At 42.5% G+C, this 121,896-nt stretch overlaps 2 protein-coding genes across 2 annotated transcripts in view; one reads left to right on the forward strand and one right to left on the reverse strand.

Annotated features, from left to right (window-relative positions):
- ARID2 (AT-rich interaction domain 2) overlaps positions 1-39,568 on the reverse strand; it is a 167,990-nt gene extending 128,422 nt beyond the window's left edge. Inside the window, exons 1-3 of the mRNA XM_074942169.1 lie at positions 38,933-39,568; positions 38,678-38,771; positions 37,469-37,566 (exon numbers count right to left, since the gene is read on the reverse strand). Of these exons, the coding sequence (XP_074798270.1) occupies positions 37,469-37,566; positions 38,678-38,771; positions 38,933-39,024 (284 nt within the window). The 5' untranslated portion in view covers positions 39,025-39,568. The remainder of the gene's footprint in view (positions 1-37,468; positions 37,567-38,677; positions 38,772-38,932) is intronic.
- Positions 39,569-62,326: 22,758 nt separating this feature from the next.
- LOC141990068 (uncharacterized) lies at positions 62,327-120,853 on the forward strand. The gene is made up of 9 exons (XM_074957065.1): positions 62,327-68,585; positions 71,993-72,110; positions 72,379-72,501; positions 72,813-73,142; positions 73,885-73,997; positions 92,423-92,510; positions 113,632-114,770; positions 115,350-115,809; positions 120,826-120,853. The coding sequence occupies exons 7-9, from the start codon at positions 114,188-114,190 to the stop codon at positions 120,851-120,853; spliced, it is 1,071 nt and encodes a 356-aa protein (XP_074813166.1). The 5' UTR covers positions 62,327-68,585; positions 71,993-72,110; positions 72,379-72,501; positions 72,813-73,142; positions 73,885-73,997; positions 92,423-92,510; positions 113,632-114,187.
- The last annotated feature ends 1,043 nt before the right edge of the window (positions 120,854-121,896 follow it).

The raw sequence follows: 121,896 nt of genomic DNA on the forward strand, positions 1-121,896 counted from the left end.
TACATTTAAATTCTTAAAGTATAGGCCTTTGCAGACAGGCCTGAATATCTATATCCTAACAGGCCTGATTGCCACTCCTGTATTGAGTAGTACCTTTATATGGGTGGTAGTCCCATTACTCAGCATGAGGAAGGGTAATAGCATAAGCCACATTGCCTCTATTTCCCCAGGCACCTAACTAACCATGTGGTGCAAAGTTAACACATGTCAAGTAATTTCAAAATAAAAAGAACAATACATGTTAAGTACTGGTATAGCATATATATTCCAAGACAAAAAAACTAAGTTAAAATGAAGTTAAGGTTGAAAATAAAAAATATCAGTAATTTAAAATCAGTAGTAAAAAATGTTACAGAAATGCTGTAATTAGCCCAGAAATCAAGCATAATTAACCCAGAAAACAGAGTTAAGATTAAATTTAAAGGAAATTCAAGCACGATAAGGTATGAAAATGCTCAGATAAGTTACCCATACAAGCTTAATTCTGCCCTGGCGTGACGCCAATCAATGTAAATGCTATTACAATTAATGTATTTTAGAGCTTGAGTTTAGAACCGAGTTTTAAAAACACATTATGTTTTTTTATCCCTCTCTCTCTCTGCCCCCCCCCTTCCCTCAATGAGACGGTAGCAGAGGGGAATGTGTCAAGTTCCTGACATCCCAATGTCTCTGCACTTACAGGTTCCAACAGGAGTTTTGCATCAGCTTTCCCAGCAACATTGCCTGAGTGCACAGTAGTCAATACAGAAGTGCCAGAGGCAGTCTTTAAGGTTGTCCATTTGACCAGCCCATAAATAATGGGTCAACTGGCCAGTCAAACATTGTTAAATATTTTAAATCGCTAATTTATTAGAACAATAACAATAATTACAAAGATTACTTTATGGTTTCTTGGCCTTAGATACTTATACCTAATTAGAAAAAAAACAAGTTACTTAACTGAGTTATTTTAACTCAGAAAAATACAAAAAACAAAAAGAAAGACAAAAAATGCAATGAAATGAAATTCTAAAAAAGTTTTTTAAAAAATGGCACCATGATGTAATCAAAAATGTAGGCCAATCCCTACATGAGGGCATTCTTGCCGGAATATTTAATTGTGGTTCAATAATAAGCTCTCAACTGACTGGTCAACTGAAGTTATTTAACTGGTTAACTGACCAGCTTGTCACCCCTTGTTTCAACTACTGATGCCCGAGCTAGGATTCAGTCACTGAATCTTTAGGAACAGACACAGCTGGGCCAAATAATCTACCACTGAGAATGTTGAGTACAGCAGTTTTCATATTGCTGATTCAGTAAAACCGATAGAATTATAGGATGCTAATTAGCTGTAGAGTAAGGGTATTTATTGGTTGAGTTACTTCTGATGTCACAGTTGCCCCTATTAATATGACTTTAGCTGTTCATCTAACCTTGTCTATATAATCATAATAGTGATATACAGTTGTTAATAGCTTCATTTAATTACATCCTAATTTTTTCACATGTAATTTACATACAAGATTTCAATGAGTTTTAGCCACATGGAAAGTCTGAAGAATCTATGTTATTCCATTATTAAGTTAATCCAGGACCAAAAAAAAAAAAAAAGGGACACTGACACAGAGTGCGATTTTTACAAAGACCCAATTCTTCACTAATTAATTTGAGTTAAAATGAACTAAGAGTAGCAGCCATGTTCGTCTGTATCTGCAAAAAGAAAAGGAGTACTTGTGGCACCTTCGAGACTAACCAATTTATTTGAGCATAAGCTTTCATGAGCTACAGCTCACTTCATCGAGCTGTAGCTCATGAAAGATTATGCTCAGATAAATTGGTTAGTCTCGAAGGTGCCACAAGTACTCCTTTTCTTTTTAAAATGAACTAGGTTATTTGTAAAGTCTCAGAAAATTCATTCTGTACTCAGAGTAATATTGTAGAAAATATGTCATATTCTTCATACATAACAAAGAGGTTGAATCCCTACTTTAAGTGCAAAACTCAACTCAGCCTGAATTACTGAGCTAGGACTAGTGCTGCCATAACACGTTTTGGCATCACTACTTTTGAGACAGTAACCCACAACAAGAAAGCTGTGGTCAAACTACAAGTCACAAGTCTGTGTTGCTCTGTTGCACTATTGCAAGAAGCAAACCAACTTATGTAAAATACATATAACTGTCAAGCATTTTTAACAGAAATAATGTAGCATAATATTGTTGGTTTTACATCTGGCATTACACCACAAATGAAAGAAAGAATGCCAAATATTACAGGAAGGATAGCTTACTAGTGTACCACTCCAGTTTTGCATGAGAAATGAAGGCGGCAGTGTTTCGGTGCTCTTAGACCAGTGAAACTTTTTGATAATGTAGTTCTCACCCACCGTCTTTCCCCTCCGAAGGTTTCCCCTTCACCCCTCCTTACCCACCCACAGCACGCAGCTTCCTCCCAGCTGCATGCCTGCCAGGTACATTTGGCAATCTTCTTGGGTACTACCTGGCACAGAAGCAGCTACTAAAAGCATGCAGGATGCCTAGCAGCTTCTCTAGGTTCCCTGCCTGCTCTGCAGCTCCTCCCACTTCTCAGGCCATCAGTTACTGCTGAGGTCATCATTAGTCTACAGTAGGTCATGTCATATTACTCCCTTTACATCTTCTCTCTCTCTCTCTCTCTCACACACACACAACGTATAGACCCAGAACACTGCTGTAAATTAATATTAGAATATTTAAATTGTACAGAGCCATAGATGTGCATGGCACTTTACAGACAATAAAAGAGCATCCCTACCCCCCAAGGAGTTTACAATTTAAGTAAATCATAATAGAATTTAGTGTAGAATACAATATAGTGTTTTATATGCATGTATTTTTGATAACTCCATTACTCATGAGCAGCAAGGGGTTATATAAGCCATCCCAAACTATGCCAACATTGTAATATTTTGATTATCTGTACTTTGATTATCCAAAACTCCCCATTATCTAAACAGGACTATGTCCCACAACATCTTAATTACATTCCCTCAATTACCTGATCTTAGTCAGTGTACCCTAGGGTATTCAGACAGTCTAGGTTATATATACAGATATCATGTATTTTTGCCATATATTTTATACAAAGGGCATTTTAGAAAAAAGTCAGTATTTTATTTATTTTTTTAATTGACAACATTGTAAAAAACAAATTTTTAACTTGATATAGTTTTTCATATCCCTCCACTTCCTCAGCCAGGGTATGTCATATAGGCCTCCTCGCAAGAGGAAAAACTGGTACAGTAATAGGTTTTTTTAAAAAACAACGATTTTCTAAAACTGTTTTTTCAATACATCCTAACTTCATGACTATAAGGTATGATAATTCATGAACTTCCGGGGCTAGGATCCAATGTTTTCTTTTATTCCATTAGATAGCCAAGATTCCTAGTTCTCCAATGGGATATATTTGTGTGTGATTGTAGAAGACACATGCACACACAAAGGCTCAGTTTTACCAATTATGTATAGTATTTACTTAACTGGCTCACACCACCTTAATGTTTTTTTAAAAAATTTTGTTGCAGAAAATTTTGTATGTTTTAAACACAACACATGAATAGCAGAAACAGAAAGAAAAAAAAAAGCCGAATATAAGTTTACACACCAAACTGTATCTGGACAGATATTTAAAACACGTATTGACCTGATAGTATAAAACACTGTTACAAATGGGGGGGTTGCGCAAGTGAGGTCAGTAGAACTTGGTCCCTTATTAGGTTTCTCTGTGTGTGCATGCATGTGTTTGTTTTAGGAAACTGTACTAACTTTAAAATAATCCATTGGCTCCCTAGCATAAAGCCAAGCCCCCAAAAGACTGCAAAAGAGAGGCAGCTCCACAAGTCTTTTGTTTTCTATCCTATGTTGTAATTTAGCACACAAGGTTACAATAGAAAAAGAGAAAAAATCCTGTTTTGTATTTAAATGTTAAATTCATTGTCATCACTATAGTTATAAACTCTGTTTACACACCTCGGCCAACATTTTCAAAAATGTGTGCGCTAAATTGAAAATTGTCTACTTGGAACTGTCTGATCTAAAAGTTACTAAAGCCTCTGGAAAAGATACCATTTCTTCTTTCTGTCTTTGTTAGCAAAGATTAAAGCAAAATCCCAGCACACAATAGTCCCCGAAGGTGCAATTCACTTAAATACCACTCACACTTATTTTGAGAATTTAAATGGTTACACAGGGCCTGTGTGGTGCCTCTACAAGGGTTAATGTCACCCTCAGTGAACAGCAAATGGTGGCATACACATGTGATAGCGGATGGCTGGTTCTAGGGATGAGATGAACTTTGTGTTTATGATGCTCCCAACAACACTCTCAAGGTCCCATTATTATATGATCCAGAGGAGAGAGGGATAAGCAATGGTTAGAAGTTATGTGACCAGGTGTATAAGACTGCTGACTGTCCGAGGGAGAACATAAAATTGAATAGTTGTAATGTATAGCCCAGTATAGTCTGAATCCTGTTCATTGTGAGCTATCAGTAGTCTGCATATAATTACTCACCTCTTTTTGTTGCATTTTAGTTCATTTTTTCCATGAAGGTGGATATTTTTAAAGGAAAAATAAACTGAGTGGTGATTATTTTTAAGTTAGAATGAGAGTTAAATGACTTTTTATACTAATTAAAATAACAACTGTAATAATTTCACTGCAGCCATGTTGGTCCCAGGATGAGAGATCAAAAGTTATTACTCACCCACCTTGTCTTTCTCATAGTTTTACAGCAGATTTTCAAATATAAATCTAAAAAACAGGCGAGTTAAAAAAAAAAAAACCACATACACCATCTCAGAATACATTCCTACAACTACTATTATTTTCACATATACAATCTTACAGCCCTGATCTTAATTATCAGCTTCAGATTTCTTATAATCTTCATAGAGATTCCAAATCAACATCTTAATTTCACGCAAGAGGTGAAAAAATGGAGAATAGCTATATAAAATGAATGGGAGAAACCTTTAAGAAATGTAATGGATTTAGCAATATATAAAGTTCAAATGAAATGCAAGTTCCCATTGCTCATTATTAACCATTGTATTTTACCCATTATTGTAATAGAATTATTTTCTCAGTCAGCTTGCAACCAATATAAAATGCCATAGTTTTGACAGAAAGTATCAGTTTTCTTACTTATTTCAAAATACACACTCTCTCTCTTCTAGTCTAGTCCCCAACAAAGCATAATTCCCTCTTCCTGCTCAGGGATATAATTATGTCTTCATTAGTTCTGAAATGCAGTACAGTAGGAATCTGTTGATTTTTTTTGGCAGCATAGGCATATTGAGTAAGGATAACCAGATGCTGCTTACATCACTTTTCAGATACATACAAATTAAAATGAAAACAAAAACCAATGCACAGGTGTTCATGAAAGCAATACATTCGGTGCTCCCCGACTATTTGGCTCCCTGATATAAGGCTTTTCTACTTTGGGTCCCAAAAGGAATGCAGTGTGTTCACAATTCACAGCTATTTCATGATCTCAGCTGTATGAACCAAATACAAATTATGCAGCTAAAATTTTGTAACCATCTGGTCATCTAAAACATTTTAGAGAAAAACTAAGTGACCCACTTATTGGTACGTAAGATGTTTTCCCATCCTGAATTTTCTTTTGCCTTTTTGTTGCATTTTGATTGAAAGCAAGGCAGATAGGTTGCAGAACTTTACTGTATTTTGTTCTTTTGTTTGCACACCAACAGGTGCATGAACAGCCAGTAAGTAGGCTGGTGCTAAGAAGTGCACAATAGCATAACTGCTCAGTTATGCTCTAGAAATCAGTGAAAATACCAAGGAGGAAATAAAAGAAACAGAAGTGCATCAGAAAAATAAGAGGAGTTATCATTTGCAAGAATGCATAGTTATAACCAAAATGACACTTTACCAAAAGCCCCTATTCTCAGTGGTTTATGACTTTCCAAAAAACACTGCCTTCGGGGCTAAAATTGTTCATGTTTCTTACCATTTCAGAAATACTGTTTGTTTGTTAGTTTCGGGGTTCTTGGGAGGGACACACTGCTTAATTTGTAATGAAAGAGGTGGTGGAGCTTAAGCAATTTTTTTACATTCATAACTGATGCTGCAGCCCCGGCAAACATTGGCACAAATTAAGCACTGGAGGGACAGAAGAAGGGAAGCTCAGGGAAATACAGTCAGTTGTTTGAGTTATCAGAACAATTTTTAAAAAATGGATTTTACAGTTGTTCACATTCTTTTTTGTTCTTTGATCATTCAAAATTAGTTTGTATTTAAAAGTTCAAAGTTAGGCCATTTGCAAGTCCCTCAATAAAAGACTATTCACTTTGATACACATTAAATAAAAACTAGACTGAGAAAACACAAGCTATGACGTAAGTGAAAATGCCTCACTACAGATGCTCAGTATGTTAATTTTATTTACCAAATGAAGTACATACAGAGTGCAGTTATCCAGATATGAGTTGAGAGTGTGTGTACAGACTGGATAAAACTATTTAATTATACATTTTATATTTTTAAAATTCTGAAGACTTTTTGAACGTATGAATGTACAGACATTTGCCTGAAGGGTTATGTTAACCTTCAACCATTATAACAACTTATATAAATTGAAATCAATCAGTTTAGTATCTTGAATTAATTTCATAAATTAGAAATCTGCACAAGTGTCCAAGCAGCTGGAAAGGAATCCTGTTCCAACAGTCCAGCAGGTAGGATACTGAACTGAGACTTTGGAGACAAGGTTTGTACTCCTCACTCTTCTACTGACTTGCAGCGTGACCGTGGATAGATCACCCAATCTGTTTCCCTTCTCACCCTTTGTCTGTCTTATCTATTTAAAACGTGAGCTCTTTGGGGCAGGATTATGTCTGTGCAGTGGCTAGCACAATGGGGCCCTAATTAGGGTTGCCGGGGTTGACCCGGTTGAGAAGGGACCCTGGCAGCTCTGGTCAGGACTGCTGACAGGGCTGTTAAAAGTCCATTCGGCAGCGCAGGGGGCTAAGGCAGGTTCCCTGCCTCCTGTAGCTCTGCATGGCTCACGGAAGCAACGGCAAGTCCCACCGCCGGCTTCTACATGTAGGAGCAGCCTCCCCGCCCCGCAAGCACCAGCTCTGCAGCTCCCATTGGCCTGGAACCACGGCCAATGGGAGCTGTGGGGGCGGCGCCTGCAGACAGGGCAGTGCGCAGAGCCACCTGGCCGTGGCTCCGCGTAGGAGCCAGAGGGGGGACATGCCGCTGCTTCTGGGAGTTGCCTGAGATAAGTGCCCCCGGAGCCTGCACCCTTGACCCTCTCCCGCACCCCAACCCACTGCCCCAGTCCTGATCCCCCTCCCACACTCTGAACACCTCAGCCCCAGCCTGGAGCCCCCTCCTACACTCTAAACCCCGCATCCCTAGTCCCAACCCCGAGCCCGCACCCCCAGCCGGAGCCCTCACACCCCCCCAATACCCCAACCACCTTCTCCAGCCCTGATCCCCCTCCAGCTCTCTGAACCTCTCAGTCCCAGCCTGGAGCACCCCCCTACACCCCAAACCCCTCATCCCTAGCCCCACCCCAGAGCCCGCACCTCCCACCGGAGCGCAACCCAACCCCCTGAGCCAGCCTGGTGAAAATGAGCGAGTGAGTGAGGGTGGGGAGAGCAAGCAACAGAGGGAGGGGAGATGGAGTGAGCAGGAGGCGGGGCCTTGGAGAAGGGGTGGGGCAGGGAGATTGAGTTTTATGCAAGTAGAAAGTTGGCAACCCTAGCCCTGATCTCATTTGGGATCTCTAGGTATCACCACAAAACAAGTAATAAATAAAAATGATGGCAATATATACTGTACAGTAATACACAGAACAACAAGGTAACAGTTCTCTAGTATCTATCATCCTGAAAGAGTCCAGAAAGCTTTAAAAAAAAATGGTCTATATATTATTAAGGCTGCAAGTTTATCACGGAGGTCTCGGAAGTCATGGATTCCATGACTTTCCGTGACTTATGCAGTGGCCGGTGCGGCTGGCTCCGGGGCTGCCCGAGAAGCTCAGGAAGCCTCTGGGACAGTCACACTGGCCACTGCTGGGGCAGTCTTGGGCCACACCCCTCCCCCACCTCCAGCAGCAGCAGGAGGAGTATGGGTGGGGGGCTCAGGGCTGGGGGTTGGGGTGTAGGAGGGGGCGAAGGCTCTGGGCAGCACTTACCCAGAGGGGCTCCTTGGAAGTGGCAAAATGTCCCTCCCTCAGCTCCTAGCTCCGTGTGCTGCCTCCATCCGCAGGCACCGCCCCCGCAGCTCCCATTGGCCGAGGTTCCTGGCCAATGGGAGCTGTGGAGCTGGCAGTCTGCAGAGCTAGGAGCTTAGGGAGAGACATGTCACCACTTCTGAGAAGCCGGGTAGGGAGTCTGCCAGCCCTGCCAATCCTCCCCCTCCCCCCAGCACCAGCTGTGGGTTGCTCCCACCCAAGCACCCATGGCACCCCCCGGAACGACAGCACCCCCCACCCCCTGAGCACTTGCGGCACCCCCGGGACTGACCCTTCTTCCGCCCCAAGCACCTGCGCCTCCCCCCTCCATGTCCCTGTCCCCCCCCCAGACCCCTCTGCAGGAGCACCCATGGCCCTCCCACAAGCACCCGCAGCACTCTCAAGTTTTAATCAGGGGTATAGTACAGGTCATGGACATGTCACAAGCCGTGAATTTTTGTTTACTCCTTGTGACCTGTCCATGACTTTTACTAAAAACCCCGCGACTAAAATGTAGCCTTATGTATTATATGCAGATTATTCCACTAAATAGTAAAATGCATCCACCAGTTTTGGACAGAAAATGAATAACTTAACCAACTGAAACAAGAGGAAGTTAGGTAGAAAGAACCAGAGTTGGAATTTGGCCGGTACACCAGGCTTATAAGATTAATTCTTACGAAGCCTAATCCAACTTCCAGGAAAATCAATGGAAGTGACCTTAATGGTCACAGCATCTGGCCCATAAAAAAACACAATGGAATCATGAACACCAAGTGGTAAGGACCTCAATTTTATGTTCCATCTGAAAGACAGTATGTCCTAACAGTACAGTGCCTAACTTGCTAACACAATAATTCAATACTGGCTCAGAACAGTGCCCACGTTATATTGCAAAACATATCCTAGGGGGAAAAATTCATAAGAGCATGCAGAAAAATTATGAACCCTTGCTTTCTCTCTCTCTAATAAAAATATGGAAAGACAGTACAAACAGGAAATTTTCTTAAAACTTGAGACAGTGCTTGTTTTCCATTGACTTGATTTCTGAAATGGGCCACATAAAGAAAGACAACTGTAACCCCTGTTCACTACTTAGGAAAAGAACAAAAATCTATTCAGACTTCTTCACAATAACTCCTTATGCTGGTCAGAGTTAATAGTCAATGAAAGCTCTAATTCTGATTTGTTACAAGAAGTTTTTCTTAATGTAGTCAATCTCCGACATGCAGTTTCACCTGTCTATCAAGTGTTCTCTAAGGTTCCACCAACAATTACCACATGATATCTGTGCAATAGAAAAATTGTTCCCCTCTATATCATCATCTGTAACACTACTGGTGCAGCAACCTAGCTGTTCCCCTCTACAATCACATTAAACAAACTCTGAAAGCTCAAGACAAAAACAGATTTCAGAACCCCAGAGCACTTTCCTGCAACAGATTTGGAAACAAACACCCCGTCTCCTGAGCCCAAAAGGTAATAGAGTTATAGTAGGGATTAGTGAGAGAAATAAACAAAGGACTATTTAGGAATGTTTAAGATTAAGATAGAGATAGTGCAGACTCTTTGATCATGGGTAGACAGTTCTATCACTGAATCATCATAACTGATAAATAATAATACTTCACTCACATGCAGTGCTTTTCAACCATAGATTTCAGAGTGCTTTACCAAAATAAAAACAAACAAACAAAAAGGTAAGTACCTAAGCCAGAGAAGTTAAGTGACTTACTCCCATAGGTCAATAATAAAGTCCTGGTAACCTGATGCCCGGTCCAGTACCCTATCCACAGGGAAACACTCTTTCTGGGATCATGTAAGATCATACAAACATCTGGATGAAGTACCGCGTGAAAAAGCATGCTTGATAAAAAGGAAAAAGCACTAACCTATCCAATCTGAGTGTCTGCAAGAGCTCATGTGGCTAGAAAGAAGAACACACAATGAAGTGGTGCAAGATATGACATGTTTCCTTAAATAGCTGATCAAACAAATGGTTATTTTATGGAGTTTGATATGTAGGATGTTGGAATACATGCAACAGACACAGAAGCATATAACAACAAAAAAAGAACATCTAAAACATCAGTGGAAATATGAAAGCACCAGTCCACAAATGTATGGTTCAACAAATACAAATTGTTCAAAAATTAACACTGTATTTCACTGCCAAAGAAAAAAAAAAAGATCTTCCTGGATTTAAAAATCAGAAAAAGTTGTATGACCTTCATGTAAAAGACAAAGTTGAGTGAGGACAACACAGGAAGTTTGTGCATTATATTGCTGAAGTTGGTGACACAGCTGGGTTCTGCTCTGTTTCTGTTTATACGTGTCATAGCAGATGGGAGTAATGCCTGTAAGTAGTTGAAAAATTACTTAGTCTGTGTGTTAGGTATGTATATGCAAGTAAATCTTTGACATTTGTTGGTTTGATCGATATTGAAAGTGCAAGTAGATAAGGCATTCACAAAGCTATTACTAATGCTCTGGAAGATGTGAAATTAAATGAGGTAAACAGATTCTAAATAATGGATACAAATGTGAGCATCACTGCTATAAACACAGAGGGAAACTTCAGAATTATGTCACAACTGAGTCAGAAGGAAGAATACTACTTATCTGAATTACCAGCACCATTTCTTACAGAACCTAAATATTATTACAGGTTTTCCATCCACGCATTGCATTTGTCCAGTCCCATCATGTGAGAACTGACAGGACCCCAGCAGATTTGGAGGGCTTTCCACAGTGACCCAGAGGCATACTTTTCGAAGTCTGCATGCTCTAGGGTTGTGTGCTACAGAGTTTTGGTAACCCCCACCCCATTTAATTTCCATTTTTGTATCTTTTCTGAGAGAAAGATGAAGTTCACTACTGTGGTCAGCTTTTAGTCTGTTAACCTTTCAGCCGAGATTTGTTAACTTTCCAGGCACACTGCAAAACTGCAAAGTTAATTTTCTTTTTCTTTCTTTTTTCTTGGCGGGGGGGGCAGGAATTCAGGTAGGTGTTGGTCTATAGGATGAGTTATGAGAGCAAAGGGCTATGAGGTGCAGATGGATGCCCTGATCGTCAGAGCCCTGGGCGCTTGGGACCCCTGCAACGAGCGTGTGCTGTGGACCTGTGGGATCGGTCGACGCTACGCATGGCTCATGCGGCGCCTCATGGTCTCGGACACCATCCAGTGGTCCAGGGACATCTACATCGAACACATCACCAGCCACCGACAGTACCAGGAGGTGTGAGCCGGTACGACATCGTGCATCCACTATGGGAAAGGGACTGAGAGGCTTTTTCCATTGGACCATATGAACTGGAACCATAAACTCATTGAACATTAAATCCCACCAAATGAGGGTAGATCCATCCCCATCATCATATCCACTCATTATACTCCACACCTGAACATAGCCATTATATGGACAACATACCCCCATATCTCAATGTCTGTACTTTGACCGGTTAAACTTTTACCCCCAATCGGGGAGATTGCAGATTATATATTCCTTACGCCACCCGTTCCTAAACCGAATTTCGCACCCCTTGATAATCTGTACCTTATTCCCTGATAACCAGAAACTTCTATGCCTAAACGCTGTACTGTTTTCTTTTTACTTCAACATTATCTTAATAAAATTATTCTAGCAGTTAAATATTATGTTAATGGATAGTTGACAAGATAAGTCAAGGATTTTTACCATTCATATCAGATATTTTAAATAAATAAAAATTTAGAGCTTGGTATAGGCACTTAATAAATCACAATAAGTAAATGGTCATTTTAAGAGGCAAGACAGCAGAATTTTCTTATTTTTTCTCAACTATGGTCTCTGACTCCATAGTATACCCTTGGAAAATGGTAGCCCTTGGAACAGCCATACTTCTGCCAGTGTTAAAAATCAAGTATCACTGGTCAACTTGTTCTGTAGATGCTGCAAGCTTGTTGGATGCTGTCTCTTACACTGGGGACTGGCCGCATGACTGGGGCAGCAAACCTAGTAGTATTTCTGAAACTATTCTATGTAGACAAACTACTGAAGGATACTTCATCTCAAAATTTAATTTTTTGAAATATTTAAATGAACAAAAATTCTGTGAGAATCCTTGTGAAAGAAATATTTAAAATTTTCAAAATAACTATATCCAAATCTTTGAAACAAAAGGATCAAATTCAACACTACCATAACTGGGTACAACTCCATGGAAATCAATGTATTATCATAGCATCTAGGAGCCTCAGTCATTGACTAGGATCCCCTTGTGCTAAGTGCGATACAAACACAGAACAAAAAGACACTCCTAGCCCCAAAGAGTATAGCAGTACCAATGCACGCCAAATATGAATTTGCTCCAATGTTTTAAAAATCACTGACGTAAAAGGTAGGAAATATGAGCAGTAATAAAAGTTTCCCACCTCAGGTTTTTTGTTTGTTTTTTAATTACAGGGGACATTTTCATATAATATGATCCTTGTCTCTTGTGAGTTCATCTGCTCCTCCTACTGTTTATTTCTCATCTTAATTCATAATCCTAATTGTCACATCATAACACTTTCCACAACAGCCAGGTGTGATGTAACCATTGAAGGGTTGTAACTTCACATAAGAAAAACAGGAATACATGCGTCCTAGCAAAGATATAATTAGTGCAGAAAAAAAAAAAAAGACGTATATAAAATGATTTCTTTCAAACTTTTCACTGTAGTATCAGTTGTTCTTAAATTTGGATAGTAGGATCGTATGCTGGAGTTACAGTGAAAAGCACAAATATCTGCAAATGATATAAGCTCTACTATTATATTATTTTTGTTTTTTAAAAAAGAGAGACAGACTTATCTTTTATGTAGTTTTCAAAATCTGTGCACCAATGCAAAAGGAAGTTGAGCATATAGATACGCTGCTGGGAAACGCAACAATGAGTGGGGTACAAAAAACAGAATGATGGAAGTATACGGCCTTTGCACTTAAATGTATATTCTAATACTTTCACTTTATATAAAAACACTAAAAATCTATTTTAAAATAAAGTTATATAGGTTGAAAAGTCAAGTACTCAGAAGTAAACAAATACTATATTTACAGTTGTCTACGCAGCTTGAATTTTTGATCTCTGATATGTCCATCCTGGCCACTGAAAAAGTCTGGGAGTAATGTGGGGGGAAAAAAGTCTACCATGCACAAGCACAAGAATGTTGAAATTAAGATCGGATGAGCAACCATAAATCTGGTATTTCCTAACTTTTGACTGCTTGACTTTGCAACCTACTTTTTTTTTGTATAACATTTCCTTGTTAGTTTGGTTTTAAGAGGAAAAACTGAAAAGCTAGAAAAGGCTATTATTCCAGAGAAGGGGGATGGGCAGCTAATGTTGGGTCCAAAAAACTGGTCATAGGAGTAGTCCAGCTCTCTGGGTATGCCTACACTGCAATCAGGAGGTATGTAGACATACCTGAGTTAGCTTTGATCTCAAACAACAAGAGAAGTGAAGCCACAGCAGCATAGGCAGGTGCATGGATTAGCCCTGTCCGCCCAGGGCCCTGGGTTCAACTTGAGCAGCCACTGCCTGTGTTGCCACAGCCTCGTGACTTTATTTTATTTTTTCTAAACACAAGCTAGATCAAAGCTACTGCAGTTACATCTACACATGCTGCAATCAGACTTCCCAAATGCAGTGGCTGTATGCTCTCCCCCCAGCCCTATGTGCTGCCCTCAGAGGGGAGATGGGATCCTGGGACAACATTGTGGGATGGTCTTAGAGGTATTTTCTGAGGTGAAGCCAAATGAGGCTTCCACAGCTTCCAGGCATTCCATGCTGCTGCTGCTACTTCAGTGAGGGTGTGGCCCCTGCCTTAGATTAAAATGTTTGTGTTCAGTTATTTTGGTACGCCAAATTTACCTGAAGAATGCAAGCAAGAGAAGGAAATGGCAGTTTTCAACAATTTATAGTTCAGCCAAATGTGAATGGAATTTCATGGGACAAACAAAAGGCACTTCTCTAGCCACAGGGCTTTGTCCATGCCAAATTTCAAAGGCCTGCTGCAAATAATGGAGGTGTTAGAGCTCGAAAAAGCTGCAATAATCTTTTATAATGGAAAGAGATAATCAACCTAAATCTAGGAGTTTCTACTAGTCTCCCTCTAGGATATCAATTTTGTATAAAGGCTAAAGGTGGTACATTTTATCTCCTGTCTACAAACCTACACAATTTTTTTAAAACTTTCTAATTTTGACTAATTCTACAAACTACCTTTCTAATTATAAATTAAGTGCTCCTACATTTTTGGAGCACATAAAGGAATTACTCTTGATTGAAATAAAGAACTTTCAACTCTGAAACAATTTATAGCAAATAATTTACCCTTTTTAAATAGTTTAATAGCCTATCAGAATACTTTCACTCCAAGCTATTTTACAAACAACTACTCAGTAAGAAGCAAAGACAAACTTATGTTATTGTAAAATTCTATTAATAGGCTAAATCTGGTCATTGTCTGTAAGATACAATATGTCTCATTACAGTATTCACGTTAGCAAAGATGGTTTTCTACCGCTTGCTAAACTTATTTAAACATACTGTATATCTTAAGAATATTTTAATTCTTGCTCTCCATAAATGTACAGCATTTACATATTTTGGTTAGTTCTATTTTCCAACATACAATAAAAAAGTAAGCCTTGAGTTCAGCACAATAGATCTGAGGTTGTAATGAGATATAGAATAACTATTATATGTTCAGTATTACTTTAGCAGAATCAATTCCATTTCATAGACCATATGTTTTCTATTTAAACATGAATTGCGACACAAGGACATTTTGATCAAATCATATATGTAGCATGTAGCTTTAGCTGACCACAAACTGATTCTTTTATAGACAATGGAAACTCGGTACCTTGCAGGGCCATTCACAGAGAATACATGAGATTCAAAAATCTATGTGAAACAGGGATATTCAAGGGCTTGAGAGAAAAGACAATTTGCCACCAGTCTTTAAATGGACCAATAAGGGATGAACTATTGAGGGCCTTATTGATATTCAAAAAATAGCATAAAAAATTGAACCTTCATCTTGCTTTTCTATTTTAGAACACAACATGCACCAGACATCGCAGTCATTAACATTGCAATGAATGCTTGTTGAGTATTTCTGCCTTCTTCTTCATGGAGCCACAGGGAACAGTAAAACTGCTAGGACTACTGAAGGTGGCCCAGACATTTGTCTCTGTGGAAGGACAAATTTCATCTGCTCACCAATGACCCACAGGAGGCTGCTGCTGATCCACTCTTCAAACTGTAGGTGAAATGGCTTTCTGTTTATATTTCAGATTCTTGTCTGCAAGATAAGGCCTAAAATGGACCAACTGCTATTCAACAATCTGTTTCTTTTATAATTCTCAAAAACCATAAAGTCAGCATACTTCTCCAGTTTGTATGCTTCAGTACTCAAAACTCTGAACTTATGGGAGTTCTTGACTACTTTTGTACTAGCAGCAAAGACGCAGTTCACCAAGACTGGTGCCACTAGGGAAAACTGAAAAACAAATAAATTACATGTTCTGGAGGTACACTAAATATACCTAAATAGCAAGTACAAGCAAGGGGATCAGAGGGACAGGTTTAAGAACGTAAGAATAGCCCTACTGGGTCAGACCAAAGGTCCATCTAGCCCAGTATCCTGTCTTCCAACAGTGGCCAGTGCCAGGTGCCCCACAGGAAATGAACAGAACAGGTAATCATCAAGTGAACCACCCCGTCGCTCATTCCCAGCTTCTGGCAAACAGAGGCTAGGGACACCATTTGGGATAGGTTAGGGAAAGACTATTTGAAAACAACAAACACTTGAGGATAGTTGCTGTTAAATTTGGCAATATATTCTTTGGTAGCGAACTTGAGGTTAATAAACACCTTCACCTTTAGCATTAGCCTGTTTACCCCGGCTATTGTAATGATCTTGTAAACAGGAAGTGCCTGAAAGTTATGATCTAAACATCCAAAATACTTTAACAAAATAAATCAAACATTTTATTTCCCATTCTTTACTTTAGAAACTGCTTCCATATCGAAAAAGATAGTGAAGTGTATGTTTGCAAATGTATCTTTTAGAAAAACAAACACCTTGGAACACAGGAGTAACTATCCCAGAATTAAATTCTTTACATTACTAATAAATATCTGTTTAAAATATCACTGTTGGAGAATAAGTAACTAAATCAAGTAATAGTTAGGTCTCCGATATTATATACTTGCTGGACTACTGCAAGCGAAATGTCCACACTAACAATCCACCTTCATCCTTTACAACTTTAAATATTAGTAGAACATAGCTAATTTGTTAACATGCAGGTTCAGAGGAAAAAAGTATAACATAGTTGATATAGCTGATAGTTGTTCCCTATTCTAACAATCAGGTATTCTTACTATAAAAAAATAGAGATGGTGGGGATTAGCCTGTACTTAAAGAATACCTGATTGTTAGAATAGGGAACAACTATTACAATTTGGTAGAGGTGGTGGTTGTTTTTGTATGTTATACTTTTTCCTCTGAACCTGTTTGTGAATATTAGTACATTTTCTATAAATTAATAAACTCATATTTTATCATAAAAATGGAAAACAGTTCTCAAGTAGCAGTTCCCAACCTCTTCTGAACTATACCAGTTCACCAGACAGACTTCTTCCACCAATCAACAACTTCCTCCCTCCTTTCTCTTCCTTATGGCCAAACTCCACTAGGAGTTACAAGAACTCACAGTTGAATAAGAGTAGCAGTGGCAACATACTGGGACTCAGTACAGAGGATGGATTCTCATATCTATTAAGACAAGAAGAAGTTTGCAGAGGTTCCAAAAAAAGGGGGGAAAATAAAATAAAAGAGGTTGGATAGCCAAGAACCAGTTTAAAACTTCCAAAGCACCAGTACTGGTACATGTACTAGAGGTTGAGAATTAACAACTGTTCCAAAGGAGCCCTCTGTCTTAGAATTCTGTTCATTCGTCAACTCCTTTAAACCATTTTTTTTTGGGTACAGAGTTCAGAGGGATAATGAGTCCTTCAGATGATCTCCTTTTGCATACCAGATTAAATGTATTCCTTCTCCCCCCATCACCTTTCTTTATATCAGAGTCTACATCTTATTTTGTTCTTCACAAATACTGTTCACAACAACACACATGGCTGGCAACAGAAAAGATGTTCTGGATAGTAACAGTGAAAAAGCAAGATGAAATGAAGGCTGTGATGTAAAGAGATAAAACAAAAGCAACAATGTCAACCACCATTCAGCAACTAAGCGTTGTTGCTCATTGACATGATCTTGCTGAGACATACTTCCAAGGGATTTCCCTTCTCTGAGGGCAAATGTTCCTTGCCTTCTGTATCAGGACCTGAACTATTGCCAGACACCACAGTTGTGATCTCTGAACTGATTAGCACCAACAAAAATTTAACTAAGGTTCCTAAAGCTGCAATTAGTTTTTTTAAGTCTTGCATTCTTTTCATAGATTTAAAAATGCATTCAAATTAATATAAACATAATCGTATTCATAAGGTAACAAGACATCAAATATTAAAAAATAAAGTACTGCCTCCTACAGCCCACAAGACCACAGTGGGACTTGAAAATTACCCCAATCTATTTTAGGTGTTTCAGCACCCACTGCAGGAGATGCAAAAATATCATGAACTCAACACTTAGCATTTAATAGTGTGTTTATTTTTAAATACCTATCAAACTGTGCTCTCTGGCAACAGCCCCACATCTATACTAAAGAATCTTTCTCCTCCCTCTCTATGAAGTCCCACTAAATCCAATTCCCTTCCCTTTTATAACTATTTTCTTCCTCTCTAATATTTTCTCTACATTTAACTTTAATTATCCCTTTTAAGCTGCTGATATGCAAATGTACATTTCTTTTGAATCATTAATGGCTCCTTCCTATTCACTCTCACCGCCTGTCTTACCAAATATACTTGTGGATTTGTCACAATTTTGTTTCGCTAAATGTCATGAACACAAAAGTACTTCTCATAGTCAAGAGAAACATACTCAGGCATAACTGTGTCTCTTCTACACTGGCTCCACACTGACCTCCTATTTGACTCTGAACTCTCCCTTTGCCTCCTATAACACCTATGTGAGTTTATCTGCCTATTACTGCCTCCCATATATTGCCTGTGTACAGAACCCTCTTTTAAAATTATACACACACGCACACATACATCATCTGGTTTTGCTTTGACTAGTGCAGCTCCTTTAAAGGCAGAACGCCTCTGGGCTGCTTTCTTACACACACACACACACTACAGCCATAGCACTCTCATACCTTCACTGACATTCACTCATTTCAGGATCCACTTTAAAACTCTCCATAGCCTTCTTAACTGCCTCACTCCCTCCATTCTTTTAGTACTTTTAGTACTTCAGCCCCCTACTAGAAGCTCACTGTGCAAGGCTTCATTATCTGAACAATAATCCTATTACACTGCTTCCTCACCAGTTGTCCAAATCATTTCAAATCTCAGCTGAAAAAAAAAAGTGTTCTTCCTTTGTGAATATGCCTTTTAATTTTGCTTTTCACCTTTTCAGCCATGAAAGCTACCCGAGGGACAAGTCTTTGGCCACTATCCTAAAAGCAAAATGAAGAATACCTGCCTAAATACAGGTGGGGTATGTCCCTGACTGCACTCCTCTTCTTGTTTATCTATAATGAGATTTCCCCAGATGTCCATGATGCCCTCCATAGAATCAAAAGGGAAACTGGAAATTGTGCTTAAGAAAAAGAATATTTTTTTTATCATTTTTAGGATTTAGAGAGATTTTGGGATTCCAAGGCTAAGGCCTGATCTACAGTACGCGGTTATTTCGGAATTAGCCTAGGTAATTTGAAATAAAACTGATTCCGTCCACACAACCAAACCATTTTTTTTCGATTTAAAGGGCTCTTTAATCCAATTTCTGTACTCCACCTCGGCAAGTGGAGTAGCGCTAAAATCGAGATTGCAGTTCTGGGTTACAGGTACTGTGGACGCAATTCAACGTTATTGGCCTCCAGGAGCTATCCCAGAATGCTCCCTTGTGACCGCTCTGAACAACACTCTCAACTCCAATGCACTAGCCAGGTAGGCAGTAAAAGCCCCGGGAACTTTTGAATTTCATTTCCTGTTTGGTCACCATCAGCACAGTCCACCATCACAAGAGACCACATAGTCCCGGATTCGCAAACGAGCTCCAGCATGGTCCTAACAGGAGGTACTGGATCTCATTGTATGTTGGGGAGACGAATATGTTATGGCAGAACTACATTCCAAAAAAAGAAATGCAAATACGTACACTTAAGTCTCCAGGGCCATGACGGAAAGAGGCTATTCCAGGGACACAGAGCAGTGTCGTACACAAATCAAGGAGCTCAGGCAAACGTACCAAAAAGCCAGGGAGGCGAACGGAACCTCTGGGTCACAGCCCCATACATGCCGCTTCTACCATGAGCTGCATGCAATTATGGGGGGGTGACACCACCACTACCCCACCACTGTCCGTGGACACCTGCAAGGGGGGAGTTGCATGGAGCGAGGAGGATGAGTTATTGGAAGACGAAGAGGAGGAGGAGGAGGAGGACAGAGCACAGGCGGCAAGTGGGGAATCCATGTTCCCCCCTAGCCAGGAACTATTCTTAATGCTGGACTCAATAGCCTCCCCCCACTCCCAATGCGGGCTCCAGGACCATGACCCCTGGAGAAGGCACTTCTGGTGAGTGAGAGCCTGATTGGATCCACGCGGTGGGGGGTGAGGGGAAACCCTGCCGCGCTGGGCTGTTCGCATTTAGTTTAAAGGGCTCACCCCTGCTCAGAGCCTCATCGGAGCCACACAGTGTGTGTGCGTGTGTGTGGTGGTGGTGGGGGGGGGGGGTTGTGTGAAGCGATCGTCCCAGAGAGCCTGCAGGCCCTCCTTTTACATGCCAAACCCACCAGGCATTGCTTGCTATGGGAAAGGGAGCCTGGCAGTTTGAAAGCATTGAAATGAATGCAGAAGAAGCAGAACCCCGCGTGCCCCTAGAACTTACAATGGCTGCCTGCAAGCTGAATTCTGTTGCCCGGCCACATGTGATGGCTTACTCACACCAAAGTGGCAGGCAATTCAGTATAAGAGGCAAAATGCGAACTTGTACAGAAAGAACATGTGCTGTGTACTATGAATTGCCTGTTTCACTGAGAAAGTGTCCCCTTTGTTCTCTAAAATGTATCTTTTAAAATACTACCCTCCCTTTTTCTCCTCCCGCAGGTGCAAATGTTTCAACGTGGCCCCTATCTACTCCGTCCCAGAGGCTGGTCCAGATTAGAAGGCGGAAAAAACGAACTCGGGATGACATGGTCGCCGAGCTCATGCAGTCCTCCCACGCTGACAGGGACCAGCTGAATGCATGGAGGCAAACAATTGCGGAGTCCCATAAAGCATTAAATGAACACGAAGAGAGGAGGTACGCACGCGACGAGAGCAAGCAATCTCATGGGGGAGCAAACTGACATGCTCCGCTGTATGGTGGATCTAATGCGGGAAAGGCAGCAAGACCACAGACTGCCGCTGCAGCCCCTGTATAACCGCCCTCCCTCCTCCCCAAGTTCCATAGCCTCCTCACCCAGATGCCCAAGAACACCAGGGGGCGGGGCTACGGGGACCCACACACTCAACCCCAGAGAATTGCACAAGCAGCAGAAAGCTGGCATATCCGAAATTTTGATTTGGTTTCTGGACTTGTCCTTCCCTCCTCCTCCACCCTCCTTCCCACAGTACCCCCCACTCCCTCGGTCTATCTTCTGATTTCTCTCAATGTGTTGTGCAACAAATAATAAAGAACGTTTTTTAAATAATTGTGACTTTATTTCCTTTCATATATATAGGGGGCGGGTAACTTCAAGAGAAACAAACAACTGTCACACCTTACCCTGGCCAGTCATGAAACTGGCTTTCAAAGCTTCTCTGATGCGCAGCGCGCCCTGCTGCTCTCTTCTAATCGCCCTGTTGTCTGGCTGTGCGAAACTGGCCACCAGGCAAGTTGCCTCAACCTCCCACCCCACCATAAACATCTCCCCCTGACTCTCACAGGTATTGTGGAGCACACAACAAGCAGCAATTACAATTGGAATATTGGTTGTGCTGAGATCTAACCAAGTCAGTAAACTGCGCTAGCGCACTTTCAAACATCCAAAAGCACATTCTACCACCATTCTGCACTTGTTCAGCCTATAAGTTGAACTGCTTCTTACTACTGTCCAGGGTGCCTGTGTACAGATTCATGAGCCATGGCACTAAGGGGTAGGCTGGGTCACCGATGATAACTATAGGCATTTCAACATCCCCAACAGTAATTTTCTGGTCTGGGAAGTAAGTCCCTTCCTGCAGCTGTTCAAATAGACCAGAGTTCCTGAAATGCGAGCATCATGCACCTTTTCCGGCCATCCCACGCAGATGTCGGTGAAACATCCCTTGTGATCCACCAGTACTTGCAGCACCATGAAAAAGTACCCCTTGCAGTTTACGTACTGGCCGCCGGCCAAGATAGGGATACGCATTCTATCGCCCCGCCGCAGTTAGGGACCCCAGAGCATTTAAGCTATCCACAGTGGTCTGCACATTTCCCAAAGTCACTAACCTTGATAGCAGCTGGTCAATGATTACGTTGGCTACTTGCAGCACAGCAGCCGCCACAGTAGATTTGCCCACTCCAAACTGATTCCCGACTGACCGGTAGCTGTCGGGCATTGCAAGCTTCCACAGGGCTATGGCCACTCGCTTCTCAACTGTTAGGGCTGCTCTCATTTTGGTGTCTTTGCGCTTCAAGGCAGGGGACAGCAAGTCACAAAGTTCCATGAAAGTGGCCTTATGCATACGAAAGTTTTGCAGCCACTGGGAATCATCCCTTACCTGCAACACTATGCGGTCCCACCAGTCTGTGCTTGTTTCCAGGCCCAGAATCGGCGTTCCACGGCATGAACCTGGCCCAACGCCACCATGATCTCCCAATCGCCACATGCCATGCTTCTAGGAACATCTGTGTCCAGGTCCTCATTACTATCGTAATCGCGCGGTCGTCGCTTCCTCACCTGGTTTTGCAGGTTCTGCACATACTGCTGGATAATGCGCGAGGTATTTACAATGGTCAAAACTGCAGCAGAGATCTGAGCGGGCTCCATGCTTGCCGCGCTATGGCGCCTGCACGGCTAATCCTGGAAAAAGGGCACGAAATGTAGGAGAGCAGAGTGACAGCGGAAGAGGTGCTGTTTGGTTCACGATAGCTGAAAAAAGGCAGGAAATGGTTGTCTTCTGTAGCTTTCACGGAGACAGGAGCCCAGGACAGAAAAACATGGAGAAGCTCGGTAGCGCGGCAAGAGCGGGAGACCAGAGTTGGCGGTGGAAGCTGTGCTGCTCAGTTCACGATGGCCGAGCAGAGTTGGCATCGGAAGCGGTTGATAAGGAAGAGAAAGAGTAGAGACTTACAGAGATTACATAGCAAGACGAGAGGAAATGCGAGGTGGATTCATAGTACCAGGAGAGAAGCGGTGCATCACACTGCACTGTCTGCTGAAAGCAGTATGGCGTCTGCATGCCAAAAAGGCGCAAAATGATGTCTGCCATAGCTTTCATGGCGGGAGGAGCGACTGACGACACACACCCAGAAACACTCGCGAGAATGTTTTTACCCCATCATGCACTGGGAGCTTAACCCAGAATTCCAATGGGCGGCGGGGACTGCGGGAACTGTGTGATAGCTACCCACAGTGCACCGCTCTGACATTCGATGCTAGCCTCGGTAGTGTGGACGCACTCCGCCGAATTCACACGCTTTAGTGGGGACACACAAGACCGAATGTATAAAATCGCCTCCGAAAATTCGAATAGAATAATTTCGAAATTTCATACTGTAGACGTACCCTAAGATCCCTTTTTTCCCCTGCTCTGAAAGCCCCATCTCTGCTACTAATAGCTCCAATTCTGCACTGCTATCTGCTAACTAAGTACCATGCACCCAGTGAAATCAATGAAACTCTGCACAAGTACAGGATTCCATGTTAGCCTATCCTGATGCAATGCAAAATCAGAATCTATGTCATTATCAGGGGGCAAAGCCAACAGCACAACAGCCCCTCAAGGAAGGACACATGGCTACATGAAAAGGACACAGCAAGCTGCTTTGTCAGTTAATAGCAACCATTTTTATACATATGGGGTGAAAGAGCACAACTTATGTCTTTTCTCTGACCTCCTCTACGCCCAGGGGTTGATGTATATTCGGCACACGAAAGGAGGGAAATACCCCTTTCAAATAACATGTATTGCTTTTACTCTCTGGAGCTATCAGTGTTGTTCTGACAGAAGAGAAAACAGAGTGGTGATAAGCATAATAGCCCCAGTTAGCATAATATTACATGAGATTTTGCCCACAACACCTGGAAGCCATTCAATCTTCACTGCAAACAATAATTCAAATTATTGCAGAAACAAAAAAAATGTTCTTCTAATGATATTATATCTATATGATACAGTAGAAACTACAGAGTCACGTGGTAAATTGCATTTTTCATACACCTTTGACTGCCTCACCTGCCCTCTGCTCACTATCCATCTTTGTCAGGACTACTTACATTCCAAATCTCTCAGCAGCTTCAAACAGCAGCCACCTTTTCAAATCAATTTGTTACAGGAAGATTTCCTACCCTCTCCAATATGTGAAAGTTCCAGCCCCAAAATTACACTGGTCTGAGGACAAAGACAAGCACTAGGAACAGGATTATCATCAGAGATCTCATGAACCATCAGAGCTGTAAACAGAAGTACTGTAACACAGCACTTTGTTCCAATGGTAGAAGGTCCCAAGATAACGTACTTTTAAGTCTTCACATTTTTATGTATAGAAAGCTAGCAGATCATTTTTACAGGTGTTTTATTTTGTCTCTCTTTGCACTCTGTACAGCTGGACTCATGATAACAATGAAATCTGGCTTCAGATGTGGGAGAGATACAAGAAATAGAGACAAAATTTTCATGCCATACCATCTCATCGTGTACTCTCTACACATATAATTTACATACAAAATATGTATGTAGCTCTTATGACAGCTAGTTGTGCATGAAATAAATTTACTAATTTTTCTCACAGTAACAGTATCATTAGAAAACAAATGAAACAAAAAAAAACCCCTCAAGATGACATTACTAACCAAAGCAAATGTAAAATCTTATTGTGATACTGTGTCCTTCCTTAGCCCTATACTTCCCAATATTTGTTTTCATCCTCATCATGTTATGTTCTAATTTAGAGTCCAGTCCAGCACACCTTTACTTAGGTGAGTAGTCCCGTTGACTTCACTGGGACAACGATTCCCATGAAAAAGTGTTTGGACGATCAAACACTTGGATTGTAAGTTCTTCAGGGCAGTGATGTTATTTATTCGCCTGTAAATCATGGTATACAATTACAATACTGTAGAAATAATGATAAAACAACAGTAATTATACAGATGACATCTCCACTTTAAAAAAATATCTGAATAAAAATGGTAAATTTAATGGTCATGAAAAACGTTCACAAAAATGAATTCCTCTATTCACAGAACATTCATAACACAAGCAGAGATGCAAGAGAACCCTGGGAAGTCTTTCACAAGCATGTCTGAATTTTGTTCTGGAAGAATGGTCCTGTAGGGATAAGAAGGTAGAACTCAATCAAGTCCACAGGCCATCTTACATTTATAAGATAATGCCACTATTAATTCGCTAGTGACCCAGCATCCTGACCAGAATTCAGTTCCGTGACCTAGAGATGAAAAGTTCCACACACTATTTCAAATACCTTAAGCAATCGAGATGCTTTCTATATTTTGTATAATATACATTCATATTCTCCCTCATTTCTCAAATTATGTCCACGACTATTCCCCTCCTCGATATTAAAAAAAGGTTTTAAATGTCTGTATTTATTGTGGCCACTAAAAATCAGCAATATTGAGCATTATAATATACTGATGAAATTAAGCATGATAGTAAAGGTAAAACAAAGTCCTGTTGATAGTATCTTGAAAACTTAACGGTAAGAACTAAACTAAGCAGCTACTTTGTAGCAATCATTAAGTGAATTCTACTTTTGCTAGTGGTAAAGAGTCCTGTGGCACCTTATAGACTAACAGATGTATTGGAGCATAAGCTTCATGCATCTGACGAAGTGGGTATTCACCCATGAAAGCTTATGCTCCAATATGTCTGTTAGTCTATAAGGTGCCACAGGACTTTTGCCGCTTTTACAGAACCAGACTAACATGGTTGCCCCTCTGATACTTGACTACTTTTACTAAGGGTTTTTTATTTTAAATTTTGAACTGTCAAGCTGTGTGGGTCAGTCAGTGTAAAAACATTTTCCATACTGAAAAAGTAACATGAAGTTTAAGTTGATTTTGAAAGCCAAATTATATACTTTTTTCCCTATCTCCTGGTCTTTCCCAGTTTTCAGTAGATTCCTTGCACTCCTCCTCCCCAATGCTAGCTAGATCAGACGCTAAACTGTCTTAACTTGATGTCATTGTGCCAAATACAAGTCCTATCCTTTAGAAAATTACTTCTAATGTGCTTTGAGCCTGCAGCCCTTACTTATCTACAAGTCCCACTGGAGGCAATGGAAGTTGTGGCTGTTCAGTTTACACTAATTTTATTGTCACATGTGTTCAGTAGATCTTTCCTGATTTCCATTTGTTAGACCATCTTTTCTTTAAAGCTGTATTTTAATAATTATGGCCCAGATCCTGCAATCTATTCAGAACAAAGAGACCACTTTCCCTATGTGGAGGAATCCCATTGATTTCAATGGACTTCCACGTAGGTACAGCAGGCTGCCTATGCAGATCCAAATACAATTCCACATATACATATCCTACTGCAATATCAACACCTATAAAACCATCATATGTACTATACTACCAACAGTATATTTTTGCTTCCCATTGGAGACCGATACATTTCTGAACAATCATTTAACTCATTAGAGCAGTGATTCCCAAACTTTAAAACCCGCGAACCCCTTTCACAAAATTGTGAAATCTCGTGAACCCCCTCCTAAAAATGAATATTTCCAGGGATTTAAGTTTAAATTTCCTCCGCACTCCGTGGGGCTCCTGCTGCAGTGAGCTCGGGCTGCAGGTCCCGCTGACTGTGGGGGCTCAGGCTGCCAGCCCCAACTGCCTGGCCCCGCTCTCCCTGGGGCTCGGGCTGTCTGCCCTGCAACCGGGTCCCACCTGCTGCCTCCAATGCCCGGGGTCCTCTGGCCACCATTAGTGAAATTTTTCTGGTGAACCCCAGGGGTTCGCGAACTCCAGTTTGGGAACCACTGCACTAGAGGTATCTCAGACAAATAGAATTGTATTAGTGTATTTTTGTGTGAGTTGGGGTTTTGTTTGGTTGTTTTTGTTTTACTATGTCTTATGTAGAACTATAGGTGATTTTTTTAAATGGGTACTCTCCTCAAACTGTCTTAATAAAGTTCAAATGTTTACTTCTCCAATTGCCAGATGAACTTTCTTTAAAATACGGTTAAATTGTTTATTAAATGAGACCGCATATAGAATGTATATCTATACATTCTTGATCAGAAAATTCTCAATATATTTCCAACTAGCTGAATAGAAGTAAACTGAAAATGAGTTTTTTATAAGATCACATAAAAATGTATTCATGTTTCTAAGTGTTTAGCTGTATTAAGTAATAACAGTGTATTGACCATGAGGCGTAATAATGAAGCACTACCGATAGTGATGCACTCGTTGATACAGTTAATGTTGTAATTTAATTTTGGAGTTCAGCACATTTTTACTACTACTCTATGGCACTGTATTTATCAACAATGTGTTTAACTACAATTTACTGCATACTATTCAACTAAATGACTTTCATGGCATACATAGAGTAGCACATAGTACAAAATATGCAACCAGCTTACCTAAGGTTGAAGAAAACTGTATGATTTTACACTGTATTATTCAAAAAACTGTCTTCAAAATTGTATCATAACCAGAGCCGTTTATTCCACAAATCCACCATCAGAATTTGCTGTGGAATTCATCTTTTATACAGAATTCTGCTCCAGAAGCAACTGTTTTCAATTTTAAAATATTATATTTGTAGCCCTTGTGGCTGCAGAGATAATCTTGGAAACATAAATCAAGTGTAAAGCAATGCTGCAATGCCTGCCTAGGTCTGCAAAGACCCTGAAATAACAGCTCTAAGACACATGAACTGCCCTATTCATCTCAGTTTGGGCCTATGGATTCAGCTGTGGAATTTTTCCCAGATACTATGGAATTCAACATTTTTGTTGCAGCCAGACACCTGACATTTGGTTCTCGGTCTCCCTGCCAGGACCTGCCTGCAGCTTCCTTTACCTCCAATCTTTCCCACAAGTGGGAATTAATGCTCCTTGAATTGTTCCATGGAGACAGACAGTGGAGGGCGGGGGGTCATTGAACTAAAGCTGGAATCCAACTTCCAGCCAGGGAGCCAGAAGAGGATGAGGGAAAAATCAGAACCACTGACTGGTGAGCTGAGCTAGTCAACTTGGAAAATAGTACAGCAGTAAAGACCTAGGGAACCAGTTTGAGGAGCTGCTGAAGCTGGCTATGAGCTCTCATCTTTTCTGGCAGAAATGCAGAGGAAAAAAGTTTCTGAGTCTGACCAAATGGGCAACATGATAGAAGCTTGAGAAGTGGAGCTAGGATACGTTAAGAGCATAAAGAAGAAAAATCCATACCAAAAAATAATCACTGTTGAAAATATTAAATGAATCTCATGTCAATTATTATTTTCAACCATGAGCCATAATTGCATGTTTATGTAAGGGTGGGAGATACAAGAGATTAATGTTGCTGTGGAATTTAGTCCCATTGTGCCACAGAGTATACAAGACCCTGATCATAAAACATATGCTCTAGGGGCAGAGATAAGGTTGCACATTCAGCCCTAAATTAGGTCAATCCTGACTTTTCATGTCTTTACTGTGCAAACGTAGCATTATATTAATATAGGTTATTTTAAATTTAAATTTCTTAGGTCTTCCAGAAGTAAAATGGGATAGGGAAGAAAAAATGCTCAGGAAAAAGCACTTCAAACTCCAGTGCTTCAAAGTCCTGCTATCTTGCCAAAAATTACAAACTGCATATGTGAATTTCATAAAGTGGAACTGTTTGCGGACACTACCTGACCTCTGCAATACTTGACCAAGGCCACCAGTTGACTAAAGTTAACTGTGTACTGACAAAAGTATAACTCTTAACTTTTATTTGGCTATAGGATATGAATATATATATTATATCAGAGCTTACAATTTTACACTTTCTTAACATCTTAATCACCATTAAACTACTTGGCATTTACTAAATTTATACCAGAATTAAGGTAATTATCATTCAGCTAACTCAGTTGCCTGGGAAATGACCCAACAGAACAGACACCCCAATTTATGTCCCTATAAAGCTCAGTATATACTGCAACTTCTACATACACCAAAACACTGTACACATTAACTTCATTTGCACTACTCACATTCTTAAAGTTAGGCACAGGCATCAATACATTGCAGAATTGAGGCCTATATACAGAGAGTATTATGGAATTGTAGGAACCTCAATTTAACTATCTTGAGGTTGAAAATCGAATCCAACTCTGTTTAGACTTCAACTTTTTGCTCCTGGGAGACTATCTTTGAAACTGGATGTTTAGCCCACTAAACCCGCAAGCAGAGTCCAAAGATCCACCGCTATTCTAGGTAGCTTCTTGCTATTTTATTTTCTTTCTAAAAGTCAGCTTCTCTCTTTCAGAGAAATGTGTACCAAATATCATCCAGTCCCTTCTATTCCTTCTCTATGAGTGTATTCCAATTTACATATTCCCTAAGGAGGGAATATGTTCTCGCCTCTCATCTATGCCACCCTCTTTGCTTCTCCACATGGAAGGGCACATATAAACAGTTTGGAAATAGATTTATCTTTTCTAATTGTTCTAAATTTCTTAGTATTTATTTTCAAATACCCAAAAGCATGCTAGGCATGTCACAGAAATAAGAAGACAGTCAGTCTCTGCCCCAAAGACTTCACAGTCCCATTTTATGGGTGGGTAAACATTGATGTCAAGGGACTGGTTTAAGGTTGCATACCAAATGAGTGTCACACCCAAGACTAGAAGCCTTTTGGTTGGCTTCCTGGCCCACGCCCAGTTCACTGTACTCCAGTGTGTCCTCCAAAATTATTATTTGTACTGCAGTAACTCCAAGGTACAATCAAGGACCAGAGCTCCAGTATACAGACACATAGTAAAAAGACAATCCCTTCCCCAAAGAGCTTACAATCTAAGTTACTGATTTAACTTTTCAGAGTCTCAATTTTCCCATCTGCAAAACATGGCAAATACTACTACTTTGCACTAATATGGTGCTTTTTCAGCTATTGATTTCAAATGTGGTAAGCATTAACAGCCCATTTTCTAGATAGCTTAACTGAGGCTCAGAGCCTGGGAGAAGTTTATCGGATAAGATAAGGATCTTACACATAAGATACCCAGGTTCCATTCTCAGCTCTGATATATGCACTCAATGTAACTGGCTTAACTTCTGTGTGTCTTAGGCCTGGTCTCCACTACAGAGTTAGGTCGATGTAAGGCAGCTTACGTTGACCTAACTGTAAGCGTCTACACTAAAATGTACCTCCTACCAATGTAGCCCACTCACTACACCCACTTAACTCCACTTCCACGAGAGGCGTAGTGCTTAGGTCAACGTAGTTAAGTCGACACAGTGTCAGTGTACACACTGCGTTGCTTACATCGACTGTTGCTGCCTTTCGGAAGCCGTCCCACCATGCTCCACACTGACAGTTAAACTGGTGGAAGCGCTCCTGCTGAGGATGCACACTGCCAACACAAAGAGCCTAGTGTGGACACGCAAAAGCGATTTAATTACTGTGGTGGCTGCATGTCAATGTAACTTAGGTCGACTTAATTTTGCAGTGTAGACCTGCACTCAGGCACCTCACCTGCAAATGAGGGCAAATGATATTACTCATTAAAGTGTTAATTGCAAAGAATTTAAACTTGTCAGGTGATGAAGGGAAAAGAACTCTGAACCTCTTGCCTTCCTGCCCACCGCCTTATTCCACTCCATTAGGGGACAAGCAGGAGTCTTGCACTACCAAGCATTCTGTTTATCCTATATTTGAAACTTAAATGGTTACCATAGCTATTTTTATGTCTGAAAATATAAACTCAATTTAACACTGTTTCAATTTGACATAATAAAACAGCCTCCATAACTTTTCACCAGTTAGCAGAAGACTGAACAGGTCTTAGTGTAATCACAATAAGTAAAGCTTTTACCAAAAGGTTATATTTATGTAAATTACTAGTCACTGCACGTAACTGTCAGTTTAAATATATATTTAAAGTACTTACAAAGAAATTCAGAACTATGTGTTAACACTGAAGGATAGTGTCTTGCCAAAAATAAATATATAAATAAATGAGTATTTGCAAGTTTAGCAGCAGAGAATCCAGATCATTACCTCCAACAGAAAAGCCTACAGGAAGGAACCAGGAGAAAAAAAAATTACCACAAAGTTCACTTCAGAGAGTTTTCACCAGCTTGTTCAGCAGCAGAGAGGAGTTTGCCACTTCACTGAAGATCTCAGGGATCTGATGAAGGCCAGGCCACCTGCATAGAGGCCCTATTTCTTCACACTTGCTTCAGGGACTTTTGGTTGACTTTTCAGTCAGAACAACTTTAACATAACCATGCTGCCACTGACTCCCTCATTTGCTGCTGCCTCCTGAACACTCCCCCCCCCCCCCCCCGGGCCCGAGTGCAAGTTTTACAACATTGAGGCTATATTAACTTTTGAGCAGATTCCCAGTACAGTTGGTGGGGAGACAGCATCCATCTAAATAAATAACTTCTTACCAAGAGACACCCTGAGATTTGAAATGACCAAAATATTTAATCTCAAAAAATCAAGTTTAGCCTTGACTGTAGAGGCACCAACAGTACTACTATAACTAAAACAAAATTCTCCATCAACTATTTAAAATATTTCCCTAAGCCTTCACACCAAGGCCCCAAATGCTTGATGGAAACACAAACTACAAATTATTTTTCCTTAAGAAAGAATTAAAAACCCCACTAACAATTAATAGCCATATGTGATCTCTACTCTTGCAATCATTTCAGGGTCTGGATAAAGTTTAAGTTATACAGCTTTTTAAGGTGAAGTACGGAGAGTTCTAGTAAAACCTGTAGTAAATGACAGACTCCCTTATGGTGTTATTCAAGGATGGTCAACACCTATATCATCATCTACTCCATCTCCACATCAATGCTGTTTTTCTCCTTTGTTCCACACAGTTTACTTTTAAATGACCCATGCAATGGGGTTTCCACAATTTTCCTTGGCAGACTATTCCACAATATAGTAGATCTTACTTTAAAAGTTTGGCCTGCTATTTAGTTTAAATGTATCTTTTCTTAATTTAATCCCATTACTTCTTATTACAGCCCCTTACACTACTCTAAATAATTCCACCCCTTTCTAAGTGTTAAAACCTGTTAAATCTCTGTAGGATGGATATCATCATGGCCACTATAGTCCTTGCTTAGTCAAGCAATGCATATTTATCTCAGTCTTTCCTTTTAAATCAGTCCCGAAAGTCTTCTAAACATAGAATTATAAAATCATAGAACTGGAAGGGACCTCAAGAGGTCATCTAGTCCAGTCCCCTGCACTCAAGGCAGGACTAAGTATTATCTAGACCATCCCTGACAGGTGTTTGTCCAACCTGCTCTTAAAAATCCCCAATGATGGAGATTCCACAACCTCCTTAGGCAATTTATTCCAGTGCTTTACTCCTATTTGTCCCACCTGGTAATGAGGTGCTGAAAGTAAAAACAATATTCCTGATGTAGTCATACTAGTGTCATAGAAGAGAGACCATTACCCCACTGTTTCGTGACATGATGCCTCTGTGTATGCAGCCTAAAATTATGTTGGCCTTTTCTGCTGCCATAGCACATTGCAAACTGGGGCCTGATCATTCTGTCAGTAGCATGTAGAACTCCCATCAATATCAATGGGAGCTGTATGCACAAGCAACTGACAGGATGATCAGGCCCCGATATCTCATTTGTGGTTCACTACCATTCCCATCTCTTTTTCAACATTACTGTTTTCCAGGTTATACTCCCACACCGAATACCTGTTTCTGGATTATTGCCCCCCAGATGTTTAGCTTGAATTTTCAAAACTAAATCTCATTTTGTTATTTGCTACCAATGTCTCTAATCTCTCTAGGTCTATTTCTTTTATTTCTCTGTCCTCATTGGTATTTGCAACTTCCTCCAGTTTAGCATCATCTGCTAATTTCATTAGTATGCTGTTCACTTTCTCTTAAAGATCATTAATAAAGACAGTAATTATGGTCTCGAAGCTGCAATGAAACTGAGTCTATGTGACTATGTATTTGTACCAGTGGATCTCTTTACAGGACTGAGGCCTTAAACTGGACCCAAAAGATCTCTGCAGTTCCTCATACGCATGTCCCCCATTCTTTACTATTTATCACTTTTTGTTTATTGTTCTTCAATCAGTTTTTAATCCACAACATTGGCCATATTTTTAACTTATTTGAGAGCGAGATTTTAAGAGACAATATTTCAGATGTTTTACTCAAATTTAAATAAATTCAGCTGTAACTTTTCCATCATCCACTATGGCCTCAGCCCCTGACCCTACAACCAGATCCAGCAGGCAGATGAATCTTTGCATCCATGCAGAAACCATTGATGTCTGTGCAGGTCCAGTTGCAGGATTAAAACCTAATTTTGAACATTTTTTTTAAAAAGAAAGAAAATCAATATAGTTTGGCAAAAAAACTGTTCTTTATAAATCCAGGCTACTTATTGCGCATGGGTCCATTATATTAAGAGGGGAATTTTCTCAATATTTGTTCCATTCTTTTATGAGGGATAGAGGTTAGATTTTTTTTCTGGGGGTCTAACTGTTAGGATGATTCTCCTTTTTTGAAAATCAGAACTATATTTGCTTTTCTCCAATCTTGCATTACCTCGGAATTCAGTGAATGTATAAAACTGTTCAGATTTTTCTTCAAGTATTCTACTTACTCTTCATCAATAGCTATATTTATAAGGTTTTCCTCAGTTCTTAATTGTCCAAACTTGTTTATTTTTTTTATTAAAGATAGAATTTGTTTAAGTGGTTCAGTATGATGGTCTTTTTTAATAATTAATTTAATCCCTTTCCTCATTTATTAATTGACCTACTTTCCCTTTACTACTATTCCCCCCACCCCGATATTTATTAAAAACCTTCTTATTCTCCTATGCCCCTAACATTAACTCATTCTGCTTTTGCTGCCCTTATCTTTAGCATGAGTTCACTTATAAACCAGCTTCACAATTTCTAAAAAATTACTTACATGACTGAAATTTAAACTCATTCTACCTGATATCTAAAGGGAACAACAATCTTTAGCCTAACATCTCTAACCATCACAAATATATTAAAAGAAATAATTCATGTCTCTGTAACAGTGATTTTTACTTCAGCCACCCATAGTCCAGTTGCACCTTTGGTTTTAAATTGTCTTCCCTCCTACCACCTGCTCCCCATATACAGCTATAGGCACAGAATCTACAAATAGATACATCCCTGTAGGTTTATGCCCACATGAGTCCCACAAACAGGACTCCATATGGATGGAAGGGGCCACAACAGGGCAACAGTTTGTATGACTGGGGGCCTACCCAACCATCACATGAAATAAATTTCTGGGTTTTTTTGTTAAAATTCTCTTTTGCCAACATGTTTACCAAGTCATAGCTGACAAGAAATGTAAAAACATGCTTTTGACCAACATTTACATGTACTGCCCCTTATTAAAATGTTTCCATCATCACTGTAAAGTACCCACACAGAAGTATTTGGAAAATGCTTTACTTATTCATCTCAATTGACATGAAACATCTAATTTGCACTAAGATCCAAGGGAATTACACTAACTCCTATTGTAGAGACTTACACCACTATATTAACAAATAAAGTCTATCAATGGTTATTGGCTTTTGACTGCTCACCACAGAATCATAGCACATGAATTGCTATACCTGTCAGACAACTCAAAGCAAATGTACTCAAACAGTTAGTGTGATTAAGGCAGTCTCTCACATAATTTTTGGAGAAAAAAAAATTGTAGCTTATTTGAATTGTTTATCATAGGATCAGGAGCATATCCAGTTTTAAATTTATGTTTTTAATGAAGGCTAAAACACACTCTTATAGTCATCTGGCAAAATTCCACAACAGTCAACAGGAAAAAATAGTTACAGTTTCAAAATAACAACAACCCTCACTACCTGAAAAAGGGTGTGGTATATCTTTGACAAGACATTCAATTTGATGAAGACAAATGGATCACCAGTGTGTCAGACAAATAGTTAACTAGCTATTTAAGCAATAATTTTAAATCAAAATGACATGATCCTAAGAGATGATATAGCAAAACAGGCCAATGGTCCACCTAGTTTGAGATCTTATCTCAAACAATGCACAGTGCCAGATGCTTCACAGAAAGATGTAACTTCCTACCATCACAAACTACCGAGGCTCCAAATCTGCTAAGGTACCCATGTGAGTCTTCTTCTTAGTGTATGTGCCACAACAGTGAACATAGAGTTCAACAGGGCTCCTATAAACAGCTGCCTGTGCAGATCTCTTTACAGGATCCGGGCTCCATGTTACATACTGGGAAAAACTTCTAAGGTTGGTAGGCCCAAATTTTGACCAGTTCAGTTTGCAGAAGTCCTTAAAACTTGTGGGCCAAGATTTTGAAACATAACTAATGATTTTTGTGTACCTAAACTGAACCCCCTCACAAGGGTCTGATATTCAGAAAGTAGATGTCCAAAAATTCATGAAAATAAGGCCCCTTTAAGGAATATTAAGTTAGGAACACAAACACTGAGGCTCTAAATATCACTAGTTATTTTTGAAAATATTTGTATTGGTGTCTTTCTTCCTTCTCCTCCCTTCCCCTCCCCTCCAACAAAAAACCTCAACAAATACACAAAAAGTCAGTACCCCAGCTATAACCTTGCAATAACAAACCAATGAGCGCGGAGTGGAGGGAAAATAAGTTAGTTAAGAAAACACTTCATCTTCCCATGGAATGACCAACAATGAGTAAAACAAGAATAGCAAAAATTATGAAAAAATAACTGATAGTATAGTTCAAGAACAGCCTATTTAAAAGATGGAAATCTATGAAAAACGTAAACTGTTTTTAAAGATTTTTCATTTTAACAAATTATTTAAAAAAATTCTTTTCAGTAAAATAAAATCAATTACAGTTCTTTTAAAGTTGTTATGATTGTTTATGTAAATCTTTTAGAAAACTTTGATATTTTTAATATCCTGTCAATACTACTATCGTAATAATATACAAACTTTTAGTGATTTGGTCTAGTAAGAATCCAATGTATTTTTAAATAAGAAATGACACATTATATATTTTAAATGACTTATTATTTGGTTTGTGCTAATGACCACAGTGCGCAAGACACTTTCAAAACACAGAAGAAGCCACAGTAACTGTCCCAAAGAGTATACAGCCTATTACCGCAACAAGCTTGAGTGTTCTAACATTTATTGATTTGAAGATATGGACCTGAAAGAAGGGAGGGGTCAGACAACAATCATCATATTACAACTTTAGTACATTTTTCAGGAGTTTGAGTCCATTAGGAAAACTCAAAAAAGCAAAAACCAATTCCTGTCATCCAGCTCATCTTTAGCAATATGCTCCCAATGCTCAATATTAATAAAAAACAAACAAAAATAGATGGAAGACACCCAAAAATGAGATTCCCAACTTATACCTAGGCCCACTGGTAGCCATTAATATAGTACATAGTATTAGAAAAGTTTATTTCTTCAATTGCTGGGGATTTTAAAGAAATAACATGCCATCACAAAACAAATCCAGTAGCTACAGATATCTGACTATGGTTTTCCAGACTTCATTGTAACTCAATAACTGCTCTACACAGTGCTGTGAACTCTACAGCTTCAAGCTGGAAGTCAATCTAGGACAGCCAATAGAAAGTGCACCTGTGCAATTACTGCATTTTCTAATTCAGAAAGCTAAACCTGAGACAGATATAGCTCATATGCATTGTGAGAAAACAAAAATCAACAATTAAAACAACACACAGAGGATATATCACATACAAAAAGCACAGCCTGTATCTATTTTGTCATTAAAAAAATTGAAAATTACTATAAAAATATAAATATGATGTATATAATTTAAAAACATAAATGTTGGCTCCTTAAACATATGGCAAGCATTTTAAATTAAGAGATGCCACTATTATTTTTAGAATATATACAAGAATATTTTCATACAGATTAGTTGATAAAAGTTATAATTAACTTTAATAAAAGACCATTTAGTAACTGAACAGTAGCACACACACCAAACTAGAAGATGCACTATAAGGTTCATGAAAGGTCAGAAAAATAACCCTTAGTTATTAATAAGATCACTGAAAAAAAAATGCAGGAAACTGATATTTTTAAGTAACTGAAAAAAATTAAAATATCCTATTTGACAACTCTAGATGATAAAAATCAACTACAAACAGCTGATAATTGTATATTTATATATTGTTGAGAAGCAAACCTTTTTGCACAAAAGATGTATTTTTAAACCAGAGTATAACTTCATAAACAGGTAACCAAGTCAACCAATAAAGACATTTTATTGCTCTGAAATGAAACAAAGTTTCAATAACTAATATACTAATTTGGTTGCTAATATCAGTTTTACTGTATTGTCAACTTAAAATAATCAATAAAAATGCTTCTGATTATTCTTTACATACTTGGGTTTACCTGACAGGTTTAAGGCTGGCAGATGTAAAATACAAAAATAAACAATAACAAAAAGAGATTACAAATATCAACAATCACAACATAGAGTTACTTTCAACTGACCAGTGAACCAGCTCAACAGTCGATTAGGAAGTGCTTTATTTTAGAGTATTTTTGGTGGGTGGGGTTGCTTTTACTGTTACACACATTGAAAATAAAATGCTATCCCATGCTCAATAATACTATTGAAAGAGCCCTTATCAGCACTTACCGCAAGTAATACTGTTTTAAAGCGAAGGCAGCATTAGAACAACTTCTGGGAAAGTTAAACTCCTCTACAATTTCTCCCCACTGATTCTTCTCAGATACCTGTCAAAAACAACATACAGACAGAGATACACAACAAACACACACATATCGTCGATAGTGAACATCACAAGGAATACGGGCTGCCATGAAACAAATAAATATATGAAAAATATATAGAGAGAGAGATCTATGTATATGGGATATATGGCTATATTTCTCGTTGACAGTCCCTGGTGGTCTCCCCTCAGGTACAATCCAGCTCCTCACCACTATTTTACATTTTATTTGATGTATTCGGGTATTCTGGGGGAAACGGAAGGGTTATATTGTTTTGGGGTTGTTTGTTTTGTTTTTACTGCCTGGACAATAACCAATCGGGAGTCCCTCTGTCGCCCCCTTTTAAATCCTAACGCGGTCCGTTAAAAACCCAAAGAAGTTTAAAATGATTCAAGAAAGTCTTGGAGGGGGCGCCCAGTGGCCTCCGGGGTTCAGGGGAGCGGGGGAGCCGGCTCGGTGAGTCCCCCCAAGACAGATCTATAGACACAGAGAGGCCTTTCTTTTGAGGCCTACATTTCTGTCCCTAGCCTTGAAGCCTAAAGATGGCTATTTGATTACACACCGTCTTGGGTGCCCCTTTTGTTATTTCTCTCTGGGAAGGGCTCCGAGGGCAGCGCCTGGTCCCCCCCGGCTGCGAGGATCATTTCCTAGCCCATGCTCCGTGCCGATTATCGATGTTAAACATGCCCGCTAATTTTGAGTTGCACTAAAACTGCACTCAGACGCTCCTCTCCGTCTCTGCCTGTGTGAAACACACAGAAAGCAGCAATCGCAAGCGAGAGAAACAAACTCACACGCAGACCCACACACTCTGCTCTCTCTCCTTCTACCAGGAAAGAGGGGAAGGAAAAAGGGGGCTGTGGAGGAGGAAAGGGAGGCACAAGTAGTGTGTACGCTACACCCCCAACGATCCCCCTTCATCTCTCTACCAACAAGGCCAAGCCACCAACCTGCCTGCCTGCTTCCTTCCTTCTTCCACCCCCCACCTTCCCTTGCCGGCTTTCAATGGGACGCTTCCCGGCCACCCCACCTCCTCTCTTTGCCCCCGAGGGTCAGAGCAGACTTTTGGGAAGAGGTTACTGGGAGGGAAACCCAAATTAAAACTTCCACTCACCTTCCCAAATCCGCCTAAAGTGGTGACTCTGGTGTAGAGAGCGTGAAGATCCAGCTCCTTCCCACCCACCACAGGGATCTTCTTAAAAGGAGACCTGCCAAAGGCGATACACACAAAACAACACAACTTGTCAACTCTGCCCCCTTTTCTCCCCTCGCAGGGGCTGCCGTGTCCTTCAGGGAAGGGGCTGGAAGTTGGATCTGGCCGGTTTAAAAGCCTCCCCCCCCTCCCCTTCCATCTCCCCATTTTCCTCACCCTCTGCTGTGGTGAAACTGCCGCAGCTCGTCCAGGAAAGCGAGTCCCTTTCTCCGCTGGTCTGGTTGGGTTTTACCCGTCGAATTTGCCATTTTTTGTATTAAAAAAGATTTTCTTTAAAAAAATCCAATTAAAAAAAAAACAACAACAATCCCCGGCTCCTCCTTGTCTTTACGAGACCCAGGTGCCCGTGCTCGGCCGGGGATCAGCCATGGAGAGGGGCTTGTTTAAAAAAAAAGTTTAAAAGGAATAAGAGAGCCCCCGAGAGCGTGGTAATTGCGAGTCCCGTCTCCACACAACACACGGGCAGAGACACAGGGAGGGAGAGGGGCACCTCTCAGTAATTCCTGCTGCTGCCTGTCTCAGCACCACAAACCCAACCGATCCAGCCTGCACATGAGACTCAACATGGTGCTGCTGGATCACACAATGAATTGGGTTAGTGTTGTGGTGGGGCGGGGGGAGCTGGAGTGAGGTATTGACAGTGTGTGTGTGTTACAGACGCGGCTCCATGCAATCTCCCTCTCTCTCTCTCACACACACACACACACACACACTGTACAGCTACAGCAGCGGCGGCGGCGGCGGCGGCAGCGGGATTCACTTCTCTTCTCTCTCAGACAAAAAGATCTGAGGCCGCCGTGCGGCTGCCTGGGCGAGAGCGCAACACAGCGAACCCCAGAGGCCGGCCCAGGTACTGCAAAAGGCAGCTCGAAAGGCAAAAGCCAGCACAGCCCCTGCAAGCAGTTCCTGGCGGGGAACAATAGGCTCCTCTCGCCGCTAAGGGCTCATCTGCAATGTGCCGCAAACTTCACACAAAGCCAGGCGGAAAGAGAAAAGGGAGAAGGAGAAGAGGGAAGGGAAAAAACGGCTACTACCGGTTGTTCTAGCGTTAGGGGTAGGGGAAATGTGCCCTTCTTCCCGGGCTTTAAAGGGACGAATCATTCCAGTGACTTATTCGAGGGAGAAACAAGGAGACAGGAAAGTCTGATTTGAAATCTCTCTATTACGTTGGCCTAAATCAAATGTACTGAGTTAACAAAATGAAGGGGGCACGGGAGGATTATGACTTAAAACCAAACTTTTGGGTGTCAAACTCCAAGGCATTTTGAATGATGAGGGGGATTTTACATACTTCATTGAAAGGCCCCCAAACACATTTTAAGAGGTTAAATATTGTAAAATCTTCCCAATAAGGAAGTCTGATCCCTTTCTTAAATGAGTGATACCTTAGGCAGGTATGTCTCTAGGGGAGTGAATTGTCTTGCTAGGTGAATATTTTCTTTCTGGTTAAGAAGTGATATTCTTTGTAATTAAACATTCTTTCTAATTCTACACCCCAGACAAAGTCACATATATGCCTGTGAGCAGTTAATGGGATTTCCACCTGTATGCTTCTCTCTAATATTGGTCCTCATACAATTCATAGGGGGGAAAACTTGTCTCTCATATACATTAAACAGGACCTTTCTTATAATGAGGCCCAATGTCTAGGCCACCACGTGTCCCCTGGCATACAGTAAATGAGACTCCAGGTAAGCTCTTGTCCCTCATACAGTATGTGTGAACCCAAGTGAATGCTTTTATAGTTTTTCAGCAAGGCCACCATCCTGCTCCCATTAAAGTAAGTGGGGGTGGGGGAGAATGGGGTCATACAGTAAATGGGATCCCAGGTGAGTCCTCCCTAAAACTCATCCCTCATTTATAGACCAGTAAGTGATAATCCAGGTGGGCACTTATCCTTCTCATAGGGTAAACAGAACTTGAGGTGAGCACTTGTTCCACTTTATAAGACTCCAGAGGCGCATTTCTTTCTCATATACAATAAATTTAAATCCAAGCCCATATTCAGCAGTTTTTAAGAAGAATTCCTCATTAAAGTCAGTAAGAAGGTCTGTTTTAAAATCGATGGCACATTATGGCCTCAAGTGAGCACTTCAAGGAAAACTATAATGCCCTTATACTCCCTGTACTAACTTACTTAAGGGAATAAAACATTTTTTTCATGTAAGATTTTTTTTCTTTTAACTTGACTGCTCTTTCAGCTTGAATATACCCACAGAGACAGAAATATAGTAAGATGTTCGGAAGGAGTTGCCCTCTAGGTCACACTCATTGTGGAGAGTGGGAAGCAGAAATCCCTCCGTTTGGAATTAACTCTCAGGCAGTATTTCAAGCCTCTCCCTCTCTGGATGGAGGATTTTGTTGTGTGTTTCTGTGTGAAAAATGTATAGAGTATCACTCAGCCTTATTTTTAAAATGTCCTTCATTCAATTTAGTCCCGAAGAACCTTGAGATCAGCACCCCTATGACATTGAGGGGTTTTGCTATTTCAACAGTAGTATATGCGAGGCTGCTAAAGCTGAGATAATAAGAATGAGAAATTTAAAACAAAATAAGGAATTGGGGATCTAGATATCTCTTGAAACATACACAGCAAAAGCCTTTCTCACGAGCGGGAGACAGTTTTAAACATGCCTTTAAATGCTTCTGAACTCAGAGGTGGGTGGGTCTCCCCAAGTGAGGGAGACTTGGCAGAGGTGAATCATTTTTCTAGCCTGTATGCAGTCGGGGGGCGGGGGGGGGGTGCAGAGGGAAGGATAGTCAAATTGCGTAGCAGGGTTAGGTGGGTTTCCGTGTTAAGCACAGCAATTGCGCACGGTCCCTTACGTAACTGTCAGCTGGGGATTCCCTAGAGGGGGTCACTGTATTCAACCATTACACAGACCCCCGCCGCCGTTCCAACACGCCTGGGCTGCCGTTGCCGCCGCTACTGAGGCTGCGGCTACAGCTACAACCGCGGCTCCTCACAAAATGGCGGCGCCCATGGAAGCGGCAGCAGCCCCATTTTGTGCCCACAGAGCTGTCAACAAAACACGGACTTGGCCGGGGAAGAGACGTAGAAGGCGGCGGCGAAGCGACGTTACGGGGAGCGAGGGACTTCACCGGCCCCCCGCCCCCGAGAAGAGACTTTCTATAAAGCGTGCGCGCACTGCGCGGGGCAGGCGAGCAGCGGGCGAAGCGGCGATTTGAGCGCTGGGACCAGCCGGCAGTGAGGGCTCCGCGGTCGGGGCGACGGTCCTGCCCCGTGCGTTCCGGGATGCTCGGCAGCAAGGCCCTGCTCCGATCTCGCCGGCAGGGAAGGGGAGGTTCCCCGTGGGGATAGGTCTCGGGCACTGGGTGTGCACTGCGAGTAGCAGTGGGGTTGGGAGCGGATTTGCTGTCTCCTCCTGGAAACCTTGTTCCGGGCTCGCTCCTTGCTCTTAAACCTCTCCCTTCTTGAGCTCGTGGTTGGCAGCCCAGTTTATGTAACTTTATTGCCGTAGGAATCTAGGAAGGAGCTGTAGGAAGGTCTAGGTTCTTAGTGTAGTTAATTAGGTCAATTTCAGCACTTAATTACGGTTTGCTTCATTTTAGTGCGTGCCTTTGGAATCGGCCTATTAGGCTGATGCTTCAGTTTACATTAGCTAACAGCAAGGTACAAAATGTCTGTGTTAGACTCTAACCCGTGACTCTGCCATCTTAACAACATGTTGTTTTAAATTTAAACAGTGGTTTGGTCTTTAATTTGATATAGCTAGGTTCCATTTAATATGGTTTTGTAACTAATGTTTGTAATATTGCAATGCTTTTTATTTCTTGTGGTAAAAGTGTACCTTCCTTCGGAGTAAACGGTGGGGGATGGGTTGGAGTAGGAATTAAATTAAGATTTTACCCAATTTCTCTAAAGGTGACTTTTGTCTAGGTGCATTGTTCATGGTTCTGAAAGGCAGGTGCTGTCTTACTGATCGTAGAACGTTTCTTTTTTTTTAAATTGGAATTCTAAATATACAGCAAGTGCTTGAAATGCATGGTGTTCAAAGGTTATGAAATATCTCATTGTGTGACGTTAAAAAGTCAGAACAAAATACCACTGCCTTAACTGTAGCTTCCCTTCATTATTATTGTATGGTTCCTATAACTGTAACTTGGTATAAAATGTAAAATAAAACCTAAACTATGAAAATTGTTTAGATTATATGTAAAACTAACATGTACAGGGCAGTTGATTTACTTTAATTTTTTATGTTAGTATTATCTGTGGAATCAGTGTTCTTGTAGATCATGCAGATGTAATGATTGATCTAGGATTATTTACACTGTAAAAGTTAAAAAGTGTGTGTGTCGGGGGAGGGGAAGACAAATCTAATTGTGAAACAAAATCCCCACTGCTACATCATAGTTCCTGTTAGTCATTTTGTCTGACTCTCCACTACAGCACTATGTTATGCTTGAAACCTGTTTGTCCAACTGCTGCTCTCTACAGGCCAGGCCACAGCTGCACTGTTAGCATGCCACTACTGTGTTTCTCCTTTCTGGAGGGTGAAATGTTGTTGTTCAACTCTTCTCACTGGCCCCTTTCATCCTTGTTTTTGCTACTGTCGCTGCTTGGAAATGTTAGTTACTGCTAATCAGAAACATAATCTTGCTAGCCAAATGTTGATAGGAACTACTAACTCAGTAATTTTGTAAATTCTTGAAATTGAGGTGCTAGTGTATTTCTCAGCTAGTATTTTTTGGTAATTGCAGTCTACTACATGGGCTAGAGAGGACAGTTATATAGTACATTTCTTAAGTTGTGCACACAGTACTGTGCAGTATAGGATGAAATCTTGGAAAGGAATACTGTAACCATAATTGTGGGTTGAGCATTTGGCTAGAGGAGAAATAGTCAGACGCTTCACATGACAGTCATATATATTTCAAGCATTTTTAGTAACAACACATGTAGAAGTGTTGGCATTAATTAACTTCAAGACTTCTATGTTTGCATAGCTCACAATTACTGAAAAGTGTACACTTTCTAACAAGGGGTATTTACTCAGCAAAAGTGTAGAATACCTGCCATTTTTCCTTCCCCCCCTCCTTACTATTTAATGCTTTTTAATTCTTTATTACACTTTAGAGTACTGGCTGTTTTAAAGAAGATGTTACTAAAGACGTGCAAATCATTGATAAATATCTTTACTTGAACTATGCAATATTATCCTATTTAAAAAAAATAGGGGCTCTTAAGCATATACTCAATTTTAATGTACCATGCTTGTTTTATCATATTTAAAGTGGAAAAGAACCTGCAATATTATGGCAGGTCTGCAAATTCTTACTCATGAGTAAAGTGAAGGTGGTGAAGGACTCTTCATGTAAGTACTGGTTTGCAGAATTGACCCTTTAAAATAATCTCGATAACAAATACCATCATCTCAAAACTAGTCAATTTGAAAACCTTGGTTTAAGTAAATTCAGGAATTACACTTCCTAAATTCTCCTAATCTGTTTTCTACTTTCTTGTTTTTTAAAAAACTCATTTTTCATTGTGGTGTTACTGTGTAGAATTCTTTCCCCCTTCCCCCCCCCCCCCAAATAAAAAGAAAAACTCACTATATATGAAGTCTTGTTGCATGCAAGTAAATTTTTTTAAAAAAATTCTTAGTTGTTATATGTAACAATATGTACTTACTATTAAATAGTAGGTACAAAATGTTCAGACTTTTAAAAAAAAACAACTTTTATGTATAACACAATCAAAGCAAAAGTACTTGCAGTAAGTATATTCAAGACTACCATACCTGTAATGCAAAGATATTAAATCTGGGGCTCTGAATGATGTGAAAATGTTGATATTGTGGTAAATATATCTGGGGAACAGTAGAATTCAGAGATTTGCATATGGGATGGCAAACTGGTACAATTCTTAAAAGAAATACTGAGTTGCTTACAGTCAGTTCATTTGCTTAATCTCTGACATAAGCATGACTAGCCACTGTGAAAGCATTGCTTTGTGATTACACCTGAGCTGGTATGAATTGGTTGGTGGTAGTAGTAATCTTTCTGCAGCCATGACAGCTGTAATTAAATTTAATGCTAGTACTGTACAGCGCTGTATGGAGGACTAATTTCTTGTGTGTGTGAAAGTTGAATTGAAATATGAAACTGGACTAAATTCCATGTTGCTGAATGTGTTTCTGCTGAATGTTAAAAGAAGATTATTGCGTTATGCTTTGAGCCAAATTTAAGGGTTATTCATTTTTTTAGAAAATTTTCACAAAACTAAAGACCAATAAAATGTTATGTCATTTGGGGGGAAAAAAAGTCCACTGGAATTTTTTAAAAAACTAACAAACATTTCGCCTATAGTGTTTGAAGTTCAGATGTTCCAATATCATGCTAGTGTAAAAGATCTCAAGATTGTGGATTGTCCAGTTTCCCACTAGTAGTCCATGAAACATTTGTTGGTCACGTGATGCTGGTTCATCTTTCTTATTTCCACCTATTAAACATTAGTAAAAGATAGCTAAAATGCATGAAATGTTCTCTGAATAAGCAATTGCTTTGGGTAGCAGAGTTTTATGTAATTGTAAATGAAAAGGGAAGTGATTCCTATAATCACAAACGAGACAATTGATGAGTTTCAGCCCAATCCATACTATGAAAACAGTTGAGAAAACTGCTAGTTAATGGAAACCTGAAAGCAAATCAGACAAGAAGTCAATTTAACAAAATTGACCTAACTAGTCCAGTCCCCTTGTTCAAGCTGATGGAAATGCTTAAAATAGTGTCACTGTATGGTTACTTAAGGGCAATTAATTATTTTTTTAAATTATGACTTTTTAAGCTATTGACTGTTAGGCTACATAATATATATTAGGTATTAGCAGGTGAGCAAGGCTTCACTGGAGATGCTTAGCAGGCTGCTGTATTTACCTGAATAATGTGGTAGTACATGTATAATTATTTTCAGCTAAAGGAAAAATCTCAAATTTATTCATTGGTCAGATATTAAAGGGACACTACCTCAATATCACACTGCCTGAAAACATTGTACTTACTATAGTTACAAGTTACACTTAAGATTACCAAAACTGAAAGAAGCTGGTGGGAAAACGTATTTTTCTTTATTTGAGGTTCACTTTTCACGTTTGATAGCACTTCATGTATAGTCAGTTTCAGATCCTCTTTTGTGCACTAGCATGATGGCATCACTCTTGCATTGCTCTGGGAGGAGCACATGGGCATGCTCTTCTCCAGATACTTTACTGGTGTTTATCAGCCCCAGAGAAACAGAGCTCCTGTTATTTCTGAGTTTTGAGCCCTGGGGTGTCTTCCTTAGGATTCTTGCTTGAGAATGGTGGGTATAAACAGGTCCAGGAGGCAACTGGAGCGCAGGGACAGGAGGAATCCTGTTTTTCTCCCCAGCCCTGTGCACAGAGCTAAGGAGCAATTGTTCACTCCCAGGCAGATCTAGTGGAGAAGTTGTTCAGGAGTTGGTACACCTTGTTTCAGCTCTGCTGAAGAGGCAGGCTGGTGGAGGGATTGGAAGAAAGGGTAGGTCTGAGTATATTTGGTGATGCGCTTAGTTGTTGTCCCAGGTTCTGCAGGGTTCATGTGTTCATGCTTGATTCATGTTCTTAAGGCTTTGCAATTGTAAATGTTGTAACTTAGATTCTGGAATACAGCTTTCTGGTAGCAAAGTGTGTGCCCCCAAGTCAGACTACACAGGGTCTTACCTGTAGTATATGTCATGATGCAAATAGAACTGTGAAGTAGTTTTTTGGCAAGTTTGAATTGAAAAGTACGGTCTTTCTCTAGATGAAACTGCTTTTAGTGTCATTTCATCCTTGATCAGATTACTCTAATTTATTAATTAGTTTACAAATGAGAATTCTTTAATGCTACAAATTTCCCATAAGACCATAAGAGTGAAATATGCTTGTCTCTGGATGAACCCCGTGAAGGTTTTGTTCTAGTATATACATTTCAAACAGTCTGGGCTCATTCTTCACTCACCATCTTAACTTTAAGATATTGTGGGTCAGACTTTCCTTCCATACCACCAGACCTTATAGCTCCCATTGCCTTTATTTGGACTTAGTGGTGTTTAGCACTTCTGCAAATCAGGCCCTGTGGTCATAATCAGATATATTTATTCAATATTTTTAATGTCAAGCTTGCAAGACTGTACAGTAGTTCAGGGGAGACTTCCATTAGGAAGCACTGTCTTCAGAAATTCTGGAGTACAATCTGTCCCTGGGGTGAAATATACATATATATTTCCAAAAGCAGTTTCTTATTTCAAAATTTTGCTATCGCTGAAACCAAGTTCTTTGTTATGTGTTTTGTAAGAACAATTCTGAGCGGCATATTATGTGTCATAGTGGACAGAGCCCTTGTCTGGTACTCAGGAGACCTGGGTTCTATACCTGCCACTGGCCTGCTGTCGGCCAGCAGGCCTCTCTATGCCTCAATTTCCCAATCTGAAAAATGGGGATGGTGATACTGACCATCATTGAAAAGCACTTTTAGGTCTACTGATAAAAAGCACTATATAAGAGCTAGCTATTATCAAAATAACTTTCTTTTTACATTAAAAATTTAAGCCTGTGACCTGGAAGGGGTGACTAAACATCAAAAATAGATATAATTACACACACACACACACGGAAGAATGTTAAGGTTTCAAAGTCAAGTGCATGAAGGTTAGGAAATGGCAGAATTAAGATTCTTAATTCACTCCCCTTGTGTATATGCATTATATGATCATACACACATTCTCTTCCACAGAACCACCCCCACATTCAGTGCACAGGGTGGATGGTGCTCAGTGACTGAGCAGTTGTTCAGTATTTTATTTTATCATTGTTCAGTGTGTGTGGCCCCATGCTTTCTTCCCTGCACAGGATTCAAATCCTGGGGTAAATAATTATTTCCTCACAGGCTTTCCTGTGGCACTTTCAGGATCGTATCTAAGTGCTCCACAGACATTAATGAATTTATTTTCATAACACCCTAGTGAAGTGATATTATCCCCATTTGTAATGGGGTACACAAACCCCACATTGTGAAAGAAGGGGGTAGAGGACTATACTGGGCCAGCTAGCCCCACCCCTCCAAGCCTGCAGAGCACATTCCAACTGAAGACAGGGTTGAAAAGGAAGGAACCCAGTTCAGAAGCAGGAGGCTGTGGAGGAGTGCAGACCTATCCTGAAGGCTTCTGAGAACTGGAGAAGCCTCCGTGACGGAACAGGATTAGAATGTGGAGCCCAGCGGGGGCTGGCAGTTTGGTTTCCTTTTTCTTTTCTCCTTGTCTGGGACCAGAAACTGAGGGAAGGAAGCAGTGGTAGGAAGTGACCCAGGGAAGGTAACTCAGAGGACCCATCCCAGAGGCCAAACACGGCTGACCTTCCTAGGGCCGTGGGTGGGCCTGGACTCCCCTACCACTACCCCATGACTGAATGGATGCTAACCAGTAGGCCACCCAAGGACCCCATTACACCATATCATAGAGCGAGAACTGAGGCCCAGAGGCCTCGATTCACAAAGAGACTTTGGTGCCTAAGTCCAACAATTAGGCATCACTGATATTCACAAAAACTATGGATGCCTGATCTTGGAGGTGTCTTTTTGTCAGCAGGCATGTGCAAAACCACTGAAGTCCTGATGATGACAAGCTGCTTAACATGCTAGCTCAGGCCTAAATCCCAATGGGATTCTCAAGATAGGTGTTCCCTTTCTTACAGGGCCCAATCCAGTAGGTGTGCTCAAAGCACTCCTAACCCACACAAAAAAGACTGCTGTGGTTGAGATGTCCTTCCATCAGTTTTCCATTATACCCAATAGCCCATTGGTTAGGGCACTCACCTGAGATGCAGGAGAGCTAGGCTTTAATTCCCTATCTGCCTGCTTTGAACCCAGATCCCCCACCTCCTGTGGTTATGGAACTCACATGGAGCTATTGGCTATCATAGATTGGGGTCTCTCTCCAGGTCTATCATGTGACAGTGCCGACCTGATTTAGGCACCTAACTACAGGAGAGGGTTCATGTCAGAGGGAGGCGTCTGCTTCCAGCCTGTCAATTAGATGCCTATAGCCCTAAACCCTGCTTCTTCCTGTATGTTTCGCTCCTGGCTAGTTTAAGTGGCTTCCTGCTCAGTAGGATGGCTTCTGTGAATCCTTTTCCTATATAATGCCTGGGGATCTCGGCTGCCTAACTTGGGGCTTGGAAAACCCCTGGGACACACAGGAGTTGGTGTTACAATGCCTAAGTCCTCTTTGTGAATCTGTCCCAGAGAGATTAAGGGCAAAAGTGCCCACTAATTTTAGGTGCCCAGTTTGAGATGCCTAGGACCTAATCTTTCAGATTATTTAATATTATGGCACTTTATGTTCAGAGCACATTTTGACTTCATTAGCAGTTGTGAATACTCAGTACTTGTGCAAACCAGATCCCAGGGCCTCGAGTACCAAGAAAATGAGGAGAACACAATTAGTGGTCACTTGTAAGTTGTTGGCTTGAGTAGCATCACACAGGAACTCTGTGGCAGAGTAGAGATAGAAACAAATTCTCCAGGGCAGCATTTAACTGCTTTTAAATATGATTACCTTTTTCTTCTTGCAGTCCCCTGATTCATTCACTACACACCTTCTAACTTCTGCAACAAATGAGGTAGGGATCCTACAGACAACAGTCTTCTTCACTACACAACCCCGACTGAGCCCTAGAGCACAGTCCAAACTCTACTTTTTCTGTTCCTCCTTCCCCCACACGATTCTTGACCCAGTCTCCTTTCCCAGCCAATCTCATTCTCTGCTGTGCTCCCACACCAGCTCCCAGTTTCACACCCCCTTTCACCACCACCCAGACTCCTTGTCCCAGTCCCCTGCCTTATCCCAGTGGCAGTCTACTCCTGCCATTTCACTCCCACCTCATCCCACCCTGTCTCCCCTCAAGTCCAGCTCTTTGTCCCCTCTGTATTCCTTCTCCATGCTCCCTGGATGCCAGCAGGGGGAGCACTGAGCACAGGAGAGAGTCTCCCTGCTCTCTGTTGTGGTGCCCAGTGCCACAGCAGCCACCATGGGCGATTACAGGGAAAGTTCCGCTCAGACCTTACAGCTGCAGGCTGGAGCATGCTCAGGGCAGACAGGATTTTCAGAGAATTTAGCTGCTAACTTCTAACAAATCTCTGCTGACCAAGTGTAAACTGAAACTTTTTCAAAGGCTCATAACTTGGCCTAATTCCTGTGGAAAAACTGCCTAAAAGGTCCATCCTTAACACAAAGGCAAGCCACTGTCAAATTTCAAGTCCCTGCTCCAAAGCATGAAGGTGCTAGCGCTTCTCAACTAAAAGGTTAAGAATCTTTTTCACATGGGCAAAACGTATTTTTCTCTAATCTCATTCTTAGAAATGACTGAAACCTTTTTTCCTGAAACATTCCAAAACACTTCAGCCTAAGGGCAGCACTGGAAAATTTCAGCCACAATGGTTAAAGTTTGGCAAAGTTATAAGCAAAGAGAACCAGTTCTTATAATGAAAGCATCAAGCAACCTAAACTGTAGGCAGAGCTGGTGGCAGTATCTATAATATTCAGTAAACGGCTCAATCCTGCAAACGCGCGCCTGAGTAACTATTCATGGGAGTAGTCCTATGGAATCCAAAAGATAAATACATAGTTAATATAATACAGATTGAAGAAGCTACTGTCTTTTTTTAAATGAAGACTACATCGGTATATAAAATTCTGTTGCCTTAGTGGTCTTGCATGCCAGCTAATACAATGGAAATTAAAAATGGACCATGTAATCTAGTTATCTCACAACTTTTAAGTAGATTTCCTTGATCAAGAGGAATTCCTTGAATTCTATTTGCACATGCCCTTCCTCTTTTCCCCCCAGCTTTTGAACCCAATTCTAAACATTTTTATAGCAACTAGCTAGGAAATACATTGTCTGAGAGCATGGGACAACCACAATCTCCATGTGAGCAAAGTGAAACTTGTGAATTATTGATCTGCAGATAAGTTTCTGCATGCACTTAAAGATCATAGGTATAGTGGTAATCCATGGATGACCCAGAGGTCTCTATTCTGGGAGGCAAGCTACAGCCCTGAGTCCCAGCGCACTACATACAGAAATTCCTCCCCAAATCTATGCACTTCTGAATCCATTTAGTCACTCATCAGACCTAACTACAGTTTTTGAGACAAGGGGCAAGATTGTCATGTACTGTAAGTCAGCATTGTTCTACAGCAGTGGTTCTCAAACTTTTGTACTGGTGACCGCTTTCACATAGCAAGCCTCTGAGTGCGGCCTCCCTCCCCTTATAAATTACTTTTTAATATATTTAACACCATTATAAATGCTGGAAGCAAAGTGGGGTGCGGGGTGGAGGCTGACAGCTTGCAACTCCCCATGTAATAACCTCATGATCCCCTGAGGAGTCCTGACCCCCAGTTTGAGAACCCCTGTTCTACAGTCTTCAGCGGAGGTACATCAATTTGGTACAAAATCTTCAATGTGGGGTTAAGAAACAGGGCTTGATTTTTCAGTTTGTGGAAGGTGCACTTCAGAAAATCAGGCCCTTGAATTCGTAATATTGATATTGTTGGTTCTAGATGAAGTAACAGAAGCAGATCCCCTTCTGGGTCCCCCTCCCCTGCCTCTTCATACCCATGGAGAAGGCACCATCAGTCTCCTTTGGGCATGAAACTCACTCCCTTTAGGCTGTGGTGGCTCCCACCCTTCATCTGCAGTCTGAGTGAGCCCATTGCATGGAGGTGGAGTCAAAAGGCAGCTTTCAGAGGAGGAAGAAGAGGCAGGTGCTCTGGGAATTGGAGCTCTGCACTGTCACTAGAGTGAGAGCGGTGGATGGGAAAATGGTGGCTGGGGCAACGACTTGCCGTATGGATCCTGGGAAGAGCGAGATCACAAGTCTAAAGACGCTGCAGAGGAACACGGAAACATGCTGGGCCTTAGGATTCAATTTTCTAGTTTAAAAATGGTCAGGCCACAATTAACTCTTTACATTCTTGATACAATGAAATGTTAATCAACAGTACTCACATCTTCTCCCGAGTATTTCAGTTCTCCCTGTGCTGTTGGCTTCTTTTGTGTTTTTCTATTCACTTTCCTTCACTTCCCATTTCCCCCCCGACTGTCATTTCACTTCTGTTTACTTTTCTTCTCAACAGTCAATCCCAACGGTCATGGAACCTTCCGATTCCAACATTCCCTTCCTTTTCCTTCTTTTAAAGAGTCATCATCCAAACCATTTGCCTATTGCTCAAACAACAATAGAGAGGAGCAAAAAATCACTCTTTATATATCTTATTACACACTGATCAGTCCAAGAGACCTGAAGCAGAAAACAAAGTTGCACACTGCCTCCGACCCAGTTCTGCAACAGTTTCCTTGTAAACACCACCAAAGAGGGTGGTGAAATGAGTTGATTCACCTACTCCTCTGCTAAATTCTTCCTTTAGCTCTACTTGGCTAATCACAACCCACACTAAACTTTAGAAGGGGTGCACCTGGCTGGCTAGCTAACTGTGCATGCATTCCTTCAGTGCAACAGGGGATACAACTGTCATTCTGTGGTATTTACAAGGAAACTGAAGTAGAAAGTTAGATTTCATTTTAAGTGCAAGACCCTGTGGGATGGACAGAGAATATACAGAATTAGATGAAATATTTTGGCTACAATGATCATCGCTACCACATTTTTCTCAAATCAGAATGTGGTAGTATTACACAGCACCTAAAAAATTTGAAATCTGTAGTCCTGGGAGGGAGCTCAGAGAGAGGCTGCCATACTTGCTCGTAGTCTTCCAATGACACTTTTAGAGGCCTTTGTGGATTGGAAGATAAGCCTTAATTCTTCTTATACTTCAACATTAACGTGAAAGGATCCAGCAGGATCAATAGAGTTTCTGTACATTTTAAATCTTGTGCATTCTGAGGTCTATGCATATTTGAATTGAGTATAGAATCTAAAGCAGGGGTGGGCAAACTAGGGCCTGAGGGCCACATCTGGCCTGCCAGCCGATTTAATCCATCCCTTGAGCTCCTGCTGGGGAGTGGGGTCTGGGATTTGCCCTGCTCCAGCTGAGGAGCAGGGTTGGGGGCCACTCTGTGCGCACATGCCACAGCTCCACATGGCTCTTGGAAGCAGCGGCATGCCCCTCCTCTGGCTCCTACATTTAGGGGCAGCCAGGGGGATCAGCGCGCTGCTCCTGCCCCAAGCACCGCCCCCGCAGCTCCCATTGGCCAGGACCTGTGGCCAATGGGAGCTGCATGGGCGGCGCCTGCGGACGGGGCAGTGCGCAGAGCTGCCTGGCCGTGCCGCCACATAGGAGCCGGAGGGGGGACATGCTGTTGCTTGAGGTAAGTGCCGCCAGGAGCCTGCACCCCTGAGTCCCTCCCACACCCCAACCCACTGCCCCAGCCCTGATCCCCCTCCCAGCCTCTGAACCCCTCAAACCCAGCCCAGAGCATCCTCCTGCACCCAAACCCCTCATCTCCAGAGCATGCACCCCCAGCTGGAGCTCTCACCCCCCCCTGCACCCCAAGCCCCTGCCCCAGCGTGGAGCCCCCTCTCGCACCCTGAACTCATTTCTGGCCCCACCCCAGAGCCCGCACCCCCAGCCAGAAACCCTCACCCCCCCAGTGTCCCAACCCCCTGCCCCAACTCTGATCCACCTCCTGCCCCCTGAACCCCTCTGTCCCAGCCTGGAGCACCCTCCTACACCCCAAATCCCCAGCCCCACTCCAGAGCCCACATCTCCAGCCAGAGCCCTCCCCGCCCTCCCCCGCACCTCAACCCCCTACCCCAGCCTGGAGCCCCCTCCCGCACCCTGAATTCATTTCTGGCCCCACCTCCTGCACCCCAACCCCAATTACGTGAGCATTCATGGCCTGCCATACCATTTCCATACCCAGATGTGGCGCTCAGGCCAAAAAGTTTGCCCACCCCGATTTAAAGCCTGCTCATCCAAGTGTCGTATGCAGGATTGGAAGAGATGGACAGCAGGTCAGGTTGCAGGGTTGGCCTAAAGCAGTCAAAATTAATTAGTTTTATACTTTCCAATGCAGGACCTACCTTACCACGTTATGTGAACTGCAGCGGGGGATAGGAGAAGATGGAAATGAAAATCAAGGAGGAAAATTAAGTTATTTATCCCTGTTTTAAAAGTAAATATTACAGACTTCAGTTCCAAAGACAAAGCTGATGTCCTCCAACCCAGCTGTTGTGCTTTCCATAAAATTGAAAAACACTCTATAAAGAGGTAGATTCTATAACTATGTTTCCCTTTCATAAGAACCTGAACTGGGAGCTCTGAAATAGCTCCCCATTCAGCACTGCAAGTAAAATCAAAAGAGCCAGATGCTTCTGAATTGCTATTACTAAACTGGAGGGGAAATACAGCGGTTTCATGTCAACTTCTTGCAAGATTTTTTATTTTACTTAAAATGCTGAGAAACTCATACAGCAACTATCCTCCTGCAAAAACAACAAGGAGTCCGGTGGCATCTTAAAGACTAACAGATTTATTTGAGCATAAGCTTTCGTCGGTAAAAACCCCACAAATCTGTTAGTCTTTAAGGTGACCCTGGACTGCTTGTTGTTTTTGTGGATACAGACTAACATGGCTACCTCCTGATACTATCCTCTTGCAAATACCTCCTTAAACATATATCTGTTTTAATGCCTAAAAAGCACTCAAAATAGCTAGTGTGTATAATTCCTTAATTTATACCATGTCCTGCCCTCGCACTTATCTGTTTTATTCACCTGTTATTCTTCTCACATGTTTAGGCCTTGAATTTGCAAGCATTAAAAAATGCTCTTTAACTGTACACACAAGTAGCCTCACTGATGTCATGGGCTATTCATGCATAAAGTTAAGCATGTATGTGTTTGAAGGATGAGGGCCTAAGAAGGTAAGCACTTTGAGTCAGGGACTATCTTCCTTATGTGTGTGTACAGTGCCCAGCAAAATAGGACTCTGGGGTGTCTAATTGTTATCCCAATAAAAGTAACTAATGTTTCAGGACTCCCAGTTAAGTTATTTGACAAAATAAAGTGTAAGAGGAACAACAGCTGGGTTGTAGCATGCAAATTTGCAAAATACAACATTTTACAGAAGCAGTATTCTTTCCAATATACAGACCTCTGATTCAGTGATTTAAAACACAGCCACTATTCACATACCTATCACTAACTGACCGACCCCAGGCAAGCACACATGAGCCACAAGACCCACAAAATGGTGAGTAACCACAGGGGCAGGAGATATCAGTGTTCCAGGATTGTACTGTACACTGGGCACATGGCTGTTGGGGAGAGCCAGCACTGTAGAGGGGGCCTTAAAATCATTACTATTCCCAAATTTTCCACAGGTTGTGTTAATTATGGAAGATTTCTTGCTGCTGAGGGTGAGCAGGGCATCAAGGGAGGGTCTTCTCCAAGACTGCAGCTTCTGCCCTGGCCCTTATGCAGCTCGCCTATGTGCAGCAATGATTCCCCCCCACCCCCAGTGACAGAGTGCCGAGGGAAAGTTACTCATAATGGGGCAAGAAACAAAGCAGATCTGCCAAAGAACCAGCAGCAGCAGATTGCCCAGTGTCTCCATGAGAGTTTCATGGAGATATCTGAGGCAGATTCCCATGAAGTGAGGGGATCAATCAACACCCTGTTCCGCCGCTCAGACCAGGGATGTGGTGGTTCGTGCATCATACAGACACAAGCCTGCTTTCTGCAACCCTCCTGCCCCCAACAACTTGCTTCAGCGATTCCCAAAATCAAAGCCACTTACCAAGGGCCTCCTCTCCTGTTTGCGCTTCACCAAGCTCCAACTGGCTGGCTAGTCTCCTCTGGGGTAGAGAAGAGCTCCTGGCTGCATGCATCTCTGACCTCCAAGTTGTCCTCTGCCTCTGAGTCCCCCTCCCCCTTCACATGCTTGTCCAAGATTTCCTCCTCCTGGCTTGGTCCACTCTCAACTGGCACACGAGTCATCAAAGTATCCACAGTGGCCTTCGCAGTGAAGGTGGGGTCACCACCGAGTATCACGTCCAGCTCTTTGTAGAACCAGCAGCTCATGGGCACAGCACCATAGTGGCGGTTTGCCTCCCGCGCCTTGTGGTAGGTGTTCCGCAGCTCCTTCACTTTGACCCTGCACTGCAGTGTGTCCCGGTGATGGCCCCTTTCTGTCATGCATTGTGAAATCTGTCTGCAGGTATCATAATTCCTATGGCTGGAGCGCAGCTGGGACTGGACAGCCTCCTCTCCGCAAATGCTGATGAGGTCCAGCAGCTCGGCATTGCTCCAAACGGGGGATCGCCTGGTGTGTGGAGCAGGCATGGTCACCTGGAAAGATGCGCTGAGACCACTGCACTCGTCACCGAGCAAACAGGAAGGGGACTTTCAAAATTCCTAAAGCATTTAAGGGGTGGGGATGATGGTTGGTCACCTGAGGGCAGGACAGTAGAGTCCAAACCAATGACCAGAGAGGCGAGAACAGGCATTGTGGGACACCTCCCGGAGGCCAATCACAGCGCTGTAATCGACCAGGGTGTCTACACTGGCACCGTGGCGCTGTAGCCCCTCGGCAGAACGCCTCTTGTCGGGGTGGTTTTTTTATAGCGCTGCAACTGCACAGTTTCTGTGCACTAAGTGGCTTGGCAGTGTGTACACCTTGGGAGTTATACTGCAGAAAGTTGCTTTACTGCGCAGAAACTTGCCAGTGTAGACAAGGCCTAGAAGTAAGGGGAAAGTGGCAGATGGGTTGGGATGGTCAAATCATGTGAGAATAAGACCTTTATGGGTGCTGGTTAATGAAATCATTTGTGGAATTTAATGAAGGGTATTGTTGATCCGCTGGAGACTTGCTTAGCAGTTATGGTATACTTTTAATGCTGTATTCTGCTTTCACTAATATCCTGCTTAACGTCAGTCTTTGTGTTTATGAAATAACTTAATGAGAATGCTGTTGTTGGAATCACTCTTTTGAGTAATTTAACATCCATAAAAGATTGTATTTGCAATTAAGCGTTTCAAGGAGAATTTCTTAAAATGAAAAGGCTGGCTTAAAATAGTATCTTCTCTTGCAAGAAGGTGTGTAAATTCTAAGTGTAAAGTCTGGGACAGATTCCCATTATCCCCATCTGACTATGATCAAGCTCTGTATGTATAAAAAGGTAATAACTGTAAAGAGTAAATATTTTTGTAAGAATAGAGTGTATATCTGCTGTATGTCCTGCTATGAGGCTAATACACATGGTACATTTTTATGTTTATTTTAAAGAAATACAGGGCCTGATTTTCCACTGCCCTTCAGAATGTGTTCTCATTTACTACTGTGCAAAAGAAGCTACCTTTCTGATTTGGTAGCACCTTGCACAGGTGTAAGTGATTATACAAGGCGTACGGCAGTGAAGAACTCAGGGCCATTATCTTGAAGGAAATTATTAAGCATATCTTAAATTCTGTAAATGGAAAGTGTCATTTGGATTTTTTTTTAAGTCTAGCATTTCATCTTTAGTTTAAGATATAATAGCTTCCATTTATGTGGAAGTAGTAGTTAAAGTAGTTAAAGCAAGAGCCCTCTGCTCCTTCCCTAATTACTGTAATAGCAATTAACTGACAAACACATGTTGGCTCATGCTCCATTAGAAACACGAGGTAGACAAGGTTTTCCAAGTGGGAAACAAATAAGTCATGGGAAGGATGACATTGCTGTTTAGTTTTCTTTTAAAAGAGCTTCCATTGATCCAAAATGCATAAATTTGTAGTGCACTTAATAATACAATAAGTACCACTCAAATATTTTTAGAACATATAGTCAGGAAATCAGCCCTAACTAATTAGTCGTCTTTTTCAACCTTTGTTCAAGAAAACATTCTCTGTTTATAAGAACTTTGAAAATGATAGTCACCAAGATACTTCTTAGCAAGTAGTTTAAACTTTGTGATATAACTTAAAAACAAACCAACAAGGAACCTTTGCAATGTTTCAGTCCCTGAAAATATCCTTGCAGTACCTTGGCTATATAAAAATGCTACTTGGAGAGGAGAATGCTATGAGAGGTGCTGTCTATTATTTATATGCAAAGTATAGAACATTTACATAAATAATACAGATAAATTGCAGGTTAGTGTAAAAACTGAATGTTAATGGAATACTGTAGTTAATTCAGTCAAGAATCAGGCATAATGTAAGAGTGCAACAAGATAGTCTAAATGGATGCTATGCATTTCAATTTGTATTTATGGACTTAAAGGTTATTTTGTAGTGAAGATATTTTGCTCCCTCCATGCACCTTGTATCAAGCTCACTGAATCTGTGGTCTCAGGGAGGAGGTAGAAGCAGTTGACAGGACTGGAGCCTGTAGAAATAGCTTGCCTTTACTGAATTGGGACAGCTCCATCCTTTAGAAATTGCTGCTCATCAACATGAAATTGGACTGGATTACTCAGCAAATACTGTCCAGCACCATCAATTCCTGTGAGTGAGATACTTCTTCATGGAACATTATTTTCATGAGCTGCAAAACAAAATCTTTTTGGCTCTGAGGTGCTGAATGGAAGTTTGCACAGGGGTAGGAATCAGGAGATCTAGATTTTATTCTCAGATCTGCCATAGACTTTTGTGTAACTTGTGCCTCAATTTCCCCATCTGCAAAATGGTGATATTTTCCCATACCTCAGCAATATTTTGAGATATATTTCAGTTATATCTATAAAGTGCTTTGAGATCAGATGGAAGGAACTAAGCCAGAGGAAAAAATATCATATTATTTCTCTGTGTGAAACAACCTGAAGGCCCTGACATCTTTGAGAAGCCTCTCCATCCTTTGGCCTTCTCTTTACTAGAGAGGAACTGACTGTTCGAAGAGCCATTCTACCAGAATGCTTTTTAAGCAGCTCATGTGCACATGCAAAAGCATTTTAATCCAACTAATTAATGTATTCCAAGAACATTTGATTTAGACTTGTTTTCAGCAGGTCTAAGGACCATTTTATTCTCAGCTGTTTTACTACCAGTATGGATACAAATTAGTCGAACAATTCATCTAATCATTTTACTATTGTCCCACAGAGTGCTGGTGGCTGCTTGAAACTCCCAAAATGCACTAATACTCTGACACAGACTATAACTGGATTGGTTTACGTTATACATATCACATTCTGTTTGGAGCTAGGTGCTGCTGACTAACATGAAGAGGGAGGAGAGCCTCCTCCTGCAGCTCTGGTTCCTGTGATCCTCCCGCCACACCCTCCACCCACTTCCCTTCCCTTCCCTTCTGGAGAGAGGTCTAAAGAGCTGTGTCAGATCTGCCAATAGACTTTTAGATAGGGAGGGGCAACAAAGGAGTAGCTCTGCTGGACTGCTCATAATTTCATAGGATGGGTACTGAAGGATGGAGCAGAGCTGGGCTGTCTCTGCCAATCCGTTTACTCCCTACTTGTTCTGTGAAAAGTTTGTCAGAGCCACTTCCTCATCACCAGTCCCCTTGTAAAATGGATGGTTTGTTTCCTTTGTAGCTTCCTACCTTACCTCAAAGGCTGTTTGGAGGGGAGGGGGGAAGAGAAGAGCAAAGGGGCCAGAGCTGCAGCTGGGAGTTCCTGGGCTTTCACTCCTCAGTACTAGGTAGGCAGGTCCTGGAAGGCATTAACTGTGTGGAGCAGGGGGAACAGGTGTCATGTGTGTTTTTGGGGAGCATGGAAAGATAATGCATTAATTGAAGGCAGCTGGCATGAATTGGGCAGGGGGAGAACCTGACAATAGCATAAACTTTATGGAAGGCTGTTTTAATTTTAAACTACCTTTTGGAGCTTCCTTTTCTTTTCTTTACTCCATTTATCTTTTAATTTAAAAAACTCGTTTAATTTGGACTTTGTTCTTTTCTTGAACCCCCTGTCTGGGGACCCCACTGGACAGGATATGCCCGGCTCCCAGGGCTTCAAGAAATGTCTCAGTTGCAAGTAATCTATCCCAGTGACCGACGAACACATTCAGTGGGTCTGCTGCCTGGGAGAGAAACACATCCCACAGAAGTGTGATTTGTGCCAGCAGCTGAAGCCCAGATCCAGAAAGGGTAGAGAACTGAGACTCAAATTCCTATTAATGGAGGCAGCCCTTCAACTATCCGAGCTGCACCAAGACCCTAGACAGTGAGAAACCTCACTGCAACCCTCTACTTTTAAGGGAAGTGATCCCAAGAAGACATCTAAGAGCCGCTCACATAAGGCCTCTAAGAAAAGAGCTGTGAGTTCCCAAAGTGAGTCCCAATCAAGCCGAAAATGATCTCCAGCTCAATCAGTATCATCGGTATCGACGGCACCGAAGCCGTCTAAATCTGGTACTCGGGCTGACATGGTACCACCCCAACAAAGCATGTTGGGCTGCCTACGGACCCAATAGGCATAGGTAAGGAATCATTGGTACTGACTGGGCATGAGAGACATAGAGAATCCACCCCAGGAAAGGCTCCTGTGGCACAGACATTGACATCGTTACTTCCTGCAGCACACCAGGCACTGACAGACCATACCCTCAGGTGTGTATCACTGACTCCTGCAGAACAGGCATCCCGTGACTGACAATCACCTCCAGTACCAATACTTTCGGCACCGCTGGACCTCCGGTACACAACAGACCTTTGGTGTCTGATGCACCAGATTCACCTCTTCTCAGTACCAGGGCCCCAGTACTGAGTTCACCCAGAGCTCCTGACTCACTGGCAACCTCATGCTGTGCACTACCTTTTTCACCCCCTGAGCCAGATAGTGAGCAAGAGGATGTGGTTTCCAGCTGTTTTTCTCACCATCCGTGTGGTGCCCAATTCCACTATGGACCACAACCATACCATCCATCTGATCCCCAGGCTCCCTGTAGGGGCAGCCATGGTATCAACCACCGGGCCCCTGCCCACCCTCTCAATGGCCCCTTCCCACCCTCTCAATGGCATGCTCATAGACAATCTGCCTCCCATAACTCCAGCTTGGCCTACCAACAACCAAGGAGACCTTCTCCTTGAGCTGCTGCATCTAGGGCATCTGAACCCCCTCCCCCGCAACAGACAAGAGGAACAAGAGACTGAAGTCGAGGAGAAAGGGAAATATTTCTCATCATCACCGGACTAGATGGGTAAGCCCCCTCCTCCATCATTGGCAGATGATTTTAAACTATTTCAGGCACTGGCCCAGAGGGTGGCAGAGGCACTGCAGATATCACTACAGGAGTTGACCAAGTCACACCACAAACTAGTGGACATTTTAACATTCTTCTCCCTCATCCAGAGTAGCCCTCTGTATTAACAAGGCACTCTTGGACCCTACCAAACTCATATGGCAGATCCCTGCATCAGTCCCACCAACATGTAAGCAGGCCAACAAAAAGTTTTACGTGCCAGCAAAAGACATGGAACTTCTCTTCTCCCACCTGCCTCCCAATTCAATCATAGTGGACATGGTGAACTGAAGAGGCCACCAGCACCATTTCAAATCCCGCCCCCACGACCAGGACTGGAAGCAATTAGATCTTTCTGGGGGGAAAACATACTCCTCAGCCACTCTTCAGTTCCACATTGCAAACTATCAAGCCTTAATGGTGACATATGATTACCAGAACTCTTCAAAACTCAATTCCTGTATTGAGCAGCTCCCGGGTGCACACAAGGAACAATTTAAGGCCACAGTTAATGAAGGCCAACTGGTAGCAAAGACATCACTCCAGTCTGTACTCAACACAGCTCATGTGGTGGCATGCTCCATCTCTACTGCCATTGTGATGAGACGAGCCTCTTAGCTGCACCTATCCCACTTCCCCAAAGAGGTTCAAACAACTGTGGAGGACCTCCCCTTTGAAGAGACAAAACTGGGCGCCAAAAAGACCAACACTTCCCTTCACACTTCAAAAAACTCCAGGGCTACTCTTCAGTCCCGCAGGATTTACACACCCGGGTACAAGGAAAGTGTAAACCTTTTTAAAAGATCAAGTCATTCAGTGTTAGTAAACTCAGGAGAAAGTTGAAGAATTCTAAAAAGCAAAAAGTCTGTGGGTATTTTAAAAAATACCATATTGATCATATTGATCATTCATAGTTCTCTAGTGGAGATCAGGCACCTGCTCAAAGTGGTTTTAGAAAAATAATGCAAAACTAATCTCTTTTTAAAAATTGGTTTAATCTACTCTGGGACTCAAAACACTCATACTTTAATCACAACTGTATGTTTATTACATGGTTTCACAACAGGGAAATCTTAAATTAAAGCAGAATACAAATATGCCTCTTAAACAAATATCTTTTTAAAAAAAATTTAAAAATACATTTTAAAAACACTATGAATGAGTATATAAATGTTCCTGCAACATGTATGAAAAGCAGGGGGAATGACATAATGAAATCGAAAGCAGTATTTGAATCTCTCAACCATACCAACAATTTCTATATAAATGTATTTTAAAATGCTGATTTTAATTTAATTATTTTTGTAGGGCTTCCTGTGTTAACTTATCCCATTTAAACTTTAATTTTATTGCAAGTCACAGTTGCACTGTCAATAGATGAAATTTAGAACATCCAGGAAGTCAAACTTTCTACAACTTTTAATGATCATATTTTTGCCCTTCTACCTCCTCTGCTTTTGCTTAGAATTCTGTGTGTCCCCTCCCCTCCCTGATTTTTACAGCAGGAGGATATTCAACTGAACTGTGCATTGCCAAGTAGTCTGGGTCTTTAATCTAGTAGAGAAGGTCCTTCAACTTCTAGATGAAGTACTTTTTATATTGTTGTCCTTCCTCTGCTCAGTAACTCCTATTAAACCTTAATTCTCAGAGTTATACTAATATCTGCATGCTTATAAAGAAAGAGATTATGAAATCTTAATGGAGGGGGATGACTCATGTTGGTCTCTGACTGACGTGAAAGGTGTCAGTTGTAAGCTAGGAAACGTCCTATTATCTGGCAGTAGTAGAAAACCAAAAAATCAGTATGGACAGTTGAAGAACATTTACTTACTGTCTGTTGGACAAAGCACTAGCCTACGTGTGTATTACCAAGAAAGAATGATGCAAATTTCCATATTCTCATAAATATGCCTGTAACCCCACTGTCCACACTGTATTATTAAAGGGCATCAGAACTGGCCCCTAAACTCAGTTTACCCCTCACTGGCTCTATGAAGTTACTATTGTGCCAGAATTTATTCAATGGAGAAAATAAATGATGTTCTTATTCTTACAATGAACCAAAAGGCAAGTCAGGCAGCATTTCAAACCTTCCCCACAGTCATTGCAGTGAGAGGAAGAGGAGGAACTGTTGTGCTTTTCTGTCTCAAGTGGATTTTGGTCTGTTTTCCCCTGCCCCTTTCTTTCTGTGTTTTTTTTTTTTTTTTTTAATTTTTTATTTTCCCTCTTGTGTCATGGGGTGTACTCACCCTGCACTGAACAAGGAAGGGGCTGAGGAAGCCACACTCCCTCGCCCCTGTTGGGCATGCTCCAACTGGAGCAGCAGCATAAAAGGGAGCAGCTCAGCCTCAATCAGGCCTGACCACTGAAGAGGGAGGACACACATTACCAGCTCCAGCCTAGGAGCTGCTGAAGCCCCAGATTGTGGAAGCCAAACCCGTGAGATCCAGGCTGGTACCCAGCCACCTGAAGACACCCAAGGGAGGGCAGAGCCACTGAGAGCAGCACAGGCCAAGGAACTCAGAGACCCTGGAGCAGCCCAGACTGCTGCTTAAGGAGACAGAGTAGGAAGTAGCCAAGGGGGACTATACATTGATATGCTTGCAGAACCGAAAGCTAACTCAACGTGTTGCAGTAGGATCTCTGCTGACCCAGTGATGAGGGTACTCATGACTGACAAGACCCTGGACTGGGACCCGGTGGAGTAGGGAGGGCCCGGGTCCCTCGGCCCCAGCCACTACCACCCCAGGTGGTGGCCCACCCCCCTACTGCCATTAAACCACACCTATCTGATTCTGGCCATTAGGCCACACAGCCCTAAGGAGGGCAGCTATACTAACTCTGGCCATCAGGTCACAACCCTGAAGGAGAGGACAGCCATATTGACTTTGGTCATTAGGCAGCTCTGAGGGTGTGATAAATGAAGTGGGGAAGTAGCTCCCTTTTATGGACATCCAGCCAGACAGTTAGCTATAAAACCCCTGTTAGGAGCTGTTCTCTATTTGCTTTACCTGTAAAGGGTTAACAAGCCCACAGGTAAAAGGAAAGGAGTGGGCACCTGACCAAAAGAGCCAATGGGAGGGCAAGAACTTTTTAAAATTGGGTAAAATCTTTCCTTTGTCTGCATGTTGTTGTTCTCGGGGAAAGGGGGGAACAGGGAGCAGTTATGCTGTGAGAAGCTTTAAGCCAGGTATGAAAAACCATCAATTCATACCTGAAACCCTAGATATGTAAGTAAATTAGGAAATGTCTAGTAAGACGTGATTAGGTTTATTTCTTTTATTTCTTATTGGCTTGTGGACTCCTTTGTGCTAATCCCAGGTGCTTTTGTTTTGCTTGTAACCTTTAAGCTGAACCTCAAGAGAGCTATCTTGATGCTTAATTTTTGTAATTGTTTCTTTTAAGATCTAGCAAAAAGCCTAAGTTCCAGATGTATTTTCTTTTTTTTTTGTTTTTTATAAAACTTAGCTTTTTCAAGAACAGAACAGAATTGTTTTTTCTGTGTCCTAAGAGGTTTGTGCATGTTGTTTAATTAGCTGGGGGCAACAGCTGATTTCCTTTGTTTTTCTTTCTCAGCTCTTCCCCCCGGGGAGGGGGGGCGGTGAAAGTGCTTGGGGGTACCCCACAGGAAAGAATTCCCAAGTGTGCCTTTCTGGGTTCTCAAAAAAGGGGTTGCACTTGGGTGGTGGCAGCATCTACCCAGCCAAGGTCAGAGAAAAACTGTAACCTTGGAAGTTTAATACCAGCCTGGAGTGGCCAGTATTAATTTTTAGAATATTTGTGGGCCCCCACCTTCTGCACTTGAAGTGCCAGAGTGGGGAATCAGCTTTGACAGGGGGAGAGGGCACCTATACTGACTCTGGCCACTAGGCAAGGGTGCCCTGAGGTTAAGGGCATTCAGGTGGGCTTCGCCATGGGGCTGCAATGCCCTTGCCCCACTCAAGAGGGAGATGGGGTGTACTCACCCCGCAACATCTTGCTCTGTGTCCATTCAGCTCCCTGATGCTGTTCTTCTCATACTCTGAATTCAGCTTCCTAATAACTCCCTCTTCTCACAGGGATCCTGCTGCTGCCACTCCTCTCTGCTCCCCTCTCCTCTAACTGCTCAAATCTAATTGTCATGAAATCTTGTGATTATAACATTCCACCCAGAACTATTAAAAAAAAGTTCACTGCCCAGAAGAGTCAGCTTGCTGTTCAGATACCCATCCATGTGTATCCTGTTGCTTATTGACTGACCTGGCCAAAGCATTCGAGAAGAGGATGTAAAGGAAATTGGCCTTCCACTTTCATTTCTTTGTAGATGCTTTGTCTGCCTCGCCTGCTACGTTCCTGAATTCCTGCCATGGCTTGGCTCATGCAGTTGTATACTGAGCTACATTTTAAGGAAATTGCTAATGAAACATGTCCTTTTCGTGAAGTAAAATATGGGTTAAAAACGCCATTCTGTGGTCAGGAAACTGAGCTGGGATTTCTTTTCAACCACACCAATATTGGACACACCAATAAGTACACACCCAGAATTTTAATGCAGATCAGATTGGTAGCTTGTCTTTGAAAAAGAAATTAAAACATACCAACTTACTGTACAATGCAATTAATTTATTAAAAGTGACAACCATATTTTATTGTCTTGATAACTAAATGTAAGATTCAAGGTATCCTTGGAAAAGTCATTTAAAAAAAATTTCTAGTGTGGAAAGTTGTTGGCTTGGTTAAGTCTAACTTGCCACTTATATGCATACAATAACATTTAAAGTCTTTGGCTCCCAAAAGCAGCCTTACCATGAAGGACCCGACTTAAATACCTTCTCTATTAATAGATGCAACTTCCATGAGGCAAACCTGCATGCTCACGCTCTCTCTCTCACTCTCTCTCTGAAGCATCCTGTTATAAAGAAAGAAACTTTATTTAAAGAATAAACTTCCAGTTAGGTTAAAAAAATTTTTGATAATCTTAATGAAAAAATAGGTGTTTAATACATCAGACTAAAATAGCAGAACCATATTATATAACCTTGTTGCACTGACATTCTAATAATTAATTATTTCAGGGTCCAATTGAAGTCATTAGGGTTGCTTGAAGATTAAGGTATTACTTGGCATATGATTAATCTGCTGAACAGTAATAGGTCAGTGTGGCAACTGTGCTTTTGATGGGATATACAAACCCCACACAGGCAACAAGAGGTTAAGGAGCTGCTCTGGGCTCAGCCTTCCCCACCCTGCCACACCTGCAAGAGATGCACAGACTGGGGGAGGAGTTAAAAGAGAAGCAGAACAGCTCACTGGTGAGCAGACCAGGGAAGAGAGTAGACTATTAACTTGCAAGTCCTGAGGAAACAGCTGAGGAAAAGTAGGGACCTTCCCAACAGCAACTGCCTGAAGGTCTTTCTCTGATAGAACAGAGGACCTGATTCTGATAGCCTCTGAGACAGAAGCATTTCCACCTCTCTCATACTAACTCAGTTTGTTTGTGTTAAATCCCCTTGGTTTTGTTTATGGACTACCCTGCAAGGGGAGAGATTTGGAAGTGACCTGGCTGGAGGACCAAGTCACAGGAGGAGGTATGGCACTGCACTGAGGAGGCAGAGCAGCTGGTGGCTGCTGCCCCCAGGAGAGAGAGTTGCCATGGCACACCTGGCCATGGGGAGGTACCAAGTGGTGAGCTGACCACCTTCACAGCTGCTCTTCTCCAGTGGGTGGAAGCCAGTAGTCATCAGAAAGAGAATATTCTTCAGCAGGTGGTGGGGAGGCTGGGTGTCTGGCCCTATTAGGAACATGGCGCTGAGGGCAGTTGGCAAGCTGCCTATTGGGACTCACCAGCAGTTGAGGCCCGTAGAGCATTAGTAGCTTAAGCACTTACAGTTCTTGCTTCAGCCATGGTACAAATGGTATGCTACTGGGGACTGGTTCAAAACAAAGATTGGTACCGCAGCCCTCCAGAGACCCCACAAAGAGGTGATAATTTCATGAGTAGAGAGGTGGCACAGTCTGTCTCTTCCGCTCTATGTTAGTGATCCAAACCCCTTGAAGTCAGTGGAATAAACTCCCATTGACATTAGTTGGCTTTGAATGAGACACTGTTATCATATTTATATTTAGTTATGATATCATAACATCATTCATATTTAGTTATCATATCATATTTAGTTTCAGTTAAGTGTATTCAGTGGTTGGTCCATTCCAAGTTGCATGTTTCTGTATAAGGTAGGTGTGAATCGGTGAAAGGCATGAATTTGTAGAAAAGGATTCATGATCTGTTAATTACATGGTCTAGATAATACTTAGTTCTGCCATGAGTTCAGGGGACTGGACTAGATGGCCTCTCTAGATTCCTTCCAGTCCTATGATTCTATGATATAAACATTCCTAATAAATTATTATTTTTCCCAGAAAGATGGATCTGATTATACTGTGTTTGCAGTCAGATAAAACTGTTAATGTAATTTTAGTCCTGTTGAGCATGTTTTATTATTCACAGTACAGTATCAATTCATGAGGAAAATCTGTACTTTAGAGATTTTAGAAATAATAGAAGAATGGGAGACAGAGGAGGCAGTACCCAAATCAAGGTAAGGTGACTCTCAGGTAATGCCAGTCATTGTTTATTTTTTGCTTTACGACTGTTTTCTAACAATATAATTGTTACAAATGTCAGTATTTGCAATGGGGAGAGTTGGTATTCTTAAAAAAAAGTAACATCTTTGCAGGCTTTTGATCTAATGGCAGAGTTTGTCTTTACTCTATTAATTTCAACAGCAGAGTTTAATTTGCCTTTAGGGAAAAAAAGACATGTGGATATCTGGGAAGTGAGGAATAGCAAAACCACAAACCAAATAGACAAAATATTATATTTAATATCTATATATTTCTTAGTGGGAGGGAAACTTAGACCAAGACAAAGAGTAACAAGACTGAAAGGATCTACATTCTGCCACTAGAAACAGCCAGCATTTCCCGATGTTAATATGCTAATTAGCTTTTTAAAAAGAAAAGGAGTACTTATGGCACCTTAGAGATAAATAAATTGGTTAGTCTCTAAGGTGCCACAAGTACTCCTTTTCTTTTTGCAAATACAGACTAACACGGCTGCTACTCTGAAAGCTTTTTAAAGAAAATGTTGTTGATAGAAATAAAGGAACAAAAAATGGAAAAAACTGAAATGTGTATTTTGCCTAGCTCAGGCCTTTCTCAGCATTTAGAGTGCCAGAATCAACCCCCTATAATACAGTTAATGGTATCAAATAGTTGTGTCAGCTGACAGGAAATAGGAAAGTTCCTATGGCAACTAAAAATATGCACAAGAGGAAAAACGCATCAAACAATATAGCAAACAAAATAAAAAGGAGTATATTGATGATAAATACAAAAAGAATACACATAAGCCCTACATTAATAAATGCATACCTTAATAGCTTATTTTTAGTTTTATTTCTTCCAGTTGGGAAGCAATTCCTATGGATAATGGATACTTTAACTATGTAAAATTGTTTTCCTAAGATACAATTCACTCTTACAGGTTGAGCAACACAGGAAACAGAATGCCACATATTTATTGCATGCTGTTCCTTGATAGATATATGCAAAACTACCCCCTTCACCACAGCATGGGCCGGAAAGGAGGACTTACTCAACAAAAGTACAGGTAGCCTTGGCATTTAAACCACAGTGCCTGTATTCCTACCTACTAAAAGATGTGTTTTGAAAGAACTAGATGTCTATAACTATACACAAGCGGCTTAAAGTAGAAATGAAAAAGAGCAATTCTGTTTATGTACCTTACTAGCTTACATACCTGGGTAATCGTCCTCTTGAGCATTATAGCATGTAGCGGTATCCACTCTTATAGCAAGATGTCGCAACAACTGTAAGATTTTTAAGGGAAAGGGGACTTTGGAAGAGCTTCTTCAAGATAGGTGAACACAGGAGGATAACAAGTACCTCAATGGAAGAGTCAGGTAGAATTAAGATGGTATGTGTTAATAGTGCTATCGTACAAGACAGATTCTACTAGCAGCTGCAGAGATAACAACTACTCTACAAAATATCACTGCAGGAGGCTTGTTTCTTGAAGGACATCAGTATGGGAGTATGGTGGATGGTCCGTACTCACTAATTTACTCTTTAAGAAGGTATGCTTAGCAACAACAGTAATGTATAATACAAATACAGTAGGATGGGACCCTTCTGAAGGGACGATAGCAACTAAGCATGAGCCTATTCTCACCTCTTACACTGGTCAAAGAAACTACATCCCTTCAGTAATCAAATTCTTATGGATGTCTACCACTTTCTCTCAGGATTACTTTCCAATATCCCAGGGGTAGGCAACCTATGACACATGTGCCAAAGGCAGCACGCAAGCTGATTTTCAGTGGCACACACACTGCCCAGGTCCTGGCCACCGGTCCAGGAGGCTCTGCATTTTAATTTAATTTTAAATGAAGCTTCTTAAACATTTTAAAAACCTTATTTACTTTACATACAACAATAGTTTAGTTATATATTATAGACTTATAGAAAGAGACCTTCTCAAAACATGAAAATGTATTACTGGCATGCGAAACCTTAAATTAGAGTGAATAAATGAAGACTCGGCACACCACTTCTGAAAGGTTGCCGACCCCTGCAATATCCAATAGGATGCTTGGGTTCTATCCTCAGCTCTGAGAGAGGAGTGGGGTCTAGTGGCTTAGAGCAGGGGGGCTGGGAGCCAGGGCTCCTGGGTTCTCCGCAGGCCCATTCCATCCCCCACACCTCACCCACTCTAGGGCAGCCATTTATTCCAGTCCCTTGTAGGGTCACCCATTTCTACCATGTGTCTCTGTTTTACATGATGTACATAAACCGAGGAGCTGGAGGGTCTCTCTGCTGCCTCCCAGACATTGACGCCCCCTAACAACAGGCTGATTAAACTGACTCAACTGTCCTGTGGGGCTGAGCTGCTTCCCTTGGGATGGGGTGACCCTGGCTCCCCCGTACCCCCACTGCTTCCATTGTAATGTACATTAAACACTAAGTGTTTAGCAAAAAAAAATCAAAGTATTTTTGAAGTGGTGAAAGGTCAAAGGGAGCAAGGAATGATACCAATATATTAGATTAGCTTCAATACGTTGTTGAGTGTTTAATCCTCATGCAAGGCTAGGTAGAGCATATTGACCATTCACAGAATGGACGACTGAATACTATCCTTTTACTCCAAGTGAGCACTACCATGAAGAAAGTTTCTGAATAATGGAAGAACAACCTTTATTTTGATTTTTCAGTCATTAAGATACAGGAATATTTATGTCATTCTGTAACTCACACAGGGAAAACATTAGGCTGAGACGAGATGGCTTTTCTTGGCCATATTCAGTATATGAAAACCTGAAATGCAAACCCTGGGAATGGATGGAGGCTGTATGGACTGGGATGTAGGTGGCTTGGCCTAGTAGCAGAGCATGAGTCAGGTCTATTGGGCGGAGCAGATGTCCGGGTTGGAGAATGAAGCCAAGGGTCAGCACTAGAGTCAACTGCCAATTACCACTGCCAGGGGGCAAGCCAGAATCAGAACAAGGAATAGAAGCTAAGGGTCAGAGCCGAGGTCCGATACCAAATGCCTGAGCCAAGGGTCAAGCCAGAGTCAGGGTCAGAAGTTGGAGGCCAGGGGCAGAACCAGACTGGTAACTGATGATTGGAGGTGAGGTGTAAGGGCAGGATTGGAGGAGAGGCAAGGATCAAGCACAGAGCAGGAGTACAGTGGGAACAGTAGTGAAGGCAGGGATGAGCCCAGACCAGAACAGGTTTGGGTGCAGGAGGCAGACACAAGCAGGATCCAATGCAGCTACCATAGGAAATCACCTTGTTGCTCAGACAAACTTCCTGTGTCTCCTGCCTTAAATTGCATGGTTGGACCAATAGGTTGGAGCCAGGAGATCCTCCAATCAGCTATCCCGTGGGTGGTGTGTTGGTTGAGACTATAGTCCTACTAGCTTCTTGGCCCATCAGGTTTCAGTAGACAATGGGTGGAGGCCAGGATACAGCAGCTTCCTGGGACTCCCAGGCCATGGTTCAAGACCCAGAACATCACAGAAGCAAGAAACAGAACAAAGCCATAAAGTAGAATCAGCGGTTGTCCTAATAAAATCAGATTGATCATTTGTGTATCAAGTAAACTACTTTAAATCTCTTAAATTACAAATAAAACAAGGACCGTATGTCTGAATATACTAGGCTTTTGTTTTCATCTTGTTTCGTCTTCATTTGGTGGTAGGAAATGTAAGCATTTATTTGATGTAAGCATCATTACTAAATATTATTTAATTCCTATGAAAGGTTACAAATTGACCTTGGTGGTACTACGTTTACTGTACTAAACTTGCATAGAATATATTTTAGTCTCTCTCTTCTTTTTGTTTCCTGCTTTTGCTTTTATAGATCTTTCCCTCCTGACCCACACCCATTGAGAGATCTCATGAACTGAGATCGCTGCTAAGTGGACTCTCAGGGAACTTTAGAGAAAGATTCAATGATTTCAGATGTACCATACTCTAAAATGTCCTGAATCTTAGCATCTGTGGCAGTTATACCCCAGTGGCTGAAACAGATTGAAAAATGCTTCCACTGGGCTAAATAAGCAGATCTAGTGGTATGCTGTCTGCTGTTCAGTAAAATATTTTGAACTGCCAAAGAACAATGTTTCTCTATTTCATCAAGTCACTCAATAGCCAGGGTGTAAGGTGCAGGCTGTTCAGGTCTGGGTGTAATAATTGACTGTGGTGTTGAGACAGTAGATCTGGAAGTGTAGGCAGAGTCCAAGGAGGCCAAATGGAGAGGCTGTGAAGATCCAAGAACCAGCACTGTCTCAACCATGCTGGGGGTTATTAGAATTATTCTGGCATGGGCTTGTTTTGATATGAGGATCACCTGTGGGATGAGGTGAGTGGAAAGGAATGCATACATGAGGTATGGTCCCCACCAAAGAAGAAAAGCATCAGTCAACGAGCTTGGGCTGTGACCTGCTTGAAAGCAAAATTGACAGCATTTTCTGTTGTCATTCATTGCAAATAGGTCAACCAACAGGATTCCCCAGGCACAGAAGATGGTTCTGAGCACACTGCACTTCAGAGACCACTTGTGATCATGAAAAAATCTGCTGAGATATTGGCCAACAGTTTCTGGGAGCCCTGTAAGTATAAGGGTAGAGAGTAATGCCTTCCTTGATGCAAACGTTCCAGAGTTTCATCTCTTCATGATAAAGCCCATTGGACTTTGCTCCTCTTTGTCTGTTTAGGTAGTATACTATGGTTGCATTGTTGTCAGAACCTGAACTGACAAACCTCTGATGTGAGGGAGAAAGGCATGATGGGCCTTATGAATTGCATAAAACTAGGGTATATAGATGTAAGGTTTGCTTCTTGTTCTGACCATAATATTTAGGTTTGTAAATCCCCCAGGTGAGCACCTCATCCCATGAGTCACGTCAATTATAATCCTCTTGGATGGAAGAGGGAACAGGACGCCTCTGCACACATTGCTCTGATCCATCCACCACTCCAAAAATGCCAGGACTGCAGCAAGTACGCAGACCAGTTTGTCCAGCGAATGCCTGATTGGTCGATAGACTGAGCTTAGCCACCCCTGGAGGCTGTGCAGGCAAAGCCTGGCAAGTTGAGTCACAAAGGTACCTGATGCCATGTGGCCTAATAACCTTAGGATCAAAATGTGGTGTTGGGGTCTGACTTGAGTGAAGTTCACAGCTGAGGAATACCCTAGAATCTTTCCAGGAGCAGATAGGCAGTCAAATTTGTAGAGTTGAGTAGGGCCCCAGTGAATTTTGAGTTTCTGTGTTGTGGCTAACATATTTCCCTTGGCTTTCTATGTGCCCCAGATGCTCGGACAGACTAATGTATTGGATGTTGTGGAGAACGAGTTGTTTGGATCTGCCTCAAATTAACCAACCATCCAGATATGGAAAGACATGGACCCTGTTTCTCCTCAGATAGGCTGCCATTTCTGTCATGCATATTGTGAATACTTACAGAGCCAACAACAGGCCAAAGGGAAGTACTGTGTACTGATTATGCAGCTTGCTATCACAAATCTTGGAAACGTCTTGTGACTTGGCAAAACTGCCACATGGAAGTAGACATCCTGCAAATCGAGGGCACCAAACCAGTCGGTACAATCTTGGGAAGGACTAATCAGTGCTAGAGACAATGTGAGAACTTATGTATTTGATGGATTTGTTGAGACTGTGAAGCTCTAGAATGGATCTCAGGCCTCCCTTAAAATGTGGAATCAGAAAGCATTGTGAATAACACCCCCTTCCCCAATGTTGAATGGGAACTTCCTCTACAGCCCCTAGATAGAGCAGAGTCTGAACTTCTTGAAAAAGCACTGACTCATGAGAGTGGTCCCTGAAGAAGGATGGGGACGATGGGTGAGGATGTGGGGTAGGAAGAAACTGGATTGAATATCTCAATCCCACAATACTTATGATCAATTTATCCATAGTTATGGACTTCCAAGCACTGAGGAAATGAGATAATATACCCCCAAATGGTGGGGAGAAAGAGGATAGATTGCTGATTGTTTTACTGTCCTTGGGTGGGAAGTCAAATGGACTACTTCCCCATAGCTGATTAAGGATGGGATGCCAGTATAGTGGTAGAATTAGACTATTTCCTACACTAAGATTTATGACTCTTCTTTGAAAAGCCTGTCTGTGTTGATGGATAAAATAGCTGCCAATAATACCGCTGTTGCTGAGGCCTATATTGGCATTTCCTGGGTGTTGGAGTGAACAGTCACTTGAGAGTCCTTAAACAAATTTAAAGTCTCATCCATTTTGTGAGAAAATAAAAACTGAGTATCAACGGGAAGGTCTTCAATAGTTTGTTGAATGTCTGTAACTATGCCTGAGTTTTGCAATCAAGATGCTTTCCTTATTGTTATTGCAGATGCCATTACGCTATAAGAAGCATCAGCTACATCAACATAGACTGTAGTGAGATCTTGGCCACTGTGTGGCCTTCTGCAAGAAAAACCTTATATTCCGCCCATGACTCTTCAGGTAACTTTTCAGTAATTTTGGACACCGCAAGCCAGCGCACAAAGCCATATTTAGCTAAAAGCACCTGGTGAATCACTATGCACATTTGGAGAGAGGAGGCTGAATACATTTTTCTACCAAATAAATCAAGTCTCTTGGCTCTTTCTCTTTAGGAGTTGATTTAAGTATTCCCTGTCATGATCCCTCATTGGCAATCATATCTACTAGAGAGTTGGGTGCAGGATGAGAATAAAAACACTCCTGGGAATGGGAACATGATAGTGCTTATCCATGTGCTTAGCTCTAGGGGCCAAAGTCTTTGCCAGTTTTAGAAGAACTTCAATAATAGGGAGGTCTTCCCTCCCCAGCGTGGAAGCCTGGAGAATATCTAAGAGCTTATGTGTGTGTGTTTTCTTGTACACGCTCACTTTGAATCCCCAAAGATATATTCGTTCTTCTCAGTAGTTCCTGATGAGATTTAAAATCAGGAACTGGAGAAGACGCATCCAGAATTATAAAATCATCCGTGAGAAGGAGGAAACTGCTCCAGCCTCTCTCATCATGCCTCACCCATTTTATATATGACCAAAAGAATTTGAATTTACTATTCAGAGAGACATTCCTTTGCATGAGTAAATAAAGGGGAAACTGAGACAGATGCACCTCTCTTTCCACAGGAGAGTACCCTAGGAGGGGCTGTTCTATGACAAGACTGACATTTCTTCTCTCTTTAAATGTGAGAGAATAGAAATGACTTATCTTTTTAAATAGATTGTAAATTCTTCAAGGTAGGGACTTTTGCTCCATGTTTGTACAAATGCCTAATACAGGTGACATAATCCTGATTGGGGTCAATGAGTGAAACTGTAATGCAAATAATAAATAGGGCTGTCAATTAATCACAGTTAACTCACATGATTAACTCAAAAAAATTAATCACTATTAAAAACTGTGATTAATCACAGTTTTAATCACACTGTTAAACAATAGAATACCAATTGAAATGTATTAAATATTTTGGATGTTTTTCTACATTTTCAAATATATTGATTTCAGTTACAATACAGAATACAAAGTGTACACTGCTCACTTTATATTTTTTTAACAAATATCATTTTTACAGGGAAAAAAGAAATAGTATTTTTCAATTCACCTCATACAAGTACTGTAGTGCAATCTCTTTATCATGAAAGTGGAACTTACAAATGTAGAACTTTTTTTTTTTTTTTTTTTTACAAAACTATAAAACAATGTAAAACTTTGGAGCATACAAGTCCACTCAGTCCTACTTCTTGTTCAGCCAAGTGCTGGGACAATCAAGTTTGTTTACATTTACGGGAGATAATGCTGCCCACTTCTTATTTACAAGTCACCAGAAAGTGAGAACAGGCATTCGCATGGCACTTTTGTAGCAAGGCATTTATGTGCCAGATATGCTAAACATTCATATGCCCCTTCATGCTTTGGCCACCATTCCAGAGGACATGCTTCCATGATGATGATGGGTTCTGCTCGATAACTGTCCAAAGCAGTGCAGACTGACGCATGTTCATTTTCATCATCTGAGTCAGATGCCACTAGCAGAAGGTCGATTTTCTTTTTTGGTGGTGATCTATTATTGCTTAACCGTGTAATTAATCATGCGATTAATCACAATTAATTTTTTTAATTGCTTGACTGCCCTAATAATAATTTGTGCCTAATTTCTCATATTGTTAACTCATTTAGAAGACACATCAGTCAAAAAGGTGTAGAGACTGCAGCCAACCAATGGGTCTTTCACCACTGTGCAGCCCTGAACAACATGGTGATCATGGACCAACATAATCTGCCGCTGAGAGCCTTGCTTACATTAGCATTTCCACTGTTTTTTCCCCCACCTTTGTTAGCAATGGTGGGAAACTCCTGTGACCAGGTGGCTGGGATGGACCACACTGAGAAGGCCACAGTCAGGGCAGACTACAAGAAATATGGCAGACCATCCCCAAAGGTGGTGGCTTATTCTGTAATTTGATTCACCAAGCCAATAAGAAAAGAGTTTCTGAAGTACCACACTGGTTAACCAGAAGCCAAACACAGTTCCCTTTAGGCATTCCAGTCCTTGGCTATGACCCAGACAACCAAGTCAGTGAGGGGTTATTGAAAACCCATTTCACCAAAGGATCAGACACCTATCCCTAGGTCTATATGAATCTCAGATCTTATCCGAATATCACGCTGTCAGCCAATCCTTAGTAAACTAACTAAAGATTTATAAAGAAGAGAGCTGTAAATGGTTAATAGATCATGTACATACAAATGATTGCAAGTCCTTATCAGGTTTGTAGCAATGATGGAATAGACTGCTGGCTTGCAAAAGTCTCTCTGGTAACTTCCAAAAGATTGGAAGATCCATAGGTACTGACTTCCCCTCTGCCCCTCCCGTGGGTGCTCGACTGCCCCTCCTGTGGGTGCTCAACTGCCCCTCCCACGGCCCCACCCCTGCACAACCCTCACTCCGCCCCAATTCCACCACCTTCCCCCAAGTCGCTGCCCCTGCCCTGCTTCTTCTCCACCTCCTCCCCTGAGCGCGCTGCATCCCCACTCCTCGCCCTCCCTCCTGGAAAGTCCTAAGCACTGCCAAACCGCTGTTTGGCAGTGGGCGGGAAGCGCTGGGATGGAGGGGGAGTACCAGGGATGCGGCACGCTCAGGAGGGGGGGAGGAGGAGGTGAGGCAGGGGCATGGGGAGCTTGGCTGCCGGTGGGTGCGGAGCACCTGCTAATCCCCCCCCCCCCCCGTGGGTGCTCCAGTCCCACACCTATGGGAAGGTCCTCAATCCATAGTTCAAAATACTCCTTTTAGTTGTAAATCCACATTCCAAAGAACTGGAGCAGGAAAGAGGCAAAATGGAGATGTTTCAGGTGTTGTTTATACCTTCTGCCATGTGCAAAGAAAGTTATTGTTCCAAACAAAGCCCACAGCCCCTTTGTATGGAAAGTTACTGGCCCAAGATGGGGTCCAGGGTCACTCAAGCATATCACATGTCCTTACATGTTTTGCTGAATCACAAGGAGTGGCCACTGGCTCCTTGCTGTCTGAGGCATCCACAGGAAAGGCCTGCTGGGTGGGATGAGATTCTTCAATGGCCCATTGTGAGAGTGGAGTGTCCTTAATGGGCCATCAACACATAGCTGTCTAGCCCTAATGTAAATCTATTTGGGTGTCAACCAGGAATATAACACATGTATAAGATACAAGCACATAGCTAATATTCATAATTTCAGACACAAAGATGATACATGCATATAAATAGGATAATCATACTTAGCAAATCATAACTTTTCCATTGATACCTTACAGGATATGCTTTGTATAAGATTTATGGAAATTGTGTAACATGGTAACAACAGTGATATAAATGGTCACCTTTCTTATACACAGTATCACAACCCCCAGAAAAAAGGCTATTGTAGATGCAGCCCTAGATACTATTTAAAATTAAAACAGTGTCAATCTAAACTTAAATCATAGAATTGGACTGGAAGGAACCTCAAGAGGTCTTCTAGTCCAGTCCCCTGCAGTCAAGAGAGCATTAAGTATTAGCTAGACCATCCCTGACAGTTGTTTGTCTGACCCGCTCTTAAAAATATCCAGTGATGCAGATCCCACAACCTCCCTAGACAATTTATTCCAGTGCTTAACCACCCTGATAGGAAGTTTTTCCTAATGTCCAACCTAAACTGCCCTTGCTGCAATGTAACTCTATTGCTTCTTGTCCTATTCTTAGAGGATAAGGACAACAATTTTTCTCCCTCCTCCTCCAATCTTTTATGTACTTGAAAATGGTTGTCATGTCCCCTCGCATCCAGTCTTCTCTCCTCCAGACTAAACAAACCCAGTTTTTTTCTATCTTCCCTTCTAGGTCATGTTTTCTAGACCTTTAATCATCTTTGTTGCTCTTCTCTGGACTTTCTCCAATTTATCCACATCTTTCCTGAAATGTGGTTCCCAGAACTGGACACAATGTTCTGGTTGAGACAGACTTAGCATGGAGTAGAGCAGAAGGATGACTTCTCATGTCTTGCTTACAACACTCCTGCTAATACATCCCAGAATGATGTTTGCTTTTTTTTTTTTGCAACAGTGTTACACTGTTGACTCATATTTAGCTTGTGATCCACTATAACCCTGAGATCCCTTTTTGCAGTACTCCTTCCTAGGCAGTCATTTCCCATTTTGTGTGTGTGCAACTGATTGTTCCTTCCTAAGTGGAGTACTTTGTAATTTGTCCTTACTGAATTTCATCCAATTTACTTCAAACCATTTCTCCAGTTTGTCTAGATGATTTAGAATTTTAATCCTATCCTCCAAAGCATTTGCCACCCCTCCCAGCTTGGTATCATCCACAAACTTCATAAGTGTACTCTCTATGCCATTATCTAAATCATTAATGAAAATATTAAATAGAACCAGACTCTGTATCTAAATATGCTCTTCCCCTTCCTTGTTAGGGTGAACCCCATCTCTGCTTAGCAGTTCTTCTTAAAACAGCATCCCATGGTCAAGGAATCCTCGCAGCCAGGTATTCAGCTCCAGGATGCATCTGTCTCTGCCTGGGCCCCTAATTTTGACCAGAAGGGTCGAAGAGAACACCAGTGCCCCTAGGTCCTTCACCCTTACTCCCAGAGCCCTGTAGTCACTTCTGATCTGCTGAGGGTCATACCTCACAGTATCATTAGTGCCCATGTAGATTTGTAGCATGGGGTAGTAGTCAGAGGGCCAGATGATCCTCAACAATCCCTCTGTAACATCTCAGATACGGGGCCCTGGCAGGCAGCATACCTCCTGGGATGCCATGTCAGGCTAACAGATGGGTGCCTCCGTCCCCCTCAAAAGAGAGTCACCAACCACTACTGTCCTACGTTTCCTCCTGGGAGTGGTGGCTGTGATCCTCCCAGCCTTGCAGGTACCTGGCTTCTGCTCCTCCACCTTTGGGGGTGATTCTTCCTTGCCAGGACAGCATAACGGTTCTTCATCACTACGGTGGGTGGGTTGGGAGTAGGGGTGGAGCATTGCCTGCTGCGAGAAGTAAGCAGCAGCCAGTGTCCTTTCTGTGACAGAGCCGTAGCCATCTCTCCTGGGGGCATGACAGCAGTCCTCTCTAGTTGGATATGTTCCTCAGCCTTGGACATCTCCATATGAATACTCTCAATTAATTCTTCATGTTCACAGATGCTCCTCAGCCTAGCCACCCCCTCTGTATCTCTCCCACCTGCTTCCCTGAGAGATTCCACCAGCAAGCACCTTTCACACTGGATGATCCCCCCAGCCTGGCTTTCTGCGTGGAAATGCAGGCCACAGTCTCTGCAAATACACACCAAGATCTGGGTAGAGGCATCCATGGTTAGGTTCTCTGTCTGGATATAGGTGGAGGAGACAGGAGCAGTGTTGGCACTGGCAATGCGACCTTTCCTAACTATAGTGATGATATTATGACTCTGTCTTACAAACTCCTTCTCAAGCTCCCCTGTTTGCAGTCTCTTGGTCGCTTAGCCTCTGGCTTTTAAGGCCTTCTCTCTTAGGTCAGCCCGCACCCCCCCATTAACCACACAGTGAGAGGGTGATAACTGATGATCAAGGATGATCCAGTGAACAAAGGTTCAAACAGTCCCCAGACATACAATCCCAACTGACCCTGTAACTTTAAGATAACCTGAAAGAGAAAGAAAAACACAAAGAGCCCAAACACAAAGAGCCCAAAACCAAACAGCCAAACAGGCTCACTCATCCCAAGATTAGTACTTGCACCTTGTTTGTTCAGCAGGGGGATCTCCTTCTCTCCCTCTCAAACTTCCCTGTTTGCAGTCCCCTGTTTGCTAGCAAAATTGAAAGTGTAGCTAAAAATCCTAGTGTAGACGAGGCTTAAGTCTACAGCCAGACAGCTTGGCACAACCATGCCAGTTGAATCACCTTCTTCATCTCAGCTGGGGGACTTAAGTCTGAAGAAAATTAAATGTCAGAACTCTTTGCTTATCTGTGTCTCCATTTTAACTGTATATGGTTGCAGTTAGAGTGGGGCTTTCCCTGCCGTCATCACTCAAAACGTACACTGCTGCAATATAGTGCAATGGAGGCCTGAAGTTTTTTTCCTTTCTCTGTCTTTCTGACTGTCAGGGACTTGGTCTTCCCCATAACTGAGTGTATGTGCAGTGTCACTACAGACAGGGGGGAAGCTACCCTATTAAACTATAAAAAGGAGCTTGTTAGCCTGAACTATTAAAGTAATCACATGTTCATTTTCATTCCAGAAATATGTATATGTTCGTAGCATTGAGTGGAAGAACCCCACCCCATCTCAGGTCCAAAAGCAATATGCCTCAAGAAGAGATATACAAATTCCACGCACATTAGTGGCAGTGGCAGATTAATGATTTTGCCACCCCTAGGCCCAGAAATAATTGCCACCCCCTCCCAGCAGCTCCCTGCCCGCCCCCCTGCCCCCGCCCCAGCTCACCTCCGCTCCGCCTCCTCCCCTGAGCGCGCCACCGGGTCCTGCTTCTCCAGGCTCCCTGCCAGTGCTTGAGCGTGAAACAGCTTCGCAAAGGAGGAGGGAAGGGGGGGAATGAGGCGCACTCAGGAGAGGAGGCGGTGCCAGGGCTGGGATTTGGGGAAGGGGACCAATAGGGGCAGGGAGGGGGTGGGGAATGGGGGCGGGGAAGGGGTGGAGTTGGGGCAGGGCCGGGGGCGGAGGGCATGAACTGGCACAGGGGGAAGCAGCCTCTGGCTGCTATTATAAATTTGCCACCCCTGCAAATTTGCTGCCCTAGGCCTAGGCCTTGTTGGCCTAGGTGTTAATACGTCACTGATTAGTGGTGAGTTTTACCCTTATTCATAACTTTTAATGTTTCTGAATTATTGTTCTGTCTCTGTTTTGTCCATTTTGTTTTCATTACTCCAGTTGGGAAAAGCATCTAACCCCACTTTCTGTGCTAGCATGTGCATTTTACAGTGCAGCAACCTCATTCAGAAGATCTGAATCTTGCCAGGATTCATTTTATCCCCTATATTTTGTAACGAGATTATGCAGTTACTAGGCCAAGTCTATTGTTCCAGTGAGATTTTTCATTTTCACAGTTGTGCTATGCTTGTGATATTACACTGCAGGTGTAGACTGTTATTACAAGACACATGCTGCAAGTCGCTGCATGTAACCACAGGCATGGGGAACAGTAAGTAGACATTAAATCCTGATGCTATTATAGCTTACTCTGCACTTTGGCTATCCAGGCTACTATAGGTAACACTCAGCCCCCATACAGGAGACACTGTCATTGGCTTCAAGAAAAGCACACAAATACTTTGGCAGAACTTTAGGAACTGATCATTAAGTAATTCATAACAAACAACCAGAAACTGGGTAGTATAGCTGGACAATGGGAACCATTTTCTTAAAGTGGCCTGCGGCAGCAAATACATACATGTTTTATCTTGTGTTAACAGAGACCACAACTGACACTGCCAAGAAATTATCACCCTTCTTACTGAATAAAGGTGTGTACCTCAACAGATGACAAAAGGGCTCTGAAATCACCTAAGCCAGGATGTATTTGTAAAGTGCAGTTGCACATTGTACACCAGAGCAATTCCAGGAACAGCAGTGGGCTGTGTACAATTACATTTTGATTCACAGAAGAGCTGGCTCTTACATGCTGCCTTTGCCTTCACCTTCGCTAACAGTTCACATCTGTAATACTTGTAGATTCTGTCTCATGGAATGTTTGATTTCCGTAATTTGAGTTCATGTTTGCAAAGTCACACAGATGTAATCAGAAGCACAAATCAAAAGGTTCGGCAATACCGATTCCAGCATTTGCCTCTCCCCTTATCAGCACTTACTGCTCTGTGTGGCTGAGTAAATACTCCCTCATAGCCAAGATTTCACCTGTAACTTGAGCTGCAAGGAGGAATGTAGAGGGTTACTTGTCAAATGAGCAAATAGTTGGAAGCATTGAGATGGAGGAGCCTAGAGTAGCTGACCAGGCAGATGGAGTAAACATCTTCATGTGAAAGCTGAAGTAACTTATTCTTTTTCCCTTTGTCCCTTCCTCTGAGACCAAGGCAACAGGAGAGGAACTGTGCAAAATACACGACTTGTCTTGGTCTGCTCGTGGGATGGTGCACCTACATGCCACCCCTTACTCAGGGCAGGTGTCCAAATTACAGACTAGCTCAGAGTGCACAACAGAAGCAAACTTTTTTTTTCCTGGCTAGGATAGTCATTATCATCTTCACCTTGCATGAGAAAGCAGGACCATGGAAACACACAGCTTATTTTATATGAAAAGCAAAATTTTGTTTAACGCAGTCTTGCAGAATTTTATTTGCCTTTACATGGCATAATTTTTTTCACAGGTGAGTGAAAATATGGGTGCACCAGTAAATATTGTGCCAAGGCTGGTAGATATTCATGACTATTTTGGAAGGTTGGGTCAGCTGAAGAGTCATAAAACAAGACAAGATTTGGGAAAGAAACAGTAAGACAAGAAGTAAACACAGTTTGTATGTTTGAATTGGAAAGAAACAAACTTGAAAAAAAATGCAAAACAAAGTTAATAGATTCTCCCCCCCAGGTTTAAAACACTTCCATTAAAAAGGACAATTTTTGTGTTGTATCTCTCAGGAAAGTTGGCTGTAAGCCCGAATGGACTAAGAAAGAAGTGCAAAATACAAACAAGACCTGAACAAAAACTTGCTTTTGGTATCTCAAAATATTACTGCCGAAATGCTGACAATGCAATTCAAAATGCTAAAATTCACCAAAGTTCAGATTTTAAAACTCTCTTGAAGAGCAAAAATCAGTTTCTCCTGTAAAAAGCATGGCTTGAGTACTGTGAATACACTCTGAATTCCAAGAGCATTAGCTGCAGATAGAACATATAAAGGCTCATTCTTGTCTCCTGTGAAATTTGTAACTTCCTCTCTCGATAAAACACCACCACTGAATCTGGTCAACTGCACCTGAGCCTGCAATAGCAAATTATTTGGTTTATTCATTCTGGTTCCATAATGCATTCTTCATGAATACCTAGCAACTACTAAATAGTAATCTGTCTTTCCTTAACTCTTGTGTATCTTGTCTATACTAGGAAATGGCACTGTTTCAACAGCTGGGACTCAGCAATCAGATTAGCTGATTGCTGGCCATGGTTTAGATTTGGTCAGTACCAGTTGAGCTAACTCAGTTGTTAAAACAGTGTTATTTCCTACTGCAGAAAAGAGAGTAGTCTCACAGTGAAGGAATGGGTGAATAAATCTGAAGTATTTGCAGACTGCACAGTTCAAAAGCATGATCAGATTGCTAGGAGAAGAACAACACTCAGACTAAGAAAACATAACACTGCCATGTTGATCGTTATTGTGAATTTTTACACCCATCATTAAGGGATACTCTGGAGTTAAACTATGAGCCTTATTCTAAACTATTCTATATTTTTTTAATAAATCACTCTAGGTTTATTAAAATTATTTATTAATTTAAATTATATTTGAAACTTCACTTTCGCTCCCATCTCTCCCCAATACGTCAACGAAGCACAAACAATTATAATTTGCTTTATCAGTTACTCAGTCATTAATCATTGGAATTAAATACCTTTCAGTGATTTTGATATCACGTAAAATAATGCTGATGAAATTAAAGATACCAAAAAAAAAAAAAATAAGGACATTGTACCAGAAGTAAAGCCAGCTCTGTGCAAGAAGGCCTTGCTCTGAGAAGGAACACTGGGAATTGGACTCTACCAACAACACTGCAAGAAGGAATTTTATCATCACACTCCAAAGAAAAAGCAAACACTTTCATTTACCAAATCATATTTATAGCAGAGGTGTTAGTCACACTGTTCTTATGCATATAGGAATATCTATTTGTTACATCTGCAGACCAGACAGTTTGACTGTGCATTGTGTTTTTTCTCATCCTCATAAATTGAAAGGAGTCTCTGAAAGCCATAGACCAGTGGCTCTCAACCTTTCCAGACTACTGTACCCCTCTCAGGAGTCTGATTTATCTTGTGTACTCCCAAGTTTCACCTCACTTAAAAACTACTTGTCTAAAAAATCAGACATAAAAATACAAAAGAATCACAGCACACTATTACTGAAAAATTGCTTATGTTCTCATTTTTACCATATAATTATAAAATAAATAAATTGGAATATAAATATTGTACTTCCATTTCAGTGTATACAGAAGTATAAACAAGTCATGGTCTGTATGAAATTTTAGTTTGTACTGACTTTGCTAGTGCTTTTTATTAGGCTGTCAAGCGATTAAAAAATTAATTGCGATTAATCGCATACTTAAAAAAATTAATTGCAATTAATCATGGGATTAATCACACTGTTAAACAATAATAGAATACCATTTATTTAAATATTTTTGGATGTTTTCTACAATTTCAAATATATTGATTTCAAATACAACACAGAATAAAAACTGTACAGTGCTCACTTTATATTTATTTTTGATTACAAGTATTTGCACTGTAAAAAACCAAAAGAAATAGTATTTTTCGATTCATCTAATACAAGTACTGTAGTGCAATCTCTTTACCACAAAAGTTGAACTTACAAATGTAGAATTATGTACAAAAAAACTGCATTCAAAAGTAAAACAATGTAAAATTTTAGAGCCTACAAGTCCACTTAGTCCTACTTCTTATTCAGCCAATCACTAAGACAAACAAGTTTGTTTACATTTTCAGGAGATAATATTGTCCACTTCTTGTTTACGTTACCTGAAAGTGAGAACAGGTGTTCGCATGGCACTGTTGTAGCTGGTGTCGCAAGATATTTACATGCCAGATGCGCTAAAGATTTATATGTCCCTTCTTACTTCAACCACCATTCCAGGTCATAGAATCATAGAATCACAGAATATCAGGGTTGGAAGGGACCTCACAAGGACATCTAGTCCAACCCCCTGCTCAAAGCAGGACCGATCCCCAATTAAATCATCCCAGCCAGGGTTTTGTCAAGCCTGACCTTAAAAACTTCTAAGGAAGGAGATTCCACCACCTCCCTAGGTAACGCACTCCAGTGTTTCACCACCCTCCTAGTGAAAAAGTTTTTCCTAATATCCAACCTAAATCTCCCCCACTGCAACTTGAGACCATTACTCCTTGTTCTGTCATCTGCTACCACTGAGAACAGTCTAGATCCATCCTCTTTGGAACCCCTTTTCAGGTAGTTGAAAGCAGCTATCAAATCCCCCCTCATTCTTCCCTTCCATAGACTAAACATCCCCAGTTCCCTCAGCCTCTCCTCATAAGTCATGTGTTCCAGTCCCCTAATAATTTTTGTTGCCCTCCGCTGGACTCTTTCCAATTTTTCCACATCCTTCTTGTAGTGTGGTGCCCAAAACTGGACACAGTACTCCAGATGAGGCCTCACCAGTGTCGAATAGAGGGGAACGATCACGTCCCTCGATCTGCTGGCAATGCCCCTACTTATACATCCCAAAATGCCATTGGCCTTCTTGGCAACAAGGGCACACTGTTGACTCATATCCAGCTTCTTGTCCACTGTAACCCCTAGGTCCTTTTCTGCAGAACTGCTGCCGAGCCATTCGGTCCCTAGTCTGTAGCGGTGCATTGGATTCTTCTGTCCTAAGTGCAGGACTTTGCACTTGTTCTTGTTGAACCTCATCAGATTTCTTTTGGCCCAATCCTCCAATTTGTCTAGGTCCCTCTGTATCCTAACCCTACCCTCCAGCGTATTTACCTCTCCTCCCAGTTTAGTGTCATCTGCAAACTTGCTGAGGGTGCAATCCACACCATCCTCCAGATCATTAATGAAGATATTGAACAAAACCGGCCCCAGGACCGACCCTTGGGGCACTCCACTTGATACCAGCTGCCAACTAGACACGGAGCCATTGATCACTACCCGTTGAGCCCGACAATCTAGCCAGCTTTCTATCCACCTTATAGTCCATTCATCCAGGCCATACTTCTTTAACTTGCTGGCAAGAATACTGTGGGAGACCGTGTCAAAAGCTTTGCTAAAGTCAAGGAACAACACATCCACTGCTTTCCCTTCATCCACAGAGCCAGTTATCTCATCATAGAAGGCAATTAGATTAGTCAGGCGTGACTTTCCCTTGGTGAATCCATGCTGACTGTTCCTGATCACTTTCGTCTCCTCTAAGTACTTCAGAATTGATTCCTTGAGGACCTGCTCCATGATTTTTCCAGGGACTGAGGTGAGGCTGACTGGCCTGTAGTTCCCAGGATCCTCCTCCTTCCCTTTTTTAAAGATGGGCACTACATTAGCGTTTTTCCAGTCGTCTGGGACCTCTCCCAATCGCCATGCATTTTCAAAGATAATGGCCAATGGCTCTGCAATCACATCCGCCAACTCCTTTAGCAGTCTCGGATGCAACGCATCCAGCCCCATGGACTTGTGCACGTCCAGCTTTTCTAAATAGTCCCGAACCACTTCTCCACAGAGGGCTGGTCACCTCCTCCCCATGCTGTGTTGCCCAGCGCAGCAGTCTGGGAGCTGACCTTGTTCATGAAGACAGAGGCAAAAAAAGCATTGAGTACATTAGCTTTTTCCACATCCTCTGTCACTAGGTTGCCTCCCTCATTCAGTAAGGGGCCCATACTTTCCTTGACTTTCTTCTTGTTGCTAACATACCTGAAAAACCCTTCTTGTTACTCTTAACATCTCTTGCTAGCTGCAACTCCAGATGTGATTTGGCCTTCCTGATTTCACTCCTGCATGCCCGAGCAATATTATATATTATAATATTTATACTCTTCCCTGATCATTTGTCCAATCTTCCACTTCTTGTAAGCTTCTTTTTTGTATTTAAGATCAGCAAGGATTTCATTGTTAAGCCAAGCCGGTCACCTGCCGTATTTACTATTCTTTCTACACATCGGGATGGTTTGTCCCTGTAACCTCAATAAGGATTCTTTAAAATACAGCCAGCTCTCCTGGACTCCTTTCCCCCTCATGTTATTCTCCCAGGGGATCTTGCCCATCAGCTCCCTGAGGGAGTCAAAGTCTGCTTTTCTGAAGTCCAGGGTCCATATTCTGCTGCTTTCCTTTCTTCCTTGTGTCAGGATCCTGAACTTGACCATCTCATGGTCACTGCCTCCCAGGTTCCCATCCACTTTTGCTTCCCCTACCAATTCTTCCCGGTTTGTGAGCAGCAGGTCAAGAAGAGCTCTGCCCCTAGTTGATTCCTCCAGTACTTGCACCAGGAAATTGTCCCCTACATTTTCCAAAAACTTCCTGGATTGTCTGTGCACCGCTGTATTGCTCTCCCAGCAGATATCAGAGTGATTGAAGTCTCCCATGAGAACCAGGGCGTGCGATCTAGTAACTTCTGCTAGTTGCCAGAAGAAAGCCTCGTCCACCTCATCTCCCTGGTCCGGTGGTCTATAGTAGACTCCCACCACAACATCACCCTTGTTGCTCACACTTCTAAACTTAATTCAGAGACTCTCAGGTTTTCACATGCATCCATGCTGATGACAGGTTCTGCTCAATAACAATCCAAAGTAGTGTGGACCGACGCATGTCATTTTCATCATCTGAGTCAGATCCCAGCAGCAGAAGGTTGATATTTTTTTTGGATGGTTCGGGTTCTGTAATTTCTGCATTGGAGCGTTGCTCATTTAAGACTTCTGAAAGCATGTTCCACACCCTGTCCCTCTCAGATTTTGGAAGACAGTTCAGATTTTTAAACCTTGGGTTGGTTAGAAATCTCACATTGATTCCTTCTTTGCGTTTTGTGAAATCTACAGCAAAACTGTTCTTAAAACGAACATGTTCTGGGTCATCATCCGAGATTGCTATAGCATGAAATATATGGCATAATGCAGGTAGAACAGAGCAGGAGACAAACAATTCTCCCCCAAGGAGTTCAGTCACAAATGTAATTAATGCATTATTTTTTTAATGAGCATCATCAGCATGGAAGCATGTCCTCTGGAATGATGGCCGAAGCATGAAGGCCCATCCGATTGTTTAGCACAGGGGTCGGCAACCTTTCAGAAGTGGTGTGCCGAGTCTTCATTTATTCACTCTAAGTTAAGGTTTCGCATGCCAGTAATACATTTTAACGTTTTTAGAAGGTCTCTTTCTATAAGTCTATAATATATAACTAAACTATTGTTGTATGTAAAGTAAATAAGATTTTTAAAATGTTTAAGAAGCTTCATTTAAAATTAAATTAAAATGCAGAGCCCCCCGGACCTATGGCCAGGACCCAGGCAGTGTGAGTGCCACTGAAAATCAGCTTGCGTGCTGCCTTGGCACGTGTGCCATAGGTTGCCTACCCCTGGTTTAGCATATCTGGCACGTAAATACCTTGCAATGCCAGCTACAAAAGTGCCAAGCAAATACCTGTTCTCACTTTCTGGTGACCTTTTAAATAAGAAGAGGGCAGCATTATCTCCTGTAAATGTAAACAAACTTATTTTTCTTAGTGATTGGCTGATCAAGAAGTAGGACTGAATGGACTTGTAGGCTCTGAAGTTTTACATTGTTTTGTTTTTGAGTGCAGTTATGTAACAAAAAAAATTTGTAAGTTGTACTTTCACGGCAAAGAGATTGCACTACAGTACTTATATGAGGTGAACTGAAAAATACTATTTTATTGTTTATCATATTTACAGTGCAAATATTTGTAATAAAAAATAATATATGCTTTGATTTCAATTACAACACAGAATACAATATATATGAAAATGTAGAAAAACATCCAAAATATTTAATCAATTTCAATTGGTATTCTATTGTTTAACAGTGCAATTAAAACTGTGATTAATTTTTTTATTTGTGATTAATTTTTTTTAGTTAATCATGTGAGTTAACTGCGATTAATTGACAGCCCTACTTTTTATGTAGCCTGTGGTAAAACTAGGCAAATATCTAGATGAGTTGATGTATCTCATGGAAGACCTCTGCATACCACCAGGGATACATGTACCAATGATTGAGAACTCCTGCCATAGACCAAATCCTCTACTGATATTATTCAATTGAAGTCAATGGAATTATGCCAGCAAAGAATTTGGCTCATAAAAACACTCATAAGTGCATGCAGAGTTTCACACAATGAACTGAATTCCTGACTAAGTTATGACTTGACCCTTCAAGGCACATGTGGTGGGATCCACAAAGGGACTTAGGTGTTGCAATGTTTAGCATCACAGCACCTAATGTTTAGGTGCCTAGAAAATCTCAGGGACAACACTGTAGTCCACAAAGCCAAGTGAGGCACCTTTTAGAGTCATTCTCTCTTGCTCTCTCTGGATCAATGACTGTTCCACTGTGGATAAATACTTAAACTGTCAGGGTATGTCTCCACTGGAATAAAAGACCCATGGTTGCCCTGGGTCAGCTGACTTGGGTTCATGGGCTCAGGCTGTGGGGCTAAAAATTGCCATGTAGACATCTGGGCTAAAGATGGATCCAAGGCTCTAGAGCCCTCCCCCTCACAGAGTCCAACAGCCCACAATCCAGCATAATCAGAGGCCACCTACCAGAACGGGTTCCCCCCTGGGACCTAGGCAGCTGAGTGCCGATCTTCCCCCCAGTTCATGGATCACTCTGGGACTTAGTTGGCAGATAGACATCTGGACGCCCCAAGGGAGGTGGCAATGCACATGCCCAAGGATCTAAAACTTAGGTGCCTAGTGAGTGGAAAGTTAGGCGCCGAGTGAGTTTAGGTGCCTAAAGGGATAAGTGGCAGTGAAGCTGGAGTTTCCCGGATCGTAGTGGTGCTGAGCACAGGGATTTAGGTGCCTAACTCTGGAGTTTAGGCACTTAAGTTGCTTTGTGGATCTCACCATTGGCTCCTCCTAAGAGTTGCTATTTTAAGGTCAGGAATGCACTGTCGCTTAATTTCCATCAGAATTATAAGTAGGGTGACCATATTTCCCTATGCTGAATACGGGACACCTGGTAAAATTACTCGTATTCAAGTGAGTTCAATGACAACTATGGAGTACAAACGTTCAAATTAACATCAAGTTGACTGAGCACCTGTTAAAAAGAAATCCTGCATAGTTCAATTCTTTTTTATTTACCTTCTTACCTTTAAGGCTTTAGGGTTCACACAGGGAGAGGTCACACACACACTCCTGTTCACCTCTCTCGCTCGGGGGTGGTGGTGGTGGTGACCGACTAACCCGACCCTCCCTGCCCAGCGCTCTCCACCCTCTATGCCTGGCTGAGCCTCCAGGACAGCCCCTCCTCTCCTAGTACTTAACCGTTGCGTCTTCCAGAGTCAGCACATGAGGGGGGAGCATGCAAAGTCACACCTCCCCCCACAGGTTTCTGCCAGGGCTCATAACAGAATTGTGACCAGCGGCAGCCTTTCAGGACTGTGCAGGAGGGAAAGGATGACAGCTGCTTCCAGCCATGAGGGGGGAGGGAGGGATAACTTGGCCTGTGTCTTTGCAGAGCTTGTCCCTTCCTGCCTGCACAGTGTCGAAAGGCAGATAACACCTCCAGGCTGCTGCTGGTCACCAACCTAACCCAGCCACCTCCTGTTCCCTTGCTGCAGTGAGGCAGGAAGGGGTTAAGGATGCATTGAGTACCAGGTCCTGTCAGGGGCTTCAGCGAACCCTGCCAGAGAGGTGGCTCAGCAAGGGAGGATGCTGAGGGGATGGAGCAGCCCCGTGCAGGACCCAAGGCGGTGGGGTGGGGGGAGTGCGAAGAGGGTGCTAAGCTAAATCCCTGCCCAGGGGGTTGCTGTGGAGCCTGCAGGGTTGGGGGACAAACAGGCTGGAAATTGCTTTCCCATCCCCACCCGCCACTCCAGAGCTTAGCTGAGGGGCGGAGAGGCTTCCCCGTGCCAGTGCTGAGTGGGGCTTTGGCACATGCAGGGCTTGGCTCCTCCTGGCCAGCGCCCCAGGCCAGAGGGTCTTGGGCTTTCCCGGGGTGCTGGCCCAGTCAGAAGCAGTAGGGGAAGGAAGGAGCCTGCCAGCCAAGGCTGTTGATGAGCTGAGTGCTCCGACCAGGGGCTGGTTCTCTGCACAGCACTAGGAGCAGGATGTGCCCCGCTGCAGGGCGGGGGGGATGTGGAAGAGCAATGGGGCTGGGAAGGGGGAGGGTCAAGGGGCAAAGCAGGAAGGGGACAGCGAGAGAGGGGGAGCATGTAAAGAGCCAATAGGTGGGCAGCAGAGGTGACACATAGCCAGCTGCCATCTGGTGCCTGCCTGCAGTCACCAGCCACCGCAGCTCACAGCACGCAGCTCATGCCAGCTTGAAATGAGATGGGGCCCACTAGCCGAGAGTCAGCATGCAGCAGGGGCTGTGCTGAGGGACCAGCAGAGGGAGTGTCCGGCCCCGTGCACTGCAGCTTTGCCCTGCCACCAGCCTTGCAAACCCACACCCATCATCAGCCACTGGACCCCCCACTCACCACTGGTGAGCATGCAACTGGCAAGCAGGGATCCATCCAGTAGCAGGACCTGCAAGTACTCATGGCGGGGAGACAGAAAATATGGGACAATTTGCCTGTTTTTAAGAAAAAGTCAGGACATCTGCAGGAGGGCTTAAATACAGGACTGTCCCCTTAGAAACGGGATGTCTGGTCACCCTAATTATAAGTGGCTCTTAACCTTACTAGCAAAGCCGAAGAACACCACTGTCTTTGAGATGACCTAGTTACGTCACACGTGCAGTGATAAACACATGCAGTGTAAGGGTTTAGGTGGTGCAGTGTGCTTGTACATGGCCCACTGCACTTGGGTGTATTTCACCAACATTACACAGAAGGTATTTTTAATTTTGTGGTAGTGTATGATTTATAATTATGATAGAATGTGTTATTAAAGAATAGTAACAAAAATGTGTTAATGGAGCTTACCAACAGAGATGGCTGCACTCTTATTCCCACATGTCACAGGATGAATTTGCTACACCTTGGTCACGCCTATCCCTGCTCCAAGTTCTGGCCCTTTAAGGATAGGTAGGGAGAATCATGTGACTGCAAGGTAAGGCAGTTTCCTGGAGAAGGATTACAGGAGGATCCCTTTTCTTCTGGAAAGTGGACCAGAGGGTGATAAGCTGATTGATGCTCTGTAGAGTCAGGTCCAAAATAAGTGAAGAATGTTTCCCAGATGAGAAGGAGTCAGGAACAGAGGCTGCATGGGTCTCAGCACAGGACTGCTGGGAACACAGCCTAAACAGAGGAAGAGGTGCTTGGACTTGTGAAGTAAGGCAGTTTGGTGCTTGACTGTGCATAGGCACTTCATAATACAGAGTCCCTAGACCAGCACTTGGGTGGCTTGTGTTTCCCTCCCGGTGGAGCTAGTGGCAGTGGAAAACCTCTAAACTAAGGGGAATGATGTAAAGGTTGGACAAAGCCCAAAGAGGGTGAACTTGTTTTGGGCATTTGTTTGTTGTGTCTTATTTGGGACTTTGTTTATCTTGGAAGGCCCAAATCACCTAAATCTTCTCTGAGGGAAACTGAGTCAATGAAGAAAGAAAACTGAGGCAGGACTGCAACCTGATTCTGGGACTAAGTAAGCTGTGCTGTCACACCATGTTTTGCTCACATTTCTTTAAAATAAAACACTAACTTCTATATGAACTGTTAAATTGATCTTGTGCTTTGTTTTGGCCTCCTCCAACCTTCAAGAGTAGTAGTCTACAACTAAATCAATTTTCAGTGTTGCTTACCTTCATATGTCACACAATAAAAGATCTGACAGTTTTATATTCAGGGAAATATCTCAGCATGTAAGATTGTCAGTTTATAAGTTTCAGTTTATCCTTTGTGTGTTTTGTTATCATTCATATGTGGTATTTTGTAAGAAGAGTCTGAATGAGCTCTCCCCTGACATCTAGTGGCAAGTTGTGGAAAAGGACTTCAGGAGCTGATCTCATTTGCATGGACACACCCACCCTGCCTCGGTGCTCAGCATGATGGGGTTGCATGCCCAAATGATCACTTGTGGCTGGTGTTGGATCCCCAGTCTCCTTGTTATTGGGGCAGGAGTAATAAAGCGTTGTTATCCTTGTTGTGTGAACTGAGGGCAGTAGACCTATACCTGGCATACCTCAATGGAGGGACTCACCTTCAACTGAACAGCACTCACTAGGCAGGGGACATGGGTTCCAAAGCCTAATGAGTTGAGAGGAGGGGGAGTTCTGTTTGAGGGTGCTAGATGCTATTTGATTCTTCTTCCGGCAATAAAAAAAAACCAAACACAATGAAACTAATTTAGACTTAGTTGAGAGTCTTCTTAAGTGCTACAGAGCTGAAATCACTGATATCTGGGTATTAGACCTACTTTGGGACACTGTCTCTATTGCAAGAGACTACCTAGTGTGCACTAGTAGTGAGACTCCCCTACTAACAGCTGAAATCACTGAGAGCTGTGTTAGGTGGTTGGCCCTGAAGATATCTTGGTGAGTAGCCAGCTGGGTGGCTGGTGGAGAGGCTTGGTGGGTGGCCAGAAGGGAGGCTGGCGGAGAAGTGCAGCAAGCAGCCAGCATGGTGGCTGGCAGAGAGGTGCGGCAATCAGCTGGTGGGGTGACGAGCAAGTGCCCAAGCAGCGGAGCGTGTAAGGTGCCTCCTTACTTCCCCTTCCACCCAGGGTGGGAGGTGAACTCTGCAGATGAACCTCTGAACTCTGGGGCTGCACTAGCCAAGGACAGCAACTGTGAGTGGGGTGCAGAGAAGGGATGGGCATGTTAAAGGGACTTTTGGGTTGCTGGACTTAAGAACCTGAGGTGAAAAGGACACTGCCCAACTTACTTGGCAGTGGGTCTTTTGCTCATGGTTTATGCGTATGAACCCTAGTTTCATTGTTTTCCAAATTAATGCTGAGTTACTTCCCTCTTATTAAAAGTTTTTGCTAACTCAGACTCTGTGCTTGGAGAGGGAAAGTATTGCCTCTTAGCGGCACACAGGGGGGTTGTGTGTAATTGTCCCAGGTCACTGGGTGGGGGCTTGAGCCAGTTTTGTGTTGTATTGTTGAAAAGGAACCCCTAGACACTGAACCCGGCCCTTGTTGCTGCTGGCTTCACCTGGCAGAAGGGTTACAATTATATAAAATAAAAAACACAATAAATGATGTTAAAAGAATGTTAAGGTTAAGTCAAGCAACTAAAAAATTAGGAAATGCCAGAATTAAGGTTACCTGTACAATCTTACTTGGCCCCCTTGTGCATCTGCATTATGACACAATCTTTAACTACATGATCACATCCTAATTTTTTGATGGGACCCTTGCCTTAATCACTGCACAAGATGGATTGTGCTCAATTAAGGAGCATATTCAATATTCTCTTTTATCCTCATTGCTCAATGTGTGGCCCCTACAGCTTACTTCCTGCATACCATCCAAACCCTGCTGCAGAGACAACTCATGCTTGCTGATATTGGGGAGGGGATGACAATGTAAAAGGGGAGCCACATGATCGCACCACATGTTGCCTCTGGGAAGAACCTTAGCCCCACCTTCCTGGGCCAGGGCAGCGAATCCCGCTGGGGCCATAGGAGTGGGAGCACAGGCCTCTGGGTGAGGCTGGGGCCGTCCTTGGCCTGGGGAGACTCACAGCATCACAGTGTCTCTCCTGAGCTCCAGTGCCCTGACGGACACCTCAGCAGAGGAGTCCTGAAGTGCAGAAAATGCCCCTAGCTTAGGTTGAGCAGGGAACCTGCTCCCAGTGCCTTCACTAGAGACCCCCGTCACCTGTGCCTGGCCCAGAGCCACTGTGCTCTCCCCACCAGAATTACCTGCAGGGAGGACTCGGTCCTTCTCCTGCTGCACTTCCCTCCCCCTGGCACATTTCTGGCTCACTCGGCCCCTGTCCCCAGCGGCTAGGCCTAGGCAGGGAGTGGAAGGGGTGGGATGGAGCTGCTTCTCACACCCAGGGTTGCTACCTCTGTGCAGCGTGGTGACTGCCTGAGAGAGACCAGCTGGGGAGGCGGTGGTGGCCCACCCACTCTGCTCCCTACCTAGGCCCAGCTGCTGGGAACAGGGGCAGAGTGAGCCAGAGCACCCCCCCATCAGCACATTTCCGGCTCGCTTGGTTGCTGTCCCTGGCAGCTGGGTCTGGGTGGAGATCAGAGAGGGTGGGCTGCTGCCACCTCTCCAGCTGGGTGGAGTTAACCGGTGTGAGAAGCAGCTCCATACCGCTACCTGCCCAGGCCAGGCCTGGCTGCTAGAAGGAGGGACCATGCGAGCTGGAAATGTGCCGGGAGGGAACAGTGTCCCTCCCCTGCCCCCCCTACCCCCGCAAGGGCAGTTCAATGCTGTGAGTACAGAATTATAAATTTCTTCATGGGCTTTTCTATAGCAATCATCCTATTGTATCTGAGGGCCTCATAAAAACGAATTTATTTACTTTCACAACACATGTGTGAGGTGAGGGGGTGGTATTATCCCCATTCTTCAGATGAGAAACTGAAGTACAGCGAGATTAAAGTCTAAAGTTTCAACTATTTTTAGTGCCCAATATGAGACACTTAGGGTCTGATTTTTTTCAGAGCAGTTAGCATTATATAGCACTTTACATATTCAATGCACAGCTCCCATTCACTTTAGTTGCAGCTCTGAGTGCTAAAAATTTCTGCAAATCAGACTCCCAGGTCTCAAGTCAGGAAACACACCATTGGTGGCTACCTGTGAAATAGTGTTTTAAATGAATTGTCTAGCAGTGGACAAAGGAACTCTGTGGTAGAGGTGGGGGTAGAATCCAATTCTTCAGGGCAGCATTCAACTTTCTTAACCTTGAGACCATTTTTTCTTTTCCAGCCATTCCCTGCATCATTCACTACACGCCTTTTAGCTGCTCATACAAAAGAAGCATGGTTCCTACAAACAACAATCTCCTTCACTAATCAACCCTGATTCATCCCCAGAAAAGGTCCATCTTGTGCCCTACACGAGGCTAGGATCCTGTGGAAAAATAGTAGCTGATCATGTAATTAAAGGCATGGAAAATTTCAGCCCAAACAATTAGTTTGAAAAAGCAACTGAAAAGATCTTATAATGGGAAACATTGGGTTGTAAGGTGGGTCTGAACGAGCTCTACCCTAACATCCAGGGGAGAAAGACCTCAGGAGCAGATTTTATTTGCATAGACACACTTATTCTGTTTTGGTGATCGGCCATCAGATGTGTGGTGCCACAGTGATCAGTTTTGAGTGTTTTGGATTAAAATTCACTTTTATTGAATGCAGGGGTAATGAAATCTTGATATTCTTATGGTATGAGCAAATGACAACAGGACTGTATTTAGCATGCCCTAATTCAGGGGGTCACCCTACTTGTAAGTTCACTTGCTAAGCAGGGGGTAGTGATGCCAAACCCCAATAAGTGTTGGGGAGGGGGACCTGTTTGAAGGGGCTTAGAAGCTATTTGACCCTCCCCCTTTGGTATTTAAAGCAAACTAGACTCATTTGAGAGTTCTGGTTCTTTCTCAGCAATTGCTACAGCTGAGCTCCCTGATAGGTTGATCTAAGGGGGCTGAATCTTAGACCTGGTGTGAATACAGTGTTTTGGTGAAAAGATAACAGAGGAGAGGTAGTAGCAGAGAGGTTCCCCATTACTCAGTGAAATCACTGATGAGCTGAAATTACTCAGAAATAGGCTAAGTGGTGGAACTCAGAACACAGCATTGCAGTGAGAGGTGCTAGTGATGGTGGCAGCTGTGAGCAGGGGCAGTGATGAGAGCGGTGGTAGCGACAAGCAGTGGCAGAGACTGCTGAATGGAGACAGAAGCATCAGCCAACCATCCTGTTCCCTCAGGGGTGGGAGGTGAACCCACCCAAATGCATCCCGGTCTCTGGGGACGTTGCTCACCTCAGAAAACAAATTGTGAGAGGGGTTCAGTGAAGGGAAAAGGGGAGTGGTGTGTTAGAGACATTGATCCCTTGGACTTTCCCACCACAAGGTGAGAAAAAGGACACTGCCTAAGACACTGCGGGGCCTGTGTTTTTCTTATTGGTTGTGTACTTTCAAATGGTTGTTGCAGTGTTTTCCCCAAATTAATATTGTTTTTTCTCCTTTTATTAAAAGGTTTCTTTTGTTATACACAGACTTAGTGCTTGCGCGTGGGGAAGTATTGCCTCTTAGAGGTGCCCGGGGTGGTGTTTAGTTTTCCCACATTACTGGGTGGGGTCTCAAGCCGGCTCTGTTTTGTATTGTCAAGAGGAACTGTTAGATATTGAACTCAGCCCTTGTTGCTGCGTATATGACCTAGAAGAAGGATTACAAGTATAAACAGCACTACCAGCTCAGTCTATAATATGGATGGTAAAAACATACTGCTAAAAACTTAACACATATACCAGTATATTAGGATAAAATTACCAGTAGTAATAGACGCTTTTCCTTCAGTACACATAATAATGAAGTCTCTCAGCTAATTTATTTCTCTGTTGAATCAGAGAAAATCAATCCAAGTAAGACATTATTTGCTTATGTATAAGTGATATAGTGATAACCTCCACTTTGATCATTTTATTTTGCAATCAGTATCAGACATGGCAGATTTAAGATACTTACTGTAGATTGCTGCTCAGCTTTTATTAAATAGGTCTGATGTGAGCAAGACACATACCACAATATTATATTATCAATCTTGTTCTTTAGCTAAAGTTCAGTATGTACTAGTTATAGTAAATCATTTATAGGTAGGTATCAGATGAGATAATGCAGAGTATAAGTGTAATTTCCTTGGCTTAGCTCAATGAAACTCCAGGAGTGCAGTATCAGAACTTACATTATATGCTTCTAATTTTAGAACATGCAGAAAAGAGGTCCCAGTCCTTTAGGGTGTACCCTGCAGCTAAGAGTGAGCCGCCCAGCCCTGGTAGACAGACTCATGATAGCAGGGCTCAAGCTAGCCCACTAAAAATAGCAGCGTGAACATGGTGGCTGTGCTAGAGTCTTGGGCTAGCCATTTGACTCAGGCTCAGGGGGTCTGGTGGGCTTGAGAGCCTAAGCTGCAACATCCACACTGATATTATTAAGCACGCTAGCTGAAGCCCCATTGGTTTGAGTCTGTCTACTGGGCTGAGAGGCTTGCTCCCAGTTGCAGTGTAGACATATCCTTTGACTCCAGTTGAAGCCAGAGGCTTGCAGAATCAGATCAAGAATTATTTAACAATTGTATTTTTTACATCTTTGGAAGTTTTCAGTCATTTTATTCATTTATTTCTCAGTCAGACTCCACTTACAGGCTGCTATTATGAAGCATGCTAATAGGATTTCAAAAATACCGGATTGAAGATATTATATAGTGGGGTATTATCAGAATAGTTTGTGTAGATAACAAGTAGGTCCCTTTCATTTGACCTGCTACTGCTGACCTAGTGATCTTGCTTGTGTTCATGAGGTTAACCCCACTACACTGATTCAAATAGAATTGTCACTGTGATCACATTCTTCTTTTCTCTTGTGTGTGTCATACTATAACAGAATAAAGGCAATCAATTTTTCATGGTGGCACAGAATCTATTGGACACCGTGAGCTACAAAAACCAACATCCTGAAACCACACTTTATCAGCTTGTAACCAAATGAAAAATTAGATGGCAACAAGACCCTCTTAGTAAGGTACCAGAAAAGGAACTAGAATACTATACAGAACTTTTGGGTATTTTTTTAATTAGGTGTTTCCCTTGTTTCAGTATCCTTTATCTTTAAAAATTCTAACAGCTTTTCTAGCCCAAAGGAACAACTTTTTGAATAGCTGTTTTTCATAGTGTTCCATTGCAAAACCACATCTACTCTCAACAGAAGCAGATTACCTAGAATTTATAATGTAATATTGTTTCTCTGAGTCATTGTAATGAATCCAGATTAGTTTATCATCACTTTCACTCAGCACCAGCACATTATCCAAATGCTATTAGGTAGCTTACATATCTGAATGTTGAAGTCTTATAAATGTTAGCTGCTGCTCTGATTTAGAACTTGAAGGGACAAAATGGTCTTTATAATGAGCATTTCTTTATTAAAAGAGTGATAAAATCTTAGGCAAAGCTTTAAAACAAGATCAGGACAACTGAAGCGCAGTGAAAAGTTGTAAATAAAATCTATCTTAAGTTTTGCTTGAGTGCCTATTACTGTACTGTCTCAGCTGTGGTCAGATTCTAATAGCCAATACTAATATCACATCCATTCCACTAGAACAGAAATACAAGGGCTTGTTGTTTGAATTAGTGTCTGGAACCACAGCTCAGGTGCCCACCAGTAACCCACCATTCAGTCTGTCTCACTCCCCTAATTTAAATCTTTATGGCCTAACGTCACATCTCTGTAGACTATTCTCTACCTTTTTAGTTTATATTGTAAACATCAATGCCTAGCTCTTGGCTTTTGTTACCCTAGGCAAAATGAAAAAGCACATGCTTTGCAGTCTACAGACGTTAACACAATTTCTGTCACTAAACATTTTTCTTCCCTTGATAATCATCTGATTTCTCTATTTGATAGAGCCAACCCTGCCCCCATAGTTGTCATGCCCTTTTGCTGCTGAATGTATTTGCAAGCTGCATTTAAGGACTCTTGCCATTGTGGCGATTCATACATCAAAACCTACATTTGTGGCTTTACATAAAATATTATGCAGCCACAAACCCTATATATTGCACTATATTAAAGAATTTTGGATATCTCAGCATACGACTGGAAAATTCTTCCCAGCTTGCACTCAAGACATGGTGGATAAAAATCAATATGATTTTTTTTAAATCAAGAAAATGGATTTTTTTCTTTAAAGACACTTTTCTTTTTTAAATGATTCCAGTTATTTATTATTTGAATTTAAAATCTAAGGTCTAAACTTACTATTATTTATTTATTAATGATTTTAATAGATAAAAATGTTCTGCATCAATGGGCCATCTTAAAATTTTAATGAGTTAAAAGGTGCTGCTTTTTTAATTTTACACAGAAAAAAGGAGAAAACATCTAACGGTTGAGGTCACCTCATGCTTTATAAACATGCCACAATGTCAAGCATTGCATTAAGTATCTCTATATTTTGGTCTTTACAATGGCATAAATGCCGTTATGTATAGTTTTTCGAAATGTAAGTACTTTCAATTTGTTTTATGCAGAAAAGCTTGTGCCATAATTACTTTTGTTTCAGTTTAGCTAGTAGGTGCATAGAGAATATTTTCTTCATTTGGACTAGTTCATTCAAAGGTGAGAAATTGATTGGGAGTTTAAAAAGCAGGAAAGCTTTATTTTCCTTTTTCAGTCAATGATTAAAAACCAGATAGTAAAGGAAGTGATCTACTAATTCTAAAAACTTGAAGGATATGGAGCAAGATTTTCAAAGGTATTTAGGTGCCTAAAGATGCAACTATGTGCTTTATAGGATTATCAGGGGTGTCTAAACAGGTTAGGCCCCCAACTCCCATTGAGTGCTTTTGAAAAATCTTACTGGGCATCTCTTTACCCACTTAAATTCCTTTTAAAATTGGTATGGCCCATTGTTTCTGGTTACCATCTGTCAATTGACTACAGTTAAGAACAGCCATACTGAGTCAGACTAGTGGTCCATCTAGCCCAATGTCCAGGCTCCGACAGTGGCCAGTACCAGGGTTTCAGGGGGGATCTACAGAACAGGGCAATTTGAAGAGATCTACCCTGTCTTCCGGCAGCCAGAGGTTTAGGGTCACCCTGAGCATGAGGTTACATCCAGGACCATCTTGGCTAATAGTCATTGATGGACCTCTCTGCCATGGACTTATCCAGTTCTTTTTGAACCCAGTTATACATTTGACCATCATAACATCCCATGGCAATGAATTCCACAGACTAATTGTGCGCTGGGTGAAAAAGTACTTCCTCTTGTTGGTATTAAACCTGCTGCCTAATAATTTCATTGGATGACCCCCATCTTTTGTACTGTGGGAAAGAGTAAAAAACACTTCTCTATGCACTCTTTCCACACCATTCATGATTTTATAAACCTCTCTCATATTCCCTCTTAATAGTCTTTTCTAAGACGCACAGCCCTCATAGTTTCTCCTCATATGAAAGCAGTTCCATAGGTTGATCATCTTTGTTGCCCTTCTCTGAACTTTTTCCAGTTCCACTATATCCTTTCTGAGATGGGATGACCAGACCTGAACACAGGTTTCAAGGTGTGGGTGCACCATGGATTTATATAGTGCCATTATAATATTTTCTGTCTTATTTTCTATCCCTTTCCTAATAGTTCCTAATGTTCTGTTAGCCTCTTGGACTGTCACTGCACATTGAGTTGAAGTTATCAAAGAACTATCTGCGATGATCTCTTTCTAAATTAGCTGTTACCATTTAAGAACCCTTCATTATATTATGTGTAATGGGATTATTTTTTCCAATATGCATTATTTGGCAGTTATCAATGTTGAATTTCATCTGTCATTTTGTTACCCAGTTTTGTGAGATCCCCGTAACAGCAAATATTTCCTCTATTTAATAAATCAATTTTAAATACAAAACATTTTTATAAAATTATTTTTTCTTATGTATCCAGCACACTTAAGATTATTTTTATTAGTTAAATAAAACTATTTTAAAATGCTTAAAAAATTTTAAATTTTCCATCCAAATGCAGCTTGATGCACATCCCAAATAAAAAAAGAACATTTAGTAAATAAGAGTCTTATTCCCCATTTCTTAACATAATGAGTAATACAAAAAAGTAATAAAGAATCTGAATAAATGTATGTTAAGCTATATAATTACCTAAATAAATGTGTATAGTAGATATAGTGTATCCTCCTAGTTAGCAAAACAAAGTGCCAGATTTAGTATGATGGCTATATTTGGTTTCAAATCAACATGTTTTAATGGTTGTACCAACCAGTGAGAATGAGCCTTTGAAGGAGGATCCTGGGAACTACAGGCCGGTCAGCCTCACCTCAGTCCCTGGAAAAATCATGGAGCATGTCCTCAAGGAATCAATTCTGAAGCACTTAGACGAGAGGAAAGTGATCAGGAACAGTCATCATGGATTCACCAAGGGAAAGTCATGTCTGACTAATCTAATTGCCTTCTATGATGAGATAACTGGTTCTGTGGATGAAGGGAAAGCAGTGGACGTGTTATTCCTCGACTTTAGCAAAGCTTTTGACACTGTCTCCCACAGTATTCTTGCCAGCAAGTTAAAGAAGTATGGGCTGGATGGATGCACTACAAGGCGGGTAGAAAGTTGGCTAGATTGTCGGGCTCAACGGGTAGTGATCAATGGTTCCATGCCTAGTTGGCAGCTGGTATCTAGCGGAGTGCCCCAAGGGTCGGTCCTGGGGCCGGTTTTGTTCAATATCTTCATTAATGATCTGGAGGATGGTGTGGATTGCACCCTCAGCAAGTTTGTGGATGACACTAAACTGGGAGGAGTGGTAGATACGCTAGAGGGTAGGGATAGGATACAGAGGGACCTAGACAAATTGGAGGATTGGGCCAAAAGAAATCTGATGAGGTTCAACAAGAACAAGTGAAAAGTCCTGCACTTAGGACAGAAGAATCCAATGCACCGCTACAGACTAGGGACCGAATGGCTCGGCAGCAGTTCTGCAGAAAAGGACCTGGGGTGACAGTGGACCAGAAGCTGGATATGAGTCAACAGTGTGCCATTGTTGCCAAGAAGGCCAATGGCATTTTGGGATGTATAAGTAGGGGCATTGCCAGCAGATCGAGGGACGTGATCGTTCCCCTCTATTCGACACTGGTGAGGCCTCATCTGGAGTACTTTGTACAGTTTTGGGCCCCACACTACAAGAAGGATGTGGAGAAATTGGAGAGAATCCAGCGAAGGGCAACAAAAATGATTATGGGTCTGGAACACATGACTTATGAGGAGAGGCTGAGGGAACTGGGATTATTTAGTCTACGGAAGAGAAGAATGAGGGGGGATTTGATAGCTGCTTTTAACTACCTGAAAGGTGGATCCAAAGAGGATGGATCTATCATCACTATTCTCAGTGATAGCAGATGACAGGACAAGGAGTAATGGTCTCAAGTTGCAGTGGGGGAGATTTAGGTTGGATATTAGGAAAAACTTTTTCACTAGGAGGGTGGTGAAACACTGGAGTGCGTTACCTAGGGAGGTGGTGGAATCCCCTTCCTTAGAAGTTTTTAAGGTCAGGCTTGACAAAGCCCTGGCTGGGATGATTTAGTTGGGATTGGTCCTGCTCTGGGCAGGGAGTTGGACTAGATGGCCTCCAGAGGTCCCTTCCAACTCTGTTATTCTATGATTAGGAAAATAACTAAAAAGTACAAATGCAACATAAGATTCAAATCATTGACTTAAATCAAGGTTTGCTATTTGCAGCTTTAAATCATGATTAAAATCAGTGGCTTAAATAAATTGACCCTGACCCAAGAGACACAATTTTAACAAATGTTTTAGGCAATTGTATTATAAATCTGCATGACTTCCTGAGTTTAGAAAAAAATTGGGCTTTGGAAATGGTTTCAATCATGCTAGGAAATATCTGACAGCAACACTTTCAGAAGACGTCAGCAATTTTGGGTGCCCAACTTGGGATTCTCTGTACCTGTTTATTTCAGAAGTGCTGAAGGCCCACAGCTCCCATTTGAGTCAGGGGGCTGGAGGTGCTCAGCACTTCTGGAAATCAGGGTTTGTCTATGTGGTGAGTTAGTGCCTGGCAAGCCAGGATGGGAATCTACAGAGTGCAGCAGGATGATGCACCAATTGGCCATGTCGAATCTACCGCTGTGCACTAAAAGTTCCAGAGGTTGCTTTGATCTACTGGCATAGTAATAACTGTTTAAAATATTATACAAAATAAAATAACTTTGAATGTGGATGTTATGTTACTATTTTTGTTGTATTTTTAGTCTTTTATGTAACTACTTGTGAAATAGTACCGGAATGCTGAAGATGAAGATTTTTGGGTTCTCTACCTGTCGCTAAGAAGAAAATAGAGTCTCGTAGTTAGTCATAGCATAACCAAGAGTTATGATACTCCCGTTTGGGTCATCTGCAGGAACTAAATGTAGGACCCCAGGATCAAAAAGTACAAGCCTTCATCATTTCAGCTAAAGGACCAAGTTCTATAGCATGGAGAGGAGGCAGGAGCAGAAGGGGACAAAGATGTATATGGTGTTAATGTGGGTACACAAGCATATAATTTGGTATATTTCTTCTTAAGGGCTGTGCGGCAAAGTGAATGAGAGTTGGGTCTGTTTAGCTGAGAGCTGGGTGTTCTATTTGTAGCTCTGCCAAAAGTAATATTGCAGACACACTTACGTTTCTTATTTGTAAACAGGTGAAGGATAGTTGCCTTTCATAAGTGGGGATATAAGGCCTTGGTTAATAATAAAGATTGTGAAATATGCAGAAACCCTAATTACAATCAGTAGTTGAACTGGCACGAGTGCTGATGGATTCTGACTTTCCATGTTAGCCAGTAGTCCAGGAGAATATATGTTATCTTGTAGATGAGCCTGACACTTTCCAGTCTGTAGGAATGCATAACAGACCTATCCAATGTGAGATATGGGACACTAGGCAGGTCTGCAATGCCACTGGCCTACTTAAGGATCTACAGGGTTTGGAATTCTCTGGAGCTAGTTCATTTCCTTCTGCACCGAGGGAGGAAGGGCTGAGGGAACAGCAAAGAAACTCTTGCGTTATTAGGATAAGTTGTTTTGCAATCTCTGTGGAAGGGAAAGATCTGGGCCCACCAAAGGACGACCCAGACTCCCATGATTTAGTAGTTATTACAACCATGATGACCACACTGTGTTATTAAAGTGCCACATTACCAGTAGTATTGGCTGCTGATGATCCTCCTCACTAAACGTGACTTGTTACTGTCAGAGGCAAGAACTGACTCAAAGAGAAAAAGAAATGATCTGCTAATTCTTAGACTGAACCAAAGGCAGTTCAGGCAGCAGTTCAAACCCTCTGCGTGGTTAGTGTAATGAGATATTGAAGAACTGCTTCACTTGTGTGTCTTCAATGGGATTTCAGCCGCTCCTTGCATTTGTGATTTCCTCTCTTGCTTTTTTCCCCACCTCCCTGACAGTGTTCTTTTCTCCCACTGAACCTGGCTTCCTATCAACTTTCTCTCACTGCCTGCTTCCCCATTCTCTTCTCCTCACAGGGATCCAGCTGCTGCTGTCTGGTTATTCTCTACAGAACTCTCCTCTCTAATCTGAAGATCACTCAAATCAACAGAGAGTCTCCCATTGAGATTGGTGGACTTTAGATTGGGTCCTAAATGACCAAATCCAACCTCCATGGAACCTTCTGACCTAACACTTTATCCCATACCTTTTTACAAAGGGATAGTGCAGAAAGAGTCTACCAGCTGTTTACATACCAGAAGAGAGGAAAAGAATTATTCCGTGTGTTTTGTCGTACACTGATTGGTTAGTGTATTTTTCTGAGACCAAAATGAAAACTGACGTTCTTCCTGTTTTTTCCCCCTAGTTAATATTGCTATATGTCAATTTGCCTGCCTGGCTTAGCTCAGTCTGTTTTGCACCATAATCTACTTTGGGAAGAGTGTGTCTGACTAATTTTTATGTGCTCTCCATAGCCGTTCTATGGCATATACAAGGATATTGAAACATTAGGCCATTTTTCACTTAGCTTCAAGAGTGTGATGTTAGTCAGCAAATATACCTGGGATCATCTTTTCAATTGTTTACTCTTAATTGACATCTTTCTTTAGGACACAGAAAGGAAAAATGAATACAAGTAAAATTCAGACACTGTACAAATACTCTTTCCTCATTGCTAGTAAGGAACCATTTCAAAATCATTATCCTGCGTAAGAACCTTGGGCAGACAACCTGCTGGACTTCTTCCAAGAAACACTGAGACATCCATCATAACACCAGAGTATAATTACTTTAATTATGTATTCCAATTAATCTGAAAACAGTCCAGACATTAAAAAAGTTCTCATCTGGCTATTTTTTATCGACACAATGCTCAGTACTGCCTATAGAATTGGATGTCCTCAATTTACCTGATTAAACAATGGGCTAATCAAGTCCTACCTTTCTAGAAATACTTTCTGAGTATTGTAATTTGGAGGTGATGAACTCCATCTCTTGAGGTTTTCTTATCCATGTTGTCCTCAGTTATTTCTTTACCTGGCCACAGTACTGGTACACAGTGTATAATGTCAATATTTTACACATATCTTTCTTTAGAAACTGATTTCTGCTGGAAAATGTCCTAAAATGGAAGAGACTTTTGTATTCAAGTGTACAGTACCTTGTTATGAACCTGGATCCAATCCAAATCCATCTTTGGACACTTGCAAGACATGTGTAAGACCATACCCTTCTCACTAAATACAAACAATTCTCTTTAGGATGATGGGGTCACTGAAAATCAAGTTATCCTTCTCTGAAATTCCCTCCATGAGAGAGAGAATATATTGTAGTCACATGCATGTTGAGCATTATTTCTGACCGTCTCGCTTCCAGGGTTCTCATTAATTTTGATTTTCTTCTTTATCTTAGATAAATCATTAAATATTATATGCATTATTTGTTTCAATACTTGTCTCCATCTCTCCGAAAGGAATTTTTCATCCAAATCAAGCTATACATATCTAGGTTCCTTTGGAAAAGGAAAAGAAGAGGGAATCTTAAAATGCTGCAGGACATGGAAAACCAACGGAGGACTTCCTTTACCATGCTTAATCAAATACTACTATGTAGCACGTTTAAACAAATATTCATTGGATTACACAAGCAAGAATTTGAAAATTAATTGAATAGAATGTGTTCTATCATCTATTCCTAAAGGCTCATCCATTTTGCGACTAGAACTATGGACAGGCTATTACTAAATCTGAACCAGGAAGCTTAAAATACCTTTATGTATTGTGTAGATAATGAAAGAAAGCAGTGCGGCAGCTCTGCTTGTCCAAACCCAAGGGTCTTCTGAGAAGCCACGAAGTGGCCTTACCTTTCTCTGACTTCTCTTTCTGCATGCAGTGGGCAGCAGGATATATATTACAGATAAAAAAGAAATATAGACTATACGATTGTACCACATATTCAGAGATTCCAGTTGCCTGCTCCAGACTCCTGCTGCTTACTTGGTCTGGGTTAGGGTTAGGGTGAATTTTCCCACCCTGAATTTTCAGAGGGCATCACCCAGTTGCTCCCTTTTGAGTGCAGGGCAGGTAAGACCATTCCCCTATCTTGATCCCAAGGGTATTCTGGGAGCCAGGAATTCCATTCTGTTTAGGATCTTATATCGTGTCCATTACTGTGGTGTCTGAGCAACTACTAGAGTTAAAAAGTTTATAATGTCAGTCAAATGAAGTTTCTTCTTCACCTTCCCCCTATGTGTGAATCAGGGTCAAATCAGTGAATTTTGCATTTGGACCAGAAAGTGGCGTGGTTTGCAATCATTCTGGGCCAGATTATCTGCTTTGTCAAATTTATGTTCAATGCGGTAAAGAGGATCGATTAGAGAGAGTGTCATGGTGAACTGATCATCTGTCTGCTCCTTGTGCATGTTACAGCAGCAGTCTGAACTATCCTCTCACCCCAAGAGTATGTCCTTCTTCATCAGGAACACTAGCAGTGTAGCATGCGGACTCTTGTACTACAGCGTCCACATTATGGTCCTGATCTTGCAGTTTTGGCCTATGTGGGCAGACCCATGTCCCTCTGCAGAGATCCACTGAAGACTATGAAGTTCTGCCTGTGTGGATCAGTTTGCAGGGCCCTGTAACTCTTCTGTGGATAGAGAGAAGACATAGTTCTCTGCTTCTATTAATTTTTCACCTTCACAAACACTAAAGTAATTTTGACTTTAATCCCTTCTTTCTACTGCATTCTCACTCATATCTTTGCTTGACCCCTCTCCCCTGATACCATGGTCTATTCCAGTGCTTAATTACTTTAACTGTTACACTTTTCCTTCCTTAGTTTTAGGCCATTACTCTTTGTTTTATCATTTTTTGGTTAATGTGAATTATCCTCTTCCTTTGAAAGTATTTATACAACATGATCTTTTCTCCCCTGAGTCTTCTCGTTGGAAGTCTGTAGAATTTGAGCTCCTTCAGTCTAACTTCCTATTTTATACATCATTCACTAAATAATTATTTTTTGCTGTGTGTATATTCTTTAGCTTTTCAATGCCCTTCTTAAACTATGGGTCCAAACTGGGTGGGGCAGAGTGACTTTCCCAGCTACAGTATTCTATAACCCAGTGTCACTTTTATGATGTTAGCTTAAATTCAGTCATCCCTCTTGAACTCTCTCTACATATCTCCACATGAGGAGAAGGAGGAAGGAAAAGGGAGCATCCATTAACCCATCTGCCATTAGCTAACGTAAAGTTTATATCAAATACACAATTGATTATGGCCATCATGATCACTCAGATCCTCAATAATGTATTAAGATTGAGAAATGTAGATGTATTCTATCTAAGTCTTTTCGACTGACCCTTATCTCACCTACATTGGCTAACTCTGTTGATTTAGGGGGATTTATGCCAGATATGCAGTAGTGTGAAACAGAATTAAGCCCTTTGTTTCATACATAAAACTATTCTTTCAAAGTGTCATTAGATAAAAAGCTGACCTCGTGTGGTGAGGATACAGTGAAATTCTGAAAAAATCAGAAGCACTGATATCCCCCCATGGGCTGGATTTTTCCCAACAGGGAAATTTGTAATAACTTTCAAAATGTCTTAATTGATAATGACAATATGGATACTCAGTTATTCTGTCTCTTTGATAAGTTTGGATGGATGAACTCTGGCCAGAAGATGAACAATAATTTCTGATGTACAAGTGAATTGACAGCAAGTGCTAAACTAATGCCTCTGCTGGGTATCCTGGGACACTGTGTCTTATCTGTATTTATTTTTAGGCCCTGATCCTGAAATCGGCTCCATGTGGACACTGCAGGATCAGAACTTCAGACTGTAAGCTCCACAGGGCAGGGACTGTGGTCATGTGTGCTGTGTGCACTGTTGAGCATATCACCTGCCCTTAACAAAATAAACTTTCAATATTAGGTATCTTTAGTTACCTTGCATCAGTCAGGACTTTTAAAATCCTTGTTGGTCCAAGTGCAATTTACCTAGGTAATCAAGAAGCAGCCAATTACATTGCCAAAAGGCATGGATAAAGCTTGTTTAAAATTTTTTTATATATACATATACACACACTCAATGAGCAATATTAGGTATCTCTGGAAGAAAAGAAAACTTGAAGCAATTATTTTTCTAGTATCCTTGTTTATCTCGGGACATTTGTGCTGCATTACCTTCTTTTTAATATAGTAAGTGATAATTACACCCCTTGGGTACATCTTGGTGGCTGCCTAAAACAGATCTAGAGTTGTTTTCTTATTACTATGAAAAAATATTTGAAATGAGAGGCTATATATTCTTAATATCAGGAGCACAAAAAGACAAATGAAGAAACCTCCATCTTTTAAAAATGCTAAATGCCTCTGAGATATGCTAAATACTAAACATGATTGGCTCACCACACCAACTAACTGTACCTCCCTGTTTTGTTACTTTTAGTTTAAATTTTTTCATCTCTGCTTTTTAATCAACTTTATGCACTAAGAAATCTAGTACAGATGAGAAATACCCTGTTGAACACCCAAAAGGTCTATTCTCTGGCACAGAGGTACAAGCATTGCAAAATTTCTCACCATCGTGTTCAGTGACTTCAGTGGAGCCAGGATTTCACCCTAAGAGAATAACTTGTCTTCAGAAATTACTCTGATAAAAGCCCCTGCCAAATAAAAAGAATATAATTAAAATTGTTTCCTAGCAAAATCTGGTTACATATATGCTTATGGGGTGAAATGTACCCCTGTGTGGTTGGTCAGCAGTAGGCTGAGATGGCTGCTTACACTCTATTTTCAATGGTACTTAAGTGGCGCATAGGCCTTTTGCTGGCATCTGCACAGGGGTGAATTTCATCCAGTGTGAATGTGCCATTTTAATAGTCTATCTTAAATTACAGGAGAGCAATAGCCAGCTTAAGTCTCTCTCTCTAGAAAAGCAAGAGAGTTTTGTTACTGAACAGCAACTGAAGCGTTCTTTACTTATTTGTTAGTCTATTTAAATCCAGACTTGGAGAAATAGCCAGTGGTTTTTACTAAAGATCAAGGCCCCATGGACTCTGTGGCACAATGTGACCAAACTCTGCAGCAGCCACTTCTTAATTCTATGGTGACATTAATTTATTCTATCACCTTGAAGCAGCCTTCACGCACTCCTCTCCTGTCCTTACCCCCCCCCCCCCAACTATGGTTCATAGTTAAAAATACTTACTGACATAACATTGGTTGATTTTTCCACCACGATTAATTTTGAAGATGGGTTTTTCGTTATGGTGTCCCGGCAGTCCAGCTGCACTTCTCTGGCTTTGGTTCCCATGATATTGTTCAGGAGACCACCAGCCCCTCAGAGCCTCTTTCTCTCCCTATGCACCTGGGAAGAGGGAAGCTTGTAGCCACCTTCACCAGCCCAGCTCCCAGGTATTGGCTGCTGCATTGTTCTTTAGGCTATCTAGCTTGCCAGCCTACACGTGTGTCTCCCCAACTCCCTGGCCGCAAGCTGGATTCCAGCTCTTACTCCTCATTAAAATGGAGCAGTGCAGGGAGCATAGCTAAATGGAACAGGGCCAGGAGCATTCACAGTAATCCAGTTAACTCCCCCTGGTGGGGATAGCTGTAGAGTAAGAGGCAGCTGCAGATTTGTCCTAGCAGAAAATGAGCCCAAACATAACATGGCAGATGCAGGGTGACAGCAAAATTGGGAAATCCATGGCAGAAATGCTGAATTCTATGGCATCTTGGGAAAATATAGAATTGCTTAGTCCAGGGGACCCTAACTGAGATGAACAGGTTGGTCACACCCCTCAGAACTATTTTTCAGTCCCTCTGCAGACATGGGCATATAACATCACATTGGTTTACACTCTCTTCATGTTGGAGGTTTCCTCTGCTACTATAAGGGCTAAAAACATAACCTTTTAAAAATTAAAAGTCTGATTCTGGTGCACAGTTCTGCAGCAAGGGTGAAGGTGGGGGACGATTCTTTGGCAAATTGCATGGCCCTGGACGTGTGGAAGTCTGTGGCCCTGCACGTGATTCATTAGCTTATGGAGTCAAGATTTCCGTGAGCTTGCGCTCACTCTTTAACAGGTTGCATACATCTCCAGCCTATCAGGGAAAAATCACCTTATGTGCGCAAACTTTGAGAATTCAAAGAATAATGTTAACTATATGCACACATAATATGACAAGCCATTATCTGCTTGCCACATAATTCTATGTTTTAGAAACTTACCCCATCCACACTAGCTTTCAGAGTCTGAAAGCAAAGAAAAAGCAGATGCAGTGCAAAACACAACCTAGTGTTAAGTGAAGAAAAAAAATCAAACGTGAAAATAAACATGTATGCTCAGTGAGCTGATGAACACAATTTTTAAAAGTTGGCTGAAGGAAGTATGTGCTGTTGACTTCAGTACACGGACATATTGAAATGGGAGAGCTGAAATAAGTGCAAATGAGCAACTGTCTAAAAGTTAATTGCTCCTGTTTCCATCAGGACCGCCTCTAGGCTCCAGCAAAGCAAGCACATGCTTGGGGTAGCACAATTCCAGGGACGGCATTCCGGCCACTCTTTTTTTTTTTTTTGCTTGGGCAGTTGTGCTCTTGGAGCTTGGGGCGGCAAAAAACCTAGAGCCGGCCCTGGTTTCCATATAATTCAAAGTGATCACATTCACAATGGTTACCTCATCTTAGTAATAGTCCAGAAAAGAGGAAGAGTTCTGTGAAAAAATGATTTTGCCCTAAGTCTCTCAAAAAGCTTGGGGCCTCCATGCTCCCCTATTAGGGAAAAACAATAGGGGATTGGAAATGCCACTTGTTTGCATTCACCATTTCCATAAAGGATGGAATTTGCCCCATGAAACAGCAGGGCACTTGGCCCCCTAACTCTGTGGATCTTAGAGGAGCTACCAGAAGGAAAGGTCTATTCACAAAGAAGTTCCTTGCCTCTACATAGCCACTTGCCCACCCCAGTACCAGTAATTGGTACACAGCTACCTGGCTCTCTGCCTCCTCTTGACAGTACGGTTCCTGCAATCCATGCTGCTAGGGGCTCCTATACTGCCTGCTGTCCCCAGAGTCCTCTTGGAGTGTGTGGGTGGCAGTCTTAGTGATGCATTGTGAGTTGGAAGGTGAAGGGAAGGGAAGAAAAAGCTGGCACATGATGACACCCACAGCCACAGGCCTGGATCAACATGAAGCTCCAACACAGGGACTACACAGGAACAGGAGAACATGGTGTTGAGTAGGCACTGTCCCATCTCTGTCCCTTGAGCTTGGATTCTGGGTTTGAGGTTGCCTCCTCTCACATATGTGGAGGAGCGTCTGGGTCTTTTGGGCTTAACAGTGGAATTAGATCACAAAGAATACTGTGGAAATCAAATACCCGATAAAAATGCAAGTGAGATTAGCAGATTGTCTGAAAAGACAGCAAAATGACTTTCTAAGATTAATAGACTCTAAAAATGACAGTGAAAATAATCATATTTAGTCAAAAGCATATATCAAAATATGTTTTCTTTAGAAATCAATAGCAATTAATCTATAACCACAGTGACAGGATAAACTTAATAAAATCCAGAGCACCAAAAACATGGTAAGAGTAAAGTGTTAAAATTAGTCAAGCAAATACAGCACAAACATTAAGAACAAGATTAAAAAAAGATAAAATCATGAAGACAGTATGCAGGCAAGGGTTCAAACAAAGCATTTTCCCTAGTTCAAACCACATTTTGTGGGATATAATTTTGACCACAATCCAATTTTATGCATTTGGAAGAAAAACTTTGAGTGTTTCTTCTTTAAAGAAGAAGCACAGTGCCAGAAAGGAACCAGTTCTGACCAGGGCTCACTGGAGGGGCCTTAAGAAATGTTAAGGTCATAAGGGCCTGTGTGTCTGGTTCACGTGTTGTATCCCATCTCTCACCTACACTATAAGATGTGTAGGACAGGTACCATCTTCTTGGAGTCAGCGTGACCTAGGGCACTGGACTGTCACTCAGGAGACTTGGGTTCTGTTCCCAGCTCTGCCATAGGATTATGTTGGATAAGTTACTTTCTCTCTGTGTGCCTCAGTTTCCTGATTTGTAAAATGGGAATAATGATGTTGACCTCTTTGGTAAAGTGCTTTGAGATCTATGGATGAAAAACACTGTGTAAGAATTAAGTTTTATTACTATTGTTTGTTACTTGTTTGCCCAGTGCTCCCCTAATTCTAAGTACTACCATAATAGAAATAAGAAACAACAATGGAAGGAACGTTGATAATCATCTTGTCAGACCTCCTGAATACCACAGGCCATAAGATTTCGCCACTGAGTTTGGTCAGCAGAGCATTAGACCTATTCTTCATTTTTGTCTTTGTTTTAATGGTCTTAAGAACAAAGGTCCTATAAGTGGGTGTTGGGAAATTATTTCTTAGCTCTGAAGATAGAACCCAATATGTAGCAGGCGACGTGAGTGAGAGTAGCATGTCACATTTCAAGCTGACCACCCTTCTCACTGTATTTGCCAGTGGGGATGTAGGTTTTGATTCACAGCAAGGAAGCTCCATGTAATCGTATCTCCCTTTCATTTCTTCTTTCTCCAGCTAGTCAGCCACAGTCTACCTGTTCCTTCTTTTTATTTCTCAGCACAACCAGGACCACTACAAAGCTTTGACCCTTCGGGCAGTAACTCCTCCAGTCATTTGAATCAGAAGTGTAATGAGATCTGAGGCCTTCTCTGCCCCCTTCGGGACCTCCTTGCTTAAAAAAAAATCCGCTCAGCCTGGGCTACCAATGAGACTTAGCCCTGGTCTACACTAGGACTTTAGGTCGAATTTAGCAGCATTAAATCGATGTAAACCTGCACCCGTCCACACGATGAAGCCCTTTATTTCGACTTAAAGGGCTCTTAAAATCGATTTCCTTACTCCACCCCTGACAAGTGGATTAGCGCTTAAATCGGCCTTGCCGGGTCGAATTTGGGGTACTGTGGACACAATTCGACGGTATTGGCCTCCGGGAGCTATCCCAGAGTGCTCCATTTTGACCACTCTGGACAGCACTCTCAACTCAGATGCACTGGCCAGGTAGACAGGAAAAGAACCGCGAACTTTTGAATCTCATTTCCTGTTTGGCCAGCGTGGCAAGCTGCAGGTGACCATGCAGAGCTCATCAGCAGAGGTGACCATGATGGAGTCTCAGAATCGCAAAAGAGCTCCAGCATGGACCGAACGGGAGGTACGGGATCTGATCGCTGTATGGGGAGAGGAATCCGTGCTATCAGAACTCCGTTCCAGTTTTCGAAATGCCAAAACCTTTGTCAAGATCTCCCAGGGCATGAAGGACAGAGGCCATAACAGGGACCCGAAGCAGTGCCGCGTGAAACTGAAGGAGCTGAGGCAAGCCTACCAGAAAACCAGAGAGGCGAACGGCCGCTCCGGGTCAGAGCCCCAAACATGCCGCTTCTATGATGAGCTGCATGCCATTTTAGGGGGTTCAGCCACCACTACCCCAGCCGTGTTGTTTGACTCCTTCAATGGAGATGGAGGCAATACGGAAGCAGGTTTTGGGGACGAAGAAGATGATGATGAGGAGGAGGTTGTAGATAGCTCACAGCAAGCAAGCGGAGAAACCGGTTTTCCCGACAGCCAGGAACTGTTTCTCACCCTGGACCTGGAGCCAGTACCCCCTGAACCCACCCAAGGCTGCCTCCTGGACCCAGCAGGCGGAGAAGGGACCTCCGGTGAGTGTACCTTTTAAAATACTATACATGGTTTAAAAGCAAGCATGTGAAAGGATTACTTTGCCCTGGCATTCGCGGCTCTCCTGGATATACTCCCAAAGCCTTTGCAAAAGGTTTCTGGGGAGGGCAGACTTATTGCGTCCTTCATGGTAGGACACTATACCACTCCAGGCCAGTAACACATACTCGGGAATCATTGTACAACAAAGCATTGCAGTGTATGTTTGCTGGCGTTCAAGCAACATCCGTTCGTGTGTTATCCTCAGGAGAGTGAGATATAATCCATGGTCACCTGGTTGAAATAGGGTGCTTTTCTTCAGGGGACACTCAGAGGAGCCCATTCCTGCTGGGCTGTTTGCCTGCGGCTGAACAGAAATGTTCCCCGCTGTTAGCCACAGGGAGGGGGGAGGGTTGAGGGGGTAGCCACGCGGTGGGGGGAGGCAAAATGCGACCTTGTAACGAAAGCACATGTGCTATGTATGTAATGTTAACAGCAAGGTTTACCCTGAAAGAGTGTAGCCAGTGTTTTATAAAATGTGTCTTTTTAAATACCGCTGTCCCTTTTCTTTTCTCCACCAGCTGCATGTGTTTCAATGATCACAGGATCTTCTCCTTCCCAGAGGCTAGTGAAGATTAGAAAGAAAAAAAAACGCACTCGAGATGAAATGTTCTCTGAGCTCATGCTGTCCTCCCACACTGACAGAGCACAGATGAATGCGTGGAGGCAAATAATGTCAGACTGCAGGAAAGCACAAAATGACCAGGAGGAGAGGTGGCGGGCTGAAGAGAGTAAGTGGCGGGCTGAAGAGAGTAAGTGGCGGGCTGAAGAGAGGGCTGAAGCTCGAATGTGGCGACAGCGTGATGAGAGGAGGCAGGATTCAATGCTGAGGCTGCTGGAGGACCAAACCAGTATGCTCCAGTGTATGGTTGAGCTGCAGCAAAGGCAGCTGGAGCACAGACTGCCACTACAGCCCCTGTGTAACCAACCGCCCTCCTCCCCAAGTTCCATAGCCTCTACACCCAGACGCCCAAGAACGCGGTGGGGTGGCCACCGGCCAAGCAACCACTCCACCACAGAGGATTGCCCCAAAAAAAGAAGGCTGTCATTCAATAAATTTTAAAGTTGTAAACTTTTAAAGTGCTGTGTGGCATTTTCCTTCCCTCCTCCACCACCCCTCCTGGGCTACCTTGGTAGTCATCCCCCTATTTGTGTGATGAATGAATAAAGAATGCATGAATGTGAAGCAACAATGACTTTATTGCCTCTGCTTACAAGGAAGTAGAGTGAACCAAGGGGCGGGGGGTTTCATCAAGGAGAAACAAACAGAACTTTCACACCATAGCCTGGCCAGTCATGAAACTGGTTTTCAAAGCTTCTCTGATGCGTACCGCACCCTCCTGTGCTCTTCTAACCGCCCTGGTGTCTGGCTGCGCATAACCAGCAGCCAGGCGATTTGCCTCAACCTCCCACCCCGCCATAAACGTCTCCCCCTTACTCTCACAGATATTGTGGAGCACACAGCAAGCAGTAATAACAGTGGGAATATTGGTTTCGCTGAGGTCTAACCGAGTCAGTAAACTGCGCCAGCGCGCCTTTAAACGTCCAAATGCACATTCTACCACCATTCTGCACTTGCTCAGCCTGTAGTTGAACAGCTCCTGACTGCTGTCTAGGCTGCCTGTGTACGGCTTCATGAGCCATGGCATTAAGGGGTAGGCTGGGTCCCCAAGGATACATATAGGCATTTCAACATCACCAACAGTTATTTTCTGGTCTGGGAATAAAGTCCCTTCTTGAAGCTTTTGAAACAGACCAGAGTTCCTGAAGATGCGAGCGTCATGTACCTTTCCCGGCCATCCCACGTTGATGTTGGTGAAACGTCCCTTGTGATCCACCAGAGCTTGCAGCACTATTGAAAAGTACCCCTTGCGGTTTATGTACTCGCCGGCTTGGTGCTCCGGTGCCAAGATAGGGATATGGGTTCCGTCTATGGCCCCACCACAGTTAGGGAATCCCATTGCAGCAAAGCCATCCACTATGACCTGCACATTTCCCAAGGTCACTACCCTTGATATCAGCAGATCTTTGATTGCGTGGGCTACTTGCATCATAGCAGCCCCCACAGTAGATTTGCCCACTCCAAATTGATTCCCAACTGACCGGTAGCTGTCTGGCGTTGCAAGCTTCCACAGGGCTATCGCCACTCGCTTCTCAACTGTGAGGGCTGCTCTCATCTTGGTATTCATGCGCTTCAGGGCAGGGGAAAGCAAGTCACAAAGTTCCATGAAAGTGCCCTTATGCATGCGAAAGTTTCGCAGCCACTGGGAATCGTCCCAGACCTGCAACACTATGCGGTCCCACCAGTCTGTGCTTGTTTCCCGAGCCCAGAATCGGCGTTCCACAGCATGAACCTGCCCCATTAGCACCATTATGCATGCATTGGCAGGGCCCATGCTTTCAGAGAAATCTGTGTCCATGTCCTGATCACTCACGTGACCGCGCTGACGTCGCCTCCTCGCCCGGTAGCGCTTTGCCAGGTTCTGGTGCTGCATATACTGCTGGATAATGCGTGTGGTGTTTAATGTGCTCCTAATTGCCAAAGTGAGCTGAGCAGACTCCATGCTTGCCTTGGTATGGCGTCCGCACAGAAAAAAGGCGCGGAATGATTGTCTGCCGTTGCTCTGACGGAGGGAGGGGCGACTGACGACACGGCTTACAGGGTTGGCTTCAGGAGGCTAAAATCCACAAAGGGGGTGGCTTTACATCAAGGAGTAGTTCAGGCAGGACTTCACGGAGGGTTCCAATAAGAAATGGTGCACCTAAGTTATTGTTCTTATTGGAACAAGGAGGTTAGCCTGGCCTCTGATTGATACATGGCTAGATCTACCTCGCAGCACCTTCTCTGTGAGTGACTGCAGTGTGACCTAGAGGAATGAGTCCCCTAGACAGGGGAGGAGGCAAATGAGTACAAAACAAATCTGGTCTATTTCTTGTTTTGATCCACTCCATCTATCTTTTACATCTTTGGCTGGCAGCAGACGGTGCAGAAGGACATATTGCCTGCCTGCTCACCATAAGACGGTTCAATAGGACTGACTGCCGGACTAAAGAGAATGACCTGGTCAAGTCACTAAAAATTTAGTCCCTGCGCCCATGTCTGCCCAGGCGCTCCTGATCGACCTCACACAGGCGACCAGGAGTACCTCGGACATGACGAGGACGGCTACCAGTCGTATTGTACCGTCTGCTGCCACAAGGCAATGGGTTGCTGCTACTGTGTAGCAATGCCGTGCCGCGTCTGCCAGCACCCAGGAGACATACGGTGACGGTTACCTGAGCGGGCTCCATGCTTGCGGTGGTATGGCGTCCGCACAGGTAACTCAGGAAAAAAGGCGCGAAACAATTGTCTGCCCTTGCTTTCACGGAGGGAGGGAGGGAAGGGGGGGACTGACGATATGTACCCAGAACCACCCGCGACAATGTTTCAGCCCCATCAGGCATTGGGATCTCAACCCAGAATTCCAATGGGCAGCGGAGACTGCAGGAACTGTGGGATAGCTACCCACAGTGCAACGCTCCGGAAGTCGACTCTAGCCTCGGTACTGTGGAAGCACTCCGCCGAGTTAATGCACTTAATGCACTTCTGTGGGGACACACACACTCGAATATATAAAACCGATTTCTAAAAAACCGACTTCTATAAATTCGACCTTATTCCGTAGTGTAGACATACCCTTAGTTTTTGAGGCCTAGAAGGGACTGGAGGAGATCCAGACTAGTAGGGAGCCGGCAGTCCAGTTAAGAAGGCTTGCCCGCTTTCCTCTAGTACTGGGATGAGAGAAGAGCTGCTCAGTGCTACCCCAGAGCCCTAGGGCCTTTGCTTAAGCACTGTGACTTAGCAGTCCCCTTTTGTGTTTGTTTATAGTTTAAAGGCGCAGACAGCCAAATCTTGTATCTGTTTATTGTTAACTGTTTAAGCCTGACAGTGAACTCATGGTGCAGGCTGATCTGCTCCAGCCTGGGTGCCACAAGGGGCAGGAAGGCTATCCTTTTTCTTTAACAAAACCAAAAAAAAAAAAAAAAAAAGCCCAACCAAAAACCTTAGCCTCCTCATTTCATAAAAACACAATTTTAAGTATAACAGGAAAGAAGGAATTTTGCCACCACCACTTTTCCCCTCCAATAAACGGACCTCTTCAGGGTTATAGCAGCTGACTAGGGTTGGCAACTGTCTAATCGCACAAACCCAAACACCCTTGCCCCGTCCCTTCCTTGTGGCCATGCCTCTGCCATGCCCATGCCATGTCCCTTCTCCGAGGCCCCGATCCCTGCTCACTCCATTCCCCCTCCCTCCATTGCTCATTCTCCCCCACCCTCACTCACTTTCACTGGGCTGGGGCAGGGGGTTGGGGTGCAGGAGGGGGTGCAGGCTCTGGGCTGGGGGATGGGGCCAAGGGGTTTGAAGTGTGGGAGGGGGCTCTGGGCTGAGCCTGGGGCAGGGGGTTGGAATGCAGGAGGGGGTGAGGGGTGTGGGCTCTAGGAGGGAGTTTAGGTGCAGGAGGGGGCTCAGGGCTGGGTTGGGGGGTTGGGGTGCGGGCTTCAGCTGGGCGGCGCTTATCTCAGGAGGCTCCCGGAAGCGACTGACATGTCTGACTCCTAGGCTCCTAGAGGTGGCCAAGTGGCTCTGTGCACTGCCACTGCCTGCAGGCATCACCCCCATAGCTCCCATTGGCCATGGTTCCTGGCCAATGGGAGCTGTGGAACTGGGGCTGAGGGCAGGCAGTGCGCAGAGACCACCTGACCGACCCTGTGCCTAGGAGCTGGAGGGATCTGCCGGTCACTTCCAGGAGCCACGCGGAGCCTAGGCAGGTAGGGAGCCTGCCTTAGCCCCGCTGTGCCACCGATGGGACTTTTAGTGGTCTATTAAAATCTCCCAGATTGCTGATTCCAGGAGACTCCCGGCCAATCTGGGAGGGTTGGCAACTCTACAGCTGATTGAAGTTATAACTGGAACAAAAGGAAGTGTCTGTCTGTGCAAAGGCAAAACCCTAGCTGGAGAAAAGCAGACAGATGCAGTCTGTAGCTATTCAGCAATTGGAATCCTGCTTGGTACTTTATAAAGCAAACACTTGCGCTTATCAGAATGATTGATTATTGGTTAAGGTGTGAGTATGGGTGTTTCTTTTTTCTGGAGGGACGATGGGAGGGAAGAAGATTGTTAATAAATGGCTTTGGGCCTATTTGAAAAGCCATCTCTCTGCTTTGGTGCCACAAATGTGGTGAGCAAATGCACGTGAGCTGAAATCCCTTTGATTTAAGAGGGAAGGAACTGTTGCCAGGAAATTTTTCCACAACAGCCCCACGATTTTAGAATATACTCTCCCACCCTAGTCTGCAACAGCCAAATCTCTCGACCTCCAGGGCAAACCACTAAGTCTCATAACTTCTCCCAGGCTTTTGGAAGATGAGTTGAGGTTTGGGATGAGAGTATTGTGGCCTCCTGTAACCAATCTCCCCAATATTTTTGGGTTGTATGTGGAGAGGAGACAGTTTTTTGGCAAAGGTGTGTTTTGTTCCTGATTTTGGAAGATCCTAAAAAACCTCGTTGCATCCAGAGAACATTTTCCTCAACCTTGAGTTTGAGCAGGATTCACATTTTGGCTCCTGGGTATCTCATCTTGGGTTATGGCTTGGGAGGATAAATTTTATACTTCCTTAGCCTTAGCCTATGAATTTTCAGTCCAAAAAAGCTTTACCGTCTTTAGGTTTAACTTATTTTTTTGGAGCACATTAGTAAGGTAAATCAATTTCTGCTTGTTCTCAGATATTGCTCTATCCTATTATCCTATAAAAACCCATTTTGTTTTAGATTAGTTTATCACCCTTTTCTTTAATTATTTTCAGATCTGGGTAAAAGGAGTAAGCCTTTGAGTAACAAGACAGACTATTTCTTATACTTGCATTTCCTCCAGCAGTGATGTCATAATTTGGGAGGTTATTTAACTTTTCTCTGATTTAAATCTTTGACACCTTTGTTTGTTTTCTTTATGACAGGGAGATCCAGTACATTATGCTTTCTTAGCTACCCAAGTTTCTCCAATAATAGCTGTAGGTCTTCAGGATTGTCACCCATAAAGTTCAAACGGAGAAAATTATGTAGATGCCTAAGGTTCCTTTCTGTCAATGCAGCTAGCATATGAAAAATAATCACATTCCCTGAAATCCCCTTGAACAAATTTTCCCAGCATCTTTTACACAGCATACTTTAAACATACAGCCACATTATCGGTGCCAGAATGGTAAGAGTTCATTTGTGGGTGTTTGGGGCCAGATTCTCAGCTAATATAAGTTGACTTATTTTTCACTGACTTAAATTGTTCCTATGCATTCATACCATTTTTATTTAATGGAATTACAGAAGTGGCCTGGCTCCTAATCTGTTAATTCAGAGGACATTTCTATCTGAGCAAAAAATTTTACTTTGTATTAGGGATGGAAATATTTCTGGAATGCATCACCTTTGAATATTTAATCATTTTAATAATGAATACCAAATGCACCAATTTCCTTTCTCTTCCTTTTTTTGGAGAATAATTATTTTTGCAGTTAGTTAAGCTTGGGAAGCACTCACCTTTCTTTATATTTTGAAAGATTGATGATACAAAGAATCAAAAGAAGAGGAAAAGATTACAAGGAATGGTTCTGTTTAGAGTAAGGTTAATGAGGTCAATTGTGCCTGCTATAGACATGTTTTAAAAGCCCTAGCTCAGGTCTAATCAAAGTTTAAAGACTACCAAGGAAGATAAGCACTTCTAACCAAGTGTCCATTGATTTTTACCTGAGTAATACAACTGTCAAAGAGGGTTAAAACCACCATGCACTTAGAAGTACAATGCTGGAAACAGTTGGCAAGAGCTAAAAGTGTAAGTGTAGAAAGGGTCACAGGATATGTTCAGTAGTGCAGTTTTTTTGACATGCTGTGAACTTCTCCATTTACATATTCCTAAGCAGGAGCTGGGCACATTCCAGTTCTTATGCTTCTGGGGCACAGAATTATAGAACCTTAATACCAGCAGTGGTACCAGAAATCCTATAGGTCACAGAGACTCGAGTGGTGTGAACAAG

The sequence above is a fragment of the Natator depressus genome, chromosome 1 (assembly GCF_965152275.1).
Source record: "Natator depressus isolate rNatDep1 chromosome 1, rNatDep2.hap1, whole genome shotgun sequence".
Classification (NCBI taxonomy): domain Eukaryota; kingdom Metazoa; phylum Chordata; order Testudines; family Cheloniidae; genus Natator; species Natator depressus.

Excerpts from the sequence above, each read along its gene's own strand:
- LOC141990068 (XM_074957065.1), top strand. The coding sequence starts at position 114,188 with ATGCAGAGCTCATCAGCAGAGGTGACCATGATGGAGTCTCAGAATCGC. Across the intron at positions 114,771-115,349 it reads AGGCGGAGAAGGGACCTCCG|CTGCATGTGTTTCAATGATC; the intron begins GTGAGTGTACCT and ends TTTCTCCACCAG. Across the intron at positions 115,810-120,825 it reads CCCAGACGCCCAAGAACGCG|GGAGATCCAGTACATTATGC; the intron begins GTGGGGTGGCCA and ends TCTTTATGACAG.